The 143,535-nt window shown below is 47.0% G+C and overlaps 5 protein-coding genes across 10 annotated transcripts in view; 2 read left to right on the forward strand and 3 right to left on the reverse strand.

Annotated features, from left to right (window-relative positions):
* Positions 1 to 381: 381 nt before the first annotated feature.
* LOC120977797 (RING finger protein 39-like) lies at positions 382 to 10,886 on the reverse strand. The gene is made up of 2 exons (XM_040405919.1): positions 10,533 to 10,886; positions 382 to 681 (listed from the first exon to the last, which is right to left on the reverse strand). Exons 1-2 carry the CDS (start codon positions 10,869 to 10,871, stop codon positions 673 to 675), a joined length of 348 nt encoding a protein of 115 aa, XP_040261853.1. The 5' UTR covers positions 10,872 to 10,886; the 3' UTR covers positions 382 to 672.
* Positions 10,887 to 27,361: 16,475 nt separating this feature from the next.
* DDR1 (discoidin domain receptor tyrosine kinase 1) lies at positions 27,362 to 83,989 on the forward strand. Of its 3 annotated transcripts, none has more exons than XM_040442165.1 (18): positions 27,362 to 27,750; positions 54,143 to 54,270; positions 54,665 to 54,767; positions 69,621 to 69,849; positions 69,933 to 70,080; positions 70,563 to 70,665; positions 71,180 to 71,366; positions 71,810 to 72,056; positions 72,869 to 73,024; positions 73,391 to 73,548; positions 74,095 to 74,302; positions 74,874 to 74,975; positions 76,514 to 76,746; positions 77,780 to 77,907; positions 78,138 to 78,344; positions 79,245 to 79,479; positions 80,341 to 80,490; positions 82,915 to 83,073. In XM_040442165.1, exons 2-18 carry the CDS (start codon positions 54,189 to 54,191, stop codon positions 83,071 to 83,073), a joined length of 2,835 nt encoding a protein of 944 aa, XP_040298099.1. In that variant the 5' UTR covers positions 27,362 to 27,750; positions 54,143 to 54,188. The 3 variants fall into 3 exon arrangements, with proteins under 3 accessions (XP_040298099.1, XP_040298100.1, XP_040298101.1); XM_040442166.1 differs by lacking the exon at positions 27,362 to 27,750 and adding an exon at positions 49,313 to 49,412 and having other exon boundaries at positions 82,915 to 83,989; XM_040442167.1 differs by lacking the exons at positions 27,362 to 27,750; positions 74,874 to 74,975 and adding an exon at positions 49,313 to 49,412 and having other exon boundaries at positions 82,915 to 83,989.
* An 8,974-nt stretch (positions 83,990 to 92,963) lies between these two features.
* GNL1 (G protein nucleolar 1 (putative)) lies at positions 92,964 to 106,621 on the reverse strand. 2 transcript variants are annotated; one of them, XM_040405679.1, is made up of 13 exons: positions 106,423 to 106,621; positions 106,120 to 106,251; positions 104,302 to 104,470; positions 103,930 to 104,066; positions 102,421 to 102,572; positions 101,745 to 101,816; positions 101,315 to 101,522; positions 99,099 to 99,194; positions 98,815 to 99,012; positions 96,823 to 97,001; positions 96,545 to 96,695; positions 96,315 to 96,455; positions 92,964 to 93,738 (listed from the first exon to the last, which is right to left on the reverse strand). In XM_040405679.1, the coding sequence occupies exons 2-13, from the start codon at positions 106,190 to 106,192 to the stop codon at positions 93,476 to 93,478; spliced, it is 1,839 nt and encodes a 612-aa protein (XP_040261613.1). In that variant the 5' UTR covers positions 106,193 to 106,251; positions 106,423 to 106,621; the 3' UTR covers positions 92,964 to 93,475. The 2 variants fall into 2 exon arrangements, with proteins under 2 accessions (XP_040261613.1, XP_040261614.1); XM_040405680.1 differs by having other exon boundaries at positions 106,492 to 106,598.
* A 386-nt stretch (positions 106,622 to 107,007) lies between these two features.
* On the forward strand, positions 107,008 to 133,821 carry ABCF1 (ATP binding cassette subfamily F member 1). Of its 3 annotated transcripts, XM_040404898.1 has the most exons (31): positions 107,008 to 107,198; positions 108,883 to 108,929; positions 109,839 to 109,934; positions 110,250 to 110,388; positions 111,611 to 111,639; positions 111,770 to 111,883; positions 112,170 to 112,226; positions 112,310 to 112,363; positions 112,536 to 112,625; positions 112,709 to 112,762; positions 112,905 to 112,994; positions 125,357 to 125,410; positions 125,527 to 125,610; positions 125,884 to 125,946; positions 126,494 to 126,592; positions 127,133 to 127,255; positions 127,776 to 127,876; positions 127,956 to 128,041; positions 128,118 to 128,257; positions 128,345 to 128,493; positions 128,979 to 129,062; positions 129,174 to 129,298; positions 129,402 to 129,514; positions 129,708 to 129,879; positions 129,958 to 130,032; positions 131,277 to 131,347; positions 131,660 to 131,692; positions 131,778 to 131,946; positions 132,030 to 132,094; positions 132,740 to 132,812; positions 133,469 to 133,821. In XM_040404898.1, exons 1-31 carry the CDS (start codon positions 107,147 to 107,149, stop codon positions 133,639 to 133,641), a joined length of 2,874 nt encoding a protein of 957 aa, XP_040260832.1. In that variant the 5' UTR covers positions 107,008 to 107,146; the 3' UTR covers positions 133,642 to 133,821. The 3 variants fall into 3 exon arrangements, with proteins under 3 accessions (XP_040260832.1, XP_040260833.1, XP_040260834.1); XM_040404899.1 differs by lacking the exons at positions 112,536 to 112,625; positions 112,709 to 112,762; XM_040404900.1 differs by lacking the exons at positions 112,310 to 112,363; positions 112,536 to 112,625.
* A 7,302-nt stretch (positions 133,822 to 141,123) lies between these two features.
* Positions 141,124 to 143,535, reverse strand: part of C8H6orf136 (chromosome 8 C6orf136 homolog) — an 11,570-nt gene continuing 9,158 nt past the window's right edge. The window contains exons 5-6 of the mRNA XM_040442057.1: positions 141,622 to 141,691; positions 141,124 to 141,544 (exon numbers count right to left, since the gene is read on the reverse strand). Coding sequence (XP_040297991.1) covers positions 141,413 to 141,544; positions 141,622 to 141,691 — 202 coding nt within the window. The 3' untranslated portion in view covers positions 141,124 to 141,412. The remainder of the gene's footprint in view (positions 141,545 to 141,621; positions 141,692 to 143,535) is intronic.

Genomic DNA, 143,535 nt, shown 5'->3' on the forward strand with positions numbered 1-143,535 from the left:
GTGATGTACTTTAGGTTTAAATGAGATTCATTAGGGTTAAATCATGGGGGGGGGTCCTAGGGTACACGAGGCTGGAATGTCCCTCTATCATATACTGGGCTACCAAACAAAATGGGTGTCCACCCTGATGGGGGCAGCCATCTTGCTGAATACGTGTGCAGGGAGAGGGAGCTGATGTGATCCTGCGTTACCCGGGTCTGTTGCTCTTCTGCCTGTGATGATAATGAGATGACTTCCAGGGTACACTGCACAAGCTGACAAGTGACAGGAGGCGCTGTATATTTCAAGAATTTTTCAATATAACTTTTAACATGAAAAATAAACAAAAAATAAATTTTTTGTGCAACATAAAACTTTAATCAAACAATATAACATGCAAACGTGAAAATACAAATGTGACCGGTTCTATAAATCGGAGACAATTCAGTGTGATATATCCAAGTACAACGTCTTTTATATATATACAAAAGATTTATTACATTACATACCTGTGTATTATATACATTACTACAAAAAACATCCAACCACAGCACATACAACATAAATACATAGACATAAATAACATGTGGATCCCACGGCATCTGCAGCAAAAATGCGATGCTCTGCAGGCTGTCATATCAGAACGGAAATCCGTCCAGGACAAAACACCGACGTCTTCTGCTCTGCCGGCCTCTAGATTTCCTGGAGAAAAAGAGAAGATAAAGTTTAGGAATGTGTGTCAGTACGTACTGCAGGGCACCGGCGCTGTTGATTAATGGCTCATACACACGAATGTATTTTCTTTCCATGTCCATTCCTTTTTTTTGGACCGTATACAGAACCATTCATTTCAATGGGTCCGCAAAAAAAACGGAAGTTACTCCGTGTCCATTCCGTTTCTGTATGTCTGTATTTCCGTTCCGCAAAAAAATAGAACATGTCCTATTATTGTCCGCATTATGGACAAGGATATAGGACTGTTCTATTAGGGGCCAGCTGTTCCGTTACGCAAAATACGTAATGCACACAGACGTCATCCGTATTTTTTGCGGACCACAAGATACATACGGTCATGTGCATGAGGCCTAAAGGAGATATTTGGGTACCAGGGACAAATAGATCAAAAAACTAGCTAATAATCATTTATTTTTATTTTTATTCCTACCGTTTTGTGTATACAGCTCCGAGGCCGATCTATGTATATAGCTCTAGCTGCTGCCTCCTTCTACTGTGTGTCCATAAACAAGAAGAGGGGGCAGAATTAGACAGGCGTGAGTTTATTTTTATTCCTACCGTTTTGTGTATACAGCTCCTTCAAAGGCTCTTCTGCCATAAGATACATGGCACATGCTAGGTAGGGGCCCTATTACAGATTCTGCAGGGGGCCCCCGATGTTTCAGGTTATGCTCCTACTATAACCCAGGATAGAAATTTGCAACCATTTCAGCCATGTCAGAGGTTATGGGAAGCTGTCTTCTGTCCCCCGGTAACAAATCATGCAGAAATACCCATGCTGCATCCCTTTAAATTAGTCCCACCCCCACTGAGACCATATTTTTTTTTGAAAATCCAATAAAACCCAGGAAGGTATGAAGTAGAAACACCCAGATGACATCCCACAGGCTACTTTCACACTAGCGTTAATATTTTCCGGTATTGAGATCCGTCATAGGGTCTCAATATCGGAAAAAAAACTCTTCCGTTTTGTCCCCATTCATTGTCAATGGGGACAAAACAGAACTTAACAGAACGGAACGCTCCGAAATGCATCCTGTTCCGTTCTCATACCGGTTTTCTTTCCGTCATGGGATGCGGAGCAAGACACAATCGAAAACGGATCCGTCCTCCATTGACTTTAATGGTGTTCATGACGGATCCGTCTTGGCTATGTTAAAGATAATACATTCAGATCCGTTCATAACGGATGCAGACGGTTGTATTATCAGTAACGGAAACGTTTTTGCTGAGCCCTGCCGAATCCCATGCACACCATGCGGATTACGCTCTGAAATACTACAGTACCAGCAAAGTGAATGAAATGTGACATTTCTCATGCAGACAAATCTCCACACGGGTGCAGGTTAACGTGCAGAAGATCGGCACACATTTCCTTGCAGTTTTCTGTGCATTTCTGCATCAAAAACGACAATTTCTAACAGTGGTTTTTGGTGCGAAATGGATGCGGTTTGGCTGCAGATTTCACCCTTCCTTTGAAAATTGTCAAATCCGCAGCAAAAAAATCACATAATTGACGCATGGAGATTTGGAAATCCGCACTTCAGGTCAATGTTTGCCCAGAAAAAAAAATCGGCAAAGTGTACATGACATTGTCCATTCTCATCCTCTTTACTGGTACGTGAATCTGTGCGGAAAAACATCGCGTAATCTGCATCGTGTGTAAGTACCCTAAGGCTATCTGCACATGGGGGCGGGTGAACGCACATTAGAGCCACGCGAATTTATGTGCGGATTTATGTGCGTTTTTGCAGCCTATCCGTAGCAAAATCCATAGTTTCTAACAGCAGGTTTTGGTGCGGATTATATGCAGTTTTAGATCTCACCCTTCCATTGTAAAGGGTGAAATCCGCAGCTAAAACCGCAAACAATTGACATACTATTTCATTTGAAAGCCGCGCGGCAGGTGAATTTCTGGACTGAAAAAATCCACAGTGTGTATGAGATTTGTGTAATGGTACTGTGCTGCGCTGCGCACTGAAATCCGTGCGGTAAAACTGCACGTAATCTCCATCGTGTGCAGGTATCCTAAGGGTCTGTTCACACTATGCATTTTGAAAATCCACCTACAAAATTCAGTGTGGAATCCACGCGTGTTTTTCGTGCAATTTTTTTATGCTTTTTTTTTTTTTTTTTCAATCAATGCATTTTCAGCACAGATTCGTGCGCCAAAAAAGCCAATACATGTGCAGAGCTGTTTTTTTTATGCTTCCTGTTCATTTCAATGAGAGATTCAGCGTGGATTCGGCCCCAGGATAGGACACGCTGCTTCCCATTGAAATGAGTGGGAGGCTGTTTTGAGACGTTTTTATTTTATTTTGGAGGCTGATTTTGAGCCGGAAACGCTCCGATATCAGCGCCAAAAAAAAACTGTGTGAACTGGTCCTAGGAGGTATGAAAACTTTTTCCTGGTCTTAAGATTCTGCCCGTGGTTTCTCCCCAGCAGGAAGTAACGGCGCTCAGTATCGATTGTACGCAATACAATAACATTGCGTCATGGCGGAGGCCAGTGGTCAGGACAGGGAGCGCGGCTCCACATACACATAAGGAGGAGCTGGGCGTCCAGTAGGAAAGCGACCACCAAATCCAGGGCAGGAAAAACATCTATAATCATCATGAGTCTGCCATTTTTGGGATACTGTCAGGTGATGGCGCCGGCACCCTGTTCCGGGTTTTGAAGACGCGCTGGTACTCGGTAAACTCCCTATAATCATTTTTTCATCATCAAATGTTTCCTTGTTCTTGATTTCCAATTTTACATGTTCAGGAAAATAGAGGAAACATGTGAATGTAGCAGAGCTACCACTAGGGGGGGCAGTGGATCTGGATCATGGCCGACCCCCTGGGTATATATTACACTGGGAGCCGTAGGCTCCGCTTATATCAGGGACTCACGTGAGGCTCAGGACATATTGCAGTCACATCGTATCATGTTTAGTGTCGGTGAGTTTTATTGCCTTTTATTAGACGTCTCATCTTTCTATTCCTCTTGCAGAGATGGGAATGTGGAAGCAGCCAAGAGGAAGTGTGAAAGGGAAGCAGAAAAGAGGGAAGGAACGTGAAAGGTGCGAGGAAAGGTGAGAAGAAACCTAATGTGAAGGAGTGTGAATAGAAAACACGTTGAAAGGGAAGAAGTGCAAACAGCAGGCAGCCGAGAGGGAAGCAGAAAAGAGGGAAGCAATGAGAAAATGCAGTGTCCCACTTATGTGCTATATGTGGGCACTTTAAATTGCTGCTAAATGTCATATTCAATGTATTTAATATATTGTATTTTCCTAATATCAGGCTGGCATTGTCATTACATCTATTCGCCCCTAGGTGGTGCTGGCGTCACATATTATATATAACTTGGGTGTGTCTAGAACAGAAAGTGAAGTAGTTAGAGAGAGGAGAAGGAAGTTCATGGAGGAGGAGAACAGTCAAGTTCCATAATGTAGCTGCTGCTCTTTCCTCTGGGCCCTGATCAAGCCTGGAGATGACAGACCAAGGAGTCACAGCAGCCCAGCACAAGACAGTAAGTCTAAGTATGAATATGAAGCAAGTCTAGTGAAGATTAGAGCTGAGTCTAGCCAAGGGACTTCACCAGCACCAGTGACCAGGAGGAACTTAAAGGTACCTGGGCACAACTGGATAATTAGTGCGCAGAATTATCCTTTTCCACTAAACGACTTCTGGGAAAATAGTGAACCTGAATATTTCAGGAGAGCATCCGGCATCAAATGTAACAGAGAGTTTGCCTGTCACGAGGGAGAACGCCCTTATTGGATTGCTCAAGATAAATAGGAAATCATTATATTCAGTACCTGAGCGCTAGAAAGTGAATTTAGTGCAAATCTACCCATTCTTTGCATGTAAAGTAACAGCATTAAGAGAACTCCTCAACTGACAATTGCCAGACCTATTTTAAGGAATTTCAGCTAAAGTAATAACCTTTGCTATATTGATGAACTGTAACAACTGTCCTGAGACGATTGATCGTCAACTGTTTTACAACAACTGACTCCTCATCCTTTCTATTACTACTCTCAACATTTGCACCGTACGGTGCTGGCGTCACGAACACAGGCGCCCAGCCACCAAAGCACCTTAAACACCTGTACCATCAAGGGCACCTCAACTTCCATCTGGCTGGTGTTCCCTGCAATAGAGAGTGCCCCGGAGGATCTAGTGCTCTCCTTCCCTCCACTGCACTGCCGACCCAGGGAGGCTCTGCTAACCATGAGTAAATGAACTACTACCTCCATTGGCCCACCGTAACTCATGTGTTGCCCCTACGGTCCGGTACGTCGCAAAAGGGAAGCAGAAAAGAAGGAAGCAATGTGAAAGGGTGCAAGCAGGGGTGCACCACCAATGAGGCCAGGTGAGGCGATCGCCTCAGGCAGCACCAGGTAGGAGTAAGAGGGGGGCAGCGGAAGGGCCATGGGCAATGAGCGCTTTCATTGTAGCAAAGGGGTTAGGTTAATAAATTGGCATTGGGGGGGGGGGGGCACCATTTCAGTTTTCCTCTCAGGCAGCAGAAAGGCTAGGTGCGCCCCTGGGTGTGAGCAGTGCAGATGAGAAGAAACCAAATGTGAAGGGAAAGCAAGGAGAAAGGGAAGAAGTGCAAACAGCCAAGAGGGAATAAGTGTGAAAGGGAAGCAGAAAAGAGGGAAGCAATGAGAATGGGAAGTAGTGGAAATGAAAAGAAACCAAATGTGAATTACCGTAATATGAAGGGGAAGCAAGGGAAAAGGGAGGAAGTGCAAACAGCAGGCAGCCGAGAGGGAAGAAGTGTGAAAGAGAAGCAGGAAAGAGGGAAACAATGGGAAAGGGAAGAAAACGGACCAGAGGAAAGAAACTTGAAGTGAAGGCAATGTGAAAGGGAAGCAAGGAGAAGGGGAAGCAGTGCAAACAGGAAGAAGACAAAGGTGAAAGACTATGAAGGGGAGGCAATGTGAAAGGGAAGCAGTGAAAACAGCAACCAGCCAAGAGAGAAGGAGCTTGAATGGGAAGCAGTGTGAAAGGGAAGCAGTGTGAATGAGAAGCAGTGTGAATGAGAAGCAGTGTGAAAGGGAAGCAGTGTGAATGGGAAGCAGTGTGAAATGGAAGCAGTGTGAATGGGAAGCAGTGTGAAAGGGAAGCAGTGTGAATGAGAAACAGTGTGAAAGGGAAGCAGTGTGAATGGGAAGCAGTGTGAAAGGGAAGCAGTGTGAAAGGGAAGCAGTGTGAATGAGAAACAGTGTGAAAGGGAAGCAGTCTGAAAGGGAAGCAGTGTGTGAAAGGGAAGCAGTGTGTGAAAGGGAAGCAGTGTGAATGGGAAGCAGTGAGAATGAGAAGCAGTGTGAAAGGGAAGCAGTGTGTGAAAGGGAAGCAGTGCAAATGGAAATAAACCAAATGTGAAGGAGTGTGAATGGGAAACAAGGAGAAACAAAAGCAATGCAAACAGTAGGCGGCCAAAAGGGAATAAGTGTGAAAGAGAGACAGAGAAGAGGGAAACAATGGGAAAGGGAAGCAGTGCAAACAGTAAGCAGTCAAAAGTGAAGTAGTATGAAGAGGAATCAATATGAAAGGGAAGCAGTGCCAATAGGAAGAAGGAGTATGAACAGGGAGCTGTGCAAACAGGGAGCACCCAAAAACTGAAGGGTAAGGGTGTGTTCCGTCAAAATAAAAGAACTGCAGTGGACTCCATGGCAGAAAATGAGACTCACCCTTGGATTTCCGCCACAGATTTGCAGCCGCACATGTTTCTATCTGCATGCATACTGATGGGACTAAGGCTACTTTCACACTAGCGTTTTAGTTTAAGGGTATTGGGATCCGTCATAGCGTCTCAATACCGGAAAAAGCACTTCCATTTTGTCCCCATTCATTGTCCATGGGGACCAAACGTAACTGAACCGAACGGAGCGCTCCAAAATGCCTTCCGTTCCATTTCCATACCGGAGAGTAAACCGCAGCGTGTTGTAGTTTGCTTTCCGTCCTGGGATGCGGAACAAGAAGGATCCGTCATGACTCCCAATGCAAGTCAATGGGGACGGATCCGTTTTCTCTGCCACAATAGAAAACGGATCCGTCCCCTATTGACTTTCAATGTTCATGACGGATCCGTTTTGGCAATGTTCACCGGATCCGTTCAGAACGGATGCAGACGGTTGTCTTATCAGTAACGGAAGCGTTTTTGCTGAACCCTGCCGGAGCCAGCAGAGACACTGGTGTGAAAGTAGCCTCAGACATGGCGATTCTTTCCAGTGATGTGGACTCTGAATCCAGATCGCATAAACCAGAGCATGGATTTCTCATTGACAACAATGTGCCCTGAAGGGGAAGCAGAGAAGTAAGGCGGCCACAGACAGACATTTATCTGCAGATCATTGGCAGATCCACACATTTGGTGAAATCTGCTGACAATCTTGAGAATATGGAAGCAGAGAGGAAGGAAGCACTGAAGTAGGAAAGAGCGGAAGACGAGCAGAGAATACGGAAGCGATGTACAAAGTCAGCAGAGAGGGAGGAAGCACTTCCATAATCACAGGGTTATGCCAGAAATGGCTGACAGATGGGGGACCTCAACTACCAGGAGAACAGGGCAATGAAGAGACTATTGAGCTTTAAAGAGTTACAGAAAGGCGAGCTTAGGGTCAGAGGACCCCGTTCTTCTGATGGGTGAGGGTCCCAGAGAAGTGAAAAAGAAGGGTTTCATGGAGGGATCATAGGAGGTCAGGTTACTATGTGACAGCAGTGACCAGATTATGGGCAACACCTTGGTTGACTGGTGTCCTCTTGTCCTCCAGGACAGATATCGTCCCCTATTTTCCTGCCATTCTGTCCCTTCCCCCATGCTTTACACTGCAGCTCTGTATGTTTAGATGGGCAGCAGTGTATAAGAACTGATATCTCTGATAGATAATGTCCTTTACACAATGGTAACAAATCTCCAGCACCAGTGGGAAGGACGATTATGGGGACTTACATGACACATCTGTAGGCAGATGATCCTCGGTGAAGCAGAGCTGTGTGTGTTACACACTGATACAATGTAGCTCTGCTGCGCCACCTGTTACATCTAGATACAATGTCATTCAGCTCTGCTACTTATAAATACAATAGTAGAAGCCTGTGCTACAAACATATTTATTAACCTGTAGAATGCCACCTATAAGTACAGTGTTACTCTGCCGTGTTACTTATGTGTACACTGTTACTCTGCCATGTTACTTATATGTACAGTGCTACTCTGACCTGTTACTTATATGTACAGTATTACTCCTCTGTTACTTATATGTACAGTATTACTCCCCTGTTACTTATATGTACAGTATTACTCCCCTGTTACTTATATGTACAGTATTACTCCTCTGTTACTTATATGTACAGTGTTACTCTGCCGTGTTACTTATGTGTACACTGTTACTCTGCCATGTTACTTATATGTACAGTGCTACTCTGACCTGTTACTTATATGTACAGTATTACTCCTCTGTTACTTATATGTACAGTATTACTCCCCTGTTACTTATATGTACAGTATTACTCCCCTGTTACTTATATGTACAGTATTACTCCTCTGTTACTTATATGTACAGTGTTACTCTGCCGTGTTACTTATATGTACAGTGTTACTCTGCCGTGTTACTTATGTGTACAGTGTTACTCTACCATGTTACTTATATGTACAGTATTACTCCCCTGTTACTTATATGTAAAATATTACTATCCCCTCTTACTTATATGTAAAATATTACTATCCCCTCTTACTTATATGTACAGTATTACTCTCGCCTGTTACTTATATGTACAGTATTACTCTACCCTGTTACTTATATGTACAGTGTTACTCTGCCGTGTTACTTATGTGTACACTGTTACTCCCCTGTTACTTATATGTACAGTATTACTCCCCTGTTACTTATATGTACAGTATTACTCCCCTGTTACTTATATGTACAGTGTTACTCTGACCTGTTACTTATATGTACAGTGATACTCTGCCGTGTTACTTATGTGTACAGTGTTACTCTGACCTGTTACTTATATGTACAGTATTACTCCCCTGTTACTTATATGTACAGTATTACTCCCCTGTTACTTATATGTACAGTGTTACTCTGACCTGTTACTTATATGTACAGTGATACTCTGCCGTGTTACTTATATGTACAGTGTTACTCTACCATGTTACTTCTATGTACAGTATTACTCTCGCCTGCTACTTATATGTACAGTATTACTCCCCTGTTACTTATATGTAAAATATTACTATCCCCTCTTACTTACATGTACAGTATTACTCTTACTTTAATGCACAGTATTACTCTCCCCTGTTACTTATATGTACAGTATTACTCTCCCCTGTAACTTATATGTACAGTATTACTCTCTCCTGTAACTTATATGTACAGTATTACTCTCTCCTGTAACTTATATGTACAGTATTACTCTCCCCTCTTACTTATATGTACAGTATTACTCTCCTCTCTTACTTATATGTACAGTATTACTCCCCTGCTACTTATATGTACAGTATTACTCCCCTGTTACTTATATGTACAGTGTTACTCTGCCGTGTTACTTATGTGTACACTGTTACTCTTCCATGTTACTTATATGTACAGTATTACTCCCCTGTTACTTATATGTGCAGTATTACTCTCCCCTCTTACCTATATGTACAGTATTAATCTCCCCTCTTACTTATATGTACAGTATTACTCCCCTCTTACTTATATGTACAGTATTACTCCCCTGTTACTTATATGTACAGTATTACTCCCCTGTTACTTATATGTACAGTATTACTCCCCTGTTACTTATATGTGCATTATTACTCCCCTGTTACTTATATTTACAGTGTTACTCCCCTGTTACTTATATGTACAGTATTACTCCCCTGTTACTTATATGTACAGTATTACTCCCCTGTTACTTATATTTACAGTGTTACTCCCCTGTTACTTATATGTACAGTATTACTCCCCTGTTACTTATATGTACAGTATTACTCCCCTGTTACTTATATGTACAGTATTACTCCCCTGTCCAGTGATTTATTCCTTTGATATGAAGTTGCTCATGCTTCTTTAAAGCATGTTTGCAGTGAGCAGAGAGTTGAAAACTCTGTCAGTGGCTTATATTTCTGGAGAACAGAAGGATCGGGTGTTAATATTCAGCATGTCCGATCCTCCTCTCCCCGACATCACCTCTTGTGGGACGGTCAACACCTCCACCCCACCCCACCCACCATGCATGGTCGGTTTGGTTGCCGTTCCTGTCATGTGTACTGACACCTGTACTCCACTTCGTTACAGGTACATGCAGTTCCCATGTAATTAGTCTGACATTAGCATATCGGAAGTTTAGGCTGCGCCCATTGTTACTTCTGGGAACATGTACAGTACAACGTGTGGCTATCTGCTGGGTGCACACGTGTCTGAGCCATCCCCTGTCACTATCTGACCTGCTATCAGAGTGATTATTATCTTCTGTACAAACCAAGGTATTGCATCTCAGCCCATCCACTTCAATGGAGCTCAGCTGCAATACCACACACAACCTATAGACGGGTGTGGTGCTGTTTTTGGAAAACAGCATCTATATTTTTCTTATCCTGGACAACCCCTTTAAGACAATGTCTAATGGTAACAGAGTACTGTCCTGCTGAACCATTAGACTTTAATAATTGCTTTTCTGGTTGCTTTGTTTCCTACAAGCTAATTGATCCTTAATTCTGACAGGAGCAAGCGGCACAAATGGCCTCATGTAACCAAATATTGCTCATCTGCCCCAAGGGACGGGGCTGCCGTTCTCCTGTTACAGAGGCATACCACGAGGCGCGCTCTCACCTGCTCCTGCATCCTCCTCCTCCTGGGTGGCATGGCTTGAAAATTGAGCCTCTTGGCGATACGCGTGGTGACCCCGAGGCGTACGTCGGTGGTGACCGCCCTCCATCCCATCATCCGTCCGCACGTCGGGCACTCCAGCTGACCCCCAGCGTTATCCTTGCCTCCAGCGCGCTCCACCAGGCACGTCCTGCAGTAGCTGTGCCCGCACTCTGTGGTCACCGGGTCCTGAAAGTAACTGCCACACAGCGAGCAGACGGAGCCGTCCTGCAGCTCTCTGAAGGGGCCTGTCGAGGACATTGTGTGCGCTGTCTGTTCTGTCTCTTGTTGGATGACATACATACATTAATACTGTACCTCTATATGTACCTGTGTCCGCCCCTGTTTACCTCGGAGAGGCGGGGAGTTATGCTGTTTGGCAAGTTTTCATGTTCCGAGGGATTCTGGGAAGTGCCCTCGGGGCCCTTTTGTCACCAGCTTGTGATGTAATGAGGAGTTAATGCACTATATATAGCTGAGAGCTAACAAAGGGTTAATCGTGGGCTACGTTGTTTACAGAGTGGCGTATAATGCGGTAGAAGAACACCGCCGGCGAGTACTCATTGGAGATTTACCGCCTGGAACTGAAATGGGGTTAGCTGACTGTAGGGGAGGATGTTGCACTCTGTGACATTCTGGTATCTAGGAAAGTTGGGTGACAATGGGATACAACTGGCCATACATTACCCCCCCCCCCCCCCCCCCCCCACACACACACATAGAGATGTAATATTACATGCCAGTCATTCAAATAAATGGCCGACCATGTTGATAGACATTTGCTGGCGGCTCTACTCTCTGGATAACACAGGGGTTCCCCGAAGTGTGACACCCGCCACCCTGCTATATAGCCTAATAGGTGAACCCTTCATAAAGCACCTCCTTTAGGCTACACCAACGGAGATGCTGAGGATTTTCTGTCTGCATTTGCATGTGAAAATCATGTAGATTTGGAATTTTTATGCAATACCTTAATCGGGCACCTTAATCGGCGTGAGGAGACTAATAGGCCATTCGTGGTCCTTATGGAATTCTGGGAAGAAAGGGATGCATATGACCTCTTAACATGCTCTGCCTCTAACGCCACCAGAGGTAAGGTAGCTATCCTATAAGTCAATGTTCAACCCTTTAAATAGGCCTTGAGACATGACTTGGATAATAACTAAGCCAGCACCTCATCTGCAGACAGCTGTGATTGCCCCTCATCAGTGCTTGGAGCTCATTTGCATCCCTTCTTCTCAGAATTCCTGAGCAGCATTTATGTCCTATAAGTCTCCTCGCACTGACTAAAGCGCCTCTCACCAAGTTAAGCCAGTGCTCTCTGCTCTGCACTGATGAGGGGCAATCACCTCAAAACAGCTGTCTGCAGATGAGGTGCTGGCTTAGTTATTATCCAAATCATGTTTCAAGGCCTATTTAAAGGGTCAAACATTGACTTATAGGATAGCTGCCTTACATCTGGTGGCGTTAGAGGCAGAGCTTGCTAAGAGCTCATTTGCATCCCTTCTTCTATCCAATACATTTTTTTCAGTCCAGCATGGTCGTACCATTATAGGGGTTTTCCAGGAGTTCAGCATTGATGGCCTATCCTCAGGATAGGTCATCAATATCTGATCGGTGGGGGTCCGACTCCCGACACCCCTGCCGATCAACTGGTTGAAGAGGGAGCGGTGCTTTGGTGAATGCTGCGGCCTCCTCACGGCTTACCAAGCACAGCGCCGTACAGTGTGTAGTGGCTGTGCTTGGTATTGCAGCCCAGGTCCATTCTCTTGAATCGGACTGAGCTGTACATACGGTAAGTCATGTGATCAATGAAGGTGACGTCACTAGTCTAGGAAGAGGCCGCAGAACGCACCGGAGCATAGCAGCCTCTTCAAACAGGTGATCGGCGGGGGTCCCAGTTGTTGAACCCCCACTGATCAGATATTGATGACCTGGGGAATTTCTGGAAAACCACTTTAAGGTGGTCATAGACATTAGATATCTGGTGGCTCAGTTCTTAGTCCTCGGGTCCTGAGTTCAAGTCCTTTCAAAGGCAACATCTCAATGGCTTCTGTACGTGGATGAGAGATGGCTGCGGGCAGATACCCATCAGGCCTCCTGTTATTTTTATTGGAGGACATTACAGTAGGAATCATTGAGGACGTTCTCTAGCCTATGCCTGATGTAACTTTACAGCGCAGGCGATGGGATACAATGTTAAACATCTCAAGTTCTGCCCAGTTCCAAAACATGTAACTACACGAAGTAGCTGTTGGCACCGCGCCTTGTGTGGTTATTTCACTATTTCAACCATTTCGGAGATTTTATGGGACAGGTAACTCGCGGCAATGCAGCTGATTGAATTTTAGTGGTTGTGACCCTTATGCAAGTGCTAGATGGGCATGTGGGTCGTGACCGCAAGTCCCTGTGCCCCACTGCAAATCTGCAACAAGCTGCTCCAACTATCATGAGCTGTGTGTAAAACTGGTGCCCTCCTATGTGGCTATGCAACTAGTGCCCGGGTACAACTCTTATAGCTTCACCCCCGGCTGCTGCGTTGAAGATTTTCAGTTGCCCTTTTGTATTGTGCACCCTTCCATAGGCACCATAATACAATGTTATTTACTACTTACATCAGGTTTGAAAAATTAGGTGTCATCCAAAATGGAGTTAAAGGCTATGTACACCTTTGGGGGGAATTTCTTATTATTGCATTCTACTCATTTTGAGCTTAAAATCATTTTTTTCAATTGGTCTTTATTAAATATGTTGAACCCTTGTCTCTGTGCAGCCTTGAGTTTCTCTAGTAGCAGGATCAGAATTTTCACTCTGTTCTGTCTGGCAGCACAGCTGACGGCTTCTGATCTCTGACCTCCTAAACACTCATTATAGCTCAATTCTTATCTTACTGATAAGGATGTGGCTAAATAAGTGTTTCTGACCATTTAGTAGTTTAGAGATAAGGGTTATTAGATGAGGGCACAAAGTGAAATGACCATATGTTTCTATCAAAGGTTTAAAAGTAATATAGGAAGTATTACTTTACTGAGAGAGTAGTGGATGCATGGAATAGCCTTCCTGCAGAAGTGGTAGCTGCAAATACAGTGAAGGGGTTTAAGCATGCATGGGATAGGCATAAGGCTATCCTTCATATAAGATAGGGCCGGGGGCTATCCATAGTATTCAGTATATTGGGCAGACTAGATGGGCCAAATGGTTCTTATCTGCCGACACATTCTATGTTTCTATGTTTCTATCATTCACACAGCTATGGCTCAATATTTTTAATAAAGACCAATTGAAAAAATGATTTTAAGCCCAAAATGAGGAAAATGCAATCATAAAAAAGGCCCCAGAAGGCGTACGTAGCCTTTATTGGAAAACGTATATTGCTGGGATGGCAGGCATATGTACATAAAGAATGCTGTCATCCCTCACATGATACTTGAGGGCCATGTACTAAGCTAGAACTTTACCAGTCTTCTTGGGCATCAACCAAACAAACCTCCAGGTTACATCCAGACTCTTTTCTATTCACATGTTGTCCTTATAGGCATGCAGCGAACTGATGTAGCAGAGTTGCTGGAAACTAGTGTAGCAGAGTTGATAGGGACCGGTGTAGAAGATTAGATGTAGCACAGTTATTGGTGATTGCTGTACCAGAGTTGATTTGGGGCATCACTGGAGACCGATGTAACAGAGTTGATGTAGCAGAGTTGCTGGAGACCGTATACCACAGTTGATGTAATGAAGTTGCAGAAGATCAGTGTATTAGAGTTGGTGCAGAGTACAGGGACACAGGCTGCTAACCTGAATAATAACATGAGGTCCTGCTACCCATGCAAGAGACTGGAGTAGCAGAATTAATGTAGCATAATTATTGGAGACTGGTGTAGCAGTATTGACATAGCACAGTTGGTGCAGTATATAGAGGCGCAGGCTACGAACCTCAGCAATCGGTTGGTGTGCCACTACCCATGCTAGAGATTAATGTAGCAGATATGATGTAGCACAGTTACTAGAGATTAGTGCAGCAGAGTGACTGTAGTAGAGTTGCTGAAGACTGGTGCAACAGAGTTGATGTAGCACAGCTGCTGGAGACCAGTGCAGCAGAGTTGATGTTGCAGAGCTGCTGGAAGGCTGGTGTAGTAGAGTTAGTGCAGAGTACAGGGATGTAGACTACTAACCGGAACAAACAGGCAGTGCCCTGCTATCCATGCTAGAGACCGGTGTAGCTGATTTGATGTAGCACAGTGTAAGTAGTGGAGTTGCTGAAGACTGGTGTAGTAGACTTGATGTAGCATAACTGCTGGAGACCAGTATAGCAGAGTTGATGTTGCAGAGCTGCTGCAGACTGGTGTAACAGGGTTGATGTAACTCAGCTGCTGGAGACCAATGTAGCATGGTTGATGTAGCAGAGCTGCTGGAGACAGTAAAGGTGGTACAGGGTACAGGGATGCAGGCTACTAACCTGAACAGCCAGGCAGTGTCCTGCCGCCTGAGCGACTATAGAATAACCTGGCCGGAGGACATCATCACTGATGTATAGAAGAAGAGAATGAACCAGCCTGAGGAGGGAGCGCATGGTGCTAGATCCAGGATAGGTGAGTAACAACAAAGATTCATATATTCACAAGTATAACTGATTTATACAAACTAAATTATAACGACAGGTCCACTTTAAAGCAAACACATGAGGAGGGCATGTTGACAAGTGACAGCTGACACCCCAGTGCACAATGACAGATGTGCCACAGGGCCCGGAGGTAAGAGCCGAGCTCCACAACAGCTGCAGAACATGCGGCTTGTGCCCATAAAAAAAACTGCTCCGAGCAGAACATTATCCGGATGAGCAGAAGATAATGCTGTTATTCATTGCATGCAGTGAGCGTGTATACAGGAGGAGGGTGGTAAGTCGTCCTTGTTTATGCCAACTTACCCACTATACAGACAATACTCCATATTGTTCCCATTTTAGGAAACATTCATTAAATAAAGGAACATAGAAGTGCAATCGGCTGGAGAGTCCCTTATTATTTTTACCTTCTACTTACCTATTTTTACCTACACGCACTGTAAGTAGCCATACATGTTAGGATGGGTTCACATCACGTTTGACGTATACGTTACGAAAAAAAGAACTAAAACACAGCTCACCCCGTTCTTGTATCCTGAATAGTCAGGTAAAAAAAGTATATGTTTTTTTTTACAATGGGACTCTATGGCGAATGGATGCCACTGTATGGCATCAAGCTGAGGCATCCGTTTAACGTATACGTTTATTGTATACGTTAAAAGGATGGGAAAAACGGGATGTAAACCCACCCTTAAAGTCAAGCCCACCGATTTTGTCAGGAACGACCAACCATCAAATGTGTATTAGAAGTTGAACAGACATTCATTTGGCAGATCAGGATCAGGCCTTTTTGAATTTCAACATGCCCAATAGCTTGTTCTCGTGGAGGATCAGCCACTGCCAGACATGTCTTTGCAGTGACAATGCGTGTATGTTTGCACCGAGCATGCAAGTGCATAGGGGGCTCAGGAGAAATAGCGTTCAGTTGAACAGTCATTCGGCCGCCAACTTTTATGGTAGATCCACATGGATGTAACTCATGCAGATCTTTGCCACAGATTTTTTGCTGTAAAATAAGCCGTACCCTGTAAGATGTATGACCACCTTAAAGTGAACCTGTCCCCTCTCCCGACATGTGAGTTTTAGTAACTACTTGCATTCCCCATGTAATATCAGTTCTGGAGCCTCTATTTTTATGACTCTGTGTTGTACTATTCCTTTATTATTCCTGCTAGAAGTTATGAATGAATTGCTAGCAGTTTGCAGTGAGGGTCCAGATGGGTGTTATCAGTTGGGTGCGTGTCCTCGCACAGCTTGCCATTATCCAGTCAGCACTGCCAACCCAACTGGTAACACCCAACTGGACCAACTGCTAGCAATTTATTCATAACTTCTAGAAGGAATAATAAAAGGAACGGTACACCATAGAGCAGGCATGGACAACCCGCGGCTCTCCAGCTTTTGTAAAACTACAACTCCCACCATGCCCTGTAGTAGGCTGATAGCTGTAGGCAGTCTGGACATGCTGGGAATTGTAGTTTTGCAACAGCTGGAGAGCCTCAGGTTGTCCATCCCTGCCATAGAGTCATAAGAAACAGATGCGGAAGAATTGCTAAGTCATCAGGGATGCAAGTAGTTGCCAGTCAGGGGAGGTGAGAGGTCCTCTTAAACTCTGAAGTGGGCAAAGACAGAGGCCCTCATGGTCGCTCATATTAAGGGACTGATGACAGCGGCAGGGGAAGAGTCTGCTGATTCTGTGCTAGGCAGTGACCTGTCTACTCATCTCATGGAGTCAGAGACCACAGTGACGCAGAGTATTTCAGGAGAGGGGTGTGCTGATATCGTGGGAGGCCGAAATATGATGAAAAGTGTGCCCCCGACCTTAGTCTCGTGTGGGGTTTACAGCTGCCTCTGGGTTGTTTGCTCTACGCCTCCCACTTGCAGCTTATACAGTTGGCATTTTTTGGATCAGCTGTCTCGTCTTGGTGAAATGTCTCCAGGTCTCCTCCATTTCAGTGGATTGTGGATGTTTGCGTTAGGAGAGGAGAAAGGCTTGTCCAAACACATGGTCTATTCAGCGCTGTAGGTACAGTTAATGCTGCCCTAGGCGCCATGTGTCACACTATGTGGCGTTTCTTAAAGGCGTATTACTCGCTGCTCACATTTCTATTATACTTTGTATTCCTTGAGTGTTTTTTTTTCACCTTTTCATATTGATTTTGTACCAACCAAACTGGAATCGAGGATCACAAGAGTGGACTATTAATGGTTGGTGGGCCTGAACACCCATATACACGGGTGGTAGGTTAGGCGGGGGAGTCATGTAACACAACAGCGCCGAAGGGTATTGTTGAGGCTGTAGGGTAAACTGGTATGGAAGGTATAAGTCTCATTTACCAACTATGCCCATAGTGACTGTGAGGTTCTGAGGCTGGTTACCTACTTTAGGGCCTAGAAGCTTAGTTACATCTGCGTGTAATGTACTATTTCTCCTGTGGGGGCGCTGCAGGGGAACTGAACACGTACTACCTGGTTCCACCCAAGAAAGAGAACCCTCTCACCAGCGCCACCTATTGGAAGTGGCTCCCTATTAGTCAAGATTATGGATGAGCGAATCGACTTCGGATGAAACATTCAAAGTCGATTCGCATAAAACTTTGTTCTAAAACTGTACGGAGCAGGAGCTCCGTACCGTATTAGAATGTATTGGCTCTGATGAGCCAAAGTTATTCCTTCAACTTCATAAATAATTTGTACTGTAAAAAAACATTTCCCGAACTTGGGTTAGGTTCCAAGATACCACTTGGAACTGAACACGAGTTCGGGAAATGGGTTTTTGCAGTACAAATTAAATTATGAAGTTATTGCGCAGAATCTCGCGAGACTTCGCGAAGCAATAACTTCGGCTCATCGGAGCCAATACATTCTAATACTGTACAGAGCTCCTGCTCCGTACAGTATTAGAACGAACTTTTATGCGAATCGACTTCGGATGTTTCATCCGAAGTCGATTCGCTCATCCCTAGTCAAGATCCAACTTTCCAACAAGCCTTGGGATGTAACAAGGGACTATAGCCAGAACAGATTGCCAAATCCCAAGGCTTGTTGGAAAGTAGTCTCTTGACTCATAGGGAGCCACTTCCAATAGGTGGCGCTGGTGGGATGGTTCTCTTTCTTAGGAGGTACCTCTTTGCATATTCATTTCCTATGGAGCATTGCCAATAACTTTCCATACCATGTAAGTCTCCATACAGGACTGGTCCTTTAAAGGGGAAAGTTACCTGGTTCCACCACTGAGTACAGCTGTTCACTGGGGGTCACAGCCAGGGGCGTAACTATAATTTATAGGACCCCATGGCAAAATAAGAAGGGGCCCCCACCACCTAGTATAAGAAAATTAAAACAGCAGCATAAGTAGCAATAATTACAGATAGGTATAATAGCACCATATATCAGAAAACCCACCTTATAGCAAAAAGCTAACATATTGTTACTCCCCACAAAAAAATAAAGAGAATGTTCTTGCACCTTCCGGGGCCCCCTCAGCCTCTGGGCCCCATGGCAAGTGCTATGGCTATAGCTACACCCATGGTCACAGCAGTAGGACACACTAGTATCTGCTTATAGTTGAGGAGCCCTTGTAATAAAAAGGAATTGTCTAAAGTAAATGACCCCTTTATAGTGGAGGAAGGCACTGCTATGTTTCTATGGCGATCTCTAGGATAGGCTATCAATGTGTCATTGGTACAGGTGTCATCGTAGGAACCCCGAACAGTCATGAGAATGAGGTTGATTGATCTTCGGATCGGTGATGGCTCCATAGTTCAGTATTTAAAGGTACAGGCACTGTTTAACCATAGGCATTATGAAGGAACTTAACATTTCTTTGAGCCTTATCATGCTGGTGATGTCAACACATCCCTGAGAATGGGCTGGTGACCTCTACGTCAGAAAACATAGAGGAACACGCCTAGGGCGAAAACAGATATTGTGAATATTTTTAAAAGTATTTGTTTTACTGTCACGAGAGATTACAGGTCCTCTGTAAGTAAAGGGTTAAAATGTACAGTGAAACCTCTTTGAGACAACCACTCAACCTAGCATTGAAAAGTGGTCTTCTATGAGGGCAATCTACTCAAAGAAGAATGGCCAAGAATATGGTGGAACAGAAAATCTGGTCTGAATAAGGGGGTGGTCTTCAGTAAGAGATGGTCTTTTAGAGAGGTTTCACTGTCATTATAAATGGAAAGGAGGTTAGTAATAAGGGCAATGGATGCGTCCGCTGTCGGAAGTTGACAACTAGGCCAAATGGTGACCCTGGAAGCTCAGAGTTAGGCCTAGTTCACACAGTTATTTGGTAAGTTATTTCCATCCGTTATTGTGAGCCAAAACCAGTAGTGAAGCCTCCACAGAAATAAGGTATAATAGAAAGATTTCCTCCCGTTCTGTGTTTTTGACCCGAACCTGGTTTTGGCTCACAATTACTGATGGGAATAACGGACCAAATAACTGAAGTGTGAACTCAGCCTTAATGGTCTTTGAGAGGAGCATATGTTAAAAAGTATAGTAAAACCTTCTTGAGACTACCACTCAACCTTGCATTGAAAAGTGGTCTTCCACAAGGAGGTCTACTTAAAGTAGATGACCAAGTATATGGTGGAACGGAAAAATCTGGCCTTGATAAGGGGGTGGGTGTTCCTCGGCAAGAGATGGTCTTTTGGAGAGGTTTCACTGTCATTATAAAAGGAAAGGGGGCAAAAGTAATGAGGGCAATGGCCGCCCCCGCTGTCAGAAGGTTACAACGTGGCCTGATGGTGACCATGGAAACTCGGAATTACTGGTCTTTGAGAGGAGCATATGGTAAAAAGTATAGTAAAACCTTCTTGAGAAAACCACTCAACCTTGCACTGAAAAGTGGTCTTTCACAAGGAGGTCTACTTAAAGAAGATGACCAAGTATATGGTGGAATGGAAAATCTGGTCCGGATAAGGGGGTGGTCCTCACCAAGAGGTGGTCTTTTGGAGAGATTTCACTGTCATTGTAAAAGGAAAGGGGATTAGTAATGAGGGCAATGGCCTCACCCGCTATCGGAAGGTGACAACGTGGCCTGATGGTGACCCTGGAAGCTCTGAGTTACTGGGCTTTGAGAAGAACGCTTGATGTTATACATTACATCTCTACTGTTTCTCTGACATAGACATCTGCCGTACCCCAGAATTATATAGGATTCGCTTGCTCTTTGTTTCCATAGAAACCCTTTGTAGGTTCTCCTTCCCCCTCCTGGCAGCTGTTACCACCCTATACTATTCCCTTGTCACCTGTTGTCACCACGCATTTCTCAACCTCAGTCTAATTGATCAGAATTCACTTGTAATGCCCCAAGAATTCGTACTGTCTTACGCTGCATTTACAGGCGCTGAATTATTTTTTTGGGGGCCGAAAGATTGTCCTGGTCGACACGGCATCCCGGAGTCATCGGAGAATGGGGGTCACCCTTCATTATAATAAACAGGGGCACGCGCATCTGTTTCAATAGTACTGCAGACTGACTGTACGCCCCTCTCTTAGAGGGGGCAGTCGTAACCCTTTATTGGCTGTAAACGATTTTACCGTAGGTTGTTATTTTTGTACCGCTGACTTACTCGCCTGTAGACCACCCTCATACATTTGTATAGGAACCAATACTAGATTCCCCCCTCCCCCATCCTCTTCTACAGATTCTGCCTTTCTTCAGCACCCCCCTATTAAAGTCCTCATAGAATAATGATGTAACATCCTGGAACTCTATAAAATCCTGTTTACGAGATTTAAACCCGGGGTATAATTATCTTGTCAATGAAATCTAATTAGGATTATGTCACCGCTAATTAAGTAGTGCGCTCACAGTTCCTGAACATAGAAAACATTCTGTCTCCCTTAATCCTATAGATATGCGCGCGGTCACAATCTGCTTTATTGTTTGTCTATTCCGAGATTGATCTTGGGGCGGACACCTCATGCTCTCCGATTGTGGACAACCTGTTTTTTGGGGATGCACGCTTATCAATGCACGCCCAAAAATGGGGACATGTACAATGCAGAAGTCACACAGTGATCTAGTCTTCAGGTGGCCATACCCTATACTTGCCAGTTGTTTTTTTTTGCAGATGTGTCGGAAGAATTTCAGAGCAGGACACGCCCCTTTCACCAAGCCACACCCCTTTTATTTCTGGACACACCGCTCTATAGTCCTGGTCATGCCCCCTTTGCATTCGTTGACACCACCCACTTACTCGTTTGTTGGATTTTACAAAAAATTTTAAAAACATAAAAACATTTAAAGTTTAAATCATCCCCCTTTCCCAATTTTACATATAAAAAATAAACATATCAGGTATCACCGCGTCCACAAATGTCTGAACTATTAAAATATAAAAATTATTTTTGTGTGCAGTGTATGATGTAACGGAAAAGACAATAAAAAACACGATTCGGCATTTTTGTAGTCACCTTGTCACCCCCCCAAAACAATTGAAAAATAGTCATCGAAAAGTCATACCTACCACAAAAATGGTACCACTAAAAACTACAGTTCGTTCAGCAAAAAACAAGCCCTCATACAGCTCCGTGGATGGAAGTGTAAAAAAGTTATGCCAGTCAGAAAGAGAGTTTTTTTTTTTTAAGTAGTAAAACAAAATAAAAACTATAAAAATTTGGTATCACCGTAATCGTACTGACCTGCAGAATAAGGACGTCGTGTCATTTTTAGTGCACAGTGAACGCCACAATATCAAAAACCCAAAAAATCTTTGGCAGGATTGTGGATTTTTTTCAAATAATTTTTATTTCCAGTTTTCCAATACAAGACATGGTATATTAAATGGTGCAATTAAAAAATACAACTTGTGCCGCAAAAAATAAGCCCTCATATGGCTATATGAACGGAATAAAAAAATGTATGGCCCTTGGAACGCCCAGAGGAAAAAACGAAAATGGCCTTCGCCTTGAAGGGGTTAACAGTGAGAGCAACTCAGGCAGCGGCTTATCTTCCTTCAGAATAAAGAAAGGACTGGGCATGTTGAAAGCCAACCGGTATGTGCAGTGAGAAAAAGTTGGGCTAATCCCATACACATTAGATCAGGGATCAGCAACCTCCGGCGCTCCTCCAGCTGTGGTGAAACTACTACTCCCAATATGCACAATTTCTTGACTGTTGTCAGAACCCCCATAGAAGTGAATGGATCATGCTGGGAGTTGAAGTTTCTCGGAGGCTGCTGATTCCTGCACTAGATGGCTGCTGGTCCCAGCGAAGTGGGTGCGGTTAGATGGCAATGATCTTATGTGTATGACCAGTGATGGCCAGTTCGCCGTGTTCGCCCACGAACACATGCGGGCTGCCATCTTAACTCACAAGTCCGGCGATGCACAGGTAAGTCCTTACCTGTGCCTGTGCCGGGAGCCGGTCTGAAAACAAGCAGTTCCGAGAACAGCCCGATGAAGGTCCCCAGCGGCTGTTCTCGAAACTGCCTGCTCCCGGTGACCGCATTTGTTTCAGACCGGCTCGCGCCACAGGCACAGGTAAGGACTTACCTGTGCATCGCCGGACTTGTGAGTTAAGATGGCAGCCCGCATGTGTTCGCGGGCGAACGCGGCGAACTGGCCGTCACTGTGTATGACCACCTTTGGCCACTCGCATGGACTTGCAGTTGCCAAGCAACCATCCCCTTCCTAAAGGCCCAGTCACTGAATATTAGTCCCGACCTAGATTCATTGAATGACTATTGCTCATTACATAATTTGGACCTCAGCTTGTAAATCCACATGGGTGACACATCACTTCATTCATGGCACCCTACATGACCTGTCATTGTTAGTTTCTAGAAATACTCCACATACACAACAGGGTGACACGAGGCCCTTATGTTGTGTGTGGTCCGTTTTGAGGGCATCTAAATCCAGAAACAAAACATGGACGTAGGTCAAACGATGGTTTGGTCTTCAGCTATGTGTGTGGACAGCATTCGTGTATTCTGCAGGCTGTCATACTTCAGGTTGCCTAGCAGCCTCTTAACGTCCTGGCTGGGTGACCACCCTTTGGGTACACAGAAATCTGTTATTTGTGTATGGACAGGGCGGCTTAAAGGGGCTGTCCAGGATTTTGTTATTGATGGCTTATCGTCGGGATAGGCCATCAATAACCAACTGACAGAAGTCTGACACCCTGTACCCCCGCCAATCAGCCAGAAGACAGCACTGAAACTCCACAGCTCCATCCATTGTGTAGTGGATGGAGCTGGTAACTGCAGCGCTGCTCTCATTCACTTCAATAGGAGTGGCCCTGTAGTTTTCCGGCTCTGTCCTCTACATAATGGACGGAACGGGGTCGTTCTGGTGCCGGAGCTACTTCACAACAGGGTGCAGGGTGTCAGACTCCCGCAATCTGTTATTGCTGGCCTATCCTCCTGGACTGCCCCTTTAAGGAGGACAGTGTGTAGCGTCCAGATAAACTGCTATTTCCCATTCTAGTACACTACCGTTATATAAGGTAGGGGGCGACACCTTATAGTGAAATGTCCTGATGGGATCTGATATAGACCAAAAAGCTGAGACCGCGGTCGTCTGAGTTAGGGCTCATGCACACGAACGTATATTATTTCCGTGTTTGGTTTTTCTGTCGGACCGTATATGGAACCATTCATTTCAATGGGTCCGCAAAAAAACGGAAGTTACTCTGTGTGCATTCCGTTTCCGTATGTCCGTATTTCCGTTCCGCAAAAAAAAATAGAACATGCCCCATTATTGTCTGCATTACGGACAAGGATAGTACTGTTCTATCAGGGGCCGGCTGTTCCGTTCCACAGAATACAGAATGCACACGGACGTCATCCGTATTTTTTGTGGATCCGTTTTTTGCAGACCGCAAAATACATACGGTCGTGTGCATGAGCCCTTATTGATTGATTTTGACCCAATGTTTACCACTGAAGTGCCAAATATAACAACTGGGCCTCCATAGTGTATTACTGATCGACGTTGAGTTTCGGTTCCCCACCAGCAAGACCTCTGCTTGCTGTCAGTGAATCGAAACATTCTTGATAACATTCAGAGGCTGAAAATACACATCTCATATATTTGAGCTGAATACATTAACTGCACAAAAGATTTTTTAGGAAGAAAAAAAATAAAAGATGAAGAAGACATACCAGTCATTTGGACGTCCTAAGAAAGCCACAGCCTATTAACCACCACTTATCTCTGAACTGAACTGTGTCCGGTTATTAAAGGATGAACTACCTGGTTTTTAAGAGGTTAAAAAATGCACAAGAACAGCGGCAAAATGGAGATTTATAGACACAACAGCGTCTTTCTGATCCTTTGTTACATTTATTATGTGTCACAACAACGTGAAGCAGAAAATCATGATCTATAATCTGAAGTGTGGCTCATCACAGCCTCTTGTGGCCAGATGGAGAACTGCAGGCATATAATAAACCACACACTCCCTGCAGGACTCATTCTCATGAATTTATCAAAATAAGGACTAATATACGGATCAGAATAAGAAATGGCATGTTTGTAAGGTTTTATCATCCAACATACAATATTAGTATGGACAACAATAGTTTACGCTGCCTTAATTATAAAAAAAATCACATACAATGGAGCCTTGTGAAAAGCTGCATGTGCGAGACATCTCTAAATGACTAGAAGTACAAAACAATGTAAGTATTAATGATAAAATTCAGCACCTCGTTCCCCCCTTGTTGTCGTCATGTTTTGTTCTCTAGCATATGATTAAGCCCATGATGATGGGTCATCTAAAGTGACGTCATCGTTGTGGTCAGCAGATGTGCAGTGGCCGGGTTTGGGGTGGCCCCAATGCTACACTGTGTCCCCCGGACACTGTTGAGCTGTCACCACGTGTTGCGGAAGGGATGGTAAGTTGTGGTGTACCCCAATGGTACAGAATATCAGGGTCTGCAGTAAACCAGTGCGCTTCTTTACTGGAGGAATTCAGGTTCAAAACGTACAAGCGAGGTATAGGGCTGGCTTCTCTAGTCTCCTCCCGGGCAGAAGAAGGTTTCGTGCTGAGGAAAGGCTTGAGCTAGCTGTCCCTCTCTCTCAGAAGGCTGGTACCCTGGCCAAAGGGCTGGTGACCTCATCTCAGTGTCTTCTTCTGGTCACTCAGGCAGTCTGGCAGAGTCTCACTTACTAAGGACTGGTCTCTATCTGCAGACAACTCTGACTGCTCTCCTTGTGTACAGTTTCGAGCTGAACTAGAACCTTCTAGTGGGAGGAGTGGAGTGGAGAAACACAGCCTTAACAGAAAAAAAGTTGCAATTTCAGTCTGCCATAGACTTGTATAGCATTTCAATACAAGTCTGTGGGAATGCCTAAGCAGTTTTTCCCAGACAAAAGTCTTAAAGACTTAACAACAAAGCTAAACCAGACAGTCAATAGGCCGGTGTGTCTGTTTTTCCCCCTCCAAAACTTTGCATAGCACCTTATAAAGATTTCTACCTTCTCAGTGCATAGATAGAAAGTTCCAAAATCTCTCAGTATTAGCTATCGGTGCATTAACCCTTTCCGTAGTGCAGATATAGTGCAATAACAGCACAACTGAACAGGATATATTAGAATAAACATATCAAACGCAGTTCGACAATATAAAACAGTATAAGATTAAACTACAACATAAATCATAGTGAAACGTAATCCTTCCAAGTGTAATAAAGTACGGTACGTGAGTTGATGACTAGTAGCAAAAGGGGCAAATGTCCACAAACATCCTTGGTCCAAAGTACCCTTGCTCCACTATAGTTACACATTTTCATCTGCCAGTGGATATGGTGGTGAACCATATGTAATCAGAAGAACTACAAATCTGATTATTTTAGGCCACAAATGATGTCTAATCAACTGCAGAGCACCTATCATCAGAGAAATAGCATTGTACTATGTAGCTGGCTGACAACCGGCAGCCAGAGGCGACGGAGAGTCAACCACCACGCGGCCAATAGGAACCCGACTACTGTTCCCACCTAGTGTGAAATTCCTGTCGCCTAGCTCAGGGTCCTGGCCTGTCTGAAGAGTGTGAGGTTTCTCTTCTCAGCGGGGGTCCAGGTATGAAAGATGCTGAAGTAAATCGGGAAGCGATACTTCCACACAAATCCCCCCCCCCCCCCCTTGTGCCAGTCTCCTCCAGCGGGCGAGTCTGATCCAGAAATATCTCTATAACTAATTATAAGACATGACTGGCTGCGTATTCATTCTATGACATCAGCGAGGACCCAGGACCTTCCCTGTGGGCCTTGTGGGTAGATGTCTACTGAGAACTTCACAAAACAAAGGGTAAAAAATGTTCTTTTCTGGGGTTGGATTCTCTAGTACCTTCTACAATTGGTGGGGTTAATATGAGGGATGGAATCTAACGAGCACTTTGGTATCTATCAGGGTTGACCTACAGTTCATGGTCCTTGAAATAGTCTTGGAAGGTGGTAGTAGACCACGGCAAAGTGTCTAATGGCAGCGACAGGGAGAACCAGATGGAGCAGAAAAGAGGGCAAAACAGGGAACAAGGCAGACTTGTATGGCATATCCCCTGGATTGGCCAAGAAGGTCCAACCACCATTACCCTACGATGGTGCCCATTCTTCATTGCTGGAGGAAAATGACTGGGTTGTATCCATATTTTCCAATGATTTTAGTGGAGAGTGATCGCACATGCCTTGTTGCCTCTCCAAGTAGGATGGTCACCTCAATTCTTGGGAGTTCCAGTGTTCCTCATCTTTTAAGTTGAACACAGAGCGCAACTTTAAGCTCCCGAGCCCCGATTCCAAATAAGTAACTGCACCCCCACCTACCATGCCGTTTATAATACTGGTGTATTCCTATTTGGGCCCCTTCAGGTACCAGGGCCCGAAGTGCACACCTTTAAGCCATGCCCCCAATTGAATCTATTTCAACAGTCCTCTTCGGAGAAGTGATTTGGAGCCCCTCGTCGCGGGGAACGAGACGACCGATTTCGGTAGCTCCGGCAGGTCACATACCTTTTGGGCAGGAACCGTCCCGTACCTGTCTCATGATGTCAGCGTCTGTCAGTCTGTGGTCACTGCCTGTGTCACTATCACTGAGAGCCTATGTCAGGCTGAGTTATAGCAACAGGTGGTGGGAGGGAGGAGGGGAGCACGGAGACACAGTGACTGAGGAGGGGGAATTCATTTGGGAAGTGGGAGAACGAGAAGAGGCCTGTGAGGAACACTGACGGCAACAGAAAATAGCACCAAGGCAGACTTGTTTGGGGAGATGAAATCCAGGACGGGACAGAAGAAGCAAAACTTCATTTAATGCAGCAAAATTACAATTATTCTGGAGAAACGCTAGGAAGCGGCCAAATATTCTCGATAGAAGATGGTGACAGATCATCTGGAATAGGAGCTATGGAAATTCATAGAGCGAACCAAGGACCTGGGCACTGATCCCTGTTCTGTTCTGGATCCCTATAGGATTTGTGGTATATTCTGAACCCTGCGATCCTCGACCACCGACGGAGAACCTATAACACGCCGCCTACTTCATATTTACCTGTCATCGAACCCCACCAAACGGCCGAGGCAAATCAAGAAATTTCAGACAATATTGGTTGTAAGTAGATAAATGGTTATAATAGTGCATGTATTGGAGTCATATTTGCCATAGCAGAGTCCACGTTGGCATGTCGGCAGACTAGGCACATGCTCAGGGCAGCCTGGTTTAGGGGGCAGCACATAAAAATGTTTATGTTCATTTGGGGCTTGCTACTCAATGCACCTCATTCTACTAAGACTGGGACTAGATGGTGACTGTAACCACGCGTTTTAGTGATTCACTATGTGCGACTCGATGCCAGCATGACACACAATTGTGGCCATGCTGCCTGCAGCGTCTCGGACTGAACAGCAGACAGATTGTCCGCGCGGCCAGGCGACAGGGGGCAAGACTGGGTGAAGAGGCAGCGGGCACAAATCGTAACTATTCATACAGTGCAGGATATGGAAAATAACCTCTAAAGTCATTGACAATCCTAAAAATGTCATACATGTGCAAAATAATAAAGGGGTACCCCAAATGAAAAGTGACACCCTAGGCTAAAAAGTTAGGCCTCCTGCACACGAACGTGTGCGCCCCGTGGCCGTGCTGCGGCCCGCAAAATGCGGTCCGCAATGCACAAATTCAGACCGTGGGGCAGCGGATCGTGGACCCATTCACTTTAATGGGTCCGCGATCCGGCCGTTCCGCAAAAAGAAAGGACGTGTTCTATCTTTTTTGCGGAACGGAAGTACGGGACGAGACCCCACGGAAGCACTCCGTAATGCTTCCGTAGGGTTCCGTTCCGTGCTTCCGCTCCGCACCATTCCGCATCTCCGGATTTGCAGACCCATTCAAGTAAAAAGTAATGAATTGTGCACTGGCGCCAGGAAGCCGTGATCAGGACAGATTTTCAGCGTCTGGATGTTAACATTCACTGGCAGCAAGCAGAGGTCTTGAAAATTGTGAGAAACTACAAAGTATGTGAGCTGAGATTGCGGAGGGAGAGTTTGACTTCTGCACAGCAGATGTCCTCATAGTGAATGTATGGAAATGTATTGTGGTCGGCAGATAATCAGCCCCTGGCTGGAGTCAGACTGCGACATTTTATCGCCTTTCGTTTAAAAAAATCACATTTGAAAAATCTGCCATATAGCCAACCATACCTACTTCCCCACCAAAAGTGGCGTAAAATCACAAAAAGTCCCCCTATGATGTTTAAATCTAGTAATGACCAATTGCCATGTAAGGATCAGTCTTAAAAAGGACCTGTCAGCAGGGTCCACCCTATTAATCCATATTACATGATAGGGTTGATCCTGATGATTCCAATGTGAAAATTTGTTGTGGCGTTCCCGAGAAAAAAAGGCTTTCTAAGTTCAGTTTTGTGTTGGAGTGTCTTAGGGTTGATCAAGGTTCCCTTTAACTAGTTCCCTACCCACTTGCCCTTTAATTCTTCTTTGTAGATATATCATATTGTACTTAATTAAATTAATGCACCGCACATAGTAAAGGCATCCACACTTGTTAGTTGCTGCTGATGTGTAAATGGCTTTGACTTTTTCTCCTTCAGATTCTGGCAGAGCTGTGACAATGAGGTCATGTCTTATTTAATTAAGTTACATTATTGTGACTACCGGAGCCCCTCCGAGTAATGCCGGCCCGCCTCACGTGGCTCGTGTCTAAGGGAAGGAATTTCAAATATAGGTGATAGTATTTTGTCCTGTGGTTGGTCCCTTTGGTCAGATTTTTTTTTTTATGCACAAGTTAGACATTTGTCCCTAGTGGAAATGACAGTCAAATTATAATGGCCAAACACTTTCTGGGTTGTGTCCACTAGTGTCAGTGAAAGGTTCCATTAGTTTGGGTCTGTTGGTGCTCACCTGCTGTTTTTTGTATCTAATAGTGTCAGTGCACCCCTGTTCTGGGACTATTAGTGTCAGTGTGCCACTGTTCTGGGCCTATTAGTGTTAGTGTCCCACTGTTCTGGGCCTATTAGTGTTAGTGTCCCACTGTTCTGGGCATATTAGTGTCACTGTGCCACTGTTCTGGGCCTATTAGTGTTAGTGTCCCACTGTTCTGGGCCTATTAGTGTCAGTGTGCCACTGTTCTGGGCATATTAGTGTCACTGTGCCACTGTTCTGGGACTATTAGTGTCAGTGTGCCACTGTTCTAGGACTATTAGTGTCAGTGTGCCACTGTTCTGGGCTATTAGTGTCAGTGTGCCACTGTTCTGGGCATATTAGTGTTAGTGTCCCACTGTTCTGGGCCTATTAGTGTCAGTGTGCCACTGTTCTGGGCCTATTAGTGTCAGTATGCCACTGTTCTGGGCCTATTAGTGTCAGTGTGCCACTGTTCTGGGACTATTAGTGTTAGTGTGCCACTGTTCTGGGCCTATTAGTGTGCCACTGTTCTCGGCCTATTAGTGTCAGTGTGCCACTGTTCTTGGCCTATTAGTGTCAGTGTGCCACTGTTCTGGGCCTATTAGTGTCAGTGTGCCACTGTTCTGGGACTATTAGTGTCAGTGTGCCACTGTTCTGGGACTATTAGTGTCAGTGTGCCACTGTTCTGAGCCTATTAGTGTCAGTGTGCCACTGTTTTGGGCCTATTAGTGTCAGTGTGCCACTGTTCTCGGCCTATTAGTGTCAGTGTGCCACTGTTCTGGGCCTATTAGTGTCAGTGTGCCACTGTTCTCGGCCTATTAGTGTCAGTGTGCCACTGTTCTGGGCCTATTAGTGTCAGTGTGCCACTGTTCTGGGCCTATTAGTGTCAGTGTGCCACTGTTCTGGGCCTATTAGTGTGAGTGTGCCACTGTTCTAGGACTATTAGTGTCAGTGTGCCACTGTTCTAGGACTATTAGTGTCAGTGTGCCACTGTTCTGGGCCTATTAGTGTTAGCGTGCCACTGTTCTGGGACTATTAGTGTCAGTGTGCCACTGTTCTGGGCCTATTAGTGTTAGCGTGTCACTGTTCTGGGCATATTAGTGTTAGTGTGCCACTGTTCTGGGCCTATTAGTGTCAGTGTGCCACTGTTCTCGGCCTGTTAGTGTCAGTGTGCCACTGTTCTGGGCCTATTAGTGTCAGTGTGCCACTGTTCTGGGCCTATTAGTGTCAGTGTGCCACTGTTCTGGGCCTATTAGTGTCAGTGTGCCACTGTTCTAGGACTATTAGTGTCAGTGTGCCACTGTTCTGGGCCTATTAGTGTCAGTGTGCCACTGTTCTGGGCCTATTAGTGTCAGTGTCCCACTGTTCTGGGAATATTAGTGTCAGTGTCCCACTGTTCTGGGCCTATTAGTGTCACTACGCCACTGTTCTGGGCCTATTAGTATTAGTGTGCCACTGTTCTGGGCCTATTAGTGTTAGTGTGCCACTGTTCTGGGCCTATTAGTGTCAGTGTGCCACTGTTCTGGGCCTATTAGTATTAGTGTGCCACTGTTCTGGGCCTATTAGTGTTAGTGTGCCACTGTTCTGGGCCTATTAGTGTCAGTGTGCCACTGTTCTGGGCCTATGAGTGTCAGCATGCCACTGTTCTGGGTCTATTAGTGTCAGTGTGCCACTGTTCTGGGCCTATTAGTGTCAGTGTGCCACTGTTCTGGGCCTATTAGTGTCAGTGTGCCACTGTTCTGGGCCTATTAGTGTCAGTGTGCCACTGTTCTGGGACTATTAGTGTCAGTATGCCACTGTTCTGGGAATATTTGTGTCAGTGTGCCACTGTTCTCGGCCTATTAGTGTCAGTGTCCCACTGTTCTGGGACTATTAGTGTCAGTGTCCCACTGTTCTGGGCCTATTAGTGTCACTACGCCACTGTTCTGGGACTATTAGTGTCAGTGTGCCACTGTTCTGGGACTATTAGCGTCAGTGTGCCACTGTTCTGGGCTATTAGTGTCAGTGTGCCACTGTTCTGGGCTATTAGTGTCAGTGTGCCACTGTTCTGGGCCTATTAGTGTTAGTGTGCCACTGTTCTGGGCCTATTAGTGTCAGTGTGCCACTGTTCTGGGCCTATTAGTGTCAGTGTGCCACTGTTCTGGGCTATTAGTGTCAGTGTGCCACTGTCCTAGGACTATTAGTGTCAGTGTGCCACTGTTCTGGGCTATTAGTATCACTGTGCCACTGTTCTGGGCTATTAGTGTCAGTGTGCCACTGTTCTAGGACTATTAGTGTCAGTGTGCCACTGTTCTGGGCCTATTAGTGTTAGTGTGCCACTGTTCTGGGCCTATTAGTGTCAGTGTGCCACTGTTCTGGGCCTATTAGTATTAGTGTGCCACTGTTCTGGGCCTATTAGTGTTAGTGTGCCACTGTTCTGGGCCTATTAGTGTCAGTGTGCCACTGTTCTGGGCCTATTAGTGTCAGCGTGCCACTGTTCTGGGTCTATTAGTGTCAGTGTGCCACTGTTCTGGGCCTATTAGTGTCAGTGTGCCACTGTTCTGGGCCTATTAGTGTCAGTGTGCCACTGTTCTGGGCCTATTAGTGTCAGTGTGCCACTGTTCTGGGACTATTAGTGTCAGTATGCCACTGTTCTGGGAATATTTGTGTCAGTGTGCCACTGTTCTCGGCCTATTAGTGTCAGTGTGCCACTGTTCTGGGACTATTAATGTCAGTGTCCCACTTTTCTGGGACTGTTAGTGTCACTACGCCACTGTTCTGGGACTATTAGCGTCAGTGTGCCACTGTTCTGGGCTATTAGTGTCAGTGTGCCACAGTTCTGGGCTATTAGTGTCAGTGCGCCACTGCTCTGGGCTATTAGTGTCAGTGCGCCACTGCTCTGGGCCTATTAGTGTCAGTGCGCCACTGCTCTGGGCTATTAGTGTCAGTGTCCCACTGTTCTGGGCTATTAGTGTCAGTGCGCCATTGATCTACATCTACAAGAGTCAATATGCAGTTGTAATGTGTCCACTTGTCTTGTCTTGCATTGATGTTCTAGGTCATCTAGTGTCAGTGTACAATTGTTCTAGGTGCACTTGTGTCAGTATGCCATTGTTCTAGGACTACTAGTGTCAATATGTCATTATTCTGGGTCTACTAGTGTCAGGGTGCCGTTGATCTAGGTCTACTAGTCTCAGGGTGCCGTTGATCTAGGTCTACTAGTCTCAGGGTGCCGTTGTTCTTGCACAGTCTACTAGTTTCAGTGCTCCGTTGTTGTAGATGCAATTCATATGTCACAGAGATAAAGTATAATAGAAAGGTCTGCACCTGTTCTGTCGTTTAACCTGCATCTGGTTTCTTCAATCACTGATGGAAATCACTGACCAAAACACTGACGTGTGAATGAGGTTTTACAAGTTTCATTTTTACTACTTCCAATTTTTCCTAGACACCCGCGCCCATGTGCTATTGGCTTGCCAAGCATTAGGCTAGGTCTACACGACGACATTTGTCACGCGACATTTTGTTGTACCAATTTCTCGCGACAATTTTTATAGTGATAGTCTAAGGTGTCGCACTGCGACATGTGACACGCTGCGACTGTGACGCGACAGTCGAAAAAAAAATCCATGCAGCATTTCGCATCTCGCAGTGCGACACCATAGCCTGTCATTATAAAAATTGTCGCGTGACATATGTTGCAGTGTAGTTGTGCCCCAAGTCGCGCGGCACATGTCGTCGTGTAGACCTAGCCTTAGTCTGCCGCCTTCTAGGTTGACGAGTGCCGGTCTATTTCTGCCCATCAAATAACCTCATGTAGCGTGTTAGTGTACCCCTGCGGTATTTCTAAGGACTAGGAAAGTTAAAATCTGGGTTGGGGACTAACGTGAGACTTAAGGGTTGGGACAATAAGGAATGAGTGACTGCTGAGGAATGCAGTAAGTACAAATGAGGGGATTAATATTCAATCGTCTCACGGCATTAATCTTGTATTACTCCTGTATAATCCTGGTACAAACACCCGCACGTCGTCTTATCTCAGGCGCTGCTGTAACTCTCTCACATATTTTCCCAATCTTTTCCGGCTCATCACCCATCTTGTCACTTGCTCTTTCCATGCTCCCCCCATGTGCTTTTGTGGCCGCATGCATCCTCAATGTCTCTCTCTGTGCCTCACAATCGCCCCATTGTTCTTGCTGATTCCTTTATTCCGGGCAGCTGTCCCCCCATCACGCCCCCTGACACACCAAGCAGCTGATCTTCGCCCCTTCCCCCTCCTCACCCACATATCGTCCGCTAGTGTACGTGGGCATCTGCTCCTCCTTACATTCTCACCCAGGTACCAGGCCCTGACCGCGTAGAAATTCTGCATTCTCCGGTTGCGGATGTGTGATTAAAGCCGCATGGGGTCGTGCTGCGGTTTTTAATGCCGTAATGCAGTTTGTACAGGTGTATAAGTATACTGGGTGTGGAAGCTGCGGTTCCACCCAGACCCTGATACCTGGAAAGCCTTTTGGCCACATCAATGCACTGCGGTGCTATAAATCAACTGGCCAACTTTTTGCCAAGCATCATGTGTAGCAAGGAAAATTTTCTGAGCTAGACATCCCCCTTACCCCAAGCCATGCCCTTTTATTTCCAGACACGCCCCTAGGGTCTTAAAAGATCTGGGACCCAAGTCTACACTATAGTGCCCCTATAGTGCCCACAGTCCTTATAGTGACCACCTGTAGTACCCCCAGTCCTTAAAGTGCCTCCTATAGTGCTCACAGTCCTTATACTGCCCCCAGTCCTTAAACTGCTCCCTGTAGCGTCAACAGTCCTTATAGTGCCCTCCTGTAATGCCAACAGTCCTTATAGTGACCCACTGTATTGTCCCCAGTCTTTATTATGCTGCCCTGTAGTGCCCCCAGTCCTTAAACTGACCCCTGTAGTGTCAACAGTCCTTCTAATGCTCCCCTGTAGCGCCGCCAAAGTCCTTCTAGTGCCCTCCTGTAGCGCTAACAGTCCTTAAACTACGCCCTTTTTGTGTCAACAGTCCTTATAATGCCTCCCTGCTACGCTGGGTCCCCCAAGCACTGTTGAGGTGTCACCACATGTTGCTCCTCTCTTAAAGAGGACCTTTCACTAGTGTACAAACTAAAAACGAACTATATCAGTGGGCAGAGCGGCGCCCAGGGGTCCCCCTGCACTTACTAGTATGTCTGGGCACCGCTCCGTTCGCCCGGTATAGGCTCCGGTGTCTGCGCTCCCTCTGTTGTACTGGACTGATTTTTTGTATGAGGCCTGTCCCTTGCTGCAGCGCTGGCCAATCGCAGCGCACAGCTTATAGCCTGAATATAACCCCAGTTCCCCTGCCACTCACATCACTGTTGCAGTTGTGGCAATCCAAATGATGTTCATCATGCTGGGCATGGAAGGTTCAGGCTGCAGGAATCGCGGGTAGGAAAGGGGGCGTGGATATGCGAGCTCCGCCCACATTGGACCATCCTGATGCTGGTCACTGTCCATCATCAGAACTGAGGAGGTGGAGAGGCAGAGCAATGTCACTCATGTCAGGTCAGTGACAGAGGTGCCAGTGCAGGACTCTGGACCCGGTGCAGGAAAAGTCAGCTGCTCTGACAGGGGCCCGGGGTGACAGGGGCCCACACTCGGATATTCCGAGGAGCTCTTTTAAGCACTATTCCTTGATTTGGCCCTCTCGCCAAGCACGCTTAAAGAGGGACAGATCTTGTGCCCTGATTCCCAAACTCTTGAGCATCCACAGTCACAAGAAGATGACGGTGGGGAACGGCAATTACTGTTTAATGAGGTGGATGATGATAATGAGACACAGTTGCCAATAACTCAACGGCAATTACTGTCTCAAGAGGTTGATGAAGAGGATGAGACACAGTTGGCAATCACTGAGGTTGTGGTTAGGTCAACAAGCCAGGAGAATGAGCAGAGTGAGGAAGTGGAAGAGGAGGTGGTGGACGATGAAGTCACTGACCCAACCTGGGAAGGTGGAAAGCCGAGCGAGGACAGCAGTACAGAGGGGGAAGGATCTGCTGCACCGCAACAGGCTGGAAGAGGCAGTGGGGTGGAAAAAGGGAGAAGGCGGGCCACACCAAACAGGCCTGCAACTGTTCCACGGAGCAACCCCTTGCAGAAATCTCCCTTGCCATGGGGTAGGTGTTCCGCAGTATGGCACTTTTTTGAGGAAAGTGCGGACAACAAAAGAATAGTAGTTTGCAACCTGTGCCGTACCAAAATGAGCCGGGGCGTGAACATTAGCAACCTCACCACCACCAGCATGATCCACCACATGGCATCAAAGCACCGTAATAAGTGGGACGAGGGTCCACAATCTGTGTCTGCGAGTCACACCACTGCCTCTTCTTCCCCTGTGTTACGTGCTGGCCAATCCCCTGTCGAAGGCGAAGGCCCGGATGCCTCCCGCCCTGCACCTGGACCTTTGCAAGCACCATCAGTGACCACATCCACTTCCGTGTCCCAGCACAGAGTCCAAATGTCCTTACCCCAGGCATTTGAACGCAATTGCAAATACCCAGCCAACCAAAGTACCCACCCACAGGCCATAGCACTAAATGCGCAGCTTTCCAAATTAATGGCCCTGGAAATGTTGCCATTTAGGCTTGTGGACACTGAGGCCTGCCGCAGCCTGATGTCGGCGGCCGTCTCGCGTTACACAGTCCCCAGCCCCCACTATTTTTCAAGGTGTGCCGTGCCCGCCATACACCAACATGTGTCCCGTAACATCACACGTGCCCTGACCAACGCAGTTACTGGGAAGGTCCACTTAACCCCGGACACATGTACAAGTGCATTCAGCCAGGGACGCTACATTTCCCTGAAGGCACACTGGGTGAATGTTGTGGGGGCCGGGATTAAGTCATACCCTGGGATGGCACAGGTGCTACCACACCAAGGATTGCAGGCCCTAATTCCATCAGGGGTTCCGCCACCACCTACGTTAGTGGCTCCAACGCCTCCTCCTCCACTTCCACCTCCGAATTATCCGTGTGAAGCACCAGTCAGCCATCAGTCGGTAGCTGGAAGCAGTGTAGCACTGCAGTGGGGAAGCGGCAACAGGCCGTGCTGAAGCTGATATGCTTACGGGACAAACAGCACACCACCGCTGCAGAGCTGTGGCAGGGTATAAGGGACCAGACTGAGCTGTGGCTCTCGCCACTCAACCTTGAACCAGGCATGGTTGTGTCTGATAATGGCCGTAACTTGGTGGTGGCTTTGGAGCTCGGCAAGCTCAGACACATCCCATGACTAGCCCACGTCTTAAACTTAGTGGTTCAGCGGTTTCTCAAAACCTACCCCAATTTGCCTGAGCTACTGGTGAAGGTGCGCTGCGTGTGTGTCATTGACAGCTTTAGCCGGTCCGTCAACGCTGCAGCAGCGCTTGAAATTGCCAGCTCACCGGCTGTTGTGCGATGTGAGCACGCGCTGGAACTCCACGTTCCACATGTTGGCCAGGCTTTGTGAGCAGCAGAGGGCAGTAGTGGAATACCAGCTGGAACATGGTCGTCACCTTTCTAGACAGCTTCTGCTATTCACAAGCGAGGAGTGGGCATTGATGTCTAACCTCTGTAAGGTTTTAAGAAACCTTGAGGAATCAACACAGATGGTGAGCGGCGATAACGCTATTATCAGCGTAACCATCCCACTTCTGTGTCTACTCAAACGCTCGCTGCTCACAATTAAGGACGACGCTTTGCATGTGGAAGAGGTGGAAATGGGGGAAGACATTACACAGGGTTATAGCCAGACCACCCTCAGTTCGTCTTCTCAGCGCGAATGGACGATGAAGAGGAGGAGGAACAGGAGACTGTTGCCTCCACTACAGAGGGTAGTACCCATGGAATTTTAATTCCACCTGTTCTGCGTGGGTGGGCAGAAGAGGAGGAAGAGGATGAGGAGATTGAGAGTGATCCTCCTGATGACAACAGTGAAGTCTTGCCTGTTGGTACTCTGGCACACATGGCTGACTTCATGTTAGGCTGCCTTTCCCGCGCCCCGCACATTATAAGCATTTTAGAGTACACGGATTACTGGGTGTTCAAACTTCTCGACCCCCGCTACAAAGAGAACTTCTCATCTCTCATTCCTCTGGTGGAGAGGATGAGCAAAACGATGCAATACCAGAAGATCCTTGTTAAAAAATTGTTCCATAAATTTCCATCTGACAACACTGGCAGCAGAGTATGTAGTTCTTTGGCCAACTGAGGAGGGGAGACAAGAGGAACACACATCAGTTCCAACAGAGGCAGGGCAACACTCTCCAAAGCCTGGGACAGTTTCATGACACCCCGCCAGCACCCTCACCCTGATGCGCGGCCTAGTGTCACAAGGAGGGAAAATTTTGGAAGATGGTGAAGGAGTACATAGCAGACCGTGTCAGCGTCCTCAATGATCCCTAAGTGCCTTACTACTACTGGGTGTCCAAGCTGGACACGTGGCATGAACTAGAGCTCTACGCCTTGGAGGTGCTGGCCTGCCCTGCCGCCAGCGTTTTGTCAGAGCGGGTATTTAGTGCTGCTGGTGGCATTATAACAGATAAGCGTATCCGCCTGTCAACTGAAAATGCTGACAGGTTGACTCTTATAAAAATGAACAAGGCCTGGATTCTCGACTCCACCAGAGGAAAGCTGATGAACATAAAGGCCCTTTAAATGTGTTGTTTATAATGTACTGAATACACTGTATTCCCATGCACCCCTTCCACCACAAACAAAGGTATATGGTTGAATCTTCTTTTTCTCATCCTCCTTCTCCTCTTCCACCTGGGAGCCCAAGATGCATCCAGACATCTCCCCATGCTGTTCCCGAACTATTTCGGTGGTGTTTCCATCAATTTCTGACCTTTTACTATGAACCAGACACCCTCCCCTCTTTAGAGCAGGGGGTGCCTGGTTTACTGCTCGGGTTCTTCCATTGACTTCCATTATACTCGGGTGCTCGGTGCAGCACCCGAGCATCCCGAGTTGTTCGACCCGAGCACTTTGGTGCTCGATCAACACTAGCTCCTAGAATTCTATAGGTGTCATATCTGGATCCATACCCCATGGATCGGACGTACAGCCATATGCAACGCTTTAAGGAAAGGTTCTTCTTGGCCGCCAGTGTGACAGCTGTGAACTTGCCTGATGGCTTCTTCTCTACAATTATCGTGAAGGGTGTTTTCTCATCCCAATGTTTTCTTACCTATGGACAGAGATGATAATAAAGTCTTGACTGGCGGGGTCTGACTGCTAGGACCCCATTATCCCCCACGTAGAGGAGAGGAAAGCAGGATGTACAAATGTAAAACATTACGGGTGCAAAAGCCTAAGGAAGAAGGGATAAGCGTTGATCTGCGTTCGCACGCTGCTTATTTGCTGTGGATTTTCGGTAATGGATTGTACCGTGCTGTAGGGGTTCTGAAATTTTGCTGTGGATTTGGCCATTACTGACTTTTCCTCCAATTAGAAACAATGTACTTACCAACATTGTTGTTGGTAAATTTGGGGAGTGTAGGCCCCACCCCTGGGAACGTCCCCCAAACCCATCCAGTTATTTGGCCCTGGACAAGCCAAATTTGCCAGGACTGTCTCTGAAAATTAGGGACAGTCCCTTTAAATTGGGGACCGTGGGCAACTATGGAAACTACTATACAGGCCTATTACATGTGGTCAGTCATTTTCAGTAAAAACATGAACCTGGTATATGTACATACCTGAACATCAGGTTCCGGTTCTCTATCACAGACCAGGAATAGGGCCGCGTGCCGCCATATTTACCTTCATAGTTCATGTGCTGGAAGGTGGATTTCTAGGGGTGCCGTATTACAATGCTTACATCCTGGATCTTTAAAACTTGCAGGGACTGTCTGAATAATTCAGGCTGTTTCGGACTAAAAATGGCCGGGGATTATTTAAGACCTGCCGATGAGTGGACATTCCCTGGGCGGGTCTTAAATGCCCTGAATTTACCAACTACAACATTGGTAAGTATGCTAAGGGTATGTTCACATGGCATATGTTTCATGTGGATTTCATAGACAGACACTCGCAGAATTTTGGGGAACATATCTGCCACATACACATGGGCATATGGACCTGGGCTACCAAGAAAGGCCACTAGACAATGTACGGCGCTGTGCTCAGTGAGCTGTGAGGAGGCCGTGGTGCTCCCCGGAGTCCAAAGAGCTGATTGGTGGGCGTGCCGGGAATATGACCCCCACAGATGAAATATTGATGACCTATCCTGGGGGTAGGCTTTCAATATTGTGAATGTAGAAAACCCCTTTATTGTGTGGGACCTAATGAAAGAATTATAATCGCCTGCTCCTCACTGGTTCTGGCGATTTTCCAGGTGGGATATGGACAGGGTCATGTGCGCCACTGCAGTCGCCTTGCCTGTCCAGCCGTGCGAAACAATTTTGGGGCACTGACAGTTTTGCTCCTTGAATGCCAGTTGGGCATGACAGGGACAGGGGCGCGACGGGGGCCGTGCTAGGGCTGGAGATTTTCACCTGGAAACAGATGACAACTATAGCTAAAAATGACGCCAGCCAGGGGCTGCGTCACTTGTCGCTTGGGGACACGTCACCGCTGAGGTCAGTCATTGGCTGCGGAAGCACACGTGACCCCCATCTGTACCCCAGCCAGAAGTAAATAAGCGAGGAACCAAAAGAAAGGAGTACGGGAAGCAGGTGAGCATGATTCTTTCGTTAGGTGCCACACGCTAAGAGGGTGCAATGCGATTTAATGCGATTTGTAAAACTGAACTGAATATATACAAACATCATCTCTTAGCAAACGATGCGATTTTCAAGCAGCTCCGTTCACTTCTATGGGGCCAGCGTTGCGTGAAAATCGCAGAATATAATATAGAGCATGCTGCGATTTTCACGCGACGCAAGAGTGATGCGTAAAAAAAACAACGCACATGTACACAGCCCCCATTGAAATGAATGGGTCCGGATTCGTTCGCATCACGCATTGCACCCGCGCGGAATACTCGCTGGTGTGAAAGGGGCCTACGAGTTTATTATATCCAGTACCTGGGTGCTAGAGTGTGGCCAAAGTATAGACAGATATAGGAAGAAGGGAAATGACAACTGTCCAGCCTGTTATAAGGATTACAGCTGAACCAATGTTTGGGTGACTGCTTTGCCATATACATGACCTGTACTGACTACCCTGAGACAACTGATCAAGTAACAGTTCTGTTCTTTACTACAATGGACTCCTCATCCTTTCTACCACCGTGGCGTCACGAACACAGGGGCCCAGCCTCCAAAGCACCCTAAACACCTGTACCATCAAGGGCACCTCAACTTCCATCTGGCTGGTGTTCCCTGCAATAGAGAGTGCCCCGGAGGATTTAGTGCTGTCTTCCCCATCACTGCACGCCGGCTCAGGGAGCCCCAAAATTTCGTGAGTACGACTACTACCCCCCGTGCGCTCACAGATTGCCCCTGCGGTCCGGTTCGCTGCACTAGCAGTTTGTAATGAAGGTTCAGCTGGATGTTACCAGTTTAGGGGGGGGGGGGGGGGGTGTCCTTGCACAGTCTGACACTGACAGCACTGATTGGATAGTGTCAGACTGTGCAGGGACACCCCCCTCCCCAACTGGTAACACCCATCTGGACCTTCACTGCAGACTGCTAGCAATTCATTCATAACTTCTAGCAGGAATAATAGAGTCCTAAGAATAGATGCTCCAGAATGAGAATGCAAGTAGTTTTAATTAAAACAGACATGACAGGAGAGGGGACAGGTCCTTTTTAAAGGGGTTGACCAAGATAATTAAAAATCTTGGATAAGCCACTAAATGCTGTAAAATAAAAAAAAATGCCACTACACTCATCTCTTTCTCTGGCGCCATTCTCTGCAGCTTTAGTGAGATGGCGGTCTACCAGGCGTACATTGAAAAGCGCATTGCCTTACATTCATAGGTTTATTGCTTAACCTTTAGACTAAAATGTCATATTTCACGTCAGCTCAAACATATAGAGACAGAAGGCCCCTCCGCCGCCCGTCCCCCGCCCCGAATCTCACAAACAGCTGGGAGCCAAAGATCTTGTCTCATTTATTCCAGGAGTGATTGCACCACCCAGGAATTTCTGTCATGTGTGCACACGTGTGCGCCAGAGTCCTCCCCTGCATGTGTGCACGGACATGTGTGTAATACCGTACATATGTACCTTATGCAATGCGCGGATGTACGGTACCTAATACGTATGTGTGCGCCTTGTTCTCCAGCAGAGAACGGGTTAATCACAGGTTTCTGCAAGACGTTACGTAAAAGAGCGCGTTCACATGACTTTGTATAGTTAGATGAGGAATCTATCCGTAGGGATGTATATACCGTATATGGATACCGTCCATAAAGTGCCCCCCACAGTCCCCAAAGTAAGTCCTCAGGGGACCACCCTTGTATAGAAGGGTCGAGGAGACTGGCTCCGCAGTGAACGGGTTAACAAGGCGCTCTCTTTAAGACTTGGGTGGGGGTTAAAAACAGTGAAAGCTGCCTAACAGGAACCTAACGCAGAACAGCCTCCGGCTTTTTATCTTTTATTACCGAAAACACCTGAAATTTATTCCGTCGCCTCATCTTTCCCTTGGCTGCTTCCATTTTCTCCCCCCACCCCCCTCCTGTAATCCCACTTGCCCTTTTTCTTCACTTCTCTGCCTCTTTTCATCTGCGGCGCCCCCCCTCCCTCGTCTCAGCTTTTCTCTGTTGCGTGTGGTATTTCTCAAGGAACCAACACTTTTCATCCTTTGAACCGCCAGACGCCTTCACGGGCGCATAGGCTTTGTATTGTATCGCAGTCAGAAGTTTTATATATTTCAAGTTTAGAGCGCAATATATGTTCTAGGACCAGAGGTATGACGGGTTCCAGATACACAACATGTTCTAGAACCCCAGAAACAGAGGCTTCTAATAATAATAATAATAATAATCTAGAACCAGAGTCCTGATTTTACAAACAAACAAAACAAAAAATCTAGAACCCTCTATAACAAAGAGGCCTGGTTAAAAACAAAAACAAGAACCTTAAGGCTAGGTCTACACGACGACATTTGTCGCGCGACAGATAGGGCACAACTGCACAACTACACTGCAGCATTTGTTGCACCAATGTCGCGCGACAATTTTTATAATTATAGTCTATGGTGTTGCACTGCAACATGCAACATGCTGCGACTGCGACGCGACAGTCGCAGAAAATCCATTTGAGATGGATTTTTCTGCGACTGTCGCGTCGCAGTTGCAGCATGTCGCATGTCGCAGTGCGACACCATAGACTGCCATTCCAAAAATTGTCGCACGACAAATGCTGCAGTGTAGTTGTGCCCTATCTGTCGCGCGACAAATGTCGTCGTGTAGACCTAGCCTTAGGCCTCATGCACACGACCGTTGTTGTGTTTCGTGTCCGTTGTTCCGTTTTCCGCGATTTTCTGCGGACCCATTGACTTTCAATGGGTCCGTTGAAAACTCGGATAATGCACCGTTTGTCATCCGCGTCCGTGATCCGTGTTTCCAGTCCGTCCAAAAAATAGGACCTGTCCTATTTTTTTCACGGACAACGGTTCGCGGACCCATTCAAGTCAATGCGTCCGTGAAAAAACACGGAGGCACACAAGATTGTCATTCGTCTCCGCGCTTCCGCGTCCGTTTTTTCCTATCATTTGCAAGGCAAACTTGACTTAGATTTTTTTTTACTTTCCTTCATGTCTGGTGATCCTCCAAAAATCAAGGAAGACACACGGAAACAAAAACGGAAACGGATAATGGAACAACGGAACCCCGTTTTGCGGACTGTGAAAAAATACTGTCGTGTGCATGAGGCCTTATGAACCAAAGCCCTGCTAAAATAATAATAATAATAATAATAATAATAATAATAATAATAATCTAGAACCCTCTAGAACCAGAGGCCTTATTAAAAAATAAAAATCTGGAATCTTCAGAACCAGGGGCCTCATTAAAATAATAATAAAAAAAAATAATAGAAGCAGCACGAGGTAGGGGCAAGAGAGGGGCAGCCGAACACGGCCATGGGCTGAAGGGAACGGGTTAGGTTAAGAAATTGGCATTGGGGCAGGAGGCGCCATTTCAGTTTTTGCCTTAGGCAGCAGAAAGGCTAGGTGCACCCCTGTATACAGTATATTCTTAAACCAGGAGAATGATGGATCTATGCTTCCAGGAATAGGTATGTTCCAGAATGGAAGTCCCAATGCCTCACGTATACAACATATTCTAGTAAGAAAACCCCGATATATGTGTGGTTCTGGGCAGGGACATATATACATCACTTCAACCTTTAGTAGATCTATCAAAATGCTGATGTAATTAATTTCATAATAGATCCTTATGGGAGTTTGAGCTCCAAACCCCCTGCTCGCCCTTTATAGGTGAGAAAGAAATGATAAAATGGCTTCCCACAGTCACCACTAGGTGGAGCTAAACATATTGAATTTATAATCTTACACATCTGCTGTGACACTGCTCCTTCTGATAAGTTTTTTTCCCATTTTTTTTAAGTGGAAAGAGTGATGGAAAATCGTAATAAGACACATTTTTGTACAAAATGCCATTTCTGCAAAGATTTGTAGCATGGTGTACCAGTTAAAGATTGTACCAGTTAAAGATTGTCTGTTAGCATGATCATCCCTTATTAAAACAGATGCCTGGCCTTGTCAGTGAGAAGTAGTGGCTAAGGAGGAAAGACGGTGGTGAAGCAGTGCTCTGAGGGGTTAGACCTGCCCTTAAAGTGCTCCGAACACCTAATTAGCATAAGAATAAAAGTACAAATTTCTCAAAAACGGTGCAGCAGAATGACTACTTTAATAGGGTTGATCATGCTGACAGATGCTGCCTAAACAAGGTACCTCTGGCTTGGATTGGAAGTAAAGTCAAAAGCATTTACCAATCCGAGGCTTTAAAGGGGAACTCCAGTAGAAATGAATGTACACAATGTGTTCTACAGTCAGGACTGTGTGTGCTGAGCAGTGCGGGACCAGGAGCTCCTGGATCTTCCCTTCATTCCAGAGATGAATAATCCGACCTGATCCTAAATGTTACTTGCAGCAGCAGGAATGTTCTATAGCTGTACTTTCAGTTCAGATACAGTTGATTTGATGCCGCCGGATCTTACAAGGTCTGGTTTCCTTGGTGACAGATTAACACTGGTATGCTCCTTCCAGACTCTTGTTTGCTCTTGTACCTTCTGAGCTGCGATCATTTATAGTTGAATAAAGAACAGTCCGTCAGGCCGCTTTCACGTTGTGCTTTGTCCTTTTGCCTTACGCATGGGCAAAGCTCCTGCCGCATATATCCATCGTCCCCTATTCACCTGACGGAGGCAAGGGATGCTATATTGAGGCCTATACGTATTTGTCGGAGGTAAATGTACTGATGCGTACCTCCAACGGACACTGCAGGTTGAAGGGAACCTCGGTATACATGTTCTACCAGCTACGCTTGGCTTCCACTAATGGGGGGGGGGGGGGCCATAGGCAAGTTTAAGGGCAGATATATTATAAAGGTGGATTTACATGTGCAGACGAGCAGCAGCGCTCCTTCCCGACAGCCGGCTGCTGGTTCAATATGAGGTCGAGGGATCGCCATTGTGATCGCTCGTCCTCATACATCTGCATTGTTTCTGGGCAGAAGATCGCTGTTTAGACCGCATGATCCGCTGCCCGGAAACGATAATTTATGAGCCTGCACTAACGATCATGTCACCCGATGGATGAGCGTTGCGCTTGTTCGTCAGGCGATCGGCTGCCCATTTAGACAGGCAGATTGTCGGGAAACGTCGGTCAGCTTTATGATCCTATATATAAGATTTGAATCTGTAAGGCTAGGTTCACATCTCCGGGTCGGTAAATCCGGTAGTTTCACCATGAATGGGAGCGATATCTCGATAAAGGGGAAAGGAGATAAGCGGCCACCACATACAGTTGTTGCCGATTATCACAGTGGAACAAAGGATTAGAGGGTCATTTTGGCTGTATGGCGCCTCCTGATTTCAGATTGGTGGTTGCTATAAAGCGCTATCATCTGAGGAATTGCCGTACAAGGGCTCGTGCACATGAACATATTTTTTTTCCGTTTCCGTTTTTTTACAGGTCCTGTTTGCGGAACCATTCGCTTCAATGGGGATTGAAAAAAAACGGAAATGCCTCTGTGTGCATTCCGTGTCTGTATGTCCGCATTTCCTTTACGCCAAAAATAAAATAAAACATGTCCTATTTTTTCCCGTTTGGCGGACAAGGACAGGCATTGTTACAATGGATCTGCCAAAAAATGGATGCAACATCACAGGGATGTCGTATATTTTTTTTGCAGATCGCAAAATACATACGGTCGTGTTCATGAGCCCTAAACCTCATTGGTCCTCCAGATCAAAAATTCACATCGAAGGACCCCTTTATTAGTTAAACAAGCCACATGTCAAAAGAGTTCCAAAAATATGTATTCAAAAGGGTTATCCTCTGAACACAACCCTGTAATTAGTAATATTAATAGATCTGGACCATAACTGACGCTTACACGTGATAAGAGATACGTGTCTGATCCTCGGGGCTCCGACCGCTCAGGGTTTCTCTCTTGAGGAGGGTACGCAGACGGCTGACTGATGTGAATGAACACCATGTAATACTTCATGTCCCCTGTGGTGGCGCTGCACGGAATTTGAATACTGCTGTTGTTTTCTTCCCGAGACTACGGCAGTCCTTGGGTATTCACAAGAACAGGTCACCTTGTGATTATTTTTGGGAGACCCTTTAATCAAGACTACTTCTGTACATATAGCTGCATGTACACATTTGGTAGTCACAGTAGTCGGCTTTTCTATCACATTTTTCTGTATTATTAATCATTACGGCTATAATTTCATCATGTAAATGTTAGTCGAAAAGACACAAAATGTGGGCATTACCGAACATCACTTATCCTGTACTGATCCTGAGTTACATCCTGTATTATACTCCAGAGCTGCACTCACTATTCTGCTGGTGGAGTCACTGTGTACATACATTACTTATCCTGTACTGATCCTGAGTTACATCCTGTATTATACCCCAGAGCTGCACTCACTATTCTGCTGGTGGAGTCACTGTGTACATACATTACGTTACTTATCCTGTACTGATCCTGAGTTACATCCTGTATTATACTCCAGAGCTGCACTCACTATTCTGCTGGTGGATTAACTGTTTACATACATTACATTACTTATCCTGTACTGATCCTGAGTTACATCCTGTATTATACCCCAGAGCTGCACTCACTATTCTGCTGGTGGAGTCACTGTGTACATACATTACTTTTCCTGTACTGATCCTGAGTTACATCCTGTATTATACTCCTACATTACATTACTTATCCTGTACTGATCCTAAGTTACATCCTGTATTATACCCCAGAGCTGCACTCACTATTCTGCTGGTGGACTCACTGTGTACATACATTACATTACTTATCCTGTACTGATCCTGAGTTACATCCTGTATTATACTCCAGAGCTGCACTCGCTATTCTGCTAGTGGAGTCACTGTGTACATACATTACATTACATATCCTGTACTGATCCTGAGTTACATCCTGTATTATACTCCAGAGCTGCACTCACTATTCTGCTAGTGGAGTCACTGTGTACATACATTACTTATCCTGTACTGATCCTGAGTTATATCATGTATTATACTCCAGAGCTGCACTCACTATTCTGCTAGTGGAGTCACTGTGTACATACATTACATTACTTATCCTGTACTGATCCTGAGTTACATCCTGTATTATACCCCAGAGCTGCACTCACTATTCTGCTAGTGGAGTCACTGTGTACATACATTACATGACTTATCCTGTACTGATCCTGAGTTACATCCTGTATTATACTCCAGAGCTGCACTCACTATTCTGCTGGTGCAGTCACTGTGTACATACATTACATTACTTATCCTGTACTGATCCTGAGTTACATCCTGTATTATACTCCAGAGCTGCACTCACTATTCTGCTGGTGCAGTCACTGTGTACATACATTACATGACTTATCCTGTACTGATCCTGAGTTAGGGTACTTTTACACTAACGTTTTTATTTTCCGGTATTTCCGGAGTTCTGTCACAGGAGCTCAATACCGGAAAAAAACAGATTAGTTTTATCCTAATGCATTCTGAATGGAGAGCATTCCGTTCAGGATGCATCAGTTCAGTCCCTCTTACGTTTTTTGGACGGAGAAAATCCCGCAGCACGCTGCAGTTTTATCTCTGGCCAAAAACACTGATCACTTGCCGGAATGCCGGATCCGACATTAATTTACATTGAAGTGTATTAGTGCCGGATTAAGTGTTCTGGCAAAACGGATCCGGCTTTCCCGTCTGCGCATGCGCAGACCTTTAAAAATGCAAAAAAAATTTATACCGGATCTGTTTTTCCGGATGACACCGGAGAGACGGATCCGGTATTTCAATGCATTTGTCAGACGGATCCGCATCCGTATCCGTCTGACAAATGTCATCAGTTTGCGTCCGTATTGCCGGTGACGGAAATGCCTGCTGGAATCCTCTGCCGCAAGTGTGAAAGTACTCTTACATCCTGTATTATATTCCAAAGCATTCACAATTTTGCATGCTTCAGAGCTGAAATCACTCTACATTATTTGATGACTTGTGTGCACACAACTTACTCTAGTGACTTGCATTTTGAGAAATATGCTTAAGGCCATGTTCACATCACCATTTTGTTTTCCATTTTTCTGATCTCTCAAAAGAACAGACCCCCCCCCCCCCAAAAAAAAAAAAAAAAAGTATAAAAATAAAATGGATTCTTTATTTTGAACATCCTTTTTCATCCATTTGTGTCTTTTTCTCCCATGTAAAATAACAGATCTCTGACGGAACTGATGCAAACGGATGCAAAATTAGCACAATGGATGCTCAATAACAGAGATACGTTTTATATATATATATTTTTTTTTCTGTTCATCTGACAGACCATAAAAACAGAAAACAAAACGGTGATGTGAACGCGGCCTAATAGAGGAGATCAGCTAGCTTGTTGGGACTGGTGAGGCATGTGCCAGGAGGCTGCCAGCAAGCCACTCTTCCTTGACCAGAGTATTTAACCAGGGGGCAGAAGAAGGGAAGCCTGGCTCTAAGGCCTCTTTCCCATGGGCGTGTTGCCGTATTGCAGGCCGCATTTACGGATCCGCAATAAACGGGCGCCATTCCGTGGGCATTCCGCATCACGGATGCAGACCCATTCACTTCAATCCGGAGATGCGGAATGGTGCGGAACGGAAGCACAGAACGGAACCCTACGGAAGCACTGCGGAGTGCTTCCGTGGGGTTTCGTCCCGTACTTACGTTCCGCAAAAAGATAGAACGTGTCCTATCTTTTTGCCGAACGGCCGGATCGCGGACCCATTCAAGGGATTTTGCGGGCCGCATCACGACCACGGGGCGCAGATGCCCGTGGGAAAGAGGCCTAAAGGCCACTTTTTTGGGGGTAAATTTTCTTTTTTTTTTTCCCAACATAGGCCTTGCAAATCCTCAACAAAGCAAGGTTAGGAAATGAGAAGGGACTGGAGGAAATGGCACGTAAATGTGAGGAAGTGTCCAGCCTGTAGGAAGCAGCGAGAAGAGTGTGAGAAATGGAGCTCGGAGCAGTGATTGAACAGTTAAGGAGAATGGAGGGGAGGGGAGCAGAGACAAGTGAATGCTAGGTGGAGAGGAGGGATCTGGGGAGGAGGAGGAGGGGGGTAGAGACACAGATACTGTAGTTCAGTTCCTGTCTGTCCCAAGAGAGAACCACCCGAGAACATGCCATACTCCTAAGACTTCCTGGACCAGGGCTCAAGTGAGTGGGTGAAGAGGGAAGGGGCATGGAAAGGTGCAAGGTGGTAGAGTGGGCGGAGGGAGGCTCAGGTGATCGAGAAAGTGGGCACAGAGTAAGACCATGAAGAAAGTGACAGCATGGCTCCGGCACAGGTGTTTGCAGACAAGGAAGGCGTCTGCAAGACGGAGCGATATTTGCAGGGGACGTACATGTCCGCACTTGTGCCTTGTATTTTGGAAATTACAGTAAATGGTGGAGGACTCCAGGTGGTCGGTCGCCACTCTTCATACCGTACAATGTTATATGTAGAAATGTCGGTATCGACTGCAGGAAAAGCGGCCGTGCGCGTCATGAAACGTCATTTTATCAATTTTTAGCCCCTTGGCGACAGAAAATTGTGAGGTTTGGAAAATGTATAAAACAGTTGCGGCAGATAAGAGAAAATCTGAGATTTCGGTGGACAGTACGGGATGCCCGCTCATATAGCGTCCTTCCATGTTGATCAGAGGCTCGTGTATAACGTGTCGTCCATGTTGCTAAGTTACGGGCTGTCACATTGCACGTGTACATGTTTGAAACGTGTCCCCCAACATATGCGACTATATGCGGTTACATAGGTCTGCCATTGACTATCGTAGTGTTAAAAATAAACAACTGGTATATTGTGCGGTATATGAACAGTATATTGTACGGTATACGAACGGAATATTGTACGGTATATGTACAATATATTGTACAGTATATGTACGGTATATTGTACAGCATATGTACGGTATATTGTATGGTATATGTATGGTACTGTACATATCAATACTGATAAAAAAAAAAACTATGGGGCGTTATAACCGTCTCACATGTGGCTACCTAAAAAACCAAATCCCCCAGCATATCCTACCATCATACTGGGAGTTGCTGTTTGCGCAACGGCTGTGCGGCCATTGGCTGCTGGGACATGCTGGGAGATGTAGTGTTACAACACCTACGGGCTGCAGGTGACATTCAATGTTTTTTCATGTACTTTCACACTAGCGCTTGATCGGATCCGTTCTGAACGGATCCGATCATATTAATGCAGACGGAGGCTCCGTTCAGTACGGATCCGTCTGCATTAATAACTTAGAAAAATTTCTAAGTGTGAAAGTAGGCTGAGCGGATCCGTTCAGACTTTCAATGTAAAGTCAATGGGGGACGGATCCGCTTGAAGATTGAGCCATATGGTGTCATCTTCAAGCGGATCCGTCCCCATTGACTTACATTATAAGTCTGGACGGATCCGCTCGCCTCCGCACGGCCAGGCGGACACCCGAACGCTGCAAGCAGCGTTCAGCTGTCCGCCTGGCCGTGCGGAGGCGAGCGGAGCGGAGGCTGAACGCCGCCAGACTGATGCAGTCTGAGCGGATCCGCATCCATTCAGACTGCATCAGGGCTGGACGGAAGCGTTCTGCTCCGCTCGTGAGCCCCTTCAAACGGAGCTCACGAGCGGACAGCAGAACGCTAGTGTGAAAGTAGCCTTAAGAAGCATCAGACTTGACTTTAAATAATTCTGCACTTTTACATTTTATTGTGTGAAAAATCTGATTAATAACGCCCGCTATAGGGAGGCTGCTCTGCTGTCAGCCCCCTGTCAGTCTAGATATGGAGCGGAAAGAGAGACCCTGCTTTATAGCTGGAGCCTTTTATGTGGCTAGGTGGAATGGGGGAGATTTATCAAAACTGGTGTGAAAGAAAACCCATAGCAACCAATCAGATTCCACCTTTCATTTTTCACAGCTCCTTTGGAAAATGAAAGGTGGAATCTGATTGGTTGCTATGGGCAACTAAGCCAGTTCTACTTTACACCAGTTTTGATAAATCTCCTCCAATGTCTCTAGCCACCAGATAACTCAGGTTTTCAGCTTATCGCTATTTTCATGGCTTTATTAATGCGATTTTTCTAAAAATAAAGTGTATTCAGGTGAACATGCATATCAAATGGAAGTGGTGAACGTGTATCATGTTTGGGATGTCCCTTTAGCGTGTACACAAGGAAAGCTCCTAATGTAAGGTTGAATGCGTCCATAGAGTGAAATTAGCGCGATGGAGGGCAAAAGAGTGCCACCCTTCACTTTGCATCGTACATTACAGTCCTTCCAACACCTGGAGGCCACATGAAAGGGCTACATTAAAGGCTAAGTCAAGCTATGTATGTACTAAGGCTCATGCCCACGAACGTAAGGGCTTCCTGTCCGTATTGCAGACCGCAAATGGCAGGTCCGCAATAAGCGGGCACCGGACGTGTGCACTCCGTGCTGCGCATGAGGGCCCATTTACTTGAATGAGTCTGCGATCCACAAAATAAGGCCAAAGATAGGACATGTGCTTATCTTTTGCAGAGCGGAGGCATGGAATCGGAAGCCCGCGGAAACACTCCGAAGAGCTTCCATGGGCTTCCGGTTCCGCGCCTCCGCACTGCAAAAGATATGGACCGCGGACCCATTCAAGTCATTGGGTCTGCACCGTAGCACACATTGCACACGTCCTGTACCTGTGCATTGCGGAGCGCTATTTGTGGTCCGAAGCACGGGCACGGAGCCCTTAGGTTCGTGGGCATAAATTCCCAGTTTTGTTCTGATGCTGAGTTACAGCCTGTATTATAATCCAGAGCTGCACTCACAATTCTGCAGGCTTCAGAGCTGAAATCTCCCAGCACTCCTGTTGATCCTGTTTTATTATTTATTGATAATCTTTACACCAGGCACCGTACAAAGTTAGCGTGACACTGTAGGGATGTCTGTTGACAAGCTTGCTGACTGTTTCCAATACTAGCCGGCAGAATTCACTGATGAGTTTCGTTCATGCAGTATATATAATCCAGATGTGTCTGTATTAGGTCAGTGTGTTTGTGCTACGATAAAATGAACGCTGTAAAAGGTCAGGGTCTACTTCTCTGCCGTATCGTTGACCCAAGGAGCGACCGCCCCCCTAGACCACAGGAGCTTGTTTGTAAGGATCTGTCTACCTGAGCCAGTCTGTGTGTTCTCTGTATTGGTCAGTCCTTGACCCACCTTCCTGGGATAACCTTTGTCTAAGGCTACATGCACACGACCGTATGTGTTTTGTGGTCCGCAAAAAAAAAATGGATGACATCCATATGCCTTCCTTCCCCCCCCGGATCCATTGTAACAATGCCTATCCTTGTCCGCAAAACGGACAAGAATAGGACATGTTCTATTTTTTTTTTTGCGGGGCTACGGAACGGACATACTGACGCTGTCCGGATTTTTTGCGCACCCATTGAAATGAATGGGTTCACATCCTATATCCGTAAAAAAACAAACGGAACAGACACGGAAACCAAATACGTTTGTGTGCATGAGGCCTAAACCCTACAATGTCCTGTGTGGCTCGCGATCGGCGCACTGGCCTAGTGAGCTCTTCGGTGGGTGCCAGTTAGAGCATTTTCTTGCTGAGCCACTTCTATGGTTATCAGCTGGATCACACACTGCTGTGTTGCCTCCCGTACACGACCGTTATCCGTTTTGCGGACCGCAAATCGCAGATGCGGTCCATGTGCATCCTGTTGTGGAAACGCCTATAGGACAAGAATAGGACATGTTCTATCCTTTGTGGCACGGCCACATGGATGTCATCAGTGTGTTTTCTGCATTTTTTGAAGCCCCATTGAACTGAATGGGACTACATTCGATCCGTCAAAAATGCTGATCGGATGAGGACCGAAAATACGGCTGTGTGTATGAGGCCTAACATTGTGCATCTTCTCTCTGAACCACTTCTGTCACTACCAATAGGTACAACCACATTTTCATACTAAGCCAACCCTTCCCGCGCCTGACTGTTCTTGTTCCCACGGTGCCACCTTTGCAAGTGCCAATACATGAATCCTTTCTGTGAGTTGAACCAGCTGTTTGGGTTTGATTATGCATTTTACCACTGAGTCGCATCTCATTAGTACTAGACTGAGTACTCCTTCTTGGCTGATACTGCATAGTACAGACTTTGCATACTAATGTATCATCTCATTGAGTACCAGTCTGCATTCCATCCTAAGGGTGTATTCAAGTGCAGTTAAAAGCTTGGCTAAGCCAAGTGTGCATGTAACCCATGCATGGAAAAGCCGCCCCGTGTGGCCATACCCTAAATGTGTTTTATCTGTAAGAAAAAAAAAAACATTGAAACAGCTGCTCTTTCTGACTCCCCCAATACACATGCACACTTGGCTAAGCCAAGTGTGCATGTATTCTCAATGGGGAATAAGGAACCTTTCATGTGGTCAGATTCTGCCCGGTAACATGTGCCAATTGATGATATAGCACAGGGGTCGGCAACTTCCGGCACTCCAACTGTTGTGAAACTACAACTCCTAGGATGCACACTTGCTCAGTTGTTCTCAGAACTCTAATAGAAGTTAATTGAGCATGCTGGGAGTTGTAGTTTCACACCAGCTGGAGTGCTATGGAGGCTGCTGACCCCTAATATAGCACATTTATTGGTGCTTATATAAGGATCTTCAGGAAGCGAATGGAGATGTAACCCTAGTCAGATTCAAACCTACTACCCCCATGGTTGCAGGATAGCAATGCTAACCACTGGGTCACTGCACCGCCTCTCCAAGGATGCCATCTGCTTTGCAAATTTTGTATTTGCCCCCACCCAAAAAAATGGTTGACCAATGTATAAAGTGGTGTGATACAGGTTTCTGCCTCTTGATGATTACGTTGTGCTGTTCTGATAACACATATATGTCTTTACAGTAAGAATCATGGAGCACACTTTCATGAGTCGTCACTGACAGAAGATATGAAGATGGTATCTCGTCTTGTCTCCCTCGGTCTTCTCATTGGGCTCTGCCTGGCCGAACCAGATGCTCATTTTGATCCATGTAAGTGTAGACCCAGTTTTCTAGCTCTAGTGAAATACGTAAGAAACTGGAAGACTAGCCGAAAGGACTAAGACATTGTCCTGGTATCCTAGGACATCCTGGACGATAGGGACAGCTTAACTAACCACTCGTGATCAGGGACTTAGTAACTGAACCCATGGGTATCAGGGACACAATACAGTAACACTCAACTATGGGCCATCAGGGACTGGGAAATGAAATCACTAGATGTTAGGGGCATTAGACAAAGTAACACTTAGTCACCAGTCATCAGGGACTACAATACAGCACCATTAGGCGACATGGAACGGGGCCTCCAGATCACTTGAACATCTTTTGTGCTGTGTTAGGCACCTGACCTTCACCAAAATCTACTTTGTCTTACCATCCACAGCTACTTGCCGGTATGCCTTGGGGATGCAGGACAGGACCATCCCTGATGAGGACATCACAGCCTCCAGTGCATGGTCGGACTCTACTGAAGCCAAACACAGCAGGTCAGAGAGGGCATAGACTGGGTGAAAGTGGTCTGAAAAAAGGCTCATATATGGCCTATGGGCTTGTAGTATTGGGGCGTTTATGATGCATGAGTCTTTGCAGAAAAGTGACGAGCATGGTGTAAAAGTGTAAAAAGTTGAAAATCTTTGAGCAAGAAGGGCCACAAAATGGCGTCGCCAGAATCCTTTTGAAGGCTCCAGCATAGGCCCACCTCTTTCATGCTGCGCAGTCTTCAGGTGCAACATACAATTACAATACATGGATAATGCAGCCCTCCATCCTTGTCCCAGGAGATATACCGACTTCCAGGAGTCCAGGAGGTCTCCCTTTTGTCTAGGAGCCTCTTGGACATCCTGTGACATAAATGTACACGTCCGTTCCTGGTGTGGTTACCGCACGGACACCTCAGAAAGCCACAGTATGGTCCATTAAAAATGAAAACCCACTGTAGAAACTGCTGTGGGACACAAGGCGTGACGTGTGAACCTAACCTAACTGTTTGTTGTGGGACAACCCCTTTAAATTTGAAGACTACTGTGGAAGCCATATTGTGGGATGAACCATTGAGGAGAAAGTGTCTCTTGCTCTCAGCAACCAATCAGAGTCTACAGTTCATATTTTTAATCCAGTTTAGAGAATGAAAGCTGGATTCTGATTGGTTGCCAAGGTCGTCATGGTTGCTGTGAAATGGATTTAAGGCCTACAGTGTACTAGTGGCTAATGACATAACCCAGATATCAAGTTCTTCACGTGCAGTGACCTGGGAAAGGGGAGCGGAGGATGGGAGGAGTGGCAGTGGCTAAGATGGCAGCTGAAGTCTCTGAGATAGAGGTTCTCCTGTAGCTCTGCTCAGACTAGACTCTGCAACTAGCTAACCAGAGGTTGGAACAAGTCCATCACCCTGGCAACCTAACCAGTCTACCAATATAAGATAAGATAATCCTTTAACAGTCCCACCTTCGGGAAATTCACAGTAAATATTAACCATATATTGCCCATACATTACATAGAAGGATAAATGCTTTATCAACAAATCACAACATTTAACTTGTTAACATGAAATGATCCTTTTTAGCATAAATAACCCTTTGCAGTCATCCTCTGGAGCATTGCACATGTGCTTGTAAATCAGACTATAGATTTTTTTGTTATATCACAATGTCCTACTGCAGAGGACCCAGCTGCCACAAAATTACAACTCCTAGCATGCTTTGACATCCTGTGGCTGATAGTAGGACATGCTGGGAGTTCTAGTTCTGCAACAGCTGAAAAGTTACAGGGTGAGGTCCAAAGCCCTATCGATTGGACACAGTGGGGATCATTTACTATAGTGTCTGCGTCTGTTTTCAGGAGTAAAAAAGCTGTTTCAGACTGTCCAACTGATTCTGCGCCTGTTTAGGAGGAATTTTTGCCTTGTTCATCGAATTCTCATTTTGGATGTATTTATGTTGGTGTGCCTTTTTGGCGTCTGAATTAAGCGCATAAAAAGTCTTATTTCTACTCCATTCCTGACCAGGCTTATTTTTCATGTCTGTTTTGAGAAGGATCTTGCACAATTGTTTGCATTGAAAGAGATAGAGTGGCAACTTTTTTCCAGTCATTCGTGCAATTTTTTAATGCGCAAACCAATGAGACAAGTCTTAGCGAATATGAACCTGTCTTACAAGAAAACAACCACTAGAGGTCAGACTTAAACCAAATACGATTAAGCTGATTTATTAAGGGGTCATAAATATGAGTCAATTTAAAGACAGGCGTTTCAAATACGACCATCTTTAAGGGTTCTTTCACACTTGCTGCAGAGTGATCCGGCAAGCAGTTCCATCGCCGGAACTGCCTGCCGGATCCGTCAAAACGTATGCCAACTGATGGCATTTGTAAGACGGATCAGGATCCTGATCCGTCTTACAAATGCATTGAAGTGCCGGATCCGTCTTTCCGGTGTCATCTGGAAAAACAGATCCGGCATTGCGGTATTTTGAATGCCGGATCCGGCACTAATACATTCCTATGGGAAAAAAAATGCCGGATCCGGAATTCCGGCAAGTGTTCCAGATTTTTGGCCGCAGAAAAAACCGTAGCATGCTGCGGTATTATCTCCGTCCTGAAAAGTCAAAACGACTAAACTGAAGACATCCTGATGCATCCTGAACGGATTACTCTCCATTCAGAATGCATTGGGACAAAACTGATCAGTTCTTTTCCAGTATAGAGCCCCTGGGACGAAACTCAATGCCGGAAAAGAAAAACGCTAGTGTGAAAGTACTCTTACTCCCAAAAAAGTCGAGCTTAATGAATGTGCCTCAGTATATGGTCCAATAGACCACCTGCCCCGCGTTCCACGTTCCCATGTGTTGCGCAGTGCGGTTACATCATTTCTTGGTTCCTTTTGCCGATGTTGCTCGTAGAGTCAGGGCTGAGGAAACAACATTCACCTGTTTCCACACACGTCTGATCAGATACACACACGTTTCCTCAGGATGAAAGACTCCCGTGACTTTCACTAATGCAGATCAGAGCAGTGGAAGCGATCACATCAAACAGGAGAGCTGCCGGGGGTAATAAGGTGCCCCATATGGTTTCGGGAGTATTACCCTTTCCCCAGATGGCCGCCACATGTGACATGAAATGCTCTTTGAAGAGGATGTAAATTTTTGCAGAGATAACACTTACCAGTATCCAGCGATGTTTTCTACAAGTTCTCGCCTCGGATGAAAACCACATGGAGCACGATCCAAAAATATTTCTGCTTCCGGGAAAGCTGGGTGACTGCATTACAGCCACCATTACAGCATTTGCAGGAATTGTCGCCCAGCCTAATGCACTGACATATCTGCCCTTTCAGGCAATCTATGAAAGCTGGAGAACAGACAATGTGATAGACTAAATGGCATATTGGTGGTCACCCAGCTTTCCGAGAAGCAGAGGAAAAATTCTTACCTGGGATTTTACTTTCCTTGAGTCCGTAGGCAGCACAGAATGGGGTTAACTTTGTTCTCATCTGATCCTTGGACCGCCCACCTAGATAATAGGTACAGATTAAAACAATTAACTCATTAGTAGTGAGCTATAAAGGCTGCTCCAGCCAGAACCTCCTTGTGTTAATACAAATAGACTCAGACCAAGAATTATGCCAAAAAACAATGTAAGAAATTTATTAGGGAGGGTATACTTGTGCTGCCTACGGACTCAAGGAAAGTAAAATCCCAGGTAAGAATTTTTCCTTTCCCATTTCGTCCTACGGCAGCACAGAATGGGATTTTCATAGATCACAAGGGGGGGTATCCTCACTCAGAGCTGCAGACAGAACCCCGGTACCAAAGGCTGAGCTCCTAGCGTTAACATCCAAACGATAATGCTTGACGAAGGTCAGGGAGGAAGACCAGGATGCTGCATTGCAGATTTCTTCAATCGAGACCTGTGCGACCTCTGCCCAAGAAGTAGCCGTGGCCCTGGTGGAATGTGCTCTTACTGGAAATGGAGGTGATATCTTTTCCAGAGAATAGGCTTCCATTATTGTGGCTTTGATCCATCTTGCCAGAGTATCTTTAGAAGGAGAAGAACCCTTTCTTGGCCCAGAGAAGAGGACAAAGGTTTTCTACTGCTCTGAATTCTCTTGTTCTTTGTAAATAGATAAGTAGAGCTCTTTTAACATCCAATGTATGTAAGAGTATCTGGTTCTCGTCCATAGGCTCAGGAAAAAATACTGGGAGGAACGACTCTCTATTTTTGTTTGCTGTTGAAGGGACTTTAGGCAAAAAGGCTGGCATAGTACGAAGTAGAACCCCATCTGGCAGGAAACGTAAGTATGGGAATTTTGAAGACAATGCCTGAAGTTCCCCCAGTCTTTTGGCAGACGTAATTGCTGTGAGGAATAGAGTCTTGCAGGAAAGCCATTTGTAGTCCACTTCTTGTAATGGCTCAAACGGGGGAGCTGCAAGCCTTTTTAGTACCAGAGAAAGATCCCAGATGGGTACTGGGTCTCTATGAACAGGTTTGAGCCTCTTGATTGCCTTGAAAAACCGAAATATCAAAGGATGATGAAGGAATTCATTCTCTGTTACCGAGTTTATTGCCGTCATGTGGGATCTTAGCGTATTTGGCTTGAGCCCTTTCTGGAACCCATCTTGGAGGAACTGCAGGATGGCAGAAATATTGATGGTTTCATGGCTGGTCTGTGACATCCAGGATAGAAATTTTCTCCAGACTTTAGCATATTTTCTGTTGGTAGAGTCTTTCCTAGATGCCAGCAGGGTGTTGATTACCGATTGTGACAAGCCCATTCTCTCTAGTCTACTTCTCTCAGCCTCCAGGCCGTAAGGTGTAGACGTTGTAGATTCTGATGATACAGGTTGTTCTGCAACAGGAGATCTGGCCGCAGGGGGAGTTTCCAGAAGTTCCCCTTGGACAAGTGAAGAAGAAGGGGAAACCACGACCTTCTCGGCCAAAATGGCGTGATCATAATGGCCTGAGGCTTCTCCTCTGCTATCTTCCGAAGAACTCTCGGGATGAGAGGTACTGGGGGAAATATATAGACGAATAGGCGTTCCCAGCTCATGGAGAAGGCAACCACCACTGTTGGACTGTCGAAGCTGTTCAGCGAACAAAACCTGCTCAGTTTTCTGTTCTCTGCTGTCGCCATCAGATCCCATGCAGGAGAGCCCCACTTCTCTGTAATTTGGTGAAAAACGGACTGATTGAGCTCCCATTCGGCTTGGTTCACAGTCTTCCTGCTCAGATGATCCGCTTGCGTATTGCAGCAGCCCCTGATATGCGCTGCTTTTAGTTCCAGCAGGTGTGATTCCTCCCAGCTGAAAATAGTTTTGCACAGCTCCAGAAGAAGTCCGCTCCTCGTACCTCCCTGTTTGTTCAGGTAGAATACGGTAGTCAAGTTGTCCGAACGGATCAGAACGGATCTCCCTACTATATCGGACTTGAAGTGGCGAAGAGCCAACAGGACCGCCTTCAGCTCTTTGTAGTTCGAGGATTTCATCCTGTCCTCGTGTGTCCAGAGGCCTTGCACCCACTTGTTCAGAAGAAGGGCTCCCCATCCTTGGCCGGAGGCATCCGTAGTTATGATCACTGGAGACAGGAACTGGAAGCTCTTCCCTTTGACTAAATTTTCTGTGCATAACCACCATCTGAGGGACTGAATTGTCGCTGGATTCAGCCTTATTCTCGCGTCCAAACGGAGTCTGGAGCGTCGCCAAGCTCGCAGCATGTTCATCTGAAGATCCCTGCTGTGGATATTTGCCCAAGGGACAGCTTCTGAAACTGACGTCATATGACCCAGAGTCTTCATCACCCTTCGTACTGAAGGAGAGTGGAGGGACATCAGAGTTTTCATTTCCTTCTTCAGTGCTTCCACCTTTGGCATAGGAAGATAGAGCTTCATGGTGCCAGTATTCACTAGGAACCCTAGGAAGATCTTGGACGTTGCTGGGACCGTGTCTGATTTTTCCCACTTTATTAGGAAACCCACAGACTGTAAGAGGTCCACCGTCTGTTCCAGATGTTGATGCAGGAGTTTCTCCGTACTGGCTACCAGCAACCAGTCGTCTAGGTATGGGAAGATCTGGATCCCCCTCAGGCGAAGTTCTACTGCAATAAGTACTGCTATTTTTGTGAAGATCCTCGGGGCTGAACATAACCCGAAGGGAAGAGCTCTGAACTGGTAATGCAAAATTTCTCTTCCTCTTTTGATGGCAACTCTCAGGAATCTTCTTGACTGTGGATTTATAGGAACATGCAGATAGGCGTCTTTGAGATCTAAAGAAGCCATGAACAGGTTCTTCCTGAGGACAGCAGCAATGGATCTCATTGTCTCCATTTTGAAATGGATCTTCTTTAGATGATGGTTTAAGTAGCGCAGGTCTATGATCAGCCGACTCTTCCCATTCCCTTTGGGTACGCAGAAAATTCTGGAGTAGATTCCGGAGTTTTTTGAATCGTTTGGAACTGGTTCCAAAGCCCCCTTTTCTATGAACTCCCTTAACAAAAGAAAGATCTGTGGATCTCTTGGTTTGTTCACAGTAAACCTGTCTTTCGGTGCGCGACTGAACTCCAGATTGTAGCCATCTTGTATGATGTCCAGAGCCCAGCTGTCTGATGTAATTTGAAGCCAGCTCCGGTGAAAAAGGGATAATCGACCTCCTACCCTTACAATTCTGGCGTCAGAATTCCTGCTTCTGAGGCCTATTCTCCTCCGTTTTCCTTTTAGGTTTCTCAGACGAACCCCAAGTTCTACGGTCAGTTCTTCCTCGGCTTGAGCGACCTCTATAGCCTGATCTTCTAGGATCCTGTCTGTAGGAACGAAAACTCCTGGGTTTCTCCTTCCGCTTGGCTTGAGGAAAACATAGTACTTTATCCTCCATATTCGCCTTCAAGAGTTTATCCAGGTGAGACCCGAACAATTCTCCTGGCTCAAAAGGGAGGGAACATAAACTGTTCTTAGAAGATGGATCCCCAGACCAGAGCTTCAACCAGAGCGATCTTCGTATGGAGTTGGTGAGAGCCATGTTCTTCGCCGTAAACCTTATCGTGTCTACTGGGAAATCACAGAGGAATTCCGCCGCCAGCTTCAGGTTAGGTATTTGCTTCAGGAGGTCTTCTCTGGGGACCCCGTCTTCAATGTCCCTGCCAAGATGGCTTAACCATACTCTAAGAGCTCGCGCCACTGGGACAGACGCCATGGCCGCTTTATTAAGAGATGCTAGATAGGTGTGAGACCTCTTAAGGAGGCCATCCGCCTTCCTCTCCATAGGGTCCTTCAATAAAGCCGAGTCATCTGATGGAAAGAATGAATTTCTGGCTAATCTCGTCACTGCTGGGTCTACCCTAGCAGGGCCTTCCCAGCTCGAGGATTCCGCTGGATCTGTTTTATAAACTGCCCTGAATCTGGAGCCTAAGTACAGCCTTGCCACTGGATGTTCCCACTCCTTACGCATAACTGCATCAAGAACAGGGTGACCTGGAAACACTGACGCCTTCTTCTTCGGAAAGTAGAAGAGATTATCCTCGTCATGGCTACTGGCCTTTTCCTTACTGGTTTCCATGATACTCTTTACCTCCTTAATAAGATGATTTGTGTCAGATTTATTGAATAGAAAGTTATCTTCTAGAACCGGCGACTCTAAACTAGAGGAGACTTCGCCTTCTGACCGTGAATCCCCAGAAGAGGAAGATGGAGACCGACGTCTCCTCTTTTTTGATGACTTTTTAGGCTTAGTTTGTTTGAGGAAAGCCTTGAACAGAGACATCATCTTGGTGGTGTCGTCATCTGATGTTTCATCTGGATGGGAACACTGCTCGCAGATGTTAGAGGTATGGTCTTCCAGTAAGGGCTGCAGACAGGAGATGCAGAGTGCAGGTTCAGCTCTCTGTTTCTTCTTAGCAGGTGCAGTTCCCTGTGCGTCCTGGAAACACCTGAGGCAGAGATCCTGCAGGAAGTCGTCAGGAAGGGGTTGGTCACAACCCTGACACAATCTGTGTCTGCTCTTGCGAGCCCTCTTGCTGGATGTGGAGAACATCTGTAATAAAAAATGAAGGTATAAATCATTCAAAATAACAGCAGGGCAATGAGGGGTTAACTGCCTGACATAGGACAGGCAAATACCTTCAAATCGCTAGAGCTCAGCTGCCTAGGCACCAGGGCATCTGAGCTCTGCATAGTCCCGCTTTTTATACCTGACATTTAAATTTGGCGCCCAAAGGAATGGGCGTGCGCCTATGACGTCAGACGCCGCAGCGTCTGCGTTCCACGATGCGTTCCACCTGCGAAACCGGAAGTAGAAGATAGCCGGCAATACCTGAGGCGGCACAGCGCTTATCAGCCAAACCAATGGCCGGACGCTGAAGGGACGCAGGTGGGAGGTAAGCGGGACAAGAGTGGAGCCAGGGAACCATACATGGCTGTAACCACTCTCCGGCCTGGACCTTGGAAACAACAAGGTACAAACGGCCATCTCCAAGGTGGATCCATAGGTGGGCTTCATCCTCCGATGAGGACAATAAAAAAACACAAGGAGGTTCTGGCTGGAGCAGCCTTTATAGGTCACTACTAATGAGTTAATTGTTTTAATCTGTACCTATTATCTAGGTGGGCGGTCCAAGGATCAGATGAGAACAAAGTTAATCCCATTCTGTGCTGCTGTAGGACGAAATGGGAAAGTCACGTCACCAAAGATCGCTGTGCATCAGCGTAGCCACACAACATACCTGGAAGTCAGTGGATTATGAGCGTGAGGGCAGAATTTTTTTTTTTTTTTTTTTTGTGCTTACGGGCTCTCGGTTGCAGCTACTTGTGCAGCGGGCCCATAAGGAGCCGGAACAGAGGATGGGAATGGTAGTGCCTCTGGCTGTCACAGTCAATCACAGTGGATGACAGGGGTTACTGCCTGATGGTAGTTGGGGTGCCCTTAATGTTAGTTGTTTGTATAGGTGCAAAGCAGGGTGTGTAGAGTGCAATGGCCGGCGCATGGTGCAGGAGTCAGGAAACCAGGCCAGAGGTAGAAGAATAAACGTCTTTACTGTAGTGTAGAATGGGAGTAGTAGTACATCCAACTATAGCAAAACACAGTTCCAATTGTACACAGTGCAATTCTGTCCCAGATAGCGATGTATGGATTTAGGCAAGGATGGGCGCTATGGACCTCTTTATTTATTTATTTCATGCACTTATATAGCGCTGACATATTCCGCAGACATTATCATCACGCTGTCCCCAGTGGTGCTCACAGTCTAAGGTCCCTACCAGTAAGTCTGGGAGGAAACTGGAGCACCCGGAGAAAACCCACTCAAACACGGGGAGAACATACAAACTCCATGCAGATGTTGTCCTTGGTCGGATTTGAGGGCCCTATCTTGCTCAGTAGAATCTATGGCAGGCAATAGTACTCTGGCAGTAATGGCTGTAGTGTCCACTGCAGGGTGTCTTAACAGTGTCCCCTACTTCAGCAAAGTCTGAATAGCTGTAGTAGCAGGTAGAGATGAGCAAAGCGAGTTTCCGATGTTACATCCGAAGTCGCTTTGTTCAAAACCTCGGTTTAATACTGTACGGAGATCCGTCTCCGTACAGTATTAGAATGTATGGGCTCCGGTGAGCTGAAGTTAGTTGTTCGCGAAGTCGCGCGCGACTTCATTGAATAACTTCTGTAATTGGTTTTTAAAGTGGAAAACCACTTTTCAAACTTGAAACCGAACGCCGAAAACCTTCCTGTGCGGTAAAGGTTTGTGCCGACGCAGCAGTTTTTTCTTTCTGCAGGATCTTGCAGTGAAACAAGCAGACTTCCAATAAGCCTCCTTTTCTATACCATGTATATATTATGTAGTATAGGATATTATCCAGGAGGACAGTCACACAGACATACTGCTGCTGTTTACATAGTGAATGACAGGGTGGAAGGTCAGAGATTATTGCTGAGATCCTGGAACAGGAGAGAAAAAAAATGCCATTATTAGTAACACTAAGCTATCTCTCAACAAGATAAAGGAACTGCACCCCAGGGTGTGGGACCTGTCAGTTGTTCAGCCATCTGTTCTGATGAGTGTGCCAGCGATGACCTGAGAGCAAATGCTTGTGACAGCCACTAATCTTAAAAAGTACCGGTCAGCAGGATTAACCCTATTAGACAATGCATACTACCTGATCGGGTTGATACTGCTGATCAAAATGATACCTATCTTGTGAAAATTGGTAGTAGCGTTCCTGATAAAAAAAGACTTTTATTTTTTTATGCAAATTGGGGCTTCAGTATACAAGGGGTGGAGCCTAGCTTTCCAGCCCTGGCCACACCTCTCGGTGCACTGATGCTTTCATTTACATGAGGAATAAAAGTATTTTTTTCTCGGGAACGCCACAACCGATTTTCACAAGATAGGTATCATTTTAATCAGCGCGATCAACCCTACCAGGCAGTATGCCAGGTTTATTAGAGTTGGTCCTGTTGACGGTGCCCTTTAATTTAGTACCTTGTTTAGATTGTGTATGGCGCTGTTATATCGTATTATTTGAACACTGTACGGTGGTATTTACATAGTCTGGCACTGCTACTGCTTATTTTTTTTACAATGGATAACATATGGCACCACTCGGTGTAGCTATTTGTATGCTCTGACGGACGTGTATGCAGGGCCTAAAATAGTTGGTGGCTTGAAAAAGAGCACATCCAATCCAATCTAATCATGCAAGCCCCAGTTACCTCAGAGGAAGAAAAAAGACCACCAGGAACAGTATAAGACTACTTAGAGGGGTCAGCCCGCGAACAACATTATCACCTATCCACAGCATAAGTGATATATGTATGATCGATGGGGGTCCAACCATGGGGGAACCCACCGATCACGAGAACATGGGTCTTTGAGTCCCCTGTGCCAATAAAGGGGTAGCTTGCAAAGCATGACCACTACTCCCTACGGGACTGCTGGAGATAGCTGAGCTCTGTACTCGGCAATTCCATAGAAGTCGTCTCATGCATGCGCACTACCGCTCCATTCACACAGGGTCGTCGGGGTCTCCCGTGTTCACCAAATCCCCTGTGGATAGGTGATGAATGTTGGTCATACGCCAAACGCTTTAATATAAACCAACATAAAGGGGAAATATTCTTCCAGACCACTTGAGTTTCAATGGAAAACCCCATTTAAGGGAAACAATTGCCTAATAGAGAGATCAAACAGGGAGCCAGGTTTTACCACCCAGGACAGAGGCGTCTGGTAATTGTTTCCCCCTCTACACCCTTTCCCCTTGCTTGTGGTTCCTCTGGAGAGGTGAGTCCTGCACCAGTTCTCACCTTCTGGACGGGAGGCCCTCTCTCCAAAGACCTGCATGATCTGCCTCTATGGTATGTCTGCCCTTGAAGGGCCAACACAAGTCATCTCCATAGGTTCCTGGATAATATTCAAAGGAACATGAACTTCCACGGTGGTCACACTTAGGAACGCGCTTGGAACGTCTCAAAGATCTGTGGAGGGTGAACGTCTGCCTCAATATGCTGACAAAGAGAGTTATTGTACCTGGAAGCCATCTTGTCCTGACTTGCCCAAGAATGGCTTTCTGCGTCACGACGAGACTGACATTTTCTCATACAAGGAAATCTTAGGGAAGAAATGTATTTCTATGAGACGAGGAGAGAGTCGACCTCCTGGATCTGTCTCCAGGCACAAGTTGTGGAATTCAGTGTGAACTGACGGATGCTTTGTGCTCAGGTTTCTTAGCTATAGGGGGTTACAGAGACCGCAACTGCGGCCGCGCCCCAACATCTGGGGGGGGCACATATTTCTCCCTATGAAGGTAGGATTATAACAAGGTGGTACAATAACTGTACAATAATCAGACGAGACAGATACAGGATAATGCCCCACCCGCTGTCAATTATAAGGAAGTTAGAGGTCGTCCAGGAGCCGCAGGCTGAGTACATTTACAGGTCACTGAAATCCTAATATTGTTTACACTATAGAAGAGGGTACACAGCTTCTTACAATGCACACCTCAGCTGCTGCAGAACCTCTTCATAAAGAGTAAGGGGAGATTCCTATCCATGACAGCTTCAGAAGCTAAGGTATGTATTATGATGTTCTGCAGCAGCTGAGGTGTGTGTTAGCTGCTGCAGAACATCATGAGGTGTGTGTTGTGAGGTTCTGCAGCAGTTGAGGTGTGTGTTGTGAGGTTCTGCAGCAGCTGAGGTGTGTATTATGATGTTCTACAGCAGCTGAGGTGTGTTTTATGATGTTCTGCAGCAGCTGAGGTGTGTTGTGAGGTTCTGCAGCAGCAGAGGTTTGTATTATGAGGTTCTACAGCAGCTGAGGTGTGTTTTATGATGTTCTGCAGCAGCTGAGGTGTGTGTTGTGAGGTTCTGCAGCAGCTGAGGTGTGTATTATGAGGTTATTCAGCAGAACTGTATTATACATATTGCACTCTCTTTTTTAAGGTAACTGGGGCTACATGTCACTTAATCGGGGGTTGTTGGCACAAAAGAAAAAGCCTCTTGCAAAAGGGACCTGTGACAGACTGTGTCTGCAAAAACGGATAAGCAGCCGCCATGTGACACTGCTCATCCCTGTAGATTCACTGGAATGTGATACAAATATTATTATGCATGTCTAGTAATATACAGTATATTGTATAATGTACAATGGCATGTGAAGTGATTGGTAGTTAGGTAAGAGCCCAGCTCTAGTGCCCATGACATATGAGCTGTGCCACTGATTACCCTGCTCTGGTGCCCACGACATACAAGCTGTGCCTCTGATTGCTGCTCTGGTGACATATGAGCTGTGCCTCTGCTTTCACTAGTTTGGTGCCCACGACATATGAGCTGCGCCTCTGATTACCTTGCGCTGGTGCCCACGACATATGAGCAGCGCCTCTGATTACTCTGTTCTGGTGCCCACGACATACGAGCAGTGCCTCTGATTACCCTGCGCTGGTGCCTACCACATACAAGCTGTGCCTCTGATTACCCTGCGCTGGTGCCTACCACATACGAGCTGTGCCTCTGATTACCCTGCGCTGGTGCCCACCACATATGATCTGCGTGACTGATTACCCTGCGCTGGTGCCCACCACATACGTGCTGCGCCTCTGATTGCTGCTCTGGTTACATATGAGCCGTGCCTCTGCTATCACTAGTTTGGTGCCCACGACACACGAGCAGTGCCACTGATTACCCTGCACTGGTGCCCACCACATATGAGCTGTGCCTCTGATTACCCTGCACTGGTGCTCACCACATACGTGCTGCGCCTCTGATTACCCTGCGCTGGTGCCCACCACATACGAGCTGTGCCTCTGATTACCCTGCGCTGGTGCCCACCACATACGTGCTGCGCCTCTGATTACCCTGCCCTGGTGCCCACCACATACCTGCTGCGCCTCTGATTACCCTGCCCTGGTGCCCACCACATATGAGCTGTGCCTCTGATTACCCTGCGCTGGTGCCCACCACATACGTGCTGCGCCTCTGATTACCCTGCCCTGGTGCCCACGACATATGAGCTGTGCCTCTGATTACCCTGCGCTGGTGCCCACCACATACGAGCTGCGCCTCTCATTACCCTGCGCTGGTGCTCACAACATACGAGCTGCGCCTCTGATTACCCTGCGCTGGTGCCCACCACATACGTGCTGCGCCTCTGATTATCCTGCCCTGGTGCCCACCACATACATATTGGGCCTCTCATTACCCTGCGCTGGTGCTCACAACATACGAGCTGTGCCACTGATTACCCTGCTCTGGTGCCCACGACATACGAGCAGTGCCTCTGATTACCCTGCGCTGGTGCCTACCACATATGAGCTGTGCCTCTGATTACCCTGCGCTGGTGCCCACCACATATGATCTGCGTGACTGATTACCCTGCGCTGGTGCCCACCACATACGAGCTGTGCCACTGATTACCCTGCGCTGGTGCCCACCACATACGTGCTGTGCCTCTAATTACCCTGCGCTGGTGCCCACCACATACAAGCTGTGCCTCTGATTGCACTGAATCCAGGTTTTGGTTTTGTTTCTTTTATAGATTAACCTCTGTGACCTTTACTATTACTCTTTGCACAGTCAATTGGCCTCCGTTGTGTCAGTAATATTACCCCTGGTTGCCTTGAGGGGCTTTATCTCCGGTCACTTAGGCTACTTAGTATATGCGGTGTCCACTTTAAGTTGACCTTAAAACCTGGTGTATTTCGATACGTGTGAAGAACACGTACTTTTTCAGCACTGAGCTGCAATACAATGTGGAATATCATGAACCAGAAGACTGAGCAGAGAAATATTATCTAGATAAAAATAAGATGATGTGTATTAAGACTAAGATCTAATTTAAAGGGGTCGTCTCACTTCAGCAAATGGCATTTATCATATAGACAGATAATACAAGCCACTTACTAATGTATTGTGATTGTCCATATTGCCTCCTTTCTGGCTAATCTTTCCACCACATTATACACGGCTCGTTTCCATGGTTACGACCACCCTGCAGTCCAGCAGCAGTGGCCGTGCTTGCACACTATAGGAACAAGTGCTGAACTATGTGCACTCCCGCAGTCTCCCGCTACCAAACCGGCCGGCGCTTTTTCCTATATTGTGCACACACGACCACCGCTGCTGTATTGCAGAGTGGTCGTTACCATGGAAACGAGCAGTGTTATAATGTGATAGAAAAATTAATCTAGCCAGCAATGGAGGCAATATAGGGAATCGTAATACATTAGTTAAGTGCCTTGTATTAACTCTGTGTACAAGACAAATGCCAATTACTGAAGTGAGAGAGCCCCTTTAACCAATTACATCATTAATGGTTATATCTTGAAAAACAAAAACAAAAAACTAGGAAGAATATGCCTTAGGTGTGATCTGATAATAACTTATAAGTATACAAAGCAGTGGTGCACATAGTGGATGTGGTGCTCAAGCAAATATTAAAAATAAGGCCCCTTTTCAGCAGCTGTCTGACACCAGCACTCACCTAATCACCAGCAACAAGAGGTCCTGGTACACAAAATTTTGCAGAAGATCTGGAGATCACATCCCTGTGTAAGCTCTCACCACTCACAAGACTAACCAGGAATGGGCCCCTCTCTTCAGGGGCCCCATTAGAGCCTCTGATGTACATATGCACTTGGTACAAGGTCAATATACACTGTTCATTCCAAGAACTATGTAACCAACCAGGGAGCATTATTTAGGAGAGGCAGGTTCATCCCCAGTAGAAAGGAGGGAAGGAAGCTTCATCATCAATGCAGGAAAGGGTTCTTCACGCTAAGAGACCAACCAGCTGCCTTCGAGAACTGTATAAACTTGTCGGCCATGCGTTTTTTTTCCAGCTTTCGTAACTGTCACTTTTCCTTGCCACAGACTAGAAAGCAGCGATGGTGATGGCGCCTGGTGCCCATCTGGACCTGTCTTCCCTAATAATGAAGAATATCTTCAGGTGGACCTGAGGAAGCTGCATTTTCTGACCCTTGTTGGCACACAGGGTCGAGACAGTGGAGGACTGGGCAAAGAATTTGCCCGGTATTACCAGCTGCGCTACAGTAGAGATGGATACAAGTGGGCTCAGTGGAGGGACCGATGGGGAAATGAGGTGAGAGGTGGTGGAGGTGACACCATGAGAGCGGTCCTTCAGAAAGAGGCGGTTTAACTTTTGGTCTATTCTGTCTTGCACAGGTGATAGTTGGAAATGAGAATACACATGACCTCGTATTGAAGGACCTTGGACCCCCAATGATTGCCCGTTATGTCCGTTTCTACCCCATGGCTGACCGAGTCATGAGCGTGTGTTTAAGAGTGGAACTATACGGATGCGGATGGCAAGGTAAGTCGACCACCCACTCCCCATGCATTATAGTGTCACCCAGTACCATGTTATAGTGTCAAGTCAGAAGTTCTGACCCCATCCATCACTAAAAAGAAGGGGGCGAAAGCTCTGAGCTGAGCAATGTGCCCCTTTGTGTTCAGCTGTGCTTGGTTCTCCTTGGAGAGCGGTGTATGGTCTCACTGGAAGTGTAGAGGCCGCACATGCTTGTCTTGTATCGCCAAAGAGGGCTGAGCAGAGCTAAAGACAACGGATGGTCCTCAGCCAAACTCTTCTGCCTTTTAATTTCAGTGATTGGTGGGGGTCTCTAACACCCGGATGCCTACAGGCCAAAATGTGTCATTATGAAATGTCTAAAGTTTTCTGAAGACACTTCTGCCTGGACCATGTTCACCTTCCTAAATAACCCCGTGAGCTTGAGCATCTCTGTCCAGTGTCCATGGGTTTTATCTTCTTGACTTCTGTTTCTTTTCCCGCCACAGATGGACTCCGCTCTTACACCTCTCCACCTGGAGACATCATGAACCTCGGTTCTGGGATGGTTAATTTAAACGACTCTACATACGACGGATTTACCGTTGGAGGGTAATGATGTACACGTACATATAAACATCACACACACATGTATCTACCACGATCAGCTCCCACCATGCCCTTCTGTAGGATGATAGCTGTAAGCTGTCGGGGAATGATGGGAGTTGTAGTTTTGCAACAGCTGGAGGGCCGCAGGTTGAGCATGCCTGAGCTAAAGGAATACTCCAGCTGATGCACTGAGTCGGGCGGAGCATGACACAGAGACATAACTAACACCATAAACAGAATCCCTATGGTTGAGTATGGTGGGTTTCTTGACCTATACCAAAATATAGACCGAGAAGACAAGAGTAATGCATGGGGCTACCAGAATTAGAAAGACAGCACCACACCGGTCCACAGGTTATACTTGGTATTGCATCTCGGCTCCATCTACTTCAGTGGATCTGAGCTGCAATACCAGCCCGCCCATAGACGGGTGTAGCTGTATTTTTTTTTAGAAGAGAGCAGCCATGTTGTCTAATCCTGGCTAACGCCTGCAATGCCACTTTGTCTTCCCCTACAGGCTTCATTATGGAGGACTGGGCCAGCTGACCGATGGTGTCATTGGGGCTGATGATTTCCTCCAGCACAAGGAGCAGGGTGTGTGGCCCGGGTATGATTACGTTGGTTGGAATGAGGCAAGTTTCCCGTCTGGATACCTGGAAATGGAGTTTGAGTTTGATGCGCTGAGATCGTTCACCTATATGAGGGTGAGTACTGTATGTATAGTGCTGAGGGTTAGATTCTGCAGCCCCATCCCCCCTCCTCCCCTTCTTTAAAGTAAGGTTTATGTACATTGAAATAGACCCTGCAGGCAGGGAAAGGAGAAGTGAAGGCCGATGGAAGGTGAAGAAGATGCCGCTTTTCCCGCATGGGTTTTGTTTGTTTCTATACGCGTGAAGGATTTTAGATCTGTCCTCTGATCTCCGCCTGCCTGTATCACCTGCACATCTTCTCCAATCAGTTGGGCGTCCTTCAGGCGTATATCAGCAAACACACCTGTAGATTCCTCTCGGAGACGAGGAGTAGGTCTCACTCACACCATGTATTGAAGGAGACACGAGAGGACACAGTCTATCAGCAGTCTTGAGGGTCTCATCCTGCTCCGCTTTGCGTATGACCGCCTGATCTCTGTCTTCATATTGACCTTCAGGTACACGCCAATAACATGCACTCCAAAGGGGTCCAAGTGTTTCGCCGCGTGGAATGTTACTTTAAACGCGCCTTGCACACTCCGTGGGACCCTACCCCGGTCACGCTCTCCCTGGCGATGGATGTCCGCGACCCCAGCGCCCGGACCGTCACTATGTCCCTGTCTGGCAGGCCGGCGAGAATCCTGCGCTGTCATTATTACTTCTCCAGTCCGTGGCTGCTTTTCAGTGAAATCTCTTTCCTCTCTGGTCAGTACTGGCTTTATAGATTATTGATTATTAGCTTTTTCTTTTTTTTTCTGTCACCTGTGCCTGTTTGGGATAAAAAAAAAATGGACAAGGATGACAGCATGGACGGAAGGTAACAGACTCCACAAGGGGCAGGTGGAGGACTTTTTCATGACAATGGTGAAGATGAAGGCGCTCCTGTTCTTGGATACGTCTCCCTTTTCTGTCACCCTTGCCCTTTTTCCTTAACGAACAGGCAGAGGTGACAATGTTCTTTGGCTGATCGTATGTTTAAAGGGGCTGTCTATCATTAGAAGAAACGGTATTGCATTTAAAGGGGTTGTTCCATATGTGATAGGATATGCCATATATGTCCGAAAGGTGCTGTGAACGGAGAGCAAACTGCGCATGCGCAGCATCCTTTCCATTCTTAAATCCGGTACCATTGAGTGGAGAGCAAACTGCGCATGTACGGCCAACCCTCCATTTAAGACTCTGCTATTTTTCAAAGTCCCGTAGCAGTGAATGGAGGGTGGCCCCATTCTTCAGGGCCCCATTCTTGACATAGGAGCGGGTCCCAGAGGTGGATGCTATTGGTATGCCATAAATGGCCCAGATGGGATAACCCCTTTAATTGAATGGAGCTAAGCTGCAATACCAGACTTGGCCCACAGGCAAAAGTGGCGCAGTTTCTAAAATAAAATAAAAACAAAAATAACTCCCTGTATTAGCTATAATATAATGAATTGCTATGTGACAATCAATACCATAAAGTGACACAAGACAGCGGTGTATTCAGTGTTATGTGACTTGAATGTTTTTGTGACCCAAAGACGTTCAGGACTCATCAGAACCAGAGGAGCCGATGCCACTGCCCTTGCCCTTGCCCAAGGAAGCCACCCTGCAACCTCCTACTACGGAGTTACCACAGGGCACCAGCCAGAAAACAGCTTTCACCACCATAGACAGCTCCAGTGAAAGTGTTCACGGTGAGAACATTACAGCAGGATGATTGGTGACTTCACTACTCATCGGTCTGGCCATGGTCACTCTTTGCCGTTGACGGGGATGTAGAGATTCGAAAAATGGATCTGCTTTTTTTTTTTTTTTTTTATAGAAACAGCGCCACTCTTGTCCATAGGCTGTGCTTGGTATTGCAGCTCAGTCCCATTCACTTAAATGAGGCTGTGCTGCAATAGCAGAGATAGCCTATAAGCTGGAGTGGCGCTGTTTCTGGGGAATAAGGAAGCAGCAACCACTTTGATCTCTACCTGTCTTGCCCTCTTTTTTACATGACTTTTATATTATTACATTACGTTATTATTTATATTCTTTTATATTAATTTCTATCGCAGAGGCCTTCAGCGTTAACCGGATAAACCAGCCAATCGTCAAGGACGAGAGCAGCAATACCGCCATTCTGATTGGTTGCCTGGTGGTCATAATCCTGCTCCTGTTGGTTGTCATTATCCTTATCCTGTGGAGGCAGCGCTGGAAGAGACTCCTGGGAAAGGTAGGTAAAACAGCTGAGTGTCCGCTCGCAACGCTACACAAAAGCTGCAAGTGCCCCCCCCCCCTCCTATAGGAAATTGTAGAGATGCAGCAAACTGACTGTTTCCAGTTTATTTCCCGTATTTCGCAAGGTCATAAAGCGTACCTATAAAATAAAAACCCATTTACGGGCCAGTCCCGGATGCATCCTAAAAATGGTGCTCGTGGGGCTGTCATAACTGCATCTCGGCACCGGAAGGGGAACGCTATCTTTCCCTTAAAGGGATATTCCAGTTCCACAGGATAGGAGATGACTATTAGATTGAAGGGATCCCCATCGATCAGAAGTATGAGAGTCCTGTACCCCGCTGGGACTGAAATGAATAGAGCGGTTGGTCGAGCATGGGCTGCGGCACACCAGAAGACACAGGAGGTATCTGCATATACCTGACCAAAAAACTCAGACAATAGGGAGGGCCGCTCTGAAGCACAGACTGGTGCTCCAATAGATAAATGAATAGGTCATGTTACCTAATTTAACTCCCTATTATTTGCCCCGTTTCTCCAGGCTCAGCACCGCCCGTCAGACAGCGACCTCACCGCCCGCCTGTCCCTCCCGTCTGACACCGTGGTCATCAACAACACTCAGAACCTCTCACTGGCATCTAGACATGGCAGCCGCTATGAGCGCATCATAACATCAGAGGGGGAGTATCAAGAGCCAAACCACAACCCCCTGGCCAAGATGGCCACCTTACGCCCAAGCTCTGATGCAGGTGAGTGTGCGCATGAAGCGACGGTACATCACATGTGGGGCGTCTAGAGAGGTCATATCCTATGCATATAATATGTGCATGTGTGTGGCGGTATTACACTAAGTGCATGTCAGTGTATATACAGTATGTACATGTTAAGGTGAGGGAATGTAATCATTAATATTGTCTTAATTATGAGGAGGTGTGGTTGGAGGATGGGGCGGGGCTTAGAGATGCAAAATACTGGAAGGGCGGGGCTTCGGCTATTCTGGTCATGTGATGGACACACAGGTGCACCGCTTGGTACAGTACAGTTAGTCGCGCATCTGTGTCATCATTACATGACCAGGAGGTCAACCATGATGGGCAAACTTGTCTACGGGAAGTGCTTCCAATGCAATTTCTGGATTATCAGGTGCTGGACAATTGGCATTTTATTGCCGGGGGTATTTCTAGTTAACTCTTTATGTGTATTAACAGAAGTGTTGCGGGTGGGATAACTGTGTGCATGTTGTGTTTATCTAATTCCGTGTACACGGTGTCTGCATGATGATGGCGGTGTACACTATATACTCTGCATGTGTCTCTCCAGCTCTGCTGTTAAACAACCCAGCCTATGAGCTCCTGCTATCCACCTACAGCCGGCCAATCACAGAGCCTGCTGGCGCGCAGGCTAAGCCAATCAACAGCCAGGGTAAGGGGCTGTCGCGTCGGAGCGGAACGCAGTCCGGTCAGCTCCCTTCTGTATATGATCTCCATTTCACTGTCTCTCTCTGTCTCTGGCATCTCGAGGACTGGAGAGTCCATATTAAAGGGGTTGTCCCATGATTAATGTAAGATCTGACATCATGTAGTACATGACAACCAGCCCTGTACCTCACATGGATCCAGAGATCTGCCCATTCATTTCTCCAATTGTTCTGCTAGATTTATTTCCAGCTGGCAGCTCAGGAGGCGTGTCCTTTCTCAGAGAGGGTGTGCCTTTTCTGCTGCAGCTGGTGGCAGTTGAAGGATGCAACTGAGCATGTGCGTCCACCAGATACATTTCATTGAATAACTCAGTAGCTATAATAAAATTTTAATTACATGCAATTACAAAAGTATTCAGATCCAGGTGCTGGTTTGGAAAATGTAGAATATTATTTGTGGGACAACCCCTTTAAGCTATGCGTCTCATACTATCATCACTATACATACAGGGACCAATGGTCTTACATGCTGGGACAATTTGTGACAGTCGGAGTTGTCATAGGGAACTCCTCAGTATAGATATTACTTACAGGACTTACACCGTCTGAAAAACTCTTATGGCATATCTTCTGTTGTGCTGTACAGAAGAGAAGGGCCCGATAACATCTAAAGGGCTCCATATACTGACGCCAGGTTTTGTCACCCAGGTTAGAAGCACGTTGTGTTTGTTGCCCCCTTTCCATAGCCCCGTGGATCAGTTCCTTTCCCCCCTTACTTGCTAGCAATGCAGTTCCACTAAAGAGGTTCTTAGCACCCAAAGGGAATGGAACCAACCAGCTCCTTTTTCTGACGGACCCATGTATTAAAAGATGAGACTGATGGAGGTTCATGAACTTGGACTGCCACCTATTTCTAAAATGACTTGAAAAATAGAGCTCCATTGAAGTAAATGGTTCTGGATTTACCATGTTGTAACAGGAATTTGTGGCGGAAGTTGGAGATGGTCCGGTAACCTGTCTTTATGACATGTCTGAAGACTTTTTTTCTTTACTGAAATTGGACCTAGATAATTAGTTCCCACCAACATTAAATTCCCAGCTAGCACAACCCGAGGAAACAAAGGATTGGTAAATCCAATATGTCCAGTTCCTGTGTCCCCAAACATGAGATGCTGAGGGACAGTCAAGTTGTTCCCATGGACTTGCATTGATGTTGAAAGGATCCTGTAACAAAACTGTCACTTCTACGTCCATCTGTATTCTTCATTGGAGGGTTGGACATTGATCCTGAAGTGGTCCCATTGGGATCCCAACCCTATATACCTATATTGTCCATTTTCCCCATAAAGGGCACTTGCTGGTCATGCAGCTGGCGCCATTTCCCGATAATCGTCCCTATTCTTGTAAGACCACATTATAAGGCGACGTTCTTCTTTTCTCTTGCTTATCACTCTGCCTTCACCGTCTCATAGATCCCTCTGTCTCTTTATTTTCATCTCCATTCATACCCCTCGTTATAACCACCTTCTTTCTCTCTCTCCAGAGGGTGGCTACCGAGAACTTGAGTCACCTAAACTGCCGATGGTGTGCCCTTCAAGTGTCCCTCACTATGCCGAAGCCGATATTGTTACCCTGCAGGGGGTGACAGGGGGTAATACCTATGCTGTGCCTGCCCTGACCGCTGACACTCTCACCTCCAAGGAGCTACCCCTCAGCAAATTCCCCCGTGGGCATCTTCTGTTCCGGGAGAAGCTGGGGGAAGGGCAGTTTGGGGAGGTAAGTGGTCATATATGAATGTAGCCTGTCTGTTCTCCATTCATGTTCTTTTACCCCCTTTGCCTACTTGTAGTCCCCTCTTGTTTCTTTATTACTTTTGTAACATCAGCCATTTTGTCTTTTGTTCTTTATTTATTGCTTTTTGACACCAAATTGTGACTTGCTGACAAGTCCTTGTTGTCTGCTCTGATCTGCCTTCCTGTTGGGCTTCTTTTATGGACCTTCTTGTCAGCCATTTTGTCATTACAGGCCCATTATTTCTTATTGGTCATTTAGGGCCTTCCACTCTTTTCCTCACCTAAATTTATTTTTGAAAGAAATCTGATTATTAACGCAGACTGAGATAAGGAATAGCAGGACAAGATGGCTGCCCTCCTCCAGCATTCTGGGGTTGCCAGGCAGCCTGTCCCTAGCAACCAGTCTAATCTTCAGCTGAAGGCCAAATTGTTACTGAGAAGCTTGGCAGTAGAAGAAGAAAAGAAGAAGAAAATCCCTTTATTGTCCCTCAGTGGGGACATTTGGCATAACAGCAGCAATCCCATTCACAACAGGAGCAAAAATAAGAGTAATTAGAGATTAAAGAGTAAAATACAAGAAAAAGAAAAAAGTCACACCATAATATTCTCCTACTGCCATAATAATCAGATTTTTGTAAAAACAAAAGTGGAGAATTCATTTAAAGGGGTACCCCCATCTCAACATCCATGGCATTGTGCTAGGATATGTTACAGATAGGTGATGGTCCAACCCACTCCTATCTCCAGAATTGGACCCCCAAAGCGAACTAGTGCACACCACCCATGCGAGGCCGCCTCTCCATTCACTGCTATGGGACTGCTGGAAATAGCTAGCCAGCACTACTTCACGGGGCTGGTCATGGAGATATGAGCAGGTCCCAGAGGTGACACCGGCACCTATCTGACATCTGTAGCATATCCTAACGACAATGGGAGAACCCCAGAGCTATCCTTTAACTGATACTTCCCGGTATATAATATTTATATGTAGTGTGACTTATAATATCCATTTCCAGGTTCACCTGTGTGAGGTCGTGAATCCTCACGAGCTGCCAGTTCTTCAGTTTCCATTTAATATGCGCAAAGGGCGAAGTCTCCTTGTGGCGGTCAAATTGCTACGGGCTGATGCAAATAAAAATGCCAGGTAAATGAATTGGTTTTCTTACATATTAAGTTGCATCCATTATGGAACTCTATGCACCCTTTAACTGGACCTGGTACCTTTCTATGGCACCGTCCATAGTGTAGCACGATAGTTATCTCTAGCCTACATCCTAATAATGTGCCAACCAATAATCATTGATGTGATTGACTACATTTGTCTTGCCCATCAGTTTTCTTGATCTGTTGTATCTAATTTCTGTTGGCAATCAGGAACGATTTCTTGAAGGAACTAAAGATCTTGTCCCGTCTGAGCGACTCTCACATCATCCGCTTGTTGGGAGCCTGTCTGGATGAGGATCCCCTGTGTATGATCACTGAGTATATGGAGAATGGAGACCTCAACCAGTTTCTAAGTTCCCATGAGTTGGCCGAGGAGGACGAGCGCATGGAGGACGGACACAACCCTCCCTGTATCAGGTGAGCAAACCTCTCGTTCTACATTAAAGACCCGAAGGTAAACCATATACTATGTAAAATCCATAGACGTGAGGTATTTGTTGGCAGCTCCTTGCAATTTTGATTGGATGTCCATTGGATCTAATGTCTATAGCCTACCACAGGCAATAGTTCCCACCACAATTGGTACAGACATCCTACATGTCAGATACAGATTGCCATGAAGGAGCTTATGATGCTCCCTGAACAGTGCCATTCTCAGTGTCCCCATACCAATGGCTGGTAGTATTCCAGATAGTAAAACGAGCATACTGCCTGCCCAGGCTGGTTCTTCAAATCACGATCAAGGAGATCAGGAGAACCACTTGTCCATTGGAAGCAATGGAGGCTTTATATTGCTAGGTAACTCTAGTTTGAGGCCTGCCAGGCATCGACTAGACACCTCTGGAACCCCACCGAATAAAAAAAAATGGGGGTCCTCAAGCAGTTTGGAGGTCCTGTCAACCCAAGAAGAATGGTGAGGTGACCAAGCATGTGTAGGTCTCAACTGTCTCCGAAACTCTCATAGACTTCAATGGAGAGGGTCACACATGCCTCTTGGCCCCAGAAGTGGGATAGAGGTCCATGCCAATTTTTTGATCGAACTTTGGTCGGGCACTGGACACTACACCCATAATAATGCCAGTCACATCGCCCTCATCTCAATGCTACTCAAAGAAGATTTATTCATCCATAAAGTTAAGGTTTATTGCCTTCATGAGTGTGAGGGGAACGGTGAACATGCTGGCAGTTGTAGTTTTTCAAAACAGCTACAGGCTGGGCAGCACAGATCTGGTTGACAAGGGACTCATTCATAGAACATGGTAGTAGCGAATTGTGCGCCTCCACGTTCTTACCATCATGTCTTCATCTTCTCCTCAGTTATCCCAGCCTCCTCCATGTGGCCTTGCAGATTTGCTCCGGCATGAAATATCTCTCATCCCTTAACTTTGTGCATCGGGACCTCGCTTCTCGAAACTGCCTGGTGGGCGAAAACCTCACCATTAAGATAGCCGACTTTGGGATGAGCCGCAACTTGTACTCCGGAGATTACTACCGCATACAGGGCCGGGCAGTACTGCCGATCCGGTGGATGGCCTGGGAGTGTATACTCATGGTGAGTCACGCCTTGCATCACGTGTCAGACACTTTTAATTGCTCCCTTGAAAAGGGGGTGTGACTTAGCTGGAAAGGGGCGCTGTTTTCTTGTAAGGGGCGAAGCTTGAGATGTAACAGTGTGCTCCAAAACTGCACCAAAATACTGGAGCAAAATAAGCCAACTAATAGGTGGTTGAAACTTAGAACAGACTGTCTAAAGGTCCGCCAGCATCGGCCATGGTGTTAAATCTGGAGCATTTTTTGCATTGTGCCAAGTGCATGGTCTAAGGGGAGGAGCATGACACAAGGATATTGTGTTTGACATTTGTCATGCTCCGCCCCTCACACTTGCACTAGGCATAACAGTGGATCTTTGTTACCTGGATCACATGGAGATTTTTGGAGAAGGTTTTCCAGCCAAAGCCAGAAGTGGATGCAGAAAGAATCGGAGAGATAAAGGAAGGACTTACACTTGTCCTTCCTACTCCAAAAAGCTTAGTGTGAACCTACCCTTAAAGCGAATCCCCACAAAAACAAACAAAAAAAAAAAAAAAAAAAACTCTTTTATGTGAAATCAATATGGCTGCCACCATAGCACTGACACGGGTTGTCGCCCATCCAGCTTTCCTAGAATTTTTCCTAGTTTTGCAGCAATATGAGAGTTCGGGATGAATCTCTGAGCAACGAGCCAGATTAGTCATTCAGGAGTGTGGTAAAACAAGGTGATGACCTCTATGAAGGCTGTAATGGCAGCCATATTGGTTGCCCCCCACATTTCTTACTATAACATGTATTGAAATAGCACCAGGGTGGGCTGTAAAATGAAATCCTGACTGTACAGAAGAGCTGACTCTTCCCTCTCTGCTGTCCCCATCTCCAGGGTAAATTCACCACCGCCAGTGACGTCTGGGCCTTTGGAGTGACATTATGGGAGATTTTTATGTTGTGCAAGGAGCAGCCGTACGGCGAACTGAATGATGAAGATGTGATTGAGAACACTGGAGAGGTTTTCAGGGACAGTAAGAAACAGGTGAGTGTGGGGGCGGCTAATGGAGATTTCCTACAGGAGGCCATAGATATGACTTAGGGTAGGTTCACACTTGCGTTAGGGTGTTCCGTTTATAACGGAATTCCCGGACAGAATGCAAAACTCAAGCCTTTAGGAGGCATTCCGTTTTAAGCAGTCATAATAGAAGTCTATGGGCAATCATAACGGATCCGTCTGGTTCCCGTTATGCTGGACGGATCCGTTATGCTGCCCATAAACTTCTATTATGACGGCTCAAAACGGAATGCCTCTAAAGGTTTCCGTTTTGCATTTCGTCCGGGAATTCCATTATATCCCGTTATAAACGGAACCTATAATGGAATGCCATATCACAGGTGCGAGCCCACCCTTACTGGTAGATGTAGCCAACTACTTATCTTGTATGGACAGCCTGTATTCTACTTCAGAGCGGGAATCATAATTCTGCTGGTTGTGAATGAAAACAGTCAACACACACACCCCTAACAGCAGAAGGAGTCACAGTAATGTATGGATTTAGGGGGAGCACCTACTTAAGGGGCTGTCCATACCAGAAAAGAAGGGTCAGTTAATTTTACAGAAACAGCACCACCCTTGTTCACAGGCTATGCCTAGTGTTGCAGCTTAGCCCCTTTCAAGTGAATAGGCTAAGATGCAACAACCAATACAGTCAGTGGACAAGAAGGGTGTAGTCGGGGCATGCTGGGAGTTGTAGTTTGCAGCAGCTGGTAAGTTACAGGTTAGAAAACAATTGCCTGACAGTATGTTCAGAAAGAGTGGTGGTAAGTGGGCTTTAAAGGGGTTGTTGCAAAAAAACACTCATCCTCTATCTAGTATATTGGGCAGACTAGATGGGCCAAATGGTTCTTATCTGCCGACACATTCTATGTTTCTATCTGACCACAGGGGCCACCGCTAATTATGAGAACGGCCCTGTATTCTTCCGCTTGAATGGTGCTCCGTTCTACTTTATGGGACTGCGCTTGTACTTGGCTATCTCCGACAGTCCCATAGAGCTACAGCCCCATGTGGGACCAACGCTTCTTTCAAACGGTGGAACAGAGGGCTTCCATTTTTGTGATCAGCTGGGGGCCCCAGAGGTCGGACCCCCACCAGACACATCTTCAATTCTGTAGACAGGGGATAAATGGCGCACAGTTGCCAACATCCCCTAATTTTCAGATACAATCCCAGCAAATTCACGCTGGGTTCACACCTGAGCGTTTTACAGCGTGTTCCTACGCGCTGTAAAACGCTCAACAGGCAAGAACCAATGATTCCCTATGGGCATGGTTCTCACCTGAGCGTTTTACAGCGCGTACGAACGCGCTGCAAAACGCCCTACGCCCCAAGAAGTACAGGAGCTTCTTTGGGGCGTATGGTCGCGCGTTCCCGTACATAGACTTCCGGGAACGTGCGACTATGGGCGTTGCTTGTTGCCGGAGCCGCGTCTGTAAACGTGCAATACAATCGTGCATACAGAGCGCTCCTTCGGTACGCTCAAGTGTGAACCCAGCGTCAGGCTGTCCCGAGCTGTGAATGAGCGTATTTTTGTAAGCCATGCCAATAATTGGGTGTTCCCGAGTGGGTTTGGGGGATTCTTGGAGAGGAAGATCTTAAATGACCTGAATATACCAACTACAATGTTGGCAAGTATCAATGGGACACCTCTTTAAAGGGGTATTCCGGTTGGTTAAAGTTATCCACTATCCACAGGATAGGGCAGGGGTAGGCAACCACCGGCACTCCAGCTGTTGTGATACTACAACTCCCAGCATGCATACTTGTTCTTCTCTGAACTCTCATAGAAATGAATGGAGCATGCTGGGATTTGTAGTTTCACAACAGCTGGCATGCCGAAGGTTGCTGAGAGGGGTAACTGTCAGATCAGTGGGGGTCCTACCACTTACCTATCTCCAGAACTCCCATAGAAATGAATGATTCAGCCGCTCACATGTGCGACCCCCCCCCCCCATGTCATTTAAGGGGAGCTAAAGGGGGTATGGGGTCCCTGTTCTTGTGATCGTGGGGGTCCCAGTGGTAGGACCACCACTGATCTGATAGTTATCCCCCATCCACAGGATAGGGGATAACTTGAACCAACCAGAATACCACTGTAAGGGAAGTAAAGTGGATAACAGGTGGTGGCTGTTTGGGACTACAACTCCCACCATGCACCCAAATTTTCCTATGGCTCAGTACAGGCCAGTTACAAATAAGACATATATTTGCATGTAGTAATCCTTCCAGAGGCAGGGCAGGGAGATGGCATCATATATCACTGTATATATGTATACTGATATTAGACATATTAGAGTGCAAGCTCTCCTGTACATCATCATTATTTGCCTTTATCTACGACCATTATTATATTTACTATGCATATAATTTTTTTCTATGTGATTCTGTTTCCTTGTGCCTGTACAGATCTACCTCTCCCGGCCACCGCCCTGTCCTCAGTCCCTCTACGAGTTAATGCTGCAGTGCTGGGCCAGAGACTGCAGGGAGCGGCCATCGTTCCAGGATATCCACGCTTTGCTCACCTCTCACGCCCTCTGCTGTCCTAGTGTGGAAGTGAAGGAGTAACCTGAGCACTATTCAGAACACTTTATATACCACCTGCATCATCATTTTAACCCCATAGCGTCATCTCTGTGCTCCTTCAGCCGGCAATCTTAATGGCCTAATAAGATGTTGGAGACGTCTTGTGTTCATCCTCACCATCAAGCCTTCATCTCATATTTGTCTCTCCCAGTCATACACTGGACGCCCCCGTCATAGGTTAGACATGACATCTACTTGTGCACACAATGTGAAATGCCTGATTGTAATCCGAACACTCAGTAACACTGGATTTATCACGACGATCACCATGATACGATATGGTGGCCATCTAAATATTTTATCTTAATACCCCCTGTCCATTTTACAGGAGTTCTAATAGGACATATGGAGGGGGGCCTCCAACTTGATACCCCCTTTCCTTAGAGTTGACTTGGAAAGGGCTTCATCATCAACGGGGCTATCTAACAGAAGGAAGTTGTCCATAGCAGACTCATATTTTGGGATGATCATCTTACAGGCAACTCTGTGGAGTTGAATGGGAAATTTCAGATTCTTCTGCCATCATCAGGCTCTGGGTTGTGTTTTGATATGCCCATGAGATATTAGTTTAGTTGATCCTAGTCAACTATGAAGGACCTGCCAACGTGTTTCATGCGTGATCTTCAACCCCCATCTACATTATTAACATCATGACATTCCACATGAAAAAATCGAGTTATAAATCAGCACCATGGCAAACATACAAGAGTAGAAATGCTCCGTCGGTCCCGGCCACCTGTTCTTCCAGCATTGACTTGCAGAGGAGATCCTTCCCAGAACCTGGGGACATGGTATTATTATTTCACTAATCTCTGAAAACCCTGTTTTTATTAGGTCACTGTATAAAAAAAAAATTCAAGTGTGAGGATTAAGTGGGCACTTGACCTTCCAGAAAAGCGCTCACGTAATCCTTGCTCGTTTTCGAGACTCCTTACACCTCCATATAACACAAGTCTTACCGCTCCTTGTTTTGCCAGTTTTCCGACTGGTGTAAAATTTTTTGGTTCTTAAACGTTGGACAGGATCCATGAAAGGAAGTTGAGATTTCAGGAATGTAAAAAATGAGCGGCATCTATCGCGAGTGCCTCGCTGGCCTTCCCCTCCGTCATCCCACGCTCTGGAATCCTTATACCACAGTGATGCCAATAGGGAGCTGCCCTCTCACATATCACTCGACATTCTACACCGACACACATCTGCTGCTCAGAGAGGGCACTTTTCAGAGACAACACTCCTTAAATTTCGAAATTGCGAAACGTTCTGCTTATCACACTCCGTAGTAGCATCAAATATTCCAGACTGCATCGTGTGGTCACCACCTCCTTCGAGGACTTCTCAATACGGTGACATTTCTAACCCCCCATACCACACCCGCCTCTGTCTCTTTTGCATCTGTTTTATCTGGATGACTTGGACTTCGGACAATTTTTCTTTATTTCAACGAGTGGAAGAATTCCAGCTTCTCGGTTGTTATGCAGTATAATGGATACATTGTGTGGGATCTTAGGATGAAGATCTCAAGGACGTTCGAAAGACAAAAACCAAATGATCTGAAATACTTGCTGACAAATCTGATGATAGAACGTGGGCTGGAGTAACGAACCCTCAAAACGCACCTTGAGGGTTCAGATGCTTGATTTGCACGAAACGCAGGAGTCTTACGGAAACGTAAGACTTACAGGAACTTCCGCTGAGGCGACAAATACTCTTTTGCGAGTCTTGCAAATGACTGCGTGCTCTCTATCAGGCAGCCCGATGGACGGTTGGGCTCCTCAAGATGTCTTGAAAGAAGCGTTCACATGGATGTTGCTCGTATCTTCTTCGTCTTGGACGGTCGGAGCTGAGCTCAGTTGTGAGGAGGCTCGGACACTGTAACGCTCCGGCCTGATGTGTATATATAGTTCTGCTAATTTAAAGCTTTACACGAGATTGTATTACTTTTTTATATGATGTTAATATATAGAGATTGGCTGAATATTACTAATTTGCAGAAATAAAGATTGACCCCTTTTTTTTCTAGATTCTTTTAGAAATCTTGGTCTCTGTGGTTTTTCCTTTTCTTGTATTAGGTCTTATTGTCCTCATGGTAAAGTGATGGTTTATGGCTAGGCTAATCGATGGGGGGGGGGGGGGGGGGGGGGTCTGTCCTCTGGGACTGCCCTACCGCTCCTGAGAATAAAGGGGCCCCTATATGGGTATAGCACTACAACGCCTTCAATACAGCGGCGCTCCCTGGATATGATTGGAGGTGTGCTGCAGTTCCCCGGTGGCAGGGGGCGCTGCTGTACAGCCAGAGAATATGAAGGGGCTGCATTAGAGCAGTGGCCCCCTTTAGTCTTTGGACCAGTGGAGGTCCCAGAAGGCAAACCCTAACCCACCATATAAAGACGGCTAACCTAGCTATAGGCCATCACTTTAGAGAAGTGGGTAAGGGGTACTCCCATCTCATAATGGAGACGACGTGGCGATCGGTGATTACTGCTGGTCCGGCTACTGTGGGGAACATTTAGCATTTATTGCCGGCCATTCAAACAAATAGCAAATCATATAACAGACAGGCGAGGTCAGCCGGGGCGAGGGCTGCTCTAGGTTAGAGCCTCTGGGTCTCGACTGGGGACCACCTGCTATGGTGTCCATATGGGCTTACAGAGATCATGGAAAGGGGTTGGCATCTTCCGACAACCCTTTCATGGCCCATGCACGCGACCGTAGGTATTTTACTGTCATTTTTTTACGGATCCATTGACTTCAACGGGTCCGTGGTCCACATTTTCAGGCCAAGTAGAGGACTATATTTTAGGATGCGGAAAGCACACGGATCATCTGTGTGTTTTCCGCATTCGTATTTCCTTTCAACAAAAAGATAGAATATATCTGCGAAATGTAGACAACCGACCCATTGAAGTCAATGGGTTCACAAAAAATGGGGATGAGTCACAGACGGTATCTGTATTTTGCGGACCCGTGGTTTATATGAGGACTTACTAACAGTATACAGAAACATCCTGCAACTTTCAAATATATTTTTAAGTTACACTTCCAAAATATTGCTTGCTGTCAGTGAATGAGAACTTTGCTTAAAAAAAAACAAAAAAGAGGGCTGAAAACCTGTAAGGACCTAAAAGTTTTCTACAGGTTGGATCCAGTCACTCTTCTAAAGAGTCTGGACTCCGCTGCACTGACACACTGTAGCAAACTCTGGACAAGAGAGAGATTTGTGCTGCTTCATTAAAATGCTGGGCATCCAATGAGGGTTGTCCTTCAGTCCGAGACAAAAGCCGTTGTGAATAGCGGACGCTTCTTAGCAACAGTTGGACTCGAGAGGACAAAATACAATAGGTGTTTCCTCGGCTACGAAGGTTCCTATGGAATGTCAGCTATTCGCTGGACATTTGCTGGAGAGGCCGAGCGGCCATGACTGAGCCGCCCCAGCTGCTGGGGGTCTCATGATGGATAATGGGAGTTACAGTAGGAGCGCAGTCCAATATTAGTCATGAAACTAGTCCTACTCTGCGCTGTGTCCCGATTTTTACACTGGACATACGCGGTGCAGAGACCAATCAGGACACAGCGCTCCACACGCGGCTGCACCGCCCACAAAGGGGTGCACAGGAAATCACCCCTATTACCAGCCCAGCAGCAGCACCACCCTGGCACCCAGGCACCACCCTCTGAGATTTGATAGACAGCTGACGCAGCCAATTACCGCCTTCATAGAGACCAGACGCTGCCTCAAACACCTATAGAGGCGTGGCTACGGGGTTTCAATGACATAGACCTGGACCAATCGCTTGAGAGGTGTGTAGGGAGTGCCAATGAGCCAATCAGAGGCGGGATGATGTCATCCCGAGTGTGGTGAGGTTGCTTAAAGGGAAGGTGTATCAGTGGGTGGGTGGGTGACGCCGGGCAGACAGGGGGATTATTCAGAGAAAAATGAACGATATCCTATTTTCATGTCATCTTAGCCTCCATTGATAACGCTCTAGACACAGACATCAATGAAACAGCTCCCTCTGGAGGCCAAGATGACATGAAAATGGGATATCGTTCATTGTTCTCTGAATATATGATCTTGACCATGTTCCATTTCATCTTAGAGGAAAGGATGGCTGAGACCTCGCCGTGTGATGATTGGTCAGCACGCTGGTGTGGGCGGGGTGTGGAGTGCCATGTGCTGATTGGTCGGCGCGCATGCGCCGTTTAGTTATCGGCACACGGACACGGAGCACGCACACACGGCTTTTATTATTATAGATTATGTTTGAGGGAATCAATGGTACAAGCTATCTCTTATAATAAAAGCCCTGTGTGCGTGCTCAGGGCTGCGTGTCTGTGCCGACCAGCCATCACACGGCGCTCCACACACCGCCCAATCAACGGCACCGCTTGCAGGTTATGGTGTGTTCTCCACGTCGGAGCGCCGCCATTACTGTCCGTGCATCACAGAGCCGCACAGTCCCAGCACTCTCAGCCACAGACAGCAGTCTCAGCCATCAGTCCGTGCCACCGGCCACACTGCCAGCAGTCTCAGCCACCAGTCAGAGCCAGTCGTCTCAACCATCAGTCAGTGCCACAGCCAGCAGTCACAGCGCCAGCAGTCTCAGCACCACCAGTCACAGCGCCAGCAGTCTCAGCACCACCAGTCAGTGCCAACAGTCTCAGCACCACCAGTCACAGCGCCAGCCATCCCCTTGCCATTCAATATAGACTGTTCCTACTAATGTTTATGCACTACTGTTCTAGCGCCTGTTATTGAAATGGGCTTAATGTCAAATTTTTCTATAAATTAAATCACCTTAGGGATCGGTAAATAGAATCGTATTTATTCGTATACAGCAAAATAGAGATCTGAAGCCATGAAAACTACGAGAAACTGAGTAAATATGCCTTGGAAGCTTAGGCCGAGAGGGGGCATAGAACATGAGGTAGGGGCGTCATTGAGTTACAAATCAGCCACGTTGCAGGGATCGCTGCTAGTAACCTCACTGCTCCGTCGTGAAAAATGTGATGTCACAGCCTCTTTCTACTTAAAGGGCAGGTCCATTAAGGTCCTTTTTTTATGGTTCCAATGTATCCACAGATCCCCCAAAAAGAAGGGGCAAAGGGAATTAAAACTTAACTTTTACTCATGCTACAATAAAAAAATCATGCTACACCAAATAGACATACAAATCACAGTTATGTAAATAATCCCCTAAACTGTAACAGATTATAGCACACGACACAGTATTTACTCTGTGATTTGTACGTCTATTTGGTGTAGCATGATTTTTTTATTGTAGCATGAGTAAAAGTTAAAGGGTTTCTGTCACCCCACAAAACTCATTTATTTTTTTTTGGATAGTTATATTCTCCTATATCGCCCTATAAGGAATATAATAGTCTTACTTACTTTCATGCGGCCGATTCTTTATAAAACGAAGTTTTATAATATGTAAATGAGGGCTCTACCAGCAAGTAGGGCGTCTACTTGCTGGTAGCTGCTGCAGAAATCCGCCCCCTCGCCGTGTTGATTGACAGGGCCAGCCGTGATCTCCTCCTCCGGCCGGCCCTGTCAGTAATTCAAAAATCGCGCGCCTCTGGTCATTCGGCGCAGGCGCTCTGAGATGAGGAGGCTCGTCTCCTCAGTGCGCCTGCGCCGATGACGTCTTCTCTTTCGGTGATGTCATCGGCGCAGGCGCACTGAGGAGACGAGCCTCCTCATCTCAGAGCGCCTGCGCCGAATGACCAGAGGCGCGCGATTTTTGAATTACTGACAGGGCCGGCCGAAGGAGGAGATCACGGCTGGCCCTGTCAATCAACACGGCGAGGGGGCGGTTTTCTGCTGCGGCTACCAGCAAGTAGACGCCCTACTTGCTGGTAGAGCCCTCATTTACATATTATAAAACTTCGTTTTCTAAAGAATCGGCCGCATGAAAGTAAGTAAGACTATTATATTCTCCTATATCGCCCTATAAGGAATCTAACTATCCAAAAAAAAATAAGTTTTGTGGGGTGACAGAAACCCTTTAAGTTTTAATTCCCTTTGCCCCTTCTTTTTGGGGTTTTTGTAGTTCAATTTTGATTTGGGAGTACATAGGAGAGACACTATTGGTCTCCCTCTTATTTACGGATAATTCCAATGTATCCAAAATAAAAAAACGAAGCAGCTTGGCAGAACCTCGCTTAAAAATCTCCGCGTCTGCAGCTCCTATGCTGACCTCTGTCTCTCCATGGTGACAGACTTCAAACAAACCCTGCGTAGTCTAATCCATCTTCCCTCTAAGGCCTCTTTCACACGGGCGAGATTTCACCTCACGCATTGCGAATCTGGACCCATTCATTTCTATGGGGCTGTGCACATGAGCGGTGATTTTCACGCATCACTTGTGCGTTGCATGAAAATCGCAGCATGTTCCTCTTTGTGCGTTTTCCACGCAACGCAGGCCCCATAGAAGTGAATGGGGCTGAGTGAAAATCGCAAGCATCCGCAAGCAAGTGCGGATGCGGTGCGATTTTCCCGCACGGTTGCTAGGAGACGATCGGATGGGGACCCGATCATTATTATTTTCCCTTATAACATGGTTATAAGGGAAAATAATAGCATTCTGAATACAGAATGCTTAGTACAATAGGGCTGGAGGGGTTAAAAAATAAAATAAAAAATAATTTAACTCACCTTAATCCACTTGTTCGCGCAGCCGGCATCTCTTCTGTCTTGTTCTGTGAGGAATAGGACCTTTGATGACGTCACTACGCTCATCACATGATCCATTAATCATGTGACGGACCATGTGATGAGCGTAGTGACGTCATCAAAGGTCCTATTCCTCACAGAACAAGACAGAAGAGATGCCGGCTGCGCGAACAAGTGGATTAAGGTGAGTTAAATTATTTTTTATTTTATTTTTTAACCCCTCCAGCCCTATTGTACTAAGCATTCTGTATTCAGAATGCTATTATTTTCCCTTATAACCATGTTATAAGGGAAAATAATACAATCTACACAACCTTGAACCCAAACCTGAACTTCTGTGAAGAAGTTCGGGTCTGGGTACCACATTCCGTTTTTTATCACGCGCGTGCAAAACGCATTGCACCCGTGCAATAAAAACTGAACAACGGAACACAATCGCAGTCAAAACTGACTGCAATTGGGTACCTACTCGCGCGGGTTTGCCGCAACGCATCCGGACACGCTTGTGTGAAAGAGGCCTAAGGCTTGACAAATATAACTCAAGGGAAGATGGGTCTTGTTTGTCAAAAGTGTCTAAAACAGGCATGCCCAACCTGCGGCCCTCCAGCTGTTGCAAAACTACAATTCCCACCATGCCCTTCTGTAGGCAGTTTTTGCATGCTGGGAGTTGTAGTTTTGCAACAGCTGGAGTGCCACAGGTTGAACATCCCTGGTCTAGAGGAAGAACTGTCTTGGTTGTCCACCGCAACCAGAGCCCAGCTTTCAGATCCTCCTGCGTAGTTTATGAAGTGAAAACCAAGCTCCGACTAGTTGCTATGGGCAACAAAGACAGTCTTAGGGAGAGATTTATCAAAACCGGCTTAGTTGGCAATAGCAACCAATCAGATTCCACCTTTCATATTCCAGAGCTCCTATGGACAACTAAATCAGTTTTTCTTTACACCAGTTTTGATAAATCTCCCTGGTAACACATAGGTCTGCATAGGAGCTGCAAACACAAAACGACACGAGATGCTTAACAAAAAGTTGCTTTATTTTTTATTTTTTTTTTAGATGCATCGGAACAATAAAAAAATTGGTTGAGAAAGTGGACAGACCCTTTCATACAACCCAACCTCCATGCAGCCCAAGGCAAGTATGATCGCACTCTTGCACAATTCTGCTTGGTCGATTCTCACAGCAAGTTCTACTGGAATTTTCTACTTTAATACAGATTCGGTAATGCTTAGCACCTTGGTTCCCCCCATAGGATATATATGGAAAAGCGCGCACAATAGTAATACAGTATAACAAGCTGCAGCAGAGGCAAAAAAACAACAACCCAAAAACACCCTATAAACACCCCATTGTGCAATTTTTGTAAATCCCAGACCTCTATGAGGATGGAATGTGATTGGGTCTATGCGCAGAATAAGCGGCCATCGCGTGAGCTGGATGGTGAATGGCGAGATGCATTTCGCACTGGTCACAGGCCTGAGGTACGAGTCCTGGGCAACCTGATGCCTCAGCCAGTCTTCGGTAAAGATCTCCGTAATTCGGTCCAATCGCATTTTGTATCGGCTGGCTGACCTTACAGCCCGCAGGATGTGAAAGGGCAGTCAATAGGAAATCTCACTAAAAGTTAGTTAAAACCACCATGTCAGACCGTGGGGCAGTCAGACACAGAGAGGCTCATGTGTAAGTGACAAGTGTGTCTTCCTGGTCCCTAATTTAAAGGGGTTCCATAGCCCTGACATGTAACAGTTCATTTCATAGGGTACATCTACTTCTGCAATCACATTTTTATTGCTCTAATGGAATGGATATAAGAAATGAAGCAACTTTGCAAATAGTCTTAAAGGGTAACTGTCATGTTTTCATCAAAAAAATCTATTTTAGCATATGTTACTGCTGCAGCAGAATTATGCATAAAGAAATCTTTAGTTTCTTCACATACCACTGTTTTCCTTGAGTTTTTCCCTTAGTTACGGCTGTTTAAACATTTACAATATGAGGACCTTCTCAAGATGGCTCCTCCGCCAGTTCTCTGAGGCCAAAACTGCTTTCCCTCACTTCCCATACACACTTGCTGTAGCCAGCAGCTCCCTGCCAGCCAATCAGATTGGAGTACTGAGAGACACGCCTCCTCACTCTGAAGCCTAATGCAGGCATGCAGTGTGAAGGACCGCCCCTCCGTCTTCTTAGCCAGAGACAGACAAGCCATAGCAACTGTCTTTAAAGGGACAGGGGACATTAATGAAAGCTGTTATTATAAGGTAATTACAGATCTTTTGGCAATCAGTGACAGACTAACTCAGGTATACATGCCTAGCTCTAATAAACTAGCAAATAAAATAAAAAATATATGACCGTTACCCTTTAATTAAAAATACTTCTCCCGTTTTGTGTATGCAGCTCCTATGCATGGCACTACAAACAAACCCTGCTCAGCTCGATCCTGAAGTCGTGAGTGACTCTGCTCCATCTGCCTTCTCTTCTACGGTCATCAGAATCAGGGGGCAGAAGGAGTCCAGTAACACATGGCTGCAGGGTCAGACTACACCGGGTTTGTTTGTAGTCTGTAACCATGGAGACAGATAGGTCTGTATAGGAGTTGTATAGTAGGAGATTTCAGTCTTTTTGCTACTTTAGATGCACAGAAGCAATATAAAAACTGGTTGCAAAAGTATACATGCCCTTTAATGAACACTACATATTATACTATTTAGTAATGTACTTAAGAAATTCAACCTTCCAGGGAATCGCTCTATATGGGGGCAGATATATCATAATACAGACACTCCCCATACAGTGCAGGGCCCTCAGATTTTGACTCATTATGGCCCAAATCGTAAAAGGGCATCTGTCAGCAGATTTGTACCTATGACACTGGCTGACCTGTTACATGTGCGCCTTGCAGCTGAAGGCATCTGTGTTGGTCCCATGATCATATGTGTCCTCATTGCTAAGAAAAATAAGGTCTTAATATATGCAAATGAGCCTCTAGGAGCAACGGGGGCGTTGACATTACACCTAGAGGCTCTGCCGCACCCTCTGCTCTTTGATTGACAGGGCCAGGCAGTGAAAACATCATCACACCAGGTCCGGGAAATCCAAGTGCAGAGGGGGTGGCAATTGCACGGAAAGTAGAGCCTCTAGGAGTAATGACAACGCCCCCGTTGCTCCTAGAGGCTCATTTGCATATAATAAAACATCATTTTTCTCAGCAATGCAGGCACATATGAACATGGGACCGACACAGACGCCTTCAGCTGCCAAGCGCACATGTAACAGGTCAGCCAGTGTCATAGGTACAAAACTGCTGACAGATGCCCTTTAAAACAAGTACATTGTACAATATTACTTGAACATGGGAATGGAGCCCCTTTCAGAAGATCTGGCCTAATGAGGCCTCATCTTGTGTATCAGATGCTCATATGGGAATTATCCATCTCTGCTGCAAATGAAAAGACCCAATAAAACCTTCATAAATCTGTACACCTTTGCGCAGTGGTTGCAACATATGGCTCCTCAGCATGCTGGGAGTTGTAGTTGTGCTGAAGGGTGTCAAATAGCAGAGCAATGCTATGGAGTGTACAGGGAACAGTCAAGGGGCACATGTCGACTTCTCCTTGGAAAGCAGATTCCTGTGCAGTAAGTGAATCAGGGGAAGGCCATAGTCTCACCTTTACTCCAGGACAGGCCTCCTAATGTCACAGCCCAAGCTCCTCAACACTCGTCTTCTCCGAGGAGCGCGTAGGGGTTGACATCAGCAGTTTTAGTTTTGGCCCCCTTCTTAGCCTGAGGCACAGCAGTGTCTTCGTCTTCATCTTCCTCCTCATCAGCATCCCGGTCACGTTCTTCCTCTTCTTCCCCTGAGCTGGAGATCTCCTCCTCTTCTTCTCCGGCCGAGGAGGAGCGATTCTCGGACTGACCTCGTGTCTCAACAATGGAAACCATTTCCAGTGTTTCCGGGTGTTTCTGCCAAATTTCTTTAAGAGGGAAGATTATGTATTATACACCGAGCTCGTCATACTTCACAAAGAATCAAATGGTATTTCACTTGCCAATCCCAGCAAAATATAACTGTACATTACATTACTTATCCTGCACTGATCCCGAGTTACATCCTGTATTATACTCCAGAGCTGCACTCACTATTCTGCTGCTGGAGTCACTGTGTACATACATTACATTACTTATCCTGCACTGATCCCGAGTTACATCCTGTATTATACTCCAGAGCTGCACTCACTATTCTGCTGCTGGAGTCACTGTGTACATACATTACATTACTTATCCTGCACTGATCCTGAGTTACATCCTGTATTATACTCCAGAGCTGCACTCACTATTCTGCTGCTGGAGTCACTGTGTACATACATTACTTATCCTGTACTGATCCCCAGTTACATCCTGTATTATACTCCAGAGCTGCACTCACTATTCTGCTGGTGGAGTCACTGTGTACATACATTACTTATCCTGTACTGATCCTGAGTTACATCCTGTATTATACTCCAGAGCTGCACTCACTATTCTGCTGCTGGAGTCACTGTGTACATACATTACATTACTTATCCTGCACTGATCCTGAGTTACATCCTGTATTATACTCCAGAGCTGCACTCACTATTCTGCTGGTGCAGTCACTGTGTACATACATTACTTATCCTATACTGATCTTCAGTTACATCCTGTATTATACTCCAGAGCTGCACTCACTGTTCTGCTGGTGCAGTCACTGTGTACATACATTACTTATCCTGTACTGATCCTGAGTTACATCTTATATTATACTCCAGAGCTGCACTCACTATTCTGCTGGTGGAGTCACTGTGTACATACATTACATTACTTATTCTATACTGATCCTGAGTTACATCCTGTATTATACTCCAGAGCTGCACTCGCTATTCTGCTGGTGGAGTCACTGTGTACATACATTACTTATCCTGTACTGATCCTGAGTTACATCCTGTATTATACTCCAGAGCTGCACTCGCTATTCTGCTGGTGCAGTCACTGTGTACATATATTACTTATCCTGTACTGATCCTGAGTTACATCCTGTATTATACTCCAGAGCTGCACTCACTATTCTGCTGGTGGAGTCACTGTGTACATACATTACATTACTTATTCTATACTGATCCTGAGTTACATCCTGTATTATAATCCAGAGCTGCACTCGCTATTCTGCTGGTGGAGTCACTGTGTACATACATTACTTATCCTGTACTGATCCTGAGTTATATCCTGTATTATACTCCACAGCTGCACTCACTATTCTGCTGGTGGAGTCACTGTGTACATACATTACATTACTTATCCTGTACTGATCCTGAGTTACATCCTGTATTATACTCCAGAGCTGCACTCACTATTCTGCTGCTGGAGTCACTGTGTACATACATTACTTATCCTGTACTGATCCTGAGTTACATCTTATATTATACTCCAGAGAAATCCAGCGGGGCACAGAAGGCATATTTTTAAAAATCAAGCAGGGTGGCAGCATCAGCGGGGGGTACCCCGCAAGTACAGGTATGTCTCCCTTAATCAAATCGCATGAAAGGTCCTCTTTAAAGCGGACCTGTCCCCTCTCCTGACATGTCCGTTTTAGTAAATAATAATATTCCACATTAAAAGATAATTCTGGATCATCTGTTCTTATGACTCTGGGTTGCGCCATTCCTTTATTATTCCTGCCAAAACTTCATGACTAGAGGTACTACTAGGTGTCACCCGTTGGGGGTATGTCCCTGCACAGTCTGACACTGGCGGCACAGATTGGATAGTGACATACTGCACGCGGACATGTTCCCCCAACTGGTAACACCCAATGGACAATTCATTCATAAACTTCTAGCTGGAACAATAGAGGAATGGAACAACACAGCGCCATAAGAATGATGAAAATGTGGAACAGAAATATTTACTAAAACAGACACGTTAGGAGCGGTGCCCGAACCTAAACCGAGCTCTGTGCAAGGCACACTAGAAGGTATCAGTTATGAAGCAGGCAGAATTGTGAACACAGCTCTGGAGTATAAAGCTTAGATCACACATTGCGGTTCAGTTTTATTTTTTTTTATCGTGACAAAGACAGCACTATTTACATGCAGAAAACAAACTTTAAAGGGCATCTGTCAGCAGGAACAGGCGTGCTGATTGATGGGAACAGGTGTGATGGCGTTTTCACTGCCTGATGCTGTCAAAGTGCAGCGGGCGCGGCAATGGCAGAGAGAGCAGAGCCTCTAGGTGTAACGGCAACAACCCTGCTGCTCCTAGAGACTCATTTGCATACAATGAGTATTTAAGAGGTCAGAGATAAGTAGTCCTCATCTGAGCTGCCTGACGGGAAACAGTAAAAATACAGAGCCTGGTACACGAGATTCTCAAGCCTGTACAGAGAAAAGGGCTAATTTTTTTAAAATAAATAAAGACCATTTGTAAAAATTATTTTTAGGTCAAAATTAGTAAAAAAATAACTGCCCCAAAGGTGTACATAGCCTTTAATAGTGAAATCCCAGGGAGGGGGAAGGAAGTAAGGTCAGACCCATACCTTTCTGATGGGAGTATCCAGGTGGCCTCATACACAGGCAAAGCCGTCCGTCCACAGCAAGGCGCAGCAGACTGTTGGCGGCCCGGTACGTGTCACTGCGGGAGGCTTTTGCAGTCTTGTAGCCGCGTTTATCTGCCCAGGCTGTGCGTGGAAGGAGAAGATGAGACGTTTTGTCACTAGTGTCTCAGGCCCTGGTGAAGAATGAGTGACATACATGCACGGTAACTTACTTTCACAGATGCCCCATGCGGTCCAGCCCTTGTCCTCTCCATCTGGATTGTTAAGCTTAAGGAGCTTGGGAACTGGTATTCGACAGGACAGATATCCTACAGAAGTATAGGGCTCCTGAATCTGAGCGACGGGGTAGATCCCTGCAAGCAGCTGGAAGCGAGACACAGTATAAATGACCGCTGCTGCCCCGGCCCTGACCACTTATGGGGGCGTCCCACATATATTAAAGGGGTTAATACATTCAGTAGATACCAGCTCCTCGGATACAGATATTCACCTGCTGTTGCTTATCTATAAGAGAAGGGAAGATGAGGCCGGGGCAGTCGCAGAGGCGCACTGTGGGCGTCAGGAAATACGTCTGGAAGTATTTGGTGTGACCCGGCGTCCGGGAAACACTGACGATCTTTCTTCCGACGAGCCCATTGATCAGGGAAGACTTTCCCACATTTGGGAACCCTGCCAAAGAAAGAAAAATGGTGGAGGGAAGATGAGTGTTACAAAAGTCACTTTTACACCAGTGTGCTTCTATGAACGGATGCTGTGGAGTGGAACATAAGCTATTGTTTGCCGTCATCAGCGACTGCAAGCAGGAGAGAGACTGGCTGCCGCATATGCCAAGGGGGCAACTAACAGGAAGTCCAGAGAAATCTCCCCCCACAATGACAAATTTATCCCCGCATATATCAGATCGTGAATAGCGTTGAGCGAACTTGTGTTTTAAGTTCGGGTTATCGAAGAATCGAATTATGGATTCTAAATTCCGTTACGGTCCGTGGTAGCGGAATCCATAATGCGATTCTTCGAGAACCCGAACTTTAGACACCGAACTTAAAACACAAGTTCGCTCAACACTAATAGTGAACACAAACCCACACAGATGTCAATGATCTTACTTCCATCTAGAAGTCGTCGCTTTATGATTGATGAGGGCCCAAACTCCGGGACCCTCACCCTCCTGAAATGAAGGGGCTGCCGCACTGGTGTAGCACTGCATTCTCTTTCCTGACATCCCCCTGTAAGGGTTGAATGGGGCCAGCTGTACAGTGGGTGGTCAGGGCGCCATTGTGCAGGGTGAAACAGAGACTACACTAGTGCTGCAGCTTCTTCATTGTTAGGACTGGGGGGAGCCCAGAGGTCGGATCCTTACCAAGTGATGGCATATCCTAGCGATATAAAGGAATCCCCCTTTAAAGGGCATCTGTCAGCAGTTTTGTACCTATGACACTGGCTGACCTGTTACATGTGCGCTTGCCAGATGAAGGCATCTGTGTTGGTCCCATGTTCATATGTGTCTGTATTGCTGCAAAAAAAGATTTTTTCATATATGCAAAGGAGCCTCTAGGAGCAACAAGGGAGCTGCCCTCAAACTTAGAAGCTCTGCTCTCTCTGCAACTTCCGCGCCCTCTGCACTTTGATTGGCAGAGCCAGGCATTATCACATTTTCACAGCCTGGTCCTGTCAGTGCAGAGGTCGAGGCAGTTGCAGAGAGAACAGAGCTTCTAACGGTCTTCTGTTGCTCCTAGAGGCTCATTTGCTTATACAGTAATGCGGACACATATGAACATGGGACCAACACAGATGTCTTCAGCTGCCAAGTGCACATGTAACGGGTCAGCCAGTGTCATAGGGACAAAACTGCTGACAGATGCCCTTTAAAGCGGTTGTGCCAAGTTTTTAAGTTATCTACTATCCACAGGATAGGAGATAACTAACTAATCGCTGGGGGGGTCTAACCCTTGGGACCCCACTGATCACTAGAACAGAGGGTACCGTTCTTATGGAGCGGCAGGTCGTGCGGCACTGTACACGGCTATCTCTGACGCTCCTATAGAAAATGAATTAAGCGGCAGTGTGCATGCTCGACCTGCTGCTTCATCAGAACGGGACCCCCCGTTGTTATCGCTGGGGGTCTCCAACAGCTAGGTAACCCCTATAAAATTTTGCTCACAACCCCTTTAATTCGTTCTGCTTTTAGATGTGTTGTCCCTTTAAATGAAAACACTATTTTAATGTCACAATGGACTGGTGGCCTCTTCAATTCCTTTAAATATTGAAATCCGCCCACCTATCATCTGACCGCTGTGGCTTCCAGTATAACTGGCAATCAGCTGGGGGGGAGCAGTAGAGGGCCAGCAGGCACTGCGGGGGAAATACAGTATTACATGCCATATGAATGGCCGGCCGAGTAAGAATAGGGCTCACTGCTCATCCCAAGAGCCTGTACTTCCCCCAATGAGTTACTGGGTGCCCCGCTTACACATAGTCTCACCTAAACAGCCGATGCTCAGCACCCCGTCCTTATAGCGTTCTCTGCTGGGTACCCCCAGTTCTGCATCAGTGACCTGCTGGGCGACAACTACATCCGCCTCGTCATCGTCCTTCTCCTCGTGGTCGTCTTCCACTCCCGCAGCGTTGAGCAGAGCAGCCGAGTTTCTCTCGATCTTCTCTCTCCAAGACGTCAGGTCGACTGAAGGGGACAGGAAGCAATGTGAACAGACTGGAAGACTCCGGTGAGGAGCAAAGGCGATATCTGCGAGGTTAGGAAGTCGCTACCTTTTCCTGCAGTGATGATCTCACAAGCTCGCAGGAGCTGACTGGGGCCCAGGGCTGCGTTCCAAACCCGGCGCCTCTTCCGGCGCCTCTTAAACACTGATAGAAGACAAAGAGATCGGAGTAAGAAGCAGCCACATGGAGATCAGTACAGAGATGACCAGAGGGGGTGGTTAAAGGGATTTAGAACACATTAAAGGGGTTGTGTCATCTCGGACAATGGGGGCATATCGCTAGGAGGTGGGACCCACACCTATCTCATAAACGGAGCCTTGGAAGTCACGGAGGGCACACTGCGCATGCGCAGGCACTGCTCCCATTCATTTCTATGGGGCCGACGGAAATAGTTGAGCCAGCTCTGGCACCCGCACCTATCAGACAATAGGGGAATTTCCTAGCGATATGTAGTTATTTAAGAGCTTATTTTATGGAGGGAAAATTATTATTTTTTAGACATAATTCTTTTGAATTAACATATATGTCACGGACATGCCGGCGACAGTAAGTGGCAGGAGATCTGTGAAACTGGTGGTTTGATCTGACAGGTTTTCCTTGTGAATCAATAGGCGTCTGTGTTGTTTCTGGTATGGCCACAGCCCTTGCCTCCAGGTGTTCCTAAAGTGGTCATTTAACCTTCCTTATTTATAGTTGCTTCTCCCACTGTGCTATGAGGTTTAGAGCTTCTGTGCCCGTGGATTGTTTGTGGTTGGACCTCGGCTGAGTTCCTGGTGCTTCCGTAGCCTCTTTGAAGTTAAGTCTTTCCTTTCCCTTTTGTATTTTGTTTGGGTTCTGTGTGTTGCATTTCCCTATTGTTTGTATTAGGCCTGAAGTAGACTCCTGTTCGTCCTTCCTTTTGGAGGAACAGGTAGTCTCGTCCCTGTCATTAGTACCAGGGTCCTATAGGGCTAGATAGGAGTCTAGGTATTCCTGTGTATGAACTCGCCTACCTTTGGGGTCTGTTCATACTGGTAGTCAGTCAGGATTTTGGTTAGGGTTTTCACTAGGAGGTGTCCATCTTTCTTCCCTAGTTCTCAGGCCTGATTCCCTGTTTCCCCCTTCCCTTCTATGGTCGGTGTGGTGTTTCCCTCCCACACCGAAGCGTGACAATATAGTAGCGTTTAAAAGGGGTTCTCTGGGATATTGATGACCTTCAGAATAGGTCAACATACATATCAGATCAGTGACACCCAGCACACTTTACATTACCACACCTGCATGTACAATACACAGGGATCTGTTAGGACCCTTTTATATTGGAAGGTAATCGGGGACAAACTTTCAAATGAAGGCTTGTTCCCAATAACTGTCCCATGAGAATTTGCTGGCCACTGGTTTTAAATGTCGACCTGTCCTTATTATCCCCCAGAATCGGGTTGTGCAAAAGTACCTTGAAGGGGCTGTCCACGAGTTTATTTTTTGTTTGCAATCTCTCCCTTGCGCCATCAGTACCAGGGAAAGCGCTGCGGAATATGTTGGCGCTATATAAAGATTATTATTAAGGGACCTATACTTACCTTCTCCAGCTCTGCGGTTCCTAGGCTGTCTTCACTGGACTTCTGGTCCCCACCCGTCAACTCCTGCGTGGACAGGGTCACGTGGCCTCATTGGTGACATACCCTCAAGTGGCATATGACCCAGCAGTAATGTGCTGCTTGGTGATACATCACTGAGGAGGCCAGTCATTGGCTACCGTGGCACACAGAACTCCATTGGTGTGGAAGTTGACACTGGAAGTGCAGTGAAGATGGCCCAGAGCTGGAACGGAGCAGGTAACTATAGATCTCTTCACGGGTACTGCTGAGGGAAGGAAAAATAAAATAAAAAAGGTGTATATATGTGTGTATGTATATATATATATATATATATATATATTTTTTTTTTTTGGACAACCCCTTTAAGGCATACCTAATACTTACAGTACACAGCCCTAGGGGCCTTTACTAGGCCCAGAGGTGTCACGATTTTTTAGTCCATTGCCAGGGCTTATAGGGACAGGACAAAAGCAGCCCCCTCCTATCACTGCACTGTGATGAGCACTGAATGTGTTACTGCCGGAGGTATAAGAGCCAGGGCTGGTGACAATGTATGGGCACGGAGGGGTTAATGAGGCAAGGATAGAGATAATGCAGGTTTAGAAGGGCAAGAAAGCCAGATCAGAAGGCACAGAGGTACTGAGAATGACGGGCACAGAGATGTGGAAGCACATGTCTTGGTCCCACCTGAAGAGGGGTCCTGCTCCTCGTCAGGATGTCTTGGGTAGGAGGTGAAGCAGACCACGTGGACTTGTGGGAACTTTTCCTGAAAATAATGCTTCCAAGCTACAACCAGCGACGGGGGAGCCAGGTCAATCTTATTGAGAACGAGGATCAAGGATCTGCCTAGTTCTTGAGTCACATAGTCATAGAGGGCAGGGGAGAAATGTAACACCTGCCAAAGATACCACACATGCAGTACAATTTAAAGGAGCACTCCACATACAACATAGTGCCGAGGGGGTGGAGCATGACACCAGGATAGAAGACCAAATGCACAAGTCATGCTCCGCCCCCTTAGAACACACACTTGTTCTGGAGTGTTCCTTTAAATGCACAATAATAATGTATTATCTTCATTCCCAGATGCCAAACGTGCACAGTCCGCAATACTGACCGGGTGCCGGATGTCTGTTATCAGCAGGACAATGTCTGACATTTCAAGGACTCTCCACAGTTGGCGCCATGTCTAATAATAAATAAAAAAATAAAGACTACAATTAAAATTGCCAATATTTTATTTGCTTTGGTACCAATTTTAAAGGGAATGTGTCATCAGACTATTGTTTAAATCGCGTTTTTATTTTTAAAGAATTTTTGATATTTTCCGTTTTCTATGTCAATATCTATATTAAAATAATTCTAAAATCCTGCAGTTTTTGCACAGATCACTTTACTGCAGTTATCTCCTTAAGATTACAAAGGCAAGATAACACCTCTGTATGGATCACCCTGCTTCCTCCTGACCTCTGCACAGGTCACAGAGCATGCCTAGAAAACTCTACCGTGGAAGATGGGGTCAGCCCCTGTCCCTTGTGTCCATGGCAAGATGGCCGCCCCCATAATCATGGACAGGAAATAGATAAAAAAAAAAAAAAAAAGATCTACAATCAGAAAATGAAAACAGATTAGATAACAAAAAGGAGATGTGTCGCCACCTTCCCTTTAAGGGGCTATCAAACCGGGTCATCTGTCGAAGGTTGCTGCGTATGAGATTTCAAAAAAGGCGCCAAACTTAAAGGCGTTGTGTCACTTCAGCAAATGGCATTTGTCATGTCATGTTGATATCTCACCTCCAGGTTGTGGTCGAAGTAGCTGAGCTCCTGAGGGGTGTGCTTCTCATAAATCTTCTGCAGATATTCCTTAAAGGCCCGTTCCTCCTGGGACAGCACGGCCTCCTTGCTCATCTCGTAGCTCCAGGCCGGTCTTTTTGGGAAGTCCAGCACTGTGAGGAAAGCATAATTAGTCTGTGACAAGTCAGGATCCCGCTGAAAATGAACCGTTATTGGCATAGCAGCCCCCCAAGTGTAAGACCTGGGCATGTGACAAACATCTCCCGTGGTCTTCATATGTCTCGGCTGTGGGGTAGGGTGGCAAGACGGAAGCCTTTTCTTACAACAAAAAAATCCATGTTTTGCCCAAATCTACATCGTCCGCCAAAAACACATGGGATAATGTGTTATGGTCCAATGAGACCAAGGATGAACGTTTTGACCAAAAGAACCTCACACCCTCAGAGAAGCATGGAGGAGGCGGCATTATGCTTTGGGGCTGTCTATCTGCAGCTGGAACTGGGACTTTAGACAAGGCAGTTCCAAACATCAGTCTATTCTGGCACAAAACCTTCAGGCGTCTGATAAAAAGCTGAAGAGGAAGAGAAATTTCAGCTTGACAACCAACCAAAGCAAACCTCCACATCAACAAAGGAACGGCTTCGCCTGAAGAAGATCAAAGTTTTGGAAAGGTCCAGCCAGAGCCCAGACCTGAATCCAATAAAAAAAAATCTGTGGGTGTACCTGAAGAGGGCGGTATACAGGAGATGCCCTCGAAATATGACCGAAATGGAGCGCTTGATTGACAAGTCAAAGGCTACGTCAACAAAGTATCCGTTTCAGGGTGCGCATATTTATGCAACCGCATTATTTTAGTTTTTCATTTTTCCACTCAGTTTGTATTTCAATTGACTTGTACAGATTATAGGCGACATTAAATGTGGAAAAAGTTCTGAAATGATTCTTCTAGGTCTGATTTTTTAGTTATTTTTTCCACAGGGGTGTGTAGACTTTTTAGAGCCACTGTGGTCCGTAAGGCCAAATCCTACTTTGCATTACTATATTATCGTTGGTGGAGCTCAGAAGTCAGAATTCTGTATGCACAGGCTCCTCTGCGCTGTACAGGCGTGCACGCTGTGCAACCGCTGGAGTAGTCGCTGACTGGCGTCCTGGAATGTCCACGCTCAGCATGCTGCCAGCATTGTGTCCATGTCCTCGTCTGAGTGCTGACACGGGAAACCCTTCCAACTCGGTCCTGCCCGGTTCACATACAAATACCATTAACAGAAATCTCTGAGCAGCGCCAAAGGGGATCCGGGCTCCCGTACAGAGACCTTCAGTTCTGGAAATGATTGGTGGTCCGAAATGATAGCCTTCACCAACATCATATCCTCTACAAGGGTCATGTTGACTGAATTATAACTATATGAGATATATATGGGAGAATTGCTGAACATGCAATTCCCCAATACAATCGTTATCAGGGGTCTAGATTATATGAAGACATCACTATAGTCAGAGAAGCATTACCTGAGCCCGGCCTGTAAATCTTCTCTATGTCCACCTCCAGTTCCGCTTCCTCCACTGGCTCCAATATCTTCTCTTGAGCGACTTTCTTCCGGTGTTCAATTTCTTCTTTGCTCTCTCTTTCAAACTGCAGTCTGAACCTGAAAAAGCCACGTTAGGGGGTATTACGTACAGACCATCGAGATCAGAGCGGTGGAGGTCGGACTCCCTGCACCCCCAGCATACTGCAGGGCTCCGGCAAGTGATGCAGCGCCTTCACTGGCTGTGCCTGGTATTACAGCTCAGTCGCTTGAATGGGACTTTAATGCCAGGCAGAGCCAGGTGACGCCTCCGGCATAGAAGTATTGCACTGGTGTGGATGTGCACATGGCAGACCTGTTGGGGTCATAGCATTTCTCTCCAGGCCTGAAGACTTGCGGCTGCTGATTGATTTTCCTCACTTGGGGGCGGACGTTCTCGCCGTCTGAGGTGTCCGTGTTCTCCTCGCCACGTTCTCTGCTCTGGCTCCGGCTGTTTGACTCGGACCTGCCGGCTTCCAGCGGTCCTGGTAAGAAAAGGTACAGGTGGAGTCATAGACATACCAAATGTCAGTACCGCCGGTCCAATCACAACCTGCTGCTATCAGCGACGACCAGCAAAAGCTATCGCTATGGAGGGCGTCACCCAGCTCTTCTAGACTCCTCATTGGAATGTAGGTATAAGGCGATACTTGTCGTTCAGGATTCTAGGAAAGCTGGGCCGTCCCCCTGACCTCCCAAGACACAAGGAGACCCCGGAAACGTCAGCTTGCACTATGAAAAGATTCCTCCTGGGAATGATGCGATTTAAGTTTAGGAGGTTTTACCTAAATAAATCTTCACTGTGCATCCTACTAATAGACTTTGTGTTGCAATTTCTCACTGTTTTCAAGACCCCTGCTTGCTGTCAGCGAAGATGATCACTCTCACTTTCACCCACAAGCAGAAATCTTGAGCAGGCTGAATGTTTCTCCCCACTCACTTTTGCAACGTTGCAGTATTTAGTCTTACGCGCTACCATTAAGTTCAATTTCCAGTTTCAAGATCTCTGCTTGCTGTCAGTGTACCAGAGGAAGAAAAACAATGGGGGTCATTTATAAAGACCAGCTTTTTACGCCGGTCTTTGCTCCTCAATGCGCTGCTGCATTCGGTTAATTTAGGGTGAGGCACATAAGGCTAATGATGCAGATAATCGCGTTTTTGCTGGATCCGGCAGAGCTCAGCAAAAACGCTTCCGTTACTGATAATACTGATCCAGTTGAATTATCTGCATTTCTAAAACCATTGAAAGCAACGGGGGACGGATCCATTTTCTATTGTGTCAGAGAAAACGGATCCGTCCCCATTGACTTGCATTGTGTATCATGCCCGATCCTTTTAGCTCCGCATCCCAGGACAGAAAGAAAACCGCAGCATGCTGCGGTTGGCTCTCCGGTATGGGAACACAACCAATCGGAATGGAAGGCATTTTGGAGCACTCCGTTCTGTTCAGTTCCGTTTTGTTCCTATTGACATCGAATAGGGACAAAACAGAAGCGTTTTTCTCTGGTATTGAGACCCTATGACGGATCTCAATACCGGAAAATAGAAACGCTAGTGTGAAAAGTAGCCTCAATTAGACGCACCTCCGGCAGCCCCTGAAAGGAGCAGTTTTTACTCCCGTTTTCCGGCATAAAAGACAGTAAAACAATTTGCTGGAGCCAAAGTCCCAGGCCCGCTCCACTCCCAACCAAGTGACGACGGCGGTGCAACAATGCCCAGGCGACAAAATATTGTCTCACAAAGATTTAAAAAGTTGCAAAAAGGGGTGTAAAAATGTTCATAAATGACCCCCAGTATTTCTCACACCCGTATCCCGTCTAGTCAATAAACAGTCTGGGGGAAAAAAAATAAAGTATCCAGACTGTATTTATTGGAGAGAAATTGGCCACACGGACCCTCCGTCTGGCTACCGTAACCCTACCGCCACCGCACACACGCGTCACGTTCAGGATCCGCCCACAGCCTTAGGTTTGTCATGGTTTTCACGCTCCAGTCAATGGCAGCAAGCAAAGATCTTGAAAACAGTGCAGCCTTAAAACACAAAGCACACGAGAAAACCGGAAAACTCTTCCTTATTCGATAAGTTTAAAGCGTTTATGAAATTGCGCAGATATCCTTGTCGTGTGATACGTACCGCGCTTCCGCTCCCGCTTGTCTTGCAGCTGCTTTTTCTTCTGCTTGCTGCTGAACGGCTTCTTACGCGGCATCTTTTACCCTCAGGATCTGAGGCAGTTCTCGCAGATGACGATGTTATTGCGGCGGATATCTACGTAATAAAGCGGTATGAGCTGATAACTAATATGACGGATACTGCCCCCTGCCTCTGCTCGCTAAGACATCCTCCCACCACCTACTAGTCGAGTAATAGAGATTTCCTCAGTAATTATCTAACTTTTCAGCCCCCCCTATCAGATCTGTCTGTGCAGTAGATACTGACCCCCACAGCTGTGTCCACAGGGTTAGGCCCTCTACCTCGTCTTGCCCCCTGACTAATAGCTCCACTAACAGAAGAATTGTTCCTTCCTGGACGGAGCCAGTGCCCTCCAAGGCCCTTCCTAGGTGCACAGTCAGTAACCCTGCATTGCCAGGTAAGAACTAAGCAGAACAATGTGCTTCTATTCGCCCTAGAAACAGGAAATGCCCGTATTGCGTTCCACGCCTCCACCGCGGGACTCATTAGCCAATGTCCACGCAGAATGCGTGTCACGCCTCCATGTTCCGTTTCAATCCTCCAATGAGGAGAAGCCTATACGCCATTGCCTGTCAAATGACTTCTGTCAGCCAATGACACTGAGGAAGGTCAGGGAAACAAGGATTTCATGCGTTTCAAGCCTCGTATTCCGGGAGGGTCGAGATGTGGGTCTTGCCTCGTTTTCAGTGAACCTCTAGCCAATCACAAACTAACGTCCGGATGAGAACTTTGCTCCCCCCCAAGTCTAAGCCAATGGTGTGTCTCCTATCATTAGGATACAGTGGGGACCAATGAAAAGTGAAATGTGATTGGTTTAGAGGGTTAGCAGGGGGCCGGGCTACTGGACAGGCTCTGTTCGCCGGTCGGTAGATTGGGCTGCGCCACGTGAGTAAGCGGGTTTTGTCCTGACATCACGGGAGGGCAGTGACGTCATTTCTACGAGGGTTCCTAAAATTTTGACGTCGTTAAGATGCCCAAGAAGCAGGATTTAGAAGACGAGGAGGAGAAGGGGAAGGAGACCGGTGAGTACACCCTGGAGGGGCCAGGGGCCCTCTGAGAATGAAGAGCAGGAGGGGATGTGGGGTGATGAGGAGAGCAGGGGTCAGGTTGTGTTGCTGCAAACAGCATCTTTGGCGCCAGCTGGCCAACGTCCCACACCGATAGAGGGCGTCACGTGTCGAAGCGCGTTTGATGATGTAATAAGTAACATGACCTGATAGAGCACTAACAGATGTAAGATTAGAAGCGACAGCCAGGGGCCGGCGGGGGGTCCCTCGCCGCCATGCCGGAGGCGTTTCAGCGGAGTGGAGGTCACGCTCGCGCAGTAGGATGCCATTCAAAGTCCGATGTCTTGTGCGTCAGTCATGGAGGTAAGATTTGGTTGCGTTTGGATGACTGAAGCTTTAATGTGGATAAACTGCCCCGGCAGAGGTGGTAGAACAGCACTGTAAGTGGCAGACCAGTTTCTCCAATTTAAAGGGTTTCTGTCATCAGAAAAATCGTTGTGTATCTGGCTGAGATGAGCGATGTGCTAATGGCAGCAGAACATAACTGTAGGACTTATATCTCCCTGCCGCCGTTCGCGCTAAATCACTTTTATAATATGCAAATGAGCCTCTAGGAGGTGCTAGTGGGGCGTTGCTGCAGCACCTAGAGGCTCCGTCCTCTCACCGTTTGGCACGCCCTTGTAAAGGTGATTGACATCCTCGGTCTCCTCCGTGCCCCGCAAATCCCGCGCCGTCCATTTTAGTGAGTGAAGGACGGCAGCAGGCGAGGAGATATGTCATACCGTTATGTTCTGCTGACAGTCGCACATCGCTCATCTCCGCCAGATACATCACGATTTTTCTGACAGAAACCCTTTAATGAAAAATATAACAGAATTTAACAAAAAAAAATACAAGCCGTCCAGCTGCTCTGACTTATTACTACTGGCGTCTCCTACTTACGTTATAATGTACATGGTCGCCTATGGCAAGTATACGTCAGGAAAGCAAAACCATGTGGGAAGATCCTGGCCTGCACTGATACATTGTAGCAAAGTATCAGGACAGGAGGGAGATTTGGTCTGTTGTAGCAAACTCTCAGCTGCAGGAAGTGCCTGGTCTGTCTGTTCGGGTTTTTGGCTGCAAAATATGGACTATACTGTTCTAAACTGACAGCAAACAGAGTTCTTGACGATGATGAAGAATGGAAACCTAAATTATATGAGAAAGTTGCAGAACTTTTAGAATTTTCCTAAAGCTGGATCAACCATTTAATGCGTCAGCATGTCCTCCGTGGTCCCGCAGCATGTGTGCGTTGCCCTAGATAAATGGCACAGATGATTGCGGCGTCTTCGTCTTGGTGGCTACCTGCCACCCAGTGGTCATAATGGGCACCCGCACCCGTGCAGCCTCTGGGCTGAAGAGCAGGGAGAGGCCTCTGTGTTTGTGCTGTGAAGCTTCATTTTCATCCATTAGTTTCAGAGACTATTAGGAAATTGCTTAAACTACAATTCCACATATGATGGGAATGTTTGTTACTGGAGGGTTGTCAGGGGTTTATAGGTAGTTATTTGGGAAGGTGGGGGCAGTACCATATATGACATGATTGTTACCCGTCAGCAGAATGTCCCCCACCCCTCCCTCCGCTCACTCAGCCTCGGCCCATCCTGATGACGGACCCTCCTCATCCTCTGATGTCGCTCTGCTTTTCACTTTTCAGATAAGGTCGTGAAGAAAGGAAAGAAAGACAAGAAGGGAAAGAAATCGGTAACTACTTACCTGTCTCTTCTTTCTTTTTTTTTTATCTTGTTGAAATGTCCATTTAAAAAAAAAACTAAACACTAGTGCAGAGATGGAAGTGTTCACATATCAAAAGCATGGAGCTTAATTGTTACTGAGAGCACTAGGCTCCATCTTTTCCTGCAGAAGTGGTCACAGACTACTCCTGCCAGGTAGACAAGGCTCAGCGGCCATCCTATAACAGCAGGTCTCTATGCTCCTCCTGTGTCAGCAGTAGACTGCTGGTATATAGCTTCCTGCCAGCAGAGGGCGCCACTGGAGCAGGCAGCAGGAGAGTGCATGGGGGAAGACCTAGGAAGCTGCAAAAACTGAGCAAAATAGAGAACTGGGGATAGAAGTGGGAGTTGTGGGAAGGGGGAGTGCTGGGACTACTGGGGAAGGGGGAGTGCTGGGACTACTGGGGAAGGGGGAGTGCTGGGACTACTGGGGAAGGGGGAGTGCTGGGACTACTGGGGAAGGGGGAGTGCGGGGACTACTGGGGAAGGGGGAGTGCTGGGACTACTGGGGAAGGGGGAGTGCTGGGACTACTGGGGAAGGGGGAGTGCTGGGACTACTGGGGAAGGGGGAGTGCTGGGACTACTGGGGAAGGGGGAGGGAACAGCAGAAGTGGAGTAGTGGTGTCCATGCTACAATTGGGCACCGCTTCTTAATGTATGCAACCCATAGAACTCAGTGGAGTTTGGAAATCCGGATCAGTATCTACAGCTGCCGTATGAAATGAAATAGAAACAATACAGGGCTCCTGGGTGACAGGCGCTGCTATAAAAGCGATGGGTGTGACTGGTTGGGTGTGTTTGCTCCAGTCCTCTCCCAGTCTGTTCCCTGTAGGTTGGGTGAGGGGCCAGACTGATCATCTATTTTTGCTTTTTCTTCCAGTTTTTCGAGGAGTTGTCAGCAGATAATAAACAGGCACAAGAGGAAGAAGCTGCCAAGGAGCGAGAGAAGGAACAGCAGCTACAGCAGCTGCAGCAGGTGGGATACCAAGCACCGCAGGAGACCCCAGACCATCCCAGCGGCCGGGGAGCTTGGGGACTGCTGTAGACTTACTGGAATCTGACCACACACCTGCAACTACTTCCCCACTATTTTCTAGCTCTCAGCACATCTTAGGAGTTGTCGTTTGCAGACCACTATAAGTATAGTATACCGTAGTGAATGTGCACTTGGCCACTGCCTAGTCTTCCACAGTCTGCCCAGTGCCACCTTTACTGGTGCTGAATGTCTGCAGAAGTCGTAAACTTAGTGACTGGTTGTGTCTGATCACCAGCTTCATGTTCCCTTCCACAGCAAAAGAAGAAAGAGAAAAAGAAGAAGGACCGGTGGAAACAGAAGGGAGGTGATGATGATGAGGAGGACGAAGAGCGGGAGATCGCCGAGAAGCTGAAGAAACTGTCAGTGCAGCCCAGTGATGAAGAGGAAGATCCAGGTATAGTAAGCAGCGAGCAGGTGTACTATACTAATCCTGTATTGTAGTCCAGAGCTGCATCCACAATTCTGCTCACTGCTGGAAGCAGTCAGTAATAGGTCTGTTGTCAGATCCCTTACAGTTTTGCTGAGATCCTAGGGGACAGTGACTGGTAGAATCATCAATGTGCAGACCCTGAACAAGCAAGAGTGCTGGTAGATTACAGCTCTGGAGCCTACACTATAATACAGGCTACATAACGTGCTAAATGATGCAGAGATGAGTGAGCTGTATATTATAGGAGTTGTTCCAACCCAATATAAAAAGCTGCCCCGTGGCCTGCAAATGGTCCTCTACTTACCTCGCCGGTCCCCTGGAGCTCCTGTCCTGCTGTCCTCCACTTCCTGCTTCTGCCCCAGGAAATGGCTGGTAGTTCCCCCTCAGCCAATCACTGTCTGCAGCAATGACCCGCCTCAGCTAGCGATTGGCTGAGCATCATTCCCAGCTGTTTGCTGTTGTGTTGAGACAGGATTGGGAAGTGGAGAGCTGCAGGGTATCCGTGAGGTGAGTAAAAGCGCCTTTATTTTTTTTAACGATTTGCATACTTTGGGACTTGAATAACCCTTTAAAGGGGTTGTCCGGGTTCAGAGCTGAACCCGGACATACCCTTTTTTTTTTCACCCAGACAGCCCTCCTTAAGGCTAGCATCGGAGCATCTCATGCTCCGATGCGCTCCCGTGCCCTGCGCTAAATCGCGCAGGGCACGGCCTTTCTTGTTTTCAATAACACACTGCCAGGCGGTAACTTCCACCCGGCAGTGTGTTCAGTGACGTCGCCGTCTCTGAGGGGCGGGCTTTAGCTCTGCCCTAGTCGTTTTACTGGCTAGGGCAGAGCTAAATCCCGCCCATCAGTGCCGACGACGTCACCGGGGTTCCTGTCAACCCCATGGAGAGCCCCGGTACGTCACCGGAACTCCTAGAAATGCCTTTGCCCTGTGCAATTTAGCGCAGTGCAAAGGAGAACATCGGAGCATGAACTGCTCCAATGCTCATGTCAGGGGGGCTGCCGGGGTGAAAATGGAGGGATGTCCGGGTTCAGCTCTGAACCCGGACAACCCCTTTAATGCACAGCATGGAGGATGGGTACCCAGAAAACAGTGGTCATTACTGGGTCATGGTGTCGGATGAGGAGAGGGAACCCAGTAATTCCCATCTAAAATCCGTTTCTTTTCTCCCTTTTGCAGAGCCTGCCCCCCGACATGGTAAAAAACAAGTAAGTGTCCCCATCGGCAGAAATTGTAAGATTTTTATTAATTTCGCATAGAATTTCCCCTATGAAGAGTTAGACGGCGAGCGCCGCAGCCTCTGCCCTCTTGCCCTGATGCCATTTGGTTATTTTACAGCCCTCAGGGAGAAATATTTTTGCGGCCCTTGGTGATGAGGACAGTGAAGAGGAGGAGGAGGATGAAGAGGAGGAGGAGCAGACGACAAAGAAAAATAAAGGCAAGAAAGTAAAGGTAATGTCCGAGAAGTGATGTGGCCCTTGCTGTTCTGTGGTGGGGTCTGCAGATCCCCTTATAATAGATGCAGGCCGAATCGGCCAGTCCATCCGACCGTCTAGTGTGTATGGGGTGTCCTGGCTCTTCCCCATTGGAAGATATTTGAGGCAAGAAAGTGTCAGGAAGTTGGATCTCAACATGCCCAATCCTTTCTTCTTGCAGGAGATGAGCAGCTATCAGAGAACATGCACACGCTGAATTGGGAATGTGAACTTATTACATATTTTTTAACCTGTTCTCATAGGAAGAAGAGAAAAAAACAAATAAAAAGGGAAAGAAAAACGAAACCAGCAAGCAGAAGGTAGAGCGCAGGCCGCGGTATGAGGCATGGTGTCTGGATCTCGGCGTCTTTCTTGATCTTACTGTTCATGGTTTTAATTTCAGCCACCCAGCGAAGAAAGTGAGGAGGAACTGCCGAAGGAGAAATCTAAAGGCAAAGTAAGTACCGCCCCCTGGAGGATCGGTCTGAGCAGTCGGCCCCCCCCAGGATCGGTCTGAGCAGTCGGCCCCCTGGAGGATCGGTCTGAGCAGTCGGCCCCTCCCACCACTGGCAGTAGCTTCCTTCTGTAAGGGTGACCCGTAAAGACGAGGGTATTTATTCTCCTTACAGAAACCTCCGCCCAAAGCTCCTGAACTCAGCGACGAAGAAGAGAAGAAACCGAATAAAAAAGGAAAGAAAAATGAAACCAGCAAGCAGAAGGTAGAGCACAGGCCGCGGTGTACGGCATGGTGTCTGGATCTCGGCATATTTCTTGATCTTACTGTTCATGGTTCTTATTTCAGCCACCCAGCGAAGAAAGTAAGGAGGGACTGCCGAAGGAGACATCTAAAGGCAAAGTGAGTACCGCCCCCTCCAGGATCGGTCTGAGCAGTCGGCCCCTCCAGGATCGGTCTGAGCAGTCGGCCCCTCCCACCACTGGCAGTAGCTTCCTTCTGTAAGGGTGACCCGTAAAGACGAGGGTATTTATTCTCCTTACAGAAACCCCCGCCCAAGGCTCCTGAACTCAGCGACGAAGAAGAGAAGAAACCGAATAAAAAAGGAAAGAAAAATGAAACCAGAAAGCAGAAGGTAGAGCGCAGGCCGCGGTGTACGGCATGGTGTCTGGATCTCAGCTTCTTTCTTAATCTTAAAGGGCATCTGTCAGCAGTTTTGTACCTATGACACCGGCTGACCTGTTACATGTGCGCTTGGCAGCTGAAGTCATCTGTGTTGGTCCCATGTCCATATGTGCCCGCATTGCTGAGAAAAGTGATGTTTTAATATATGCAAATGAGCCTCTAGGAGCAATGGGGGTGTTGCCATTACATCTAGAGGCTCCGCTCTCTCTGCAACTGAGGTGTCCTCCTCACTTTGATTGACAGGACCAAGTGTGATGATGTTTTCACTGCCAGGACCTGTCAAAGTGCAGAGGGCGCAGCAGTTGCAGAGAGAGCAGAGCCTTGAGGTGTAATGACAATGCCTCCGTTGGTCCTAGAGGCTCATTTGCATATATTAAAACATCCTTTCTCGTTCATTCCATTGGGGGACACAGACCATGGGTATAGCTTAGAGATATTACTAGGAGGGACACTATGCAAAAAAAGAAGCTCCTCCTCCTCGGGCTATACCCCCAGGCACCTCCAGGAGAACTTCAGTCTTTGCTTAGTGTCCGTCCAAGGAGGTTGACTCTTACTCTTCTCCTGTTTGTTATTTTCTGTTTTCAGATGGGGACGCAGGTCAGCATTGCGCTTTCCTGGCCCCTGTGGAGTGTCTGCCACGGTCTTCTGAAGGTTCCTGGCTACCTCCCATTCCCCCACAGAAGAAAAGTGGATCCAGGCTCGACATGTTAGCTCTGGCATCCCACCAGCTGCTGGGACACCTGCTGCCTACCCTCCACCAGAGCACTGCCCTCCTTTGGAGTCAGATGTCTGAAGAGGTGAATCCCTGCTGGTCTGGACATCGAGGGAGCAGGCTGAGCAGATAAGTATTGCCTGCTTCAATCTCCCTCCTCTCTCTCCCCTCCCCCCTCTCTTCATGTCGTCTGTCTGGCGCTCTGAGGCCGCCTGGGTGAGCTAGAAAAGGACTTGCTGGGGGCATTTTTTCCTAGGGGAGTGGGCCTTCTGGGTAGGGCTGATGATTCCTTATCTTTTCCTACCTGCCTACAGCTTAAACGGCAACTTGATATCGGCAGAGACAGGACGCCTCTGCATATGGTTATTACTATTCTTTTAGACTGCGGCCGCTGCGCTCTCTGCAGCTCCCCGCCGGTCCGCTCCTTCATTCCTTAACCCCCGCTGCGCCGTACCAGGCGAAGGGGTGTAGTTTGAATCGCGCGCGCGCTTATTTCGCGCCGCTATGACGCGTTCTAGGGGGCGGAGCTTTGGCGTCCCGCTCTGTCTCTCCTTACGCCGGAGACTCTGCTGGATTGCGGCTGTGCAGCTCCTCAGTTCTCGGTGACCGGAGACTTCTACTGTTGCCTGGGTGGTAGGAATTGCAGCAAACTGGTAGGAAATCTGTTTGGCACCCACCACTCCATCCCCTCTCAGTGACTCTCACAGAGGGCGTCTGACTTCTAAAAGGCAGCGTGAGGGGCAGCATTCCTCCTCAGATGACTCCGCTTCTCCCCCTCGCCTTGAGGCATGCCCGGTTGACTCTCCCCCTCTCAGGGAGCGCAAATCCGAAGGGGAATTGTCCGGATCGGACGAAGTCACGGAGCGGGAACCCCTGCCTAAGCTTTCCACCATGGTAACCGAGTTGGTGGCAGCTGTCCGTGACACTTTTAATATACAAGGGGATTCTCCTCCCTCCACTAGTCGGGAGTTCTCCCTTTTTCCACCCAAAAAGCAGGAGTCCGCTGTGTTCCCTATTCATGAGGAATTCACTGCGGTCATATCAAAAGCTTGGGATCGTCCTAATCAAAAAATTTCGGCCACCAAGCGTATGGATACGCTTTATCCTTTTCCAGCTGACACAGTGGAAAAGTGGACTTCTTCCCCTAAGGTAGATCCTCCGGTGGCCAGGTTAGCCAAGAACACGGCCCTTCCCGTCCTAGACGGTTCCTCTCTGCAGGATGCGGTGGACAGACGTTTGGATTTACTTTCCAAGTCTATCTTCTCCCTGGCGGGCGCTTCCCTGCGACCGGCCTTCGCGTCAGCTTGGGTCGCCAGAGCCCTTCGACGTGGTTGCAGCGCCACCACCAGGATCTGTCAGAGCAGGACGCCTCTGCAGATACTCTGGATTTTATCATCCAGATGTCTCAAGCTTCTAAATATCTCTGTGAGGCTTCAATGGACATCGGCTCCCTCTTTGCCCGTATTTCGGCCCTCTCGGTCATTCAGCGCAGAGAGGTCTGGTTGAAGGTGTGGGATGCTGATTCCTCATCCAAGCGTTCCCTCGCTAACCTTCCCTTTGAAGGGTCCAGGCTCTTTGGAGCTCAACTAGATGAATTTATTTCGGCCGCAACTGGGGGCAAGAGCACTCATCTACCTCAGCCCAGGACCAAGCGTCCCTTTCGGTCTCGGCCTTCAGGTTTCCGGGGCCAGTCCTTTCGTCGCTTCTCCACTGCCAGGACGCCGTCGTCCTCATCAGCAGGGGGATCCCAGGACTCCCGCAAGAAGCCTTTCTTCAAGCCCCAGCCCTCTTGGCGGCCTCGGGCGCAGTCAGCCCGTCCTCCTGCTCCCAAGCAACCCTCCACATGAAGGGGTGCCCCCACCCCTCGTGGTGGGCGGCCGTCTGCTCTCCTTTCAACAGGTTTGGAGGGCTCACGTTCTGGACGCCTGGGCTCTGGAAGTGGTGACGTCCGGTTACAAGTTGGAGTTCGCGTCCAGTCCGCCGGAACGTTTTTTCCCTTCTCGCGTTCCGGGGGATCCGGCCAAGGCCTCGGACCTCTTTTTTGCGGTCTCCTCTCTTCTGGACCGTGGTGTCATTTCCCCCGTTCCCCCAGAAGAGCAAGGGACAGGTTTTTACTCAAACCTGTTCGTTGTTCCAAAGAAGGAGGGGTCAGTGCGTCCGATCTTGGATCTAAAACTTCTCAACAAGTTTCTGCGGGTGCGGAAGTTTCGCATGGAGTCCCTTCGCTCCGTTATTGCTTCTCTGAGTCCAGGAGAATTTCTCGCGTCTGTGGACATTCAAGACGCCTACTTGCACGTCCCTATTGCAGAGTCCCACCATCGTTTTCTGCGCTTTGCCATAGGGGGGCGTCATTACCAGTTCGTCGCCCTACCTTTTGGGTTGGCGACCGCCCCTCGGGTTTTTACAAAGATTCTGGCGCCTCTCATGGCACTTCTTCGCACCAGGGGCATCTCTTTGTTACCATACCTAGACGACATCTTGATAAAAGCTCCGTCTCTTCCACAGGCCGAGGACAGCGTCCGAATCACCGTTCAATCCCTGGAACGGTTCGGGTGGCTGATCAATCTCCCCAAGTCCTCTCTTCACCCCTCCCAGAGACTCTCGTTCCTGGGGATGATCTTGGACACCTCGATTTCTCGGGTGTTTCTTCCGGATTCCAAGGCTTCCCAGATTCGTCTGGCAGTGGTGCTCCTTCTACACTCTCCACGTCCCACCATTCGGGAGTGCATGCGGGTGCTGGGCCTTATGGTCTCCTCTTTCGAGGCGATTCCGTACGCCCAATTTCACACTCGTCCGCTACAACAAATGATCCTTGCCCTCTGGAACAAGAGCCCTCGGGGACTAGACACTCCTGTTCTTCTGTCCCGGCAAGTTCGAGCGTCTCTCCCTTGGTGGCAGTCTTCCCTGAACCTATTGTCAGGAAGGTCCTTCCTGCCGTTCTCCTGGACGGTAGTCACCACCGACGCCAGCCTCATCGGTTGGGGAGGTGTTCTCCGGAACCTCACAGTTCAGGGTGTCTGGTCGACGAAGGAGTCCTGTCTCCCGATAAACGTCTTGGAACTAAGGGCGATTTTTCACTCCCTCTCCCACTGGACTCCTCTCCTTGCAACTCGCCCGGTGCGTGTTCAGTCGGACAATGCCACGGCTGTGGCTTATGTCAACCATCAGGGCGGGACCCGCAGTCAGGCAGTAATGCGGGAAGTAGCGAGGATCCTCTTATGGGCGGAGTCTCATGTTCCAGTATTGTCGGCAGTGTATATCCCGGGAGTCGACAATTTTCTGAGTCGCACCAGGGTGGATCCGGGAGAATGGTTTCTCCATCCGGAGGTTTTCGAGGACATCTGCAACCGATGGGGCCATACGTAGATTTGATGGCTTCCCGACTCAACCACAAGGTGCCGGTGTATCTAGCCCGCGCTCGAGACCCGCGGGCGGACTGGGTGGACGCGCTGGTAGCTCCATGGCAGCGGTTCAGCCTCCTTTACGTCTTCCCTCCGATTCCTCTGTTGCCGAAGGTGCTGCGCAAGATAGAGGCGGAGGGGATACCAACCATTCTCGTCGCCCCGGATTGGCCTCGCCGCGCCTGGTTCTCCAGCGTCGCTCATATGTTGGCGGACGTTCCGTGGCCTCTACCCGACAGAGAGGATCTCCTGTCTCAGGGGCCACTCTTCCACCAGAATTCACGGCAGCTGCGTTTAACGGCGTGGCTGTTGAGACCTCCATCCTGAGGAAGAGAGGCTTCTCTGATGCGGTGGTGAGAACCATGATCAGGGCTCGGAAGCCGGCTTCTTCACGGATCTATTATCGCACTTGGAAGGCCTTCCTGGTTTTTTGTGAAAAGTCGGGCTACCCGCCCCTACGTTTCTCTGTCCCAGTGGTGCTGTCCTTTCTCCAGTCCGGCCTCGACATGGGTCTGTCGCTCAGTTCTTTTGAAGGGTCAGGTTTCTGCTTTGGCTATCTTTTTTCAGAAGTCCATTGCCTTTTTGAGACCTGTGAAAACCTTCCTGCGCATTCTGTTCCCCCGTATGTGCCTCCCTTGCCCCCCTGGGATCTCAACTTGGTTCTGCGCGCCCTTCAGTCGGCGCCTTTTGAGCCTCTGAGTGAGGTCTCTCTGGTTTTACTCACCTGGAAGGTAGTTTTTCTGGTGGCCATAACCTCCATCAGGCGAGTTTCGGAGCTGGCCGCACTTTCCTGCCGAGAACCTTTTCTGGTCTTTCACCAGGATAAGGTGGTGCTCAGACCGGTGCCTTCTTTTTTGCCCAAGGTGGTTTCTCCCTTCCACCTTAACGAGGATCTGGTCCTGCCCTCTTTTTGTCCTTCTCCGCGAACCCCAAGGAATGCGCTCTCCACTCTCTGGACGTCGTCAGGGCTCTTAAGGTGTACCTGGGGGCTACTGCCTCCTTCCGGCGTTCAGACTCTCTCTTTGTGATTCCTGAAGGGTCTCGTAAGGGCTTGGCGGCTTCCAAGGTCACCGTGGCGCGGTGGATCCGTTCCGCTATTGCTGCGGCCTATCGCGCTCGTGGCCAAGTTCCGCCGTCACGGATTACTGCTCACTCCACAAGGGCAGTGGGAGCTTCCTGGGCTAGACGCAATCGCGCATCCGTTTCCCAGTTGTGTAAGGCGGCCACTTGGTCGTCGTTACATACTTTCACAAAGTTTTATCAGTTACACTCTCTGGCCTCGGCTGATGCTGTTTTTGGGCGCAGGGTATTGCAGGCTGTGGTTCCTGTTTGACTGCTGGACGTTTTCTCCAGGCGGTGTTGGATTTGTTCTTTTTTCCCCACCCCATGGACTGCTTTGGGACGTCCCATGGTCTGTGTCCCCCAATGGAATGAACGAGAAAAGGAGATTTTTGTGAAACTCACCTGTAAAATCTTTTTCTCGTCTTTTCCATTGGGGGACACAGCTCCCGCCCCTTTTTTTATGGTTTTCGCCTTATGGTGTGCGGTGTGATGGTTTCCATTGTGTTTATTTCCGTTCTCCTTCTCCTACTGCTTTTGCAACGACTGAAGTTCTCCTGGAGGTGCCTGGGGGTATAGCCCGAGGAGGAGCTTCTTTTTTTGCATAGTGTCCCTCCTAGTAATATCTCTAAGCTATACCCATGGTCTGTGTCCCCCAATGGAAAAGACGAGAAAAATATTTTACAGGTGAGTTTCACAAAAATCTCCTTTTTTCTCAGCAATGCAGGCATATGAACATGGGACCAACACAGATGGGTACAAAACTGCTGACAGATGCCCTTTAACCTCCTAACAGTCATGTTAAAATTGGAAAAACCCTCCCAAAAATGTCACTCTTTATTGTAGATTTTTAATGTGTGTGTCTGCAGTAAATCTTGTTGGGGATAATATTGCATTTTTAACCCCTTAGTGACAATTCATTTTAGCCTTAAAGGGGTTGTCTCATCATGGACAATGGGGGCATATCGCTAGGATATGCCCCCCATTGTCTTATAGGTGCGGTTCCCACTGCACTTTATTATGTAGGTATATTTTTACTATTTTTCCTTTCCTCCTGCAGCCTGTCAGCTCTGCAGCTGCTTCCTCCTTCTCCAGGCTGACAGGGAGGGGGTGGGGGGGGGGGTGGAGCTGCTTTAACTGCCAATATCTCTGGTGGGCTAAGTATTGTTTAAAAGCTGGCATTTCAGCAATATCTTCAGTATATGGGAAGATATCACGGTTAGAAATCGGGATGCAGTGAATATAGCTGAAAGTGAAAGTAAAAGCAGGTTTTACCTGCAATTATTCCCGACTCGATTTCTAACGGTGATTTCTCCTGTTTAGCTTGGACTAATGCTGTCAGTTCCGTGCTTCTAGCTGCTACCACTCACGAGATATCCTCAGCTAAAGCTGCCCTCCCCCTTCCACTTCTGCCCGAGCGCAGCTGAGGTAGAACAGTTAAATACTTTTCCCCCTCACCCATGACTGCACCCATGCGACCAGGACCTCCCATCCAGGACGGGAAACCTGAGAAGATAAAATGGTTCACACCCCCACCACACCTCAGTTCAGGTTTCCTGTCCTCCGGATAGTAGGTACCTGAGGAGCTCTGGCTCCTTCTACGTTTTGGTTCTCACCTTCGGGGGCTGGGGAGGTCTGGGTCTACCCTACCGTAAAGGGACCTATCCATGACGGAGTCAGCCTCCCTGCGGAGCCGCTGCCTGAGACTGATCTTCCTCCTGCATTCCCCCCTTGACTCCCGGGGAGCCGCTGTGCCCGTGTTCAGGCGGCTTCCAGTTTGTTGCTGCGGGATGTCCAGCGTCAAGCTTCCGAGATGGCGGCCCGCTCTCTGGGGCGTACTGCGCATGCGCGCAAGGACGGCCTATTCCAGCACTTAGGCGCCATATCCAGGCGCTTGCCGGAAGAGGTGGAGGCATCCTCTGGCATGGATTAGGCGCTCTAAGGGGACCTATTGGTTTAAAGGAGCCGAGGCGCGGAATATAAATTGGCGGCAGGAGAAGACAGCCAGCCTTCGATGCACTCAGTGCTGTGCAGGATTTGCGTTCCCACCAGCATGATGGAACCAGGTGATGCAGGACGCGCCGACCCCCTGGAACCCTTGAGGCCCGCAATCCCAGTATTGGTGTTTTGCTTGATTATTATAGGCAGCAAAAACACCTAAGAAATCGTCCGGGAAAACGAAGCTTAGAGTGTGGAGCATGTAGAGTAGCCTTAGCTGCCTCCTTCTTTAAGCCGCTATGTCAAGCATGTATAGATAAGTTGGTTATGGAAGAGTCTCACAACTTATCTAGAAATATGAGAGCTTTAGTACGGTCAGAGGTTAAAGTGTCCATTACATCACTTGGTCAAAGTCGCCCAAGGTCTCCAGAAAGATCCACCTATAATAAGGACTCTGATTCAGACTGTCACTTTTTCTCCCAGCCTGGAAGGCAATATCTAAAAAAAAAGATGGGTCCTGGGGGTGATGGGAATTCCCGCCCAGAATCCATTTTCTTTTTAGTTCACACAACCTGTCCCAAAAACCCGGCCAGGAGAAAGGCCTTGGAACTAGAAGTTTTCCATCTTAGACAAGGGGGTGGTTTCGGGCAAGGGGTTCTTCTCCCTGCTTCTTTTTTTTTTTTTGTAAAAAAAACAAATGGGACATACAGAGTGATATTAAATCTAAAGGAGCTAAACAAATCCATGATTTACAAAAAAATTTCGGATGGAGACAATAAATTCGACTGTAGATCTCCTCTTCCAGGATTGCTGGATGGCAAGCTTGGATTTGGAGGACGCATATTATCATGTCCCAGTCCATGCGTCCTCCCAAAAGTATTTGAGAACAGCTGTCTGGGTTCGGGGAGAATTACTACATCTCCAGTACAAAGCACTACCCTTTGGCGTTTCACAGGCCCCCAGACTTTTCAGCAAAGTAATAGCAGAAATGGCGGCCTTTCTCAGACTGTCCGGAATTACACTAGTACCTTATCTGGACGATTTCTTTTATAATCTCTCGATCAAAAGAAGAACAAAAAAAATAAATATAAGATTCCTTTGCTCCCTTTTAGGAAATCTAGGATGGAGGATAAATTGGGAGAAATCATGTCTTGTTCCTTCGCAAATTTTCTTCCGCTTTGAAGGAAACGATCAATCAAGGAGCATGTATGGTCAGTGTTCTGTTCCTACCAGTGTACTTTCAGGGAAGCAATGGCGGTACTCGGACAGATGACGGCAGCAATCCTGGCAGTACCTTATGCGCAGATTCACTCGAGAGCTGCAAGCAAACATACTAAGATCATGGGATGGCTTCCCTCATTCCTTGGATCAGAGTTTCCATCTTTCCTCAAAGGCAAGACTCTCCCTGCTGTGGTGGACAATTCAAGAGAACCTGTCCGCAGGGATGCCCTGAACATTCCTAAATTCGATCATAATTACTACAGAGGCCAGCCCTTGGGGTTGGAGAGCCCACTCCTAGGACAGGTGCTGGCAGGGGAGATGGGACTTGAACGTGAGGAAAACATCATCCAATTTCAAAGAATTGAAGGCAGTAGAGATGGCTCTGAGGTTTGCAATACCAAAGGTAGAACACAGGAAGATTGTCTTCTATTCCGACAATTCTACAACAAGATTTGCCTTATTCCCCAGGTATTAAAGAAAACAGAGAGGGAGGGGGCCTCGGTTATTCTAAAAGCCCCAATGTGGCCAAAGAGGTCTTGGTACTCCAGTCTGCTAAGAATGGCAGTGGAACCACCATGGACTCTTCCATTGGATAAAGATCTGCTTTTTCAGGGCCCGATTATTCATCCCAACCCAAAGATTCTCCATCTCTCTGTATGGATTTTGAGAGAGAAGTTTGGTCGGGGAGAGGATTATCCACTAAGGTAGCCTCCACTATGCTTAAAAGTAGGAAGGCGGTTACGGCAAGAAAATATAATAAAGTTTGGAACATCTTTTCTGCCTTCTTCGGTATTAGCCCAGACCCTTTTATGCCTCCAGAAATTCCAAAGATTTTGGAGTTTCTGCGATCAGGGCTAGACAAGAACCTTAAATCATCTACATTAAAAGTCCAGGTGGCTGCTTTAAGTTATTTCTTTGATACCAAATTAGCAGACCATCCATGGATCAAACTATTTTTGTCGGCAGCTTCTAGGATGCGCCCTTCTATACGGCCTTTGTCCCCTCCCTAGGATTTAATACTGTTCTTTTGGTTCTGTCGCAAAAACCGTTAGAACCATTAAGTGAAATTTCCATTAAATTGCTTTCTTTTAAGATGGCCTTCCTCTTAGTGATAACATGTGCTAGAAGGATTTTGGAAATCCCAGGCTTTCTCTGCCTTTTCTCGATCATATTCATTGGGGGACACAGAGACCGTGGGTATAGCTATGTCCTCTAGGAGGCGCTGACACTAGATAAAGTTTTTAGCACCTCCCCTGGCAGCTATACCCCCTCCAGCCTGGAGAGAGAGCTTCAGTTATTTCTAGTGTCAATAGGAGGCAAGACCTCCCTGCAGGGAAGCTCCTGAAGATTTTTTATTTTAGTTTTGTTTTTTTTCTCTTCTTTTAGGTGGGAAACAGTGGTCGCCTCGCCTCCCTGTTCTCCCGGTGGGGGCACGCCAGCGTTGGTTCGCCACGCTGCCTCCTCCACCCACAAGAAGACAAGGTGGACCAGGGCTGCCTCGCTCCCTGCATCCCGCCAGCCAAGGGGTCACCCGTCCAAGTCCCTCTTTTCAGTGTCCTGCCACTACGGTGCCAGTAGCTGAAGGGGTGACCCTGCTGGAACAAGAGGAAGGGTGAAGATGGTGGCTGGACAGATAAGTAGATGCCTGCTCCAGGCCATCGATTTTCACCCCCCCCCCCCTTCCCTTGGCTCAAAAACTACCTGCAGGGTTAATTCATAACAGCAGTTTATTCTCAGCATGCATCAAGCAGGGCCGCACAGTGTCTCTCTGAGAAGCGATTCACTTAACGCTGGGGCACAGACATGGGCCGCGATCGGGGGCAGAGCCTAACGCTTACTGCGCTGTCAAGCTAGGAAGTTCGAGGGCACTCTACCCGACACTACCGCCATGAGTGTCTGGGAGCGCTCGGTTAGAAATGCAGAGACACTACCACCATGATCCACCCCTTCCGGGAGCGAACGCGCTACAGTGAAGGGGCATGCACCGAGCGCGCTGCTCCGGAGGGGGTTTACTTCGCACGATCGGCCGAGCACCGCATCGGTGTTCTGGCCCGCATGTTTTTCCTGTTGGCCCGCGTTAGTGGAGGTTTTTTCGCTGGCGTACTACTCCGGTCCCTCTGCGCCGCAACCGACGGCCTCCGGTCGGCCGTGGGCAACTGCATCGGCGGAAAAAAACAGAAAAGGGAGCAGCGAGACTCCCCCCTAGGTAGGATCGCAGGTGTCAGGGCACTAGAGGGTTAATAACAGGCGCAAATTATTCCGACTATTATAGTCACCCTGGGGATTGGCCGTCGCACGTAGTACGCCGACCTAGTCTCCTTCTAGGGGACGTTCTGGTCACTGCCACTCGGAGATGTCCTTCCTTCAGAGTCCGGGCTTCCATTAGTGTTTTAGGCCCCTTCCTTTGCCGGCGTGGCTATTAAGACCGCCATTCTATGCGAAGATATTTTTTCGGCGGATGTCATCCGCCAAGCCTGCATCGTCCAGGATCTATTCAGGACCTGGAGGTCCTTCCTGGGTTTCTGTGGAAGCCGAAATGCTCTGCCACATCGTTTTTCCCCACGGTCCTGTACCTTTCTTCAATCAGGGTTGGACCTTTTGGTCTGGCCTTAGTCAAGCGTCGTTGCCTTCTATCCTTCCAGCGCTCTCAGGTTCCCTGGGGCCAGTGAGGCCCTTCTTCATGGAGTAGCTCATACGGTTACTCTGTACCGTCCTCCTTACCGCCTTGGGATCTGAGTTTAGTCCTCAGTGCTCCAGGTTTTCCCTGGAGGCCGTGTGGGAGAGTTTCCCAGACTCCTGTCCTGGAAGGTAGTTTTTCTGGTCGCTATCACTTCCATCAGACCGAAGGGTCCTGAAACAAAATTACACCCTTGGACGTTGTCAGAGCTCTGAAGATCTGTTTAGTAGCCTCCGGTCCCTTCTGCCGTACGGATCCCCTTATTGTCATTCCGAAGGGTCCTCGGAGGGTATTGGCGGCTTCCAAGGTGGCAGCCGCACGCCAAATTCGATCTACGATTGCTGAAGCATACCGCGCCCGAGGCAGGGTTCCGGCATTGGGTGTCACGACTTATTCCACCAGAGCGGCGGGCGCATCTTGGGCGCGGAGGAATCACGCTTCGGCTGCTCAGTTGTAAAATTTTGCCAGGTGCATACTTAAGCATTGGCGGACGCTGCCTTGGGCCGCATGGTCTTGCAGGCGGCAGTTTCTTAGATGCTTGCCGGGACGCTTGTTTCCATGGGGCTGTGTTTTTTTTTTTTTCCTCCCTGTGGACTGCTTTTGGACGTCCCACGGTTCCTGTGTCCCCCAATGAATAGGAGCGAGAAAAGGAGATTTTTGTGTAACTTACCAGTATAATCTCTTTCTCGCTCTTCATTGGGGGACACAGCACCCACCCAGTATTGTTGTCTGGCCACAGTTGAGCAGCTGCTGGTTTGAACCCCGTTGGGTCATTTTGGCATGGTTGGTGTTCCCGGTTTTTTCTTTGGTTGGCTTGCTTCTCCTACTGCTTGTACACAAACTGAAGCTCTCTCTCCAGGCTGGAGGGGGTATAGCGGCCAGGGGAGGAGCTAACCGCTTTTACTAGTGTCAGCGCCTCCTAGAGGACATGGCTATACCCACGGTTCCTGTGTCCCCCAATGAAGAGCGAGAAAGAGATTTTACTGGTAAGTTATACAAAAATCTCCTTTTCTCCCTACACTACCATTCTAGAAGAGAAGGTGATTATAAGACCCCTTCCATCCTTTCAGCCTAAGGTTTTATTCTCACATGGGTGTCGTCATGGGTTTCAAGCAATTATTGTTTTCCCCTCACACGACGGCACCCCAAAAAATCTCCTGAATGGGAGGTCCTGGTCGCATGGGTGCCGTCATGGGTTTCAAGAAAAACAGTTACCGTTACCGCTAAGAGCAATTATTGTTTTCCCACAGCTTGAGCTGAGCTTGGGCAAAACAGGTGGTTAATGTTGATGTTTCTTATTTCAGCCGCCCAGTGTAGAAAGTGAGGAGGAACTGCCGAAGGAGAAATCAAAAGGCAAAGTAAGTACTGCCCCCTGCTGGATCGGTCTGAGCAGTCGGGCCCCTTCCACCACTGGAAATGGCTTCCTTCGGTAAGGGTGACCTAATAAGACAAGGGATATTTATTCTCCTGACAGAAGCCTCCGCCCAAAGCTCCGGATCTCAGCGATGAAGAGGAGAAGAAACCGAAGAAGGGCAATAAGAAGCCAAAACCACCCCAGGTGAGATCCCGCCCTGTGTGGCTCTCCTAACGCTTCCCAGAATGACCACTCATCCACAAGATAGGTGATAATTGTCTCGTTGGTGGGGGTTTTCGAGACTGAGAGGTATTCCATGTTCTCGGCTTGAATGGGGAAACATGGGCGCTATGCAGTCATTTTGGGACAATCCCTTTAACTACAGGACAACCCCCAGTGTATATGTCCTGTCGGCGTATAGACATGCCTAAGCTTGTAAGGGCTCATATAAAAATGTATTTTGTTTGTTCCTTTCAGAATCGTTTTGTTGCACTGGAGGATGACGACTATGATATGGGAAGTGCTGGATCTGAAGACAAGGTGAGCGTGGCCTAACCGTATGGGGTCAAGGCTTCTGATAAGTGTCAGTCACTGGATTGTTCTTCTGTTTGCTGATAAACTGTTAGATCCGCTATATGTAGTCACCAGTCACTATAGATTTAGGTGTGCAGCTGTCATTGAGCAGTTGGCTCCCCCTAGTGGTGGCTGCATGCAGATGCATTTTTGCTATTTAAATCGGTTGTGCCAACATTTTCCACCCATTCACAGGATACGTGATAACTGTCCTACTAGTGGGAAGCCAACCATTGGGACCTCCAATAATCGTGATAGTAGAGGACCCACGTTCTTCATTTGAATGGAGCAGTGGTTGCGCCTGCTCAGCCTTTACATGGCTGCCATGGACAGTGCTCTGCTATTTCCATCAGTCCCATAGAGATTAGGTGGCACTAAAGCATTTAATGATAAAGGTTTGTCCTTTTGGAGACCCTCTAGTGGGGCCCCTCCGGGTTTTGTTACGAGGCCCTATGGTTTGATGAGATGGTCGGCTGTGCAGCTTTGATATGCTGACACCTGCTTTGTTTGACAGTCGGCTGATGAGGAAGGTGACGGAGAAGAAAAGCCTGCAGCGCCCGAGGATCCTTTTGCCAACCTAAGTAAGAAGGAGAAGAAGAAAATTAAGAAACAGGTCAGTCTGAAGAAGATTGTCCACGAGTCTGTAATCGGGGAAGTAATGTGTTTATTCTGCTGCCGGCCATCATGAGCCTTAAAGGGTTACACCGCAGCTTGATAAAACTCAATATTAGTATTTTCTAGCAAAGCCACAGTTTACAATCGTGTGACAGAAAAGTGCTTTCACCTGCCAAGGCTTGTTCAGTGCCGTGGTGATGTCTGACAGTGCGGAGCTTTCCTTTGTTCCGGACATAATATTAGATGTGATTCTGATTGACGTGCTGGACGTTCTGCTGGGGGAGATGGAGAGAGCTGCTCTCTGTGAGAATGGGAAGCAAAGTCCTGGCAGTATTTATATGTACACTCTAATGTCCGCCTCTGGTGACTCAAGATGGGAATATATATATTTTTTTTTTCTTTAACTTTTTTGTTACTCTGAAGAGACCTTAATACAGTTATTCTTGAAGATTTCTTTGATTTTGGATGCTTCCCGATTTTCATGAAGTATCGGCCTTACCACATGGCTTGCCGTTGTTTTCTCCTCTCTGCCATACAGATGGATTATGAGAAACAGGTGGCCACCATGAAGAAGGCAACAGCGGCAGAAGATGACTTCTCTGTGTCACAAGCGGAGCTCTCGTCTCGTCAGGCCATGCTGGAGAACGCCTCTGATATCAAGGTACGGGTGGTGACATAAGGGCGAAAACATGCACCATAAGTTCTGGGCATCACCAGCTTATTGGTAAGACTGCAGTGTCTTTTACATTAAAGGGGGTGTCCGGGATTAGATAAACATGGCTGCTTATTTGCAAAAAACAGCACCACCCCTGTCTGCAGGTTGTGTTGCAGTATTGCTCTAATGGATTGAGCTGCAATACCGGACACAACCCATGGACAGGGGTGGCACTGTTTTTTGAAGAATGCAGCCATGTTTTTTTTTTTCTTATACTGGACAACTTGGTTCCAAGATCTCTGCTTGCTGTCAGTAAAATGAGACTTTCACTGTTTCCTGCCTGAAAACCTGTTCAGCAAACACGGTGCTCACACTGGTGCAGAGCTTGTGAAAGTGCAGATGAATGTCCTCATTTTATTAAAAGCAAGCACAGCTACTGAAATGGACTATATTACACATTCATTTACATTACGCGTTGATACATATTATATAAATTTTTATATATTTTTTTTCCCTTTCCCTTCAGCTGGAGAAATTCAGTATTTCCGCCCACGGCAAAGAATTGTTTGTTAACGCAGACCTGTATGTGGTGGCGGGCCGTCGCTATGGTTTAGTGGGGCCGAACGGGTAAGTGCGGGGAGGTAGATCTCGCTTATCTGTGTCCATTGTGCTTCTCTCACACTCATAGTTTTCTTTCCTCTGTCAGGAAAGGGAAGACCACCCTCCTAAAACACATTGCCAACCGGGCCCTGAACATTCCCCCAAACATTGACGTGTTGCTTTGTGAACAAGGTAAGAAAAGTCGGGTGCCAGTGTGGGCGCCGCCCGCTGCCTGTTCCTCATGTCCGTCTCATCTGCCTGCCTGCAGAGGTTGTGGCCGACGAAACCCCGGCCGTCCAGGCGGTTCTCAAAGCCGATACGAAACGTCTCAAGTTGCTGGAACAGGAGAAGAAGCTGCAGGCCAGGCTGGAGAAGGGAGATGACAGTGCAGCTGAGCGGCTGGAGAAGGTAACCCTGGGGGGGGGGGTTTAGAGGGGGATGATGGTGGACACTACATTGAGGCAATGTATGACTATGCGTTCTATCACCTCCCAGGTCTATGAAGAGTTGCGAGCCACTGGGGCCGCCTCTGCTGAAGCCAAAGCTCGTAGGATCTTGGCTGGTTTGAGTTTTACCCCAGAGATGCAGGATCGGGAGACCAAGAGATTCAGTGGAGGCTGGAGGATGAGAGTGTCACTCGCCAGGTAACGGACACTTAGCTGGTTTACCCACATTGACTAATCAAATTTCATTGGGGTCCGCTATGTAAGACTGGTGCCTTTAGCCAATCGTACGTTCCCCTTCATGCTGTTGTACTGAGACACTGAGTGGGAAGCTGCATCCCCCTCCATCTGTTCAATGGTTTCAATACCTAGCGCCCATTCACACGGAGGATTTTGCCATCGGAATTTTGGCGTGGACACTGCGCCAAAATTCTCGCAGCAGTGTAGTATTTGCCTCCTTACAATGGGAGGCATCGCTGCAGTTCATAGACTGGTGTGCAGACAGAGTCCACTTGAAGCTGCAGCTCCATTCTTAGCCATGAGCAGATCTGCGGCATTTAGAGTGAACAACCGCAGCAGAAACCACGGTGGTTTCTGCCCAGGTATAGACTCTGAATTTTGGCAGTGTCTAAATCCGCCATGTGAACGAAGCCTTAGTAAGTTGCTCTTCATATTCTTCGTTTCAGGGCTCTCTTCATGGAACCGACGCTCCTCATGTTGGATGAACCAACAAATCACTTGGATCTCAATGCCGTCATCTGGCTGAACAAGTGAGTTCCTTGCTAAAATCTTCATCCGCGGGTCCATTGTCCTGTCCATTCCGCCAGTGCTTGAATGTAATGAGCTGATTTCCTCCCTCCTTGATGTTTCTGCTTCCACAGTTACCTCCAGGGCTGGAAGAAAACCCTCCTCATAGTCTCCCACGACCAGGGTTTTTTGGATGATGTGTGTACGGACATAATGCACCTGGACGGACAGAAGCTGTATTATTACCGGGGAAATTACAGTGAGTGTTCATGGGCCGAGCGGGATTCTGGGTCTGATCCTGTATGTCCCTTCCCTCACTATATGCTCTGGGTCTGAACCTATGTAATTGTTTATCCTTGCAGTGACTTTTAAGAAGATGTATAAGCAGAAACAGAAGGAGATGCAGAAACAGTATGACAAGCAGGAGAAGAAACTAAAGGACTTAAAAGCAGGAGGGAAATCTGCCAAGCAGGCGGTAAGAGGCTTCCCCTTCTTATGTACTGGGGATGTATGGCAAAAAATCTGTTTGCAGTGCCTAGTACCCCCCCAGAGATGTAGGGTACCCTGTATTCCTTAACGCTGAATCTATAGGACATACCATGAGATGCTTGGTGGAAGTCCCCTTTAAGAGACAGTCCTGCTCACATTAGAGTGTTCTGCACCCTTAGGAGAAGCAGACAAAAGAAGCCTTAACGAGAAAGCAGCAAAAATGTCGGAAGAAGAACGCAGACGAGGAGAGCAACGAAGCAGCCGAGTTACTAAAGAGGCCAAAGGAATACACTGTGAAGTTCACCTTCCCGAACCCCCCACCGCTCAGCCCCCCCATTCTGGGTCTACATGGTAAGAGGGACACCAGTCTGTGCTCCGTATCTTACACCAGGCCTGCAGGACCCTGATCTGTTCCTTGTGTTCCTGCAGGGGTTGATTTTGGATATTCTGGACAGAAGTTCCTGTTTAAGAACCTGGACTTCGGCATAGACATGGACTCCAGAGGTGAGGCTGCACGAAGGCCGTGTCGCATGACTGAGTACTTCAGAAGGCTCTTCTTTTAATTCTCAGTTTCACTCCTATTATGCCTCAGGATGAAACCAAAATAACGTATTCTTATTATCCTGGGAGGAGCCTTCTCCTGTATAACTACCATAATACTGCTCCTATGTACAAGAATATAACTACTATAATACTGCTCCTATGTACAAGAATATAACTACTATAATACTGCTCCTATGTACAACGATATAACTACTATAATACTGCTCCTATGTACAAGAATATAACTACTATAATACTGCTTCTATGTACAAGAATATAACTACTATAATACTGCTCCTATGTACAAGAATATAACTACTATAATACTGCCTCCTATGTACAAGAATATAACTACTATAATACTGCTCCTATGTACAAGAATATAACTACTATAATACTGCTCCTATGTACAAGAATATAACTACTATAATACTGCCTCCTATGTACAAGAATATAACTACTATAATACTGCTCCTATGTACAAGAATATAACTACTATAATACTGCTCCTATGTACAAGAATATAACTACTATAATACTGCCTCCTATGTACAAGAATATAACTACTATAATACTGCTCCTATGTACAAGAATATAACTACTATAATACGGCTCCTATGTACAAGAATATAACTACTATAATACTGCCTCCTATGTACAAGAATATAACTACTATAATACTGCCTCCTATGTACAAGACTATAACTACTATAATACTGCCTCCTATGTACAAGAATATAACTACTATAATACTGCCTCCTATGTACAAGAATATAACTACTACAATACTGCTCCTATGTACAAGAATATAACTACTATAATACTGCTCCTATGTACAGGAATATAACTACTATAATACTGCCTCCTATGTACAAGAATATAACTACTATAATACTGCTATGTACAAGAATATAACTACTATAATACTGCCCCTATATACAAGAATATAACTACTATAATACTGCTCCTATATACAAGAATATAACTACTATAATACTGCCTCCTATGTACAAGAATATAACTACTATAATACTGCCTCCTATGTACAAGAATATAACTACTATAATACTGCCTCCTATGTACAAGAATATAACTACTATAATACTGCTCCTATGTACAGGAATATAACTACTATAATACCACCCACTATGGATAATATGCACTTTTATATCTGATAGTAATAATTTTTCTCTTTGTCTCGTCAGTCTGTATCGTTGGCCCGAATGGTGTGGGGAAGAGTACTCTGCTCCTGCTGCTGACTGGTAAACTGACCCCTGTGAGTATAGGGTTGGAAATATCATCATCAGTTTTTGGTTTCAAAAGGTTCTAACTTGTGCAGAAATGAGCAAAAATCCATTAATTGTGCCCCCCCCCCCCCCACCTTGTTTTTTCTTGCTGACAGTTGGGCTTAAAAAAATGATTTATTAATACTAAAAGGGCGCACATTTTGCTGCCTATCTCCTCCTCCCAGTAGGTTGTACATTTCATTATAGACCATCCCAGTGCACCAAAGCCACGTTTGGGGTCCTGTAAAACACGGACCGATATCTGCTGCTGGAAATTAACCATTTAATGTTCCTCTTCACAGACCAAAGGAGAAATGAGGAAAAATCACCGACTGGTGAGTCCTGGGGTCTGCAGGGAGGACACGTCCCGTCTCACTCCTTATGTGTAACGCTGCATTGCTTCTCCTCTTGATCCCATAGAAAATTGGCTTCTTTAACCAGCAATATGCCGACCAGCTGAACATGGAGGAGACGGCGACCGAGTACCTGCAGCGAAACTTCAACCTGCCGTATCAGGATGCCAGGAAGTGCTTGGGGAGGTTCGGCCTGGAGAGTCACGCGCACACCATTCAGATCTGCAAACTTTCAGGTGAGTGAGACACTTACCTCCCATCTCCCCAAATTATCCCCAGCTCAATGGTACTAATGGCGGGTTTAATGTGCTCCTTGCAGGGGGGCAGAAGGCTAGAGTCGTCTTCGCCGAGTTATGTTGTCGGGAACCCGATGTCCTCATTTTGGTGAGTGCGTGCGGACACCAGATGGGTTTTCCACACGGTGATGATATGGTAGGATTATTTAAACATAATGAAATCTCCTGGATATACGTAGGTTGTAATATTTTGTTTGAAAGCTAGATGGCGACAGAGGGGACGTCATGTATCTAGACCAGCGACCAGTAACCTTCGGCACTCCAACTACAATTTCCAGCATGCTCCATTCACTTTTATGGGAGTTCTGAGAAAAGCAGAGCAAGTATGCATGCTGGGAGTTGTAGTGTCACAACAGCTGGAGTGCCGGAGGTTGCCTACTCCTGATCTAGACTGCGGCGCGCCGTAACCATCTGCTTTGGTTTTCCCGCAGTACAGTATCCTGTCCAGAAGGCATGTTATGAAGACCTTTGTGGCGGGATCCTATTGGCTGTCTTGTATTTTTAGGTTGTAAGGGTAACACCCGGGTCTTTGGCTTAATAAAAGGGATCTTCTGCCGTTTGGGGACTGAAATGCCACAATGAGTCACGTCTTCTCATTATTTTGCCCCTAGACTAAATTGTAAGATTTGGAGCATTGCAGACAGCTTATTTAGGGATCATACAAAAATTCTACCATGACAATGGGATGAACCTGTGATACTGACCCCCATCTCTTCACTACTGCCCCCTACAGGATGAACCCACAAATAACTTGGATATCGAATCCATCGATGCTCTGGCTGAAGCAGTGAATGAATATAAAGGAGGTAAGTGGTCACAGTTGTTAGCACCGGAGCTGCCCTTTAAATCTTTTATAGAAAGCATTTGATTAAAGGGGATTTCTGGGCGTACAATATTGATGGCCTGTTCTCAGGATACATTATCAGTATCTGATCAGTGGGGGGTCTGACTCCCAGCACCCCCTCCCATCAGCTGCTTGCGGAGACCAAGGAGCTGCAGCCTCTTACTAGGCCAGTGATGTCTCCTTCATCAGTCACATGGTCTAAGTGAATAGTCCCGGGCTGCAATACCAAGCACAGCCACTATACAATGTACGGCGCTATGCTTGATAAGCTGTGAGGAGGGTCTTCCTCCTTTGGGACTAAACTATATGAGCCAGATCAGCAAGACCCTAATAAGTAGGGTGTCTCTCTGTCCATGCATTACTAGGGTAGCCATTCGCTTGAACTGCTGCATGTAATACTGAATGTCACCTCTAGTGGCCACTGCAGGAAGAATGAGCAGCTGACGGCAACTTCAGCTGTTGGTCAAGGTTCTCGGAAGCTGGATCGCCACCACAGTTCTGATGACCTAGTCCTTTAGGATGATGAGGGCGGGAGGGCAGGTTTCTAGAAATTTGCTGTTGCCAAAGGACTCCTAAGCTCGATGTCTCATTTATTAATCATGTGCCCTCTTTGTATAGCGGTGATCAATGTCAGCCACGATGCTCGCCTCATCACAGAGACAAACTGCCAGCTGTGGGTGGTAGAGGATCAGACTGTCAACCAGATTGAAGGCGACTTTGACGACTACAAGAGGGAAGTCTTGGAGAGCCTGGGTGAGGTCATGGTCAACAAACCCAAAGAGAAGGAGTGACCGGTCACCTCCAGCGTGCCATAACCATCCGCCCACCTATGGACCCCACTGTGGAGGAGAGATGACGGCAGGGGGGGCCCCACGTGGAGGAGAGATGACGGCAGGGGAGCCCCTGCCGCTTTTTAAATCTCATTTTGCTGCCTTGTTATGCAGAGAAGACAAATAAATATTTATATATTGGCTGCGGGGAGGTCTGTGAACATTGCCTGGGGAGACGTGATGCTGGGAAGGCATGAGCTGTGTCTTCCCTGCATTGACCTATCTACAGATCACTGTTTATCTTCTGTCCATTAGATCATAGTTGGCAGTGTCCTGAACTACAGTCAGGTCCATAAATATTGGGACATTGACACAATTCTAACATTTTTGGCTCTATACACCACCACAATGGATTTGAAATGAAACTGACAATATGTGCTTTACCTGCAGACTGTCAGCTTTAATTTGAGGGGATTTACATCCAAATCAGGTGAACGGTGTAGGAATTACAGCAGTTTGCATATGTGCCTCCCACTTGTTAAGGGACCAAAAGTAATGGGACAGAATAATAATCATAAATCAAACTTTCACTTTTTAATACTTGGTTGCAAATCCTTTGCAGTCAATTACAGCCTGAAGTCTGGAACGCATAGACATCACCAGACGCTGGGTTTCATCCCTGGTGATGCTCTGCCAGGCCTCTACTGCAACTGTCTTCAGTTCCTGCTTGTTCTTGGGGCATTTTCCCTTCAGTTTTGTCTTCAGCAAGTGAAATGCATGCTCAATCGGATTCCGGTCCGGTGATTGACTTGGCCATTGCATAGCATTCTACTTCTTTCCCTTAAACTCTTTGGTTGCTTTTGCAGTATGCTTTGGGTCATTGTCCATCTGCACTGTGAAGCGCCGTCCAATGAGTTCTGAAGCATTTGGCTGAATATGAGCAGATAATATTGCCCGAAACACTTCAGAATTCATCCTGCTGCTGTTGTCAGCAGTCACATCATCAATAAATACAAGAGAACCAGTTCCATTGGCAGCCATACATGGCCACGCCAGGACACTACCACCACCATGCTTCACTGATGAGGTGATATGCTTAGGATCATGAGCATTTCCTTTCCTTCTCCATACTCTTCTCTTCCCATCACTCTGGTACAAGTTGATCTTGGTCTCATCTGCCCATAGGATGTTGTTCCAGAACTGTGAAGGCTTTTGTAGATGTCGTTTGGCAAACTCTAATCTGGCCTTCCTGTTTTTGAGGCTCACCAATGGTTTACATCTTGTGGTGAACCTTCTGTATTCACTCTGGTGAAGTCTTCTCTTGATTGTTGACTTTGACACACATACACCTACCTCCTGGAGAATGTTCTTGATCTGGCCAACTGTTGTGAAGGGTGTTTTCTTCACCAGGGAAAGAATTCTTCGGTCATCCACCACAGTTGTTTTCCGTGGTCTTCCGGGTTTTTTTGGTGTTGCTGAGCTCACCGGTGCGTTCCTTCTTTTTAAGAATGTTCCAAACAGTTGTTTTGGCCGCGCCTAATGTTTTTGCTATCTCTCTGATGGGTTTGTTGTGTTTTTCCAGCCTGATGATGGCTTGCTTCACTGATAGTGACAGCTCTTGGGATCTCATCTTGAGAGTTGACGGCAACAGATTCCAGATGCAAATAGCAGACTGGAAATGAACTCTGGACCTTTTATCTGCTCATTGTAATTGGGATAATGAGGGAATAACACACACCTGGCCGTGGAACAGCTGAGAAGCCAATTGTCCCATTACTTTTGGTCCCTTAACAAGTGGGAGGCACATATGCAAACTGTTGTAATTCCTACACCGTTCACCTGATTTGGATGTAAATACCCTCTAATTAAAGCTGACAGTCTGCCAGGGGTGTAACTAGAAGTGCCTGGGTCCCACAGCAAATTTTTGTATGGGCCCCCCGCCCAATTTTTGATATACTATTTTTACCCCCACCTGTCCTTTTTATTTTTGATAAAAATCTTTTTTATTTATATGCAAATTACCTTCCTAACGTGCCCAAAGGGCTGTCCCTCCGGCTGTTTGTGCCCAGCTCCGAAAATTATCGCCAAGCCGAGCGCCGTCCCGCTATTAATTATTCACTGCTGTCCTCGTCTTTTTTTCCCTAGGTGTGCCATAGTCTCGCGCATGCGCCGATGTTACTCACGTCCGGGCCCGTGCGGTGTCCTGGCAGAAGCCTCAAGTAATGTAATCGCGCATGCGTTAGAAAGCGGAGAAAGCTGGCGCATGCGTGATTACACTACTTGAGGCTTCTGCCAGGACACCGCATGGGCCCGGACGTGAGTAACATCAGCGCATGCGCGAGACTACAACGCACTTAGAAAGAAAAAAAAAAGACGAGGACAGCAGTGAATAATTAACAGCGGGGCGGTGGTGGGCTTGGCGATAATGGGCGCGGCTGGGCACAAACGGCCGGAGGGACAACTTCTTGGGCACGCTAGGAAGGTAATTTGCATATAAATAAAAAAAGATTAAACTTGACTGACACGCTGTCGGGCGCCGGTCCCCTTGTCAGCCCGGGCCCCGAAGCAGCCGCTTCCCCGGTAGTTACGCCACTGCAGTCTGCAGGTAAAGCACATCTTGTTCGTTTCATTTCAAATCCATTGTGGTGGTGTATAGAGCCAAAAATGTTAGAATTGTGTCCATGTCCCAATATTTATGGACCTGACTGTATGTATTATACTGACTAGTCAAAATTTATTTCCATCTGTTTCTCATATGACTGTAGTAAAGCTGGGTGACAACCAATAAGACCACTGTTACAGCCGCCCCAGAGGTGGTCATCCACAACCGCAAGCTTCGCACTTTAAGACATTTGGGAGGTTCTGGTTAAAAGCTATGGGCAACACCAATTACCTTACGATGTGTTCACACGTGTTGTAGAAATCCATTCCACATAGCTATGGAGTTGTTTCTGCTGCAAGCGCACTAGAGGAGGTTTACTAGGTTAAATGCACCTGGTGCACATGCTTTACACTAGATTCGTTTTTTTAGGCACTTTAAGGTTGGAGTTTACTCATTTTGGGTTAAAAATCTTTTTTAAAAATGTTCAGCCATTTCTGAGATACAGGGTTAAAAATCAGTCTCTTTGAATCCCGTTAATGTGAAGCCTTTCCTCTGATCTCCTGATGTAAACACTTAGAGGGAGATAGATCATTCCTTTTTAGGGCTCATGCACACACCCATTTTTCTGGTCCGCATCCGAGCCTCATTTTTTGAGGCTCTGGTGCGGACCCATTCACTTCAATGGGGCCGCAAAAGATGTGGATAGCGCTCTGTGTGCTGTCCGCATCCGTTGCATGGCCCCGCAAAAATTATAAGTCATGTCCAATTCTTGTCAGTTTTGCGACCAGAATAGGCATTTCTATAAAAGGCCGTCTGTGCCGCAGATTGTGGAGGCACACGGGCAGCAGACATAATTTGCGGACCGCAAAACACTGCATGGTCGTGTGAACAAGCCCTTGCGCCTTTTTCGCCATCCTCAGCACTTTTCCAAAAGGGGGTGTGGCCAGAGACCAACGAAGACAGAAATGTAAGGCAGCTAGGTGCATGGACTGCAGGAGGCTGCGCCTCGTCATAAATTAGGCGCATCCTCTGGCAGGGAAGATGAAGACAGGTGCAGAAAGCACCTGCTTGATAAATCTCCACCTTAGGCCTCATGCACACAACCGTGGTGTGTTTTGCGGTCTGCAAATCACGGATCCGCAAAACACGGACAGCCTTTAATATAAATGCCTATTCTTGTCTGCAAAGCGCGGACAAGAATAGGACATGTTCTATTTTTTTCAGCGGGGCCACACAAGGGATGCGGACAGCACACTGAGTGCTGTCGGCATCTTTTGCGGCCCATTGAAATGAATGGGTCCGCATCCGAGCGGCCAAAACAATGGCCGTGTGCATGAGGCTCAATTCTTACCAAACTGATAAGAATATGGCTTAAATAAGGAGTGTTTGAGATCCGCTACATATGAGCCGCCAGACGATGGGATGCAAAGATAACGGAAACTGACAGCCTGCAAACAGATTTTTAACCCTGTATGTCAGACACGGCTGAAATGTTTTTAATAAAGATCTACTAAAAACATATTTTTAGCCCAAAATGAGTAAAATGCAATTATACAAAAATTTAAGGTGGCCATAGTCTTTAAGTGTGTGCCTTACTATTATCTTCCTGTTGTAGCAGTTCTGAGACGAGTGCCGACACACCGGTGCTGAACGTCCTCCTCTGGTCTTCACTACTGAGCATGTGCAGCACAAGTTCTTTTTAGGGTACATTCACACAACCGTGTGTAGTCCTTTCTGTTTTGCGGTCCGCAAATAACGGAACCGTGTGTCTGCATGTTGCAGACAAATGACTTCTGTTTTTTACGGTCTGTAAAGAACAGAAGGAAAAAAATTATTAATTCATAGTTGTCAAGGAAATAGATCTGCAAAAAACGGATGACATACGGAAACCATTCCATATGTCATCCACAATTTGTGGATCCATTGACCTGAATGGGGCTGCGGACCGTTCTGTGCGGACAATAGTAGTACAAGCTTCATATTTTTGCGGACTAGAAATGCAGGAACACGGATGTGGACAACATACTGAATGTTTTCAGCGCATTTTAGGAATGAATGGATCCGTATCTATTCCGCAAGATGCGGATTGGAAGCGGATAAAATTATACGGTTGTGTGAATGTACCCTTAAAGGGGTTGTCCAGTCTTAGAAAACCATGGCTGCTTTTCTTCAAAAGCAGCACCGTACCTGTCTACATGGACACTTGTGGTACTGTCTGTAGAAGAAAGCAGTCATGTTTCTAATACTAGACAACCCCTTTAACTAAAGATCTTAGAGCAGCAGCATGAAGATACTTAAAGGGGTTGTCCGAGTTATGAAAAAAATAATCTCTAGCACTGAAAATCTGATGGGCAGCAATATATAACTGAGCTAAGCAAGTTTCAGGCAAAAAAAAAATATATATATATATATATATATACACTGCTCAAAAAAATTAAGGGAACACTTAAGCAACACAATGTAACTCCAAGTCAATCACACTTCTGTGAAATCAAACTGTCCACTTAGAAAGCAACACTGAGTGACAATCAATTTCACATGCTGTTGTGCAAATGGGATAGACAACAGGTGGAAATTATAGGCAATTAGCAAGACACCCCCAATAAAGGAGTGGTTCTGCAGGTGGTAACACAGACCACTTCTCAGTTCCTATGCTCCCTGGCTGATGTTTTGGTCACTTTTGAATGCTGGCGGTGCTTTCACTCTAGTGGTAGTATGAGACGGAGTCTACAACCCACACAAGTGGCTCAGGTAGTGCAGCTTATCCAGGATGGCACATCAATGTGAGCTGTGGCAAGAAGGTTTGCTGTGTCTGTCAGTGTAGTGTCCAGAGCATGGAGGCGCTACCAGGAGACAGGCCAGTACATCAGGAGACGTGGAGAAGGCCAACAACCCAGCAGCAGGACCGCTACCTCCGCCTTTGTGCAAGGAGGAACAGGAGGAGCACTGCCAGAGCCCTGCAAAATGACCTCCAGCAGGCCACAAATGTGCATGTGTTTGCTCAAACGGTCAGAAACAGACTCCATGAGGGTGATATGAGGGCCCGACGTCCACAGGTGGGGGTTGTGCTTACAGCCCAACACCGTGCAGGACGTTTGGCATTTGCCAGAGAACACCAAGATTGGCAACGGCCACTGGCGCCCTGTGCTCTTCACAGATGAAAGCAGGTTCACACTGAGCACATGTGACAGACGTGACAGAGTCTGGAGACGCCGTGGAGAATGTTCTGCTGCCTGCAACATCCTCCAGCATGACCGGTTTGGCATTGGGTCAGTAATGGTGTGGGGTGGCATTTCTTTGGAGGGCCGCACAGCCCTCCATGTGCTCGCCAGAGGTAGCCTGACTGCCATTAGGTACCGAGATGAGATCCTCAGACCCCTTGTGAGACCATATGCTGGTGCGGTTGGCCCTGGGTTCCTCCTAATGCAAGACAATGCTAGACCTCATGTGGCTGGAGTGTGTCAGCAGTTCCTGCAAGACGAAGGCATTGATGCTATGGACTGGCCCGCCCGTTCCCCAGACCTGAATCCAATTAAGCACATCTGGGACATCATGTCTCGCTCTATCCACCAACGTCACGTTGCACCACAGACTGTACAGGAGTTGGCAGATGCTTTAGTCCAGGTCTGGGAGGGGATCCCTCAGGAGACCGTCCGCCACCTCATCAGGAGCATGCACAGGCGTTGTAGGGAGGTCATACAGGCACGTGGAGGCCACACACACTACTGAGCCTCATTTTGACTTGTTTTAAGGACATTACATCAAAGTTGGATCAGCCTGTAGTGTGTTTTTCCACTTTAATTTTGAGGGTGACTCCAAATCCAGACCTCCATGGGTTGAAAAATTTGATTTCCATTTTTTATTTTTGTGTGATTTTGTTGTCAGCACATTCAACTATGTAAAGAACAAAGTATTTCAGAAGAATATTTAATTAATTCAGATCTAGGATGGGTTATTTTTGTGTTCCCTTTATTTTTTTGAGCAGTGTATATATACATTTTTTGTAATTACAAAGTGACAGAAATGCTTGCTCACAGGCCCCAGTGGGAAGAAAGGGTGTGGGCCAGTGCTGGCTAACCTCTGGCACTCCAGCTGTAGTGAAACTACAACTCCCAGCATACCCCATTCATTTCTATGGCATTTTGAGAACAGCCAAGCAAGTGTACATCTTGGGAGTTGTAGTTTTACCATGGCTGGAGGTTATCACAGGTGTGGGCAATGTAAGTTGTTTTTATTCTACACAGCTCCCTCCCAAGAGAACCCCTTTAACTGCGGCAGATGGAAATATTCAGCAGTGTCCCCCCGGTTCTTCTCGAGGTAGGCCTTTGTGCTTATCTTTTGGTGGACATTTTTTTTTATGCCATTATGACCCCAATAGAACCTTTTAGGCCAGTGGTCAGCAAGCTTTATAACTCCAGCTGCTGTGAAACTACAACTCCCAGCATGCACACTTGTTTGGCTGTTCTTGTAACTCCCATAGAGGTGAACAGCTGGCGTGCCGATTCCTGGCCAGACTCTTAGGAGGTGTGGGATTGATCCTCTACCGATGGAGCAACTGCAATGTTTCTTCCTTTCATTTTTTTTTAATCCCACTACATGACACAGAGGGGGCAGAGCCCTAAATAGGGTATATCCTGTGTACGCTCAGCTGAAAGGCTGGCAGCTATAATGTTATCAAATAACGTAGGCATCTGCTCATCTTTACCAGTCCGCACTTGCAGAAAAATGCAGGCTTCGCTCCCTTTGGTGCATGACTTTCCAGCACCTGCTTTTGGATGCGCCCTCTGCTGGAGATTTGCCAGATTACAGCACAGGGATATCCAGGTGGTAGACGATATGTAATAGAAATAATCCTACCAATCATCAGCGATGTGGATGTAATCCCTGCTCTGTTGGTACATACTGGACAGACACAAACTTTGTTATAATTTAATTATGTACAGTATATGTTACACATCCACAGGCAAGTTTAAGGTTGCGCATGCAGACACAGCAGTGCAGAGTATTTCAGGGAGGGGGGGGAGGCTACCTCCTCTTGAGCTCTGATACAGATAAGACTCTACAGCTGGAGGATGGCAGAACAGACTATGGGGACAGGCTTATTCTACCCCTGGAGAGATGCTCCTGTGACGCCGCTGTCTCTTGTAGGACTTGCTAAGGGGCAGCTGCAGTGAGGGGGGGGAATGGGAATCACACTTCATGGGGCAGTTTAGGGCCAGAGAGAAGATTTAGAGCAGGTCGATCTTCTCCCAGCCCCAGAGCGAGCAAAGCGGCAGCCAAAATGGTCTTCTTGGTTACAGTGATGGGGGACGATGGCATTACCTGGAGGGAGGGGAACGACGTCAGTACAGAAATCTTCAGGACTTAGTCATTAACAACGTGGGGATAAAGCCACTTACCCGTTCTATCTTGTGTAGACATATCAACCCATCAGGAGCGAGCTGGAAGGTGGAGAAGGCATCATATGTCCTGAAAGCGACAGTAACATATTCAGTCTGTGAGCAGGACTGCACCACCCCCCTGGACGTACCAATGCAGCTACTGTTTTATGCCAACAGCGCCACCCTTGTCCACAGGCTGTGCCCGCTATTGCAACCCAGCCTCATTCAATTGATCCCTGGCACAGCCCGTGGACACAGTTGGTGCAGCCGTGTATTTCTTATACGACCCCTCTACACCTGCATTTTTATTCTTCAATGGGTTTGTCTGAATTACAATAAAAGATTGCTAAGTGGCAGAGAAGGGGTTAAAATAATAAAGCAAGTTACTCTGCTCCTGTTACGCCAGCGAGCCGCATTGGACTCCTCTCCCTCACAGGGCTGGCACACGCTGCAAGGTATGGCATGTCAGTATTATAAGGGCGCCTTCACACGCTGCAGAAAATTCGGATTCATTCATTCGGATTTCTGCAAACCCCAATCACGTGAACGGAACTGATTTTCAGTCGTGGAATTTTCCCTCAAATGGGGGCAGCATAGTAGAGCTCACATGTTCCCTTAGATTGCTTTCACACTTGCTTTAAACTTTTCCGGTATTGAGTTCCGTCCTAGGGATGCATCAGGATGTCATCAGTTCACTCACTGTACGGTTTTTGGACTGAGAAAATACAGCAGCATGCTGCGTTATTATCTCCGTCCAAAATTCCGGAACACTTGCCGGATTTGGCATTATTTTACATTGAAATGCACTAATGCCGGATCCGGCCCCAAGTGTTCCGGAAAAACGGTTGACAACCGGAGAGACGGATCCGGTATTGCAATTCATTTGTAAGACGGATCTGGACCCGTCTACAAATGCTATCCGTTTTCTGGAACTGCCTGCCGGAATCCAGCAACGCGAGTGTGAAAGTACCCTTAGACTTACTGGTAATTCGGTTTCCAGAGATTCCCTCATGACAGCACCACAGGAGGTTGTTCCCCTTTGACCTTCTTGGGACAGGAAGCAGAGAAGTTAAAAGGTCCCCCCCCCCCCCCCCCTCCCCGCCCTACCAGGATGGATGCAACCGATTCATTAAAATCATCAGAAAATCCTCTATGCAATATTTACATAGTAGTCAGTAAGGGAGGGAATGTACGGGCGCTGTCAGGAGGGAATCTCTGGAAACCGAATTACCAGTAAATCTAATTACTATTTTCCAGCTCATCCCTCATGACAGCACCGGACGTATCAAATTAAAATTTTAGGCCGGGGGAAAAACCAAGTCTCAGATCTTTATCATTAGACAGAAATACCATTCCATAGGATCAGGAATAAACCGGAGACAAACTTTTTGATTCTGCCAGAAAACTAAATCTTGATGACAGAATTTGTGAATCCAGTCGTAACTCTTAAAATGTCTCTATCTGCCGCCTTGATCAATGGTCCTACCTCTGTTTAGAGACTTAAATATTTAATTAGAGGAAGAATAATCGTCTTATTAGACATCGGCCATAAAAAAGGATGCCCTTTACCTGTAAGCCTAGTCTATAGGGTAAGTGTCATTGTGTAAAAGCGTCTCGCTCTAAAACCAGATAAACTATTGTAACATCAGATATAACCACTGCACTGAGTAAAAGTTTACTGTAGACCCCCATTTCTGTAGCCCCCCATTGCAGTTCATTTCCAAGAGCTTAATCGTTAAACAGCTAACTTCGGGTGTCTACAAGGTATACAGTTGCAAGAAAAAGTATGTGAACCCTTTGGAATGGCTTAAACAGAAGAAAATAGGCCTTCTGGAGTGGCCCAGTCAGAGTCCTGACCTCAACCCGATTGAGATGCTGTGGCATGACCTCAAGAAAGCGATTCACACCAGACATCCCAAGAATATGGCTGAA

The sequence above is a fragment of the Bufo bufo genome, chromosome 8, assembly GCF_905171765.1.
Source record: "Bufo bufo chromosome 8, aBufBuf1.1, whole genome shotgun sequence".
Taxonomy (NCBI): Eukaryota; Metazoa; Chordata; class Amphibia; order Anura; family Bufonidae; genus Bufo; species Bufo bufo.

Coding starts and splice junctions, on each gene's coding strand:
- LOC120977797 (XM_040405919.1), bottom strand. CDS start 10,871: ATGTATGTCATCCAACAAGAGACAGAACAGACAGCGCACACAATGTCC.
- DDR1 (XM_040442165.1), top strand. CDS start 54,189: ATGAAGATGGTATCTCGTCTTGTCTCCCTCGGTCTTCTCATTGGGCTC. Junction 54,271..54,664: donor AGATGCTCATTTTGATCCAT/GTAAGTGTAGAC, acceptor TACCATCCACAG/CTACTTGCCGGTATGCCTTG. Junction 79,480..80,340: donor CCTGGGAGTGTATACTCATG/GTGAGTCACGCC, acceptor CCCCATCTCCAG/GGTAAATTCACCACCGCCAG.
- GNL1 (XM_040405679.1), bottom strand. CDS start 106,192: ATGCCGCGTAAGAAGCCGTTCAGCAGCAAGCAGAAGAAAAAGCAGCTG. Junction 104,471..106,119: donor CAAGCGGGAGCGGAAGCGCG/GTACGTATCACA, acceptor TTTTCTTACCAG/GACCGCTGGAAGCCGGCAGG. Junction 99,195..101,314: donor GGAGCAGGACCCCTCTTCAG/GTGGGACCAAGA, acceptor GTCTTCTATCAG/TGTTTAAGAGGCGCCGGAAG.
- ABCF1 (XM_040404898.1), top strand. CDS start 107,147: ATGCCCAAGAAGCAGGATTTAGAAGACGAGGAGGAGAAGGGGAAGGAG. Junction 112,995..125,356: donor ATGAAACCAGAAAGCAGAAG/GTAGAGCGCAGG, acceptor TTCTTATTTCAG/CCGCCCAGTGTAGAAAGTGA. Junction 131,947..132,029: donor TCAGATCTGCAAACTTTCAG/GTGAGTGAGACA, acceptor TGCTCCTTGCAG/GGGGGCAGAAGGCTAGAGTC.